Genomic DNA, 121896 nt, shown 5'->3' with positions numbered 1-121896 from the left:
GGGAGTCGATTAACCTCCCCATGCTATGCTGGAGAGATATTATCTCTGGAGAGAGCAGGTGGCAGTATTGTAATGCCACCAAAAAAGGGCAGTTATAATTAATAGCTAAGTCTCCATAGGTGTCCCATTATATTAGGAGAGGCACTCACCCTGGCCAGCCCCTCCATTTCTGGGCTGTGTTTGTTGGCAGAGCAGAGACTGAGTTGGTCCCCACTATTTTGGGCACCGGGGACCTGCAGCCTGCATTCTGACAGAGGTTTCAGCATCTTCACCCCATTCTGGCATACAGGCTTTCTGTCAGAGGAAGCCCGCATCCTGGACTCCCCAGGCTATGAATCAACCACTATATTTGAAAAAATTGGGTTAGCATCAAAATAATTAAAAAACATTGAGGACCGACCCTGTGTAGGTCAAACCCACATGTACTGTAATTAATTTCAGCCCAGTAAAAGATATCTCATCATTTTTGTCTAAATAAACCCATCTCCCCCGGAGCCTATGTGACCCAGAAATGACACAGGCACCGGAAAGAGTTTATTATTCTCCTCCAGCTATTTTCACCAGTTTTCATCAAAAGTAGGTTTCCATAAGAAATTAGGAGGAAAAAAAGATGAATGTCCTTCTTTCCTAGCCTCAATCCTGTAGCCCCCACTGCCACTCTGATGGAGGGAAAATGTGTGTTGCTGCAAATCCTTTTCTTCACTCTTCTCTTGCAGAGAAATTCCTAAAATGGAAGATAACATCTCCCACAGCTAAACTGATTTTTTTTTAAAGAAGTCTTTTTCCAACATTAACTTAACAAGTATCACTCTTGATTCAAAGAAAACAAGTGGTTTCCATTTCAAGGGCTTTTGGAGAGAGGGAGAAACTGGCAATGCTGTGAATGGTATGTTACAGCCAAGAAGTGAGTGTGTGGGGGGTGTTGGGTTTAGGAAGGGGGTGGGGGAATTAGAGCCGTTTGCATTAGTAGACTCTGGCAGCAGTTATCAAAATCCCAGATGTCTCTTTGCTGATGTATGAGTAATGACACAGCTTGATGTTTATGGACAGCTTGTGCTCTCACAGAGGTGTAAAGCAGGGCTGTCACTCTCTTCTACCACAAGATGTCACTAGCACTGCTTGGGTGCTGAATATGTATTGACAACATGTCGCTGTTCATATTATTAGCAGGGTACCTTTAATTTTTTTTCCTTTTGGTAGATGGCTGTGCAGCTTCTTTTTTGATAGTGATGATGCAAGAAAAAAAGAGAGGATCTCTCTCTCTCTTTTTTTTTGGTCCTAGCATGTTTAAATCACCAGCGCTTTGAAGACTGGCTGTGTGACCTAATCAGGTAGAAAAGGGGGAAAGGTGGGGGGTTACAAACGGGCCTTGGTACATGTGTATAGATGATCACAGGGATAACAGACTATACTCTCACAATCTTGCATCGTGGTTAATAAACTTTATTCATGACCTTAATCCCACTTTATTAACTTTAGAAATAACGAGTTGTGCAATAATTGTAGGTGTTAAGGGAGCAGTGGGTATTTTTTTCCCTAGAGGGTATCAAATTCTGTGTTGTTATTATATATGCACTAAATCTCCATTAAAGGGCTCTCTGTAAATGTTTCAAGGCTATGCCAGATAGAAGGGTACTTCATCTTGGTTCCTGAGCATGATATCATCTATTTTAAACACTGTGCAATAACACCTGCCTTATTTATCTCTCTTAAAAAATATGGTGTCTCAACAACAGCTTTTATTTTTTTTTAAAGGAAAGCATAATGTACAATTTTGCGGCAGAGCGGGTCTATGCTTCATTAGTGGATTTGAATTAAAACAAATACTCTGTACATAGGATTAGGCACTGCCATTCAGAAGGTGGCAAAATAAGGAAACCAGCTACAGGATGGAACCTCACTGAAGTAATCTGTTCTTCTCATTATTTCCCTTTCTTTTTTATAAATCACACTCTTCTGAACCTGCAGGGTTTTCATTCACATTCACACCAAACTCATGTTTTAAAGTCCATCTTTAAACTGATTGCTCTGCCAGAACAAACAACTTTTAAAAGATGGCTACATGCTTATCTGCATATTGTGTCTTTCTGTGAAAGTACTCAGGAGGAGATATATGTTTATACAATAGGTGCGCACACTCTGAGAGAGAAATGTGTCATAGTATACTCAGTCAGTAGTGAAATAATGTACAAGTAATAAGTCAGTGGTGGCTGAGGATGTTCAGCCCATTGAAGGAGATGCTCAGCCCATTGCTGGGTTCAGCCGTTAGACTCTGATCCAAAGCCTATTGAAGTCAATGGAAAGACTCCCCTTGACTTCAGTGGGTTTTGGATTGGGCCTTTAGGGCCAGATTAAGAAGTAAAGATAGCAACAGGTGCAGTACAGGAAGACAGAATGGAGAGCTGTCGGAGAGATGAAAACTGGGACCAGTGGTGTGTGAACCTCCAAAGGCATTGCTGATGTTTGGGATGAAGAGCTGTAGTATTAATTTTCTATTTTATGTTACCTTTGTAATAAATACTTTTTTCCAGGAAGGAGCACACTGACCCAAATCTTTGTCCGTAATCGGAATGGCAGAGAACCTCGACTCTTTAGGGAGGGTCTGGAAACTTAAAAAAATATTACTTTGGGCAGGATTCTGCATTTTTTGTTTTTTGAAAATTGCAAAATCCCTAAAATGAGGCTTTTCTCACAGTATTCCTGACCCACCTGAAAGCAGGAAGTTCTTGAATTTGTGTGTGTATTTCAATCTAATTTTCAGACCACAGAGATTCAGGCGCCTCTTCAGCTGAGTATCCACATTTTCCCTTTTAATATTCGCCTGTCATTAGATGTTTTAGAGTCTGATCCTGTGACCTTTACTGACACAAGTAGTCTTTTCCCATGCATATAACGCTGTTAAAGCCAATGAGATTACCCACCCAAGTATGAACTAGACACATGAATAAGTATAGCAGAATCTGGCCCAGGGTTTCTAAATGAAAAATATTAGATCCAATAGACAGGCCATGTGTCTGGTTTAGCTCTGAACTTCATTCATATATCCACTACTTAAATGAGTGAGATAATAGACCTGCCTAGAGTAAGAATCTCCCCACTATCCCATTACCTTAGGCCTCAACAGCTTGTATCCTTGTACAGCAGCCTGCGGGATGTGAGATTAGCTTGCCAGGGGCACAGCCACAATTTCGTTTTGAGGTGTAGGATTTTCTATATGTGTCCACTAGATAGCATAATAAACTTTCTTCTTTTTTTGTCGAAAAACTTTTTTCTCCCACCCAAAGAGCCATTAGCCTTTCAGTCTCAGAGTAATGGGTCTTCAGGAAAAGATCAAAGTTTCTCAGATAAGTGTTCTTTTACACAACGTTACTGACACTTCACTTTGTAAACTTTTTTTTTTTAAGGACATATAAACATGCCAAGTGAGATGGATAGACTGTCACTTTTCTTTTTCTCTTTGTGTATGTGTATGTGTTAACTGCTCAATGAGTATCATGGTTGGGTTGTACTGATACAACTGCTTGGCCTGTCTTGTGTAAACAGAGGGGGGGAAAATGAAGGGTGTAAGAAGTAATGCCAAGCACAAATTGTGTTACAGGAACAACTCTGTAAACTCTGATCTCACTTTCCCTTTGATGGGAAATTTCTGTCTTGTCCTTCTGAAATGAAGATGGGGGTTTTTGCACTGAAATCAATGTGAACTTGAGGTAAGGCTTGGATTCAAATATATATCCCATTTTGTTACAGCTCAAAAGTTCCTTAGATTTCCTCCTGAACAACATGAAAATAAAGGGACCAGAAGATATTTTCATTGATCACAAGGAGTTCAATGCAGTTATTGCTATTTTTTAAATAAATGGAGGAAGAGGAATAAAAATATTCCAGAGAATTTTGATGCTATATGAGTTAGTTGTTTACACTAAGGCTAAGTCTACACTTGGAGCTATGGGTGTGATTCCCAGTTCATATAGACATACATGTGCTAGCTCTCATCTGACCTAGCATTCTAAAAATAGTAATGTAGCCATGGTAACATGGCCAGCGGCAGCATGGGCTAGCTGCCCCAATCTGTACCCCCAGGGGGTTCAGGTAGGTTTGTACTTGGGATGGCTAGCCTGTACCACTGCTGCTGAGGCCCATGGTACTGTGGCTACAGTAGTATTTTTATCATAATAGCTCAGATGAGAGCTAGCATACGTCTATGAAAGCTGGGAGTCATACCCCTACCTCACAGGGTAGCCATAGCCTCAGCGAAACCATAATCTAATGCTTAAAGCAGATGAACAGGGGTCAGGAGATGTAGGTTCTATTCCCAGCACTGCAACAGCCTTCCTGTAGCAGACTTCCAATAAACTCTCTGTGCCTCACTTGCCATATCTATAAAATGGGTATTAAATTAGAATAACACTTACCATGTGAGACTTAACAATTAATGCTTACAAAGTATTTGGAGATCTTTGGGTGGGAAGCATTATAGAAAGGCAACATACTGTATTACTATTATTTTTTCCCAAGGGCTCACTGCATTTCCAATTACCAAAGTGATTTTTATTATTAATTAATGCTTATAATTGAACTAGAGACTGAACCATCTATTCCCTAAATTCTGCCATTAGTGTGGAGGAAATATGAACTGTTGCACCACTGTCTAGAGATGAGCTCAGGGCCAAAACCTTGGACATGAACACAAACTAAAATTGTGTGGTTTGGGTCAGATTCAGAACCTAGATCCAGATCTGATTTTTCACAGCTACTACTGTTTGTAATGGAATGGGCCAAACCCATATCCCAGACGCTAACACCCCTACACAGAGTGCTCACAGTACAGATCTGGATCCAAATTCTCCAACTTGGGCCTAGCTATAGTGTCTCAACCAGGGCCTCTGCCTGCATGTGGTCTTGCTCAAAGGTAACTATTAGAGAATCTATCTTGGTGGCCTCGTTAGTCCTTTCAATCCTATTTTCTTTTGCAGTCTTCTCTCATTCTCCTTTCCATGCCTGTAGGATTCCCTCCCTATCCCAGTGTACCAGGCCCCCCATACTCTCACCTTTCAGATCTTTCCTCAAAACACACTTCCATGAAACACACACAGATCAGTTCATATCAGTGAAGAATACTGTCACCCAACCATTAACAAGACACTAATAAAAGAGAATGTACTAAAATCAAACCTTCCTTTGAGTCTCCCAGTGAGTTGCCAGTTGTCTTTCTCCTTGGCCGGAAATGTCTCAGGCCAAGGACCATGTTGTCTTATGTATTTTGTACAGTTAGTTCTATAAAATAAAATAAACAAATGATTTCTCCTCACAACATTTAGAATAAAGCAAAACACATCTGTTCTCAGGCTGAAGACATTTATCATGGAGTATATTCACCACTTAGCATGAATGTCCTACTCACAACTTTACTACCTGTGGCCCTGAATCCACTGAGTTTACTGAGGTGGCTACACATGACCAGCTATATTAAATGCAAATAGTTTGAGAGTATGCACATTTTATGTCCTTTCTTCTGTAATTTTCCTACTAGAACAGTGCATTTTCTTTGTTTACTTTTCTGAGGTTTACAAGGAAAAGAATTGCACTGCACCTTTAAAATGGGAGAAACAAAGGTGCATCTAGTCTGTATTAAAAACTTCCTATAGACTAATTTTGTTTTTTCTATAACTACAGGCAAGATTAGTGTGACATCAGGTCTGATCTGTTAAGTGCTACATCTGAGCTGTTGAATAACCCATTGCTCAGCTTCTCATGAACATTTTTTCAATTCTGAGTTGCTGAGTGAGCAAAGCATGAACCAGCAGCTCACTGCTGGGACTTCCTCCAGAGGTGCTTGAGGTCCTAAGAAAAATGAGTTGGACGGTCTCAGCTTGGTCCCTAATGAGCAGCAGCAGTAGATCACTTCACAAAAAGGAGCCATGCATAATTTGGCATGGATGACAGAAGCCTCACCAGCAGAGACTCAAGGCTTTGCCGGACTGAGACAGTGTGCATTTAAAATCACCTCTTGACCCGAGCCCAGAAGATTCCTCCAGGTTGCAAGGATGGGAGCAGTTCTGGGCCAGAGGGAGCTATCCTGATAAATGTGTGAGCCAGTGCAAGCCACCCTAATAATTGTGTAAACTATGACTGACCAGTGTGAGCCACTCTGTCCCAACCATTAAGATACATTCCTTGAGATTGTTAAGGGAACTCCAGGTGACTAATTTTGGGCATCCTCCCTCTTTCTCTTCTCAATGCAGCAAGCTCACCCTAGTGAACCAACAGTCCTGATCGAGTGCAGAGGCAGGCTCCATGCATCTCCTCCTGATGGAGCTGGCAGAGAAAATCGGACACTGGGACAAACAACCATAAATCAGGACTGTCCTGATTAAATCAGCCATAGCTGGCAAGTAAGTTATTAGCTGCCTGTGAAACTAATTGTGATAGTGATACACTCAATTTTGCTGTGTCTTTCAAACACCAGTTGTGATGGAAAACAGCTGTTGGGGGGGAGGGGAAGGAGAAGAAAAAGAAAGAAAGAAAGAGTGAGCGAGCTTCAGATTCAGAATCATAAGGTTTGTCTTCTCTATTCCCTTTCACAAAAGCTCTTAGATTCTCCTATTCTCCTCTAGACAATTACTCACAGCAGGCGGGGTCAGTCAGGATGAGCTCACTCTTGCATTTAAAGTTCATCTGCTGAAGGGGGGAGAAAGAAGGTGGGGGGAGGGTGAAGAATCCTCCCAATTAATGGGTAGAAAAAATGGCAGGTTTAAAATAGGATAATAATTCAGGTTAAAGCAGTACATAAATAAATAAATAAACGGCACATGACATTGGTAGGAGAAAAGATCTTGTTCAGCCGTATTATGTGATGGTATGCTCCATTCATGATAACTCAGGAGAAGGGATAGAAGAGCTTGTGTTGGTTTGATGGCCGGACCATGGAACTGTTATGGGCAGTTTATGTAGAAAGGGGGATGTTTTCTAATAAATCCAAAGGAGCAAGAGCCCAATCCTGCTCTCATGGGACCAAGTGGCAAAACTTCCATTTAGTTTATTATTGGCCACAAATTCTCCCCTTACTTATGTCCAGGCAACTCCAGTGAGATCAGTGATGAACATGAGAGGAAAATTTGGTCCAGTGGATCCTATCCCTGCTAGGAGGGTTGATTCATCAAATCAAGTCAAGTCTGAGGGTTTGTCCCTACGAACAGTTAGTGCATGGCAAGCTGAGATGTAAATTTTCAGCGCACTAGCCTGCCATGCACTAACTGTCTGTACGGACCCTGGTGCCGTGCACTAAAATTCCCTAATGTGCTTTGATCTACCCTGCTTTGAAAAGAGAGTAGATTAAAGTGCACTAGGAAACTTCTAGCGCACAGTAGCATTCCATACGGACAGTTAGTGTCTGGTATGCTAGCACGAGAGATTTACACCCCACCTTCCTACACACTAACTGTTCATATAGGCAAGCACTGAGTAAAAATTTAAAAGGGATGTAGCCTATTATGGGTCAGGGCCTCAGCCAACTCTTAACTGCCTGCCCCTATGGGAAGTTTATTTCAAGGCGGTTTTATGTCTGGCTCTGAAACATCTGTGATTTGTCACTTTTTGAGATAGGATACTATAACTTATTGACCTCTGGACTGATCCAATATGGCAATTCCTATGTTCCTAAGTTCATTTCCATTTTTCTTTCTGGTCTTGTATTTCTCTGCCTCTCTTTCTGTTGGTGGTTTTTTTTAAGTTGTAGTTATAAATGTGTAGAGAAAGGAAAATGCACGGCAATGTTAAGCAGTTTAACTAGTTTGAAAGAGAATGAGAAGAAAAACCAGATCTCTCAGGTTATAATATTTCTAGCTTCCTGTTTGTAAACCAGAAATGTTTATGTTCAATGTCTCACATGGCAATGTTTTTTCAATGTATAATGCTTGTGTCATTACATAATGGATCATAAATGATGTTGGTCATCACAGAAAAACAGAAAGTAATCAAACACTTTCTTGTTTTTAGTTGTGTGTTGTGGAGTCAGGTGTAGTTGGGAGGTCAAATCATCAACCTTTTAGTAATCTTTGTTCCAGTTTGTCCAGACCCTAACAGGACTTTATGACTGAGTGGATCCCAATGTTAAACTCTGTTCTTGTTGATTTTTTTAACAATGGCAAACGCTGCTGCTTAATTCAGCACACCAGCCATTTATTACAAGAGATTCAGACGTTGCTTTTTTTGAACAGAAAGGTCACAGTGCAATATAAAATATATGAACTTAGAACTTAGAACATGAGCATTTATTGTTTACCATCAATGGTAAAATCTAGCAATAATTTATTTTGACTTTTTTTGTTTTAAATTTCACTTTCACGTGGACTTAAACTTCCTCCAGGATAAGATGACCTGAAGCAGATGGGTATTAAACCCTGTGAGTTTCAACTGTAACCCTACTAAGCTGACTGGGTCCAAGGTTAATAGTGCTTCAGTTGGTTTTCTGATCTGAACTGCAGCAAGTGTGGGGGCATACAAGTGTAGGAGTGCAATTTTCCACAGTTTTAAGATGCATGGTTGCCCATTCCAGCCCCCACGTCCTGAAGCTAAAACTGAAACCAACAAAGTATGAATAATGTGCATAGAAGGTGCAATCCTTATTCCTTGACCTGAAATAAGCTCTGACGAGCATAGAGAATGGGAAGGCTTTGAGCTTTGCTGTACTCCCCTGCCCTCTTCTATCAAGGAGCTCATTTGGCATCAATATAAATTGCCCCCTGTTCTGAAAATCAAGGAGGAGATGGAAAACAGCTATTAAACCAAAATATTGGGTGATATTCTGCTCCTGCTCACACCAGTGTAAATCAGGAGTAACTCCACTGAAGTTGTTGGGGGATCTGCTAGTCTTGAAGCAGATCAAATCAATTTGCTAGCTCTAAAAATAGGGGAAGAGGTAAATCTACCATTTATATAAAAACTGTATTGTGTGTTTATCATGAAAACACTGTATACTGTATATAAAAGAACATCATGAATGTCTGGCTTTCCGAGTTTTTTCTTAACTGATCATCTTCAGATAATAGGAAGATTTTATATTATTTCATTTGGAGGACATTTGTCTTACTCAGAATAATGAAAAATTAAATAAGTGAAAAATAAATAGCCCCCTATCCCAAATCTCTGCAAAGAGCGTTCAACTTCCTGATTAAGGCTCCATCTGGAGGCAGGTACTGCACTACCCCAGGCACATTCCAACAGGGGAGCTCCAAAGCAGTAGGAGGACAGTGCATGACATTTAGGGTGGGTCACTTGTGTAATTCCACTGATGTCAGTAAAGTTGTATCACTGATATATATGGCCCGGTGAGCACATGAGTATCTAAGCAGTAGCTATAGGACCTTGTGTCAAATTTTAGTGCTGCTACAGATCATTTGCTATGATAAATTTGCGTTAACAGGCAGCAGGATGTCAAACAGCACCTGATATAATTTTCAGATAAACACAAGGCAATACTCTACCAGTAAAGCATCCTTTTAGTGGAAACTGCATACTCAAAAGCATTTACTTTCTTCTGTTAAGAAATATGCAACCATCACAAATAATATTGCTGACCAAAGTTTCAGGAGGTAGTATGCATGGTCAGATCCCCCTCGTCTTTCATACTGTAGGTGAATGATGAAAAGGTGCTGAGTTTTCAGGCCCTGAGTCAGCAAGGTATTTAAGCAGGAACCTAATTTCAGTGGAACTGCTTCTCTGCTTAAAGCTAGCCATGTGCCTAAGTATGTTGCTGAATCAGGGACTAAATTGTAAAGATATTCCTTGTATGATGCATGAAAGATTAATGCTCCTATTTGGCATGTAAATTACCAGCATCTTTTAGATTCACATCTCTGCAGACAGAAATCACAAGTAAGCTTAATTTGAATAAGAGGGTCGCTTTAGTGCAATTGTAGGAATATATAAAACTTTTTGTGGATATATTATTGCTCCTGTAGTTACAATAGTTTTAAAAATTCTATTTATTGATTTTTTAAATTTCCCATGAGCTTAGAAAAATATATTGATAATTACACTGCATATTCTGCATGCATACTGTAGCATGGCAATAGAAGCCTTTAGAAATGTACATTAGATGAAACCACCACTACTTCTCTATACTGCACCTTCTCTAACTGTCAACTTTAACTGCTCATGTTAGGAAGAAATCTAAGACCCCAATACTACAGTGAGATACAGACACAGTTCTCATTGCTGGATCCAGGCTTATGCTTATAAAAAAAACTTATTGGTGGGTTAGAAAATCAATTTACTTGTGCGGTGACTAAATAAAACACATTAGAATGTAATGTTATGATTAACAAAAATGTAATAAATTGTTTTTTGCTCATTGGTATTTGGATACATATTTATGAATGTGTAAGTAAAGGAACCAGTGCCAATGATGAAAGCAGACGTGATCTTCATTATGCCAAGGATAGGTATAGAGCAGTCAGTCAAACTGCTGCAGGGTGAATTTAGCCATGCTGGCCCTGCAGTTGACTCAGCCATGTGTCAGAAGGACGTTCATCTTTGAGCAGCACATATTGTTGGGTGTAGGACTCTGTTGGACATAGTTTTTGAATTATATTATAATCAGCTGTACATAGTGTGTTTCTGACAGCAAACTAGATCTATCTCTACACCTATGTGTTTTCTTAGTATATATGCAAAATGAAAACCCAGGGCAGTAGGCATGATGAGGGTGGGGTATAAATATATGAGAGGGCTTTGGCAGTTGGGGGGAGACAAAAGAATATTCATGCCTGGCCCTCTACAGCTAATGCTCCTCTCAGTCCTTCATTACTACTATATACATTTGACTCTATGTATAGGGGAGTGCTGGCATGAGGCCCTGTGCCATTCACCGCAAAAAAGGATGCTTAAACATATCAGACCCACCAGTGGGGTAGACTTTGAAGCACGCATGAAATCAGTCAGCCAGCAACTCCTTCAGGTGACCAGCTTGCATGGTTTTACAAATAAAATGGACAAATCGCTGGTTAAGTTCTGATGTCTATAGTAATAATGGGTCAGCCAGAAAAGTTGCAGACTTTGGCTCACGTTTTTAGCCTAAGCATATCTAGGCATATCTTTTCAATCTGAAAATAGAGATAAGAATTTTATATGGATAGGCTTGCTCCTGAGATTTACCATACTTTCTTGTTTCAAGAGGTACAAATACAGCATAAGAGCAGGCTCCTTTAGATTATGATTCTGCTTCTAGTTAAATCAGGAAGCATAGGAGTACATGCGCACACTGCAACCTCAAACCAGCTTTATGTGTTGGTCTACTCTTATTTCATCTGAACTAAAGCAGTCCATCACAGCCCTCATTTTATTCCAAAAGGACAAATCCTACCTTGCTCTCTATGGCTGTGGATGGAGTGTAACTGATCTATTTGTGCTGTATTGGGAAGAGGGGATGGGTGAAACCCATGAGAAGGATTGTGATGGGGTGCAGAAAACTGCACTAGATGCAAAGAGGTTAGGATTGCCAGGCGTCTGGTTTTTGACCAGAACACCCGGTCAAAAATGGACCCTGGCGGCTCCAGTCAGCACTGCTGACCAGGCTGTTAAAAGTCTGGTTGGCAGTGCTGCAGGGCTAAGGCAGACTCCCTTGTCCAAGCTGGGAGCACCCTCATACACCTCAAAACTCTCATCTCCAGCCCCACCCCAGAACCCGAACCCCCAGCTGAAGCCCTCACACTGGTCCCCTGCATCCCAACCCCCTGCCCCAGCCCGGATCCCCCTCCTGCCCTCTGAACCCCTCAGTCCCAGCCTGGAGCACCATCCTGCACCCCCAACCCCTCATCCCTGGTACCACCCCAGAGCCTGCCCCCCCACAAGCCAGAACTCTCCCCCCATCCCACACCTCAACCCCCTGCCCCAGCCTGGTGAGAATGAGCGAATGAGTGAGGGTGGAGAGAGCGAGCGACAGAGGGAGGGTGGGGATGGAGTGAGCAGGGGGAGGCTCGGCAAAGGGATGAGGCCTCAGAGGAGGGGTGGGGCAGAGAGCAGGCAGGGGTATTCGGTTTTGTGTGAGTAGAAAGTTGGCAACCCTAGAAGAGGTTAATGAGAGTCAGTGGGCTCCATTAGCCCCACCCCTGGCTCCTGTAAGAGGTGTCAAGACTGGAGGGAGAGGTTAAAAGGGGGAAAGCCCAGCTCAGTAGGGTCTGATCAGGAGGAGGAGAGGGCCTCTTGTGCTAGCGCACTGAAAAAAAAGCATAGCTGTGGAAGGAAGACCTGGCTGGGGCTGGAAGGTGACCAGACACTGCTAGACACCTGAGCCTCCCTAGGGGCAGATAGACGCTGGAGTGCTGAGTCACAAGAAGAAGTAGATCAGTTCAGTCGTGGAGTGACTCTCAGCAGGGACAGAGAAAAGAAGAGACACTTCTATGCCACACCTGACCACAAGTGAGTGTGCCAGTGATGAGTCCACTTTGACAAGGATGTATGTTCTCTTTTCTTTGAAGAGCTCAGTTTTATAGAAGCGTTTTGCATGACAAGGAAAATTGGGGTGGGATAGGTTGGAGGGAATGAATGTCTGGGCCAATGAATCAGTGTCTATGGGGTTATACTAGCCATTGCCCTCTAACAGAACATGGCTGTATGAACTACTCTGGTCATATGGCTGCTGCAGAACACTTTGAAGGAAATTCTACCTTCTCTGTCCCCCAAATGGTCATGAAATACTCCATTGGCATCCCATCAGCATAAACTATGTCAAATGGAAAAAATGCCAGCCTCTTAGTGATTAACTGGAGTGCTGTTTTGTACTCACATTTTCTAAAGAATGGCTTTATCATTTAAAATGATAATACAGAATGTGAACTAGAACAATGGGTATTTTGAAAACAGAAAATAAATAAATAAATGGCTTGCTACTACTGCTTAAAATGTGGTTTCTTAGGATGTGCATGTCAATAGTGTGACTGAAGTTTCATAAGGATCTTAGGCACACGGATGTAGTACACATGCATGGTAGCTGGATTGACAAGACAGACCATGATGGCTCCAAAAGGTCAATAAAACATGCACCATGAAGGATGTACACAATAGACAATAATGACTTCTTTGGAGCTGTTATGGTCTATTGGGTCAATAATAATCCACTTTTTAAAGAGTGCCAAAATATGAATTTACACAACAGGCCATAATGGCTTCTGATCTATCCGATAAGTGATATGAATTATCAACATAAGCGCTCATACTGCAATGCACATTTAACTATTATACTGTATAGGGTAAATAATGCATGCTTCAAAATATAGATTCATTTTCAAAAGACTGATTTATAAATAGATCTTAAGAGGCTGCAATTTTGTCTTTAACACAAGTTATTGTAGGTTTATTTTTCAATATTATTAGCTAAGCAGTTATCAAGCTAAACTATTTATTTTTTAGCTTTTTGTTTGTTTATTTTACAAACTTAGGTCTCAGGTCTGCAAACCTTTTCTTAAAGTAAAAAGAAAAGGAGTACTTGTGGCACGTTAGAGTCTCTCTCTAAGTACTCCTTTTCTTTTTGTGGATACAGATTAACACAGCTGCTACTCTGAAACTTTTCTTAAAGTAGTAGCCCTTGTTGCCCAATTATGTCTGTGGAAGTCAATAGGATTGCTCAGGTGACTAAGGACTACTCACATGAGTAGTGGTTTTCAGAATATGATATTTAACCAGTCTTGATGTGAAAATAAATAGTCAAGACTAAAAATCTTTTTAAATAACATGTTCTGTGTAGATCCAGCTGCCAAATTGTCTACATAGAGAAAGAGAAAAATAAATACTTTCCTGCAGGTTTCAGAGTAGCAGCCGTGTTAGTCTGTATTCGCAAAAAGAAAAGGAAAAGGAAAAGGTGCCACCAGTACTCCTTTTCTTTTTACTTTCCTGCACGATCTCATCTATAGAAATAAACTCTGAAAATGCTCAATTTATACCAGTAGGTGGCGACATACAGCAACAAGCTCCAAATGGTCACAAAACTTTCCAGCAAACAATGAGAAAATACAAGGTACATTAAAATGAAGTATGCATTAAAGAGGGAAGGGGAAAATAATGAAAAGTGTCCATCAACATTACATATATTATGCTTTTGTCTAATCCTAAGGCAAAAACAGTAAATGCAAACCATTACAGGTAAAAGTTTTCCTTGCTTCTCTGCTGAATTTATTTTAGTGAGGTTTGAACATTTGGCTTAGTTGTAGAGTATACTTTTAAATTAAAAAAAATCATATTAAAAATAACATGAATGGAAAGCTGTGAGAAAACCCTCTGCACATGAACGGTAATAAACACAACAAAAAGGACAGGTTTGTACAATCTATGATGCTGTGGTGAAAAACCACATAAACTTACTGATCCAAGTCCTTTCAAATATAGGGATGAACACTTGTCATTTTGCAGCAGTCTGTGACTTCCCTATTCTCTTTAGAAACAGGAGTTCACAATCCAGTATACTCACCTGAAGGCCCCTTCCTTAAAAGCATACTGTAGTTTGCCCACCCTCAAAAGAAGAAGCCACTGCTCTTACGTCTAAAAGAACAAAACAATTCTAATATTCTATTAAGCTGATGGGCAAATAGTCTTTATTTTTTTTCCTGACTTTTTTTTTTAAAACAATATTATTAAAAAGGGGAAATTCTTCTTCAAGAATCCATCTTTCCTCCATGTCTATTTGATATAGTTAAGAGATAATTTTTGTCTTACTCTGACCTCCTGTGTGCGTGGTGTATGTTTGTGTGTGTTTTTATGCCTATAGAACTCCTTACTTTAGTCTAAATGCCCTTTGGAAGAATTTGGGTATTTGCAGCATCTGAAGTATGATAACTTAACATAGCAAAAAATAGATCTCAGCTTGAAAAATAGGAGTAGAGAACAGAATGACAATATCGAAATGCTGAAGGTTCCCCACCCCAGTTGCAGTGTCTGTTTCCTGCAACTATCTACAACCTACAATATTGACTGGTTTATCAGACAGCAGGTATCTCTATCAGCCTATCTTGAATTGTCATCCAACAGAAGATTAAACGTTGCCTGCCTCCTTCTTGTGATTTTCAGTCTTCACATCACAAAGTTTTCAAATTTCAGCAGTGTACATTTAGCTTAGAGAACTCAGAGTACTTATCTTCCTAAAGCAGGTGACTTAGACCATGTTTACCATGTACAGTTCCAAGATATCTCTCAGCAAACCTGTCTGCGTTTTGGCCTTGAAATGGTTCCCAAGTTCTCTTTTCCTTTCTCTGTTTCCCTCCCACTCTCTCTCCACAACCAGGCTACTGGCCAAACAACAACAAAGATTCTGTATTACAGACAAGTGCCAGTTTTCAGAGGAGTTATACCAGTGCAGCAACCTTGTGTTGTTACCTTTTAAAATGAAAGCAACATCACATACACAGTATTGTTCTGTATAGCTTTTTCATTAATAATCTCTTGAATGCACTTATCACCACAGTGGTTTCAGCTCATGAATCAGCTCAACCCTGAGGAGGATGTCAGCTGTGCTCATTTCTTGGTTTACATTGGATACCTGAGGAAGCTGTGGTCTGTTAGGTATCTCAAAAATAAACTACAACTCCATTTCAGAGTAGCAGCCGTGTTAGTCTGTATTCGCAAAAAGAAAAGGAGTACTTGTGGCACCTTAGAGACTAACAAATTTATGAGAGCATAAGCTTTCGTGAGCTACAGCTCACTTCCGATTAAGTGAGCTGTAGCTCACGAAAGCTTATGCTCTCATAAATTTGTTAGTCTCTAAGGTGCCACAAGTACTCCTTTTCTTTTTACAACTCCATTTGTAAGGAATTCAGCACAAGCAAGCTGACAATGAAAAAAAGACTTTTCCTGCTAATTAGCATATTTTCTGCCTGGTGTTCTTATAAACAGACTAACTAGATTTTGAATAAACATAAACTTGAGACTAGAGAATGCTGGAAAGAAAATATAAAGAAAGACAGGTTAGAATTTTGTGGTGTATTCTCTGTTTAAAATAATTAGAATATAATATAACTAAAATGACTTTGCCAAGGTTTCACAATAAATGTGTGGCAGAGTCAGGAATTCCAGCCAGAGCCCTAATTCCCAGTCTCTAACCACTAGATATTTTGGGTCAATTTATCTGTGCTGCAATCAATGGAGGACCAAAGATGAGATCTCTATCCCCACTCTGACCCCTTTATACCAAGTAAAAGGGCTGAAGTCATATAAAAGGGACTTAAAAGCCATGGTTCTGGCCAGGGAAAAATTCCTCTGGTGAAAGAATTGTGAAAGATAGTGACAAGATGCCTTCTGAAGACCCCCTGTAGTGAGGCAGAGTGAGCCAGAGAGTGAGGGACCTCTCTCTGAGCCCAGGTGAGTGGAGGCAGGCAGTACCTTCCTCTCCCACCGGAAGTCAGGAGGTGGGACAGAAAGTATAAAGGGCAGGTCCTGGGGCTCAGCTGGGCTGTAGCTACCAGAAGAAACAGGCACATTCTGGTTGCTCCCAAGCTGTGACACCATAGAGGAGCCCCACCGCACTGAGAACTGGCTCGAGCTGCCAGCTGACTGAGGAGTCTCTGGGACTGCCACTGGCCACCTACCCTGAGGAGATGGAGGATCCCCACAGATCCAGGTACACTCTGAGGGGAGGGGATGAAGTGGCCCAGAGACAGTCAATCTCTATCTGGCAGCATTGCTGCTGGAAACCTGGTCAGCTTGTTGTGGCTGGATTACCTGTTGACCCAATGGCAGAATACCCGCCGTTGTTAGGACCCTGGGCTGAGACTTGGTGGAGTTTGGTGGGCCCAGGTACCCCTACCCCATGCCACTCCATCCCTGGGGTGGCAACCTCTCCACAATAGGCCAGAAGGCCTGTGTTTGTTTGCCATCTGCCTGAGCCAAGACATCAGGCAAACTGCTTACTGTTCTACCCTGCCTCATGGGTCAGAGAGATCCCCTTTTGAGCCCACAGACTGGTGTCTTGCCTGGCCTGAGCCCTTGGGCCCATAGGCTGAGGGCTTGGACCCCAAGACTAATTGCGGCTCTGCCCCTGCTTAAAGGCCAGAGCTCACAGACTGCCTATTGCCCTGCTCCCACTTGAGGGCCAAAGCCCACTGACTGCCCTTCTTGAGGGCTAGAAGCTTTTAGACTGTTTGATGACTCTGTCCTGCCTAAGGTCCAGAACCTTAGACTATTTACTTTGTAAATTCCCTGACTGTGGGCGACACCCACTGACATAGTGATGTGGAGTGGCCTCCCTCTGACCCAGAGGGGGAGGATCCACCACTAACGTGCTAAGCCACTCAAAACACTGAAGTAGGAGGCATGCTAGGGCAGGAAATTCTGTTGCTGAAGAGATTTTAAGCATCATTTTGGCCCATACAATAGCCTAGTGTACCTTGGACAAAAACCGAGTACTGTCTAAATTATGAGAGGGGCCTCTCCAGGGTCCAGAAGAATCCAGGACCAGTAGGGCAGACAGGTGGCTTAAAGCCACATCAGCACTCTCTCCCCCTGGGCTTCAAGTTTTTAACTGCACCTCATTAGGTATGCTGCACCTTTCTTTCAGGCCCACGTGGCTCCACTAGCATGGATATAAATAGCAGTGTGGCTGGCAAGGCACAACTGAGGCAAGTAGAGTAAAGCCGTGTTTGAAGGATTTGGGTATATATGTGATTACATACCCTATAAAGCTCTCTGCTCACCCAAGCCATGCCTTGCTGCGTACAATGCTATTTTTAGCAGTATAGTGTCCCTTTTCCTCCTTGCTGCTGATGCCTTCTCCCCTTTTCAGGAAAAAAACTCCCCTGTGTCTGGCAGAGAGCAGTCAGCAGGGAAAGGTTTGGGCACTGCAGACCTTTTCCCTGCCATATGGAAAGATTCTGGCAAGGGGGAAAAGCTCCACCAGCTCCCCATTGATGAAGCTTTTCCCCACCTGCCAGAGCCTTTCACTGACCTGTAGCTACACACCACAGTGTGGACACGGCAGGCTTTTCACTGCAGCATGTAGTTATGTGTACCCTACATGCCTCTGCCAGTGATGTGTAGTATAGACATAGCCTTAGCAGCCAACACATAATTTCTCCCCAAAAGTGTGAAGGTAGGTGGAAGGTGACTCTTGTTGTGTTAATGTCCAGGTGCTGGGTGGTGTTGGTGTCCTGTGATATACAGGAGCTCAGAGTAGATGTTCTTGGTGGTCCCTTCTGGCCTTAAAATCTCTGAGTCTATGATTTTTGTGCTCCCAGATTGGTGCCCAATCAGATGCTTCAGTAGCTTGAGGTGAGATAGGTGCAATGTTACCTTGACCACGCTGGCTTTAGTCCATTCTGGTGGTGTAGGAGTTCTGTAACAGCCCTTTGACACTGAAGGACTCCTATCAGGAAGAGGGAATCCTCAAGATGCAGAATCCACTGTGTTTAGTTTGCTTTGTACTGCCAGTGTAACACTAAGGAGAGGTAACCCACATGAGAACTGGCCTAGCTGTTTGTTCACGAATGTCTGTGACTCTTATGTAATGTTAATGAAAATTATATGAACACATCAAAGGGGGAAAACACTGACAATGAAAAAAAACGTGACTGACCATTGTTAAATTGACTGTGAATTGACTCTGTAAATCTAATTTACTTCCTGTGCATGCAAACGGAAAAGTAGATAGAAGTGCTAGGTGTGAAACATAATCCGCTTGATGCTGAACATGGAAAATAGTTACACATTTGTGTCAGTTGCCTCTTTGTCTCTCAGTGGCAGATCCTTTCTTCCTCTTCCACAAGCACAAAAATATCTTAAAATTATATCTTAAAAAATTATATCTTAAAAAAAATCTTAAAATCTTAAATATCTTAAAAGAGTTAAAAAAATATCTGGAGCCCAACTATGGGGGTAGGGGTAGGGTACACACACCCTCTTTCACATCAACTTTACAGAAACTCCCCGTTGGACATTCTGTGATGATAAAGATCCCTGGGTGAGGAGGAGGGCCAGATAACAGGCTGAGGATGGAACCATTTTCCATGGTATCGTTTCAGATATGAATTAATGTGGATCCCATCAGTGTTCACTGTCACTGGTTCCCTCACCATACAACAAACTTTCCTTCCTCCCATTAGGGTTTTGAAGGCACCCATTGGAGCTAAGGTGACTGAGAAGCAGTTCATTGAGAACTGTAACAAAGGTGAGCGACACATATGGTTCCGATGATGACTTCAGTGTCTACTGCTGCACATGGCCTCTTCATAGATGATGTTGGATTCCATGGATCTCAAGAGTTCTGTGAATTTTGGGGGATCGAACCCATTGCCTTGTCCACTGGGGGGGCAAATCTGTGGCAGCAGTCCCTAGGGATACGATTAGGTTAAGATCTGGCAAATCCACACTCATAGTTTCAAGTCCTGTACACTGGAAATAACTCCTGTCTGGGGATGATTTAGGCCAGGCTTTCTCAAACTATGAGGCCTGGCCCCATTGGTGGAATCTGGACAATGCTTGCAAGGGGCTTGAAATGTTTGTCTCTCTCTCTCTCTTTTTTTTTTTTAATTTACAATCTTGAAATTAAGAAAATGTTAATGGGTATCTGGAATTTTGTTTTGTTTTTATCCCCTCTGTGCATTTTTCAATATGCAGGAGGGCTGCAGTCACTTCTCCTGGCTGTTAGGAGCCACTCTGGTGCCAACTTTGAAGACTGGGAGTCTGTCTCTCCCCATCTGCTCTGAGTACTTCTTTGCAGTGCAGGTGCCCAGTCACTGAGCCTCGCTAGTGTGGGAGGAGGAATCAGTGGCCAGCTGCTTCAGGGCCTTGCTGTCAAGGAGGTGGGAGAGGCAGAATTAGGCTGGTGGGGGGATAGGCTAGTGGATGGTGGCTCAAAAAGGAAAAGGCTGGGGAAAGAAAAGGAGAAACAGGCTGGTGCACTGGAGTCAAGGGAAAAGGCTCCAGGGTGAACAGTCTGAGGAATGGGGCTGTAATGAGGGGTGGGAGGGATGAGAACAGGCTGAGGGGACTGAATGATGTATTAGTCTGGGGGACTGTCGTGAAGGTGAACAGGAAGAGAGATTGGAATGAAGAAGGAATCAGCTGGGAAGATGGTGGCTCTCCTGCAACCCTTGTTACCCTCTCAGTCCCTGTACTTCCATTTTGTCCCCCTTGAGATTCCTGTAGGACTTGTAGATCACTCTCTAATTTCAATTTGGGTCCATTTCCCCACCTCTGAATAAGCTATGCACACAGAACCATGCTCCTCCATCTCTTTAAAACATTTCATGATAAGTTTATTATAACCTTAGGTGGAACTGGCAGCACCACCTATAGGTAACTTAACTCTTTCCATTATAAGACCTTGTTTTCAGTTGCTTATAACTTTACCAAACTTCAACAGGTAAGGAGTGAAATTTTCCATGCCTGGTTTCTGCCTCAGACTTTTTAAACATTGCAGCAAAAATGATTCATCCTGGGCTTGCCTTTTACCACCCCTCTGAATTTCTGCCCAAATTTGAGGTTGAGCAGTACTTCCCCTGCCATTGTTCCTCCTTACTCCAATGGGTCACTGTGGCACTAGACACATGAACTGAAAGCAGAGAGACTGTCTGTCCTGTGTTCTCAGCGCTTATATACCAGTTTTTAGAAGCTTTCCTAAATCTTTAATGGAAGCGACTTACTTTAAAAATGCAAGTTTGTGAGGTGTTGCTTCCCCCTCTTAATTTCAGTATTTCAGAAACTGTGTTTAGAATATGGTTGAGGTATTTCAATTTGATAAATAACTAAACTGGTACTTTTTTGAGAGTGTTTTCTGTCACGGTGCTAATTTCCTATATTGATTGGATGCAATGATTTCACGACAGTGTCAGTGCCTGTTCTATGAAAACAGACCATTATGGTGTCAAATGAAATGAAACAATGTTAATTTGTCTATGGAAACGTGTTACACTGCCAAATTGAACATAACCTTTAGCTCAGCCACCTTGAGACTTGGCACAGCAGCCCTGTCATGCAGGACCCACAAACATAGGGTTGATTTTTACAGCAGCACCTGGGAACTAAAATCTGAGTTAAATATTGCAAGAGGCAGGCTATTTCTTTTTGTTCAACAGAATCACACAATATTCTCTAGCCTTTTCCTAGTATGCTGCAATGTGCTGCAATGCCTCAGAAATGGGAAGAGGCTGGGAGTCTCGTAAAGAGCACTCTGGCAGCTTATCTCAGACTCCTTTTGGCTTTCATCGGTTTGCAGTCCCTCTCATTCTTAACGTTCTATAGCTGCATGCTTTTGGGTGTGAAACATTTAAGTTTTACAATGTCCACAGCACCTAACCGATATCTGAGCTCAAATTAAGCAATGTTCTAAATCTAATTTGGATTCTAATTCCACCAGAACAAAACATTTCTATTAAAACTAGAATTTGAATATGAACTGCAGTCCAAGGAGCATGGGAATGCAATAGTAAAAAAAGAATGATAAACACTCTGATATCAAAACATCTATTCTGAGAGAAGGAATTATAATAAATATTCCCTTTACTGCCAGCATTTGTTGAGTTATAGAATCAACTTCTCAGCTGTAGTTTTCTCTTTCATTTTGTTCTATGTTCCTGGACAGGGTAACCACCTTTGAAAAATGGCAATCCTTGATTTCTTGCCCCAGGGCTAGGATTAGCAGATGTCCTTTTGCTTCTTTTTTTCTGTCTTCCATCTTCAGCATCCTTCACCTTCTAGCAGAAGTGTTCACACGGAACTTGTGACAGGCATTTCTCCATTTGATCATGTAGTGATGGAAAGGCTAAGATCTGAAACCATCAAAACAAGTCCTCCCCTCCCCCCCCCAACCTTGTTAGTAGGTGGTGGAAGAGGATGGCAACTGTATTACCTGTACTTCTGGGAATATTGGCAAATCACATGGGCATGTCACAAAGATGAAGAATGATCCAATAGTTAGGGCACTGACCTGGGACTCAGGAGAACTGTGTTTAATTCCCTGCTCTTCTATAGACATGCTGGGTGACCTTGCTGGCTTAGTTTCTCTGCCTCAGCTCCCTATCTGGGATAACAGCAATTCTCTAGTACTTCCCAGAGGACCTGTGAGGATAAATACATTAAAGATTGTGAAGGGCTCAGCTGTGATGATGATGGGGGGGCAGAGAAGTATGTAAGATAGACTGATATTTTGGAATGGTGGTAGGCAAATTGTATGCATGCTGTGTCTTTAAGAAAATCGTGTGAGCTTTTCAGAGTGTATGGCCAGGATGGCTTATCTGGCATTAATCTGACATGGCTTATAAATAAGAGTGATAATATCAGTCAAGTTCCACTATTGGCAGTGTAAATGGCTTGGTCCAGAAGATCTGTTTGCCTACTGTGGGGTTTGTCATTTTGTACCTGTAATGATGTTTTCTGTGGTATGCACTGTGCCTTTTAAGTGTACAGTGAGCCCCCAAAGCTGTCTGCAAGAGAACTCCCTGGGAGTTTAAGCTGGCTCCTGCTACGTCCTGAATGGTATACACTGTGCTATCTCAGAAAGACTTTATATTTGTTCTCTCTTTGTTCTTTCCTTTAATCTCCAAGCTGAAAGTACATGTTTGAACGTTATGGATCCAAGTATGTTGAGCATTTCTTGAGAGGGGCTGAATGTCTTATTCCCATTGACTTCAATGAGAAGGGAGCTGTGAGCACTTAGCACCTTTTCAGAGGAGCTCATTTTATAATATAAAGTTACAAACTTAATGAGTTTCTGTAACAAATTCTTCTTCACTCACCCAACCAATCATGCCAATAATTATTCTCTTCTAACCCATTTATGCCCACCACAACCAAACACAACCCTTAGAAGTCTGGTAGAATAGACAAGTCATGAGGTGTGCCCTGATAGTCGACAGACTCAGACAAAGGCAGAAGTGATTCCTTAAAGTGCAGGTCACCCATGGAAAATGCCCTGTTGCCAGCCCCTTCTCACTTAAAATGGGAGTCTTCAGCTTCTGAAATATTATATGATAATACGTTCTCTGTCATAGAAGTTTTGTATAAGGTGCCCAGGACCCAAACTATTTAGGGCTTTATAAAACCAGCATCTAGAACTGCTCATAGAAATGAAATGGAAACCAGTGCAAATCTTAGAGACCCGGTGTAATTTGTTCCCCAAGAGAAGAACCATTAAGCAAGCTGGCAGCTGTGTCTAGCTGAAGTTCCCTAGGAGCCTTCAGGTGTAGATCACATTGCAGTATTACATTTGAAATCTCCATTTGGTACAAAATGTGGCAAATCCTGTATTAAGGTCACCTAATACTTCATATTCTAACAAGATTTCCCATGTTTTTTTGAAAAGCCGACAATTTGCAAGAGGGACTTGAAATTTGACTGGGGGTAGTTGTGGGGCACAGAAGTGCCTTTTGCTTGTCCTGTGAAAATCCATTCAGATTTAAACAAAGATGTATATAGTGTGTGCATGTGTGTGTATAAATCCATTGTGCAACATCTTTATACAAAAGGTTTCAAATGGTTATTCACAACAAATTATATAAATGAGGTTTGCAGTTTATTGTGGGCAATGTGTTGTGCAGGCAAATGGAATAGCTAAATTTATGCTCAAATAAATGTGTTAGTCTCTAAGGTGCCACGAGTACTCCTTTTCTTTTTGCGAATACAGACTAACCCGGCTGCTACTCTGAAACCAGCTAAATTTAAGGAATGTATTGCTTAATGTGACACTTTTTAATCATGAAGATATCAGCTGCTCTAGTTCCAGAACATCCTTTTTAGGATATTTACTGAACAATGTGTCTGCCCAAACAAAATATTTTCTGTACCTCTGTATGCCTTTAGAGTGAATGAAATGAAAACTTGGTCTCACTGAAGTCAATGGCAAAACTCCCATTGACTTCAATGGGATTTCAACCAAAATCCCCACATCTAAGGCTGTAAGACATGAACATACCACACATTTGATCTTTTACAAATAAAATTCTGTTCCCAGAAATTATCAATACTTTCCTATATACTGTTTTTGTAATCTATAATGCTCCCATCATGACTACACATGATTTTATACAATACATTTTTTCTTTTTTTCAGTTTTGCACATACTGTCTTCATGCCCCAGAAGTTCAGAGTCATGGCATACTGTAAAAATACAGTAATACAAGAAATATAAAGATCACTTTTTGTAAACTTTGTTTACTGCTTAATAAAGTCCATGGGTGAAATCCTAGCTGTGTTGACTTAAGTGGAAGATTTGGCATTGACTTGAGTGGTATTTCACTCCACATCTTTAAAACAAATATTTAGCACATAAGCATTCTAAAAAAATACATATATATATGTCAAAGAACAGAAGACAGTGCAAAAAGTAGTTGCTTCAATTCTCCATAATTCTTTCCAACATCTCAGTATTCTAAGTCATAATCTAAAATTCTGGCCACATAACAAATAACAGTCTTTGGAAATGAACTGAAGAACTGTAAAGCCATTAAGAAAATGTTCCATTAAAGAACAAATTGAACAGTTTCTGGGGGGGTGGGGGAAGGGATAACAATATATGTACTTTCACATGTTCAGAGAAATGATAAAAAGTTTATAGCGCTTGTAATTGGTCTCTTTCCATTTTAAAATATACATTTTTTTTAATCCAGATATATTTCTCTGCCTCTCTTTGTGGTACCATTAATGAAGTCTGGGTTTTTTCAGTAGCAAAGGGTACAAAATGATGTGTTAAGAAAATGTAGCATTGAAACATGATAAATAGATGGCAATTGAAACACACACATTGGAGGATCCATCAGATGGGAACCAGTCCTGTAGGGTACTGAACACCCTCAATTCTGGCCCATCATGCAGCAGTAAATAACTCAGATGACAGGTGGGATTATTCTTCCTGCCAAGGCATATCTCTGCATGTTGATATCCAGGCCATTACAGAGTGTTTGAGTGTTTTTGTTGTATATTTCCACCTCTTTAGATCTCAGTTAATAGTTATGCATGGCTCAGTGTAACTGCAAGAAAATCAAATCCTATCACTGTATACCAAAGGGAGGGAACGGAATGAGGGAATCAATGGAAAACTCCCTTTCCAAACCACCACTTGGCTTTTCTAGGAGAGTTCATACCCAATATCAAGTTGTGTGATATAAACAAGCTATCTCCAATAACAAAGCCACTTGACCGTTATCTTATTAGTGTGTCACCAACAGACTAGTCTTAAAAACCAAAGTCACTTTTGACATCTACAGATCATGACCTTTTGATTGGTGTATGGCAAAAGTACGTCCGTACTGAAAGTCCCACCGAAGTCCCAGTCAAGATTTTTCATATAAGCATGTAAGTGTGTGTATGTGTGTATATAAAATATATATATATATATATATATATATATATATATGTGTATCGCTCTTTCTGTAGCAACTGTCAATCAGGTCACATGTTAAATTTTTTCCTTTCTATTATCTTTTTTACTGTTAAACTAAGCTTTAGGTTTTGTTCTAACTGTAAAAGCACATATGAAATGTTTCCTTATTTCTTTTCATAATACCACGGGAGAGGGTGTTTTACCTTTTCTTTTGTAAGTTAACATAAGTAGAAATTGTCAATCTGAAATTGACAGGTATTTGTTACAGTCAACAATGCATTGTTCACATGTTAGTTCATCCACCAACAAAGGCATTGCCTGTCAGATGTCACAACAGTGTGGAAACTTATTAAACTATAAAGAGTAATACTATAATATAAAGAATTGTGGGTAAAAAAAATCTAAAAGCGTGTCTGCTGGCTTGAGTTAGCAAAGTTTGTCCTTAGCTAAGCTAATGTAGCACTTATCTGCTTATTCCAGGAACCTCATGCTTCCATTGCCAGAGCTGCCCTTATGACTTACGGGGGCTCAGCTACCAAATAACAGTAAGATGGAGGTAGAAGTTTGGCAATAAGCTTCCTCCCCTTCAGTTTTATTGCTGGAGGGAGGAGGATAGGAGATCAAGTTGTAGCAGTGATTTTTCTACTCCACTGGAAGACGGGGAGATTGAGCCAGCCAGTGAGCTATACTACAGAGCCCCCACAGTGTAATGATCCAAGCAATCACTTGTATTTTTTCTGTTTAAATCTGGGTCCCTAGCCACCAATGAACTAACTATGCCAATCTTTAAGCCATTCTGTGGCCTGTGTGTCTGGCTAAAGGGATGTGACAGCATCCACTGGAATGGTACATGGGGAAAAACATGCATTGACCAAGTCTCATCTGGTATTGGTAGTGACTAACAAATGTGTTCTAGAGATGGGCCTGAGCCACAAAACACAACCTATATATTTATATTCTCTCCCCCTCAAAAAATGTGTCAGGGTTGTTTGGATTTGAGGTTCGATTTGGGGCTCTGCTCTAATATGCAGCAAAACAAATTTTGTATTTGTTTTATTTCTCCATGCAGGAAACAGATACTTTGTCAGAATGAGTGAGTGTGTGTGTGTGTGTGTGTGTGTGTGTGTGTGTGCATGCGCGCATTTTTTTCTTTTTTTTTAAGATTAAGAGAACAAAACAAGGAAGGAAAAAGGTAAAGTTTCTATGTAAGAACATGTGTATTCCCACTGATGGTCTTCACAGTTTTCTGGGAGCAAAATGATTGGTACACTCTGCACAGAAAGAACTGAGAGGGCCAGGATGCCATAAACTGCCTTAGGTACTGGAACCTGTTTTACAAAGGAAAGAGAAGTGCTAATAATTCAATGGATTGCAAGGCAAATGGTTTTTGTAATCTGAGAATACTTAGTGAGTGTCTAGGTGTGTGCATTTGCATGCACACGTGTGCAGGAATAAGAGCTCATTGAGATAATTTTCATCTTTTGTTTGTGGGAGTCCCTCCTTTGTACCTTTACTTCCTGCCAGAGAAGGGAAAACAAACAGTTTCTATGGTAAGTTTTCCTTCTCCTTGATGACCATTAGAAACCTTGATTTCCAATTGATCTCAGATATGCAGTATGACAGTAACGTGTAAAGTGATATGCAAAACATGCAACATGAAATATTTACTGTTCAATGGACAGGATCTGCTAAGCCACCATTGTTTCTCCTGATCCAGGGCCCTCAGGGGCCAAAATGCCCTGTCAATTAAATTAGGTCAGCCCAAGAGTTGCTCTAGGTTACGCCAGCTGCAGCAGTCTCATAGGGATCACTGCACGGGCTGAGAATTGGATGTAATTGTCACATTCGGCGTGCAGTCCCAACCAGAGAGAGGTTGTCACCATCTGTCCTATAACCCTGGCTTCCTCACAATGCTTTGTTGTCATAGTTCCCAACCTGGGCTACTCACAAACAGCTTACCAGCAAGCAGGTCACACCCTGAGTGTCTGTATAGCTGCAGCCCTGATCCAGCAGTTCTATTCCAAGCAGCCTGTCAGCGACACTCTAGTCCCAGTCTGGTTCCCACCAGCCTTGGTTACTACTTTCAGGGTGACCCCAACATCCTCCCAGTCCCAAAGTTTGTCAAAAAACATCTGTTCTGCACTGTCCAGCCCTCTTGTGGGCAGTTCAGATATTAAAGGTCTGTTACCCTTGTTCAAGGTCAATATTCAACAGTTTGCTACTTCTACTGGAGTTACTAAACAGTTTAGTTTAAACACAGCATCGGATTGATTTAGATTAAAAATAAGGTAGGATTTTAGATGAATTCAGGTATCAAGTGTTAAAGTCAGAAATGGCTACAAATGAAATAAAGATAAAATGTTTTTTAGTAGCTAGAACTTAACGAGCTAGACTTGGTTCAAGGTAAAAGCCTTACCACATGTTCCCAGCAATATGGCTGACCAAATGCTAAGGTCAGGATCTCCCCCCACAGTCAATGGGCTGGTTCCTTTGTCATTTTAGGAGAGAGAGAGTGTGCTTGGGGTTTTCTGTCCCTTTCTTTTGTAGTGCAGTTAACCTTTGAAGTGGATTCTTCTGAGGGTTACCCCTCGAAGCAAAGCTTATTCAAACAGTAAAGAAGGAGACATGGAGTCAGGTGAAGGAGGCTCCATGTTTTTTCTTCTCACCTGTGTTTGTTGAAATGCAGATTTGATTTCTCTCCTGCCTTCTCCCCTCTCTATTGTTTCAAGGACCCTGTTTACTACTTCTATGTAAATTGAGATAAACACACATTTCTTCACACAGAATACTTCTGTTTGGGTAGGGCTCTGTGGTTTTGAACGTGTGCTAAAAATATCACACAGGGGGAAGAGAATGGAGGCAGAGTTCATAACCTTTCATATAATGTTGATACACACATTTCACCATGATATTGACTAGTGAATTATTAGTTTTCAGATGATACCTCCCAAGGCATATTTTGTAGAAAGATTATTACAATAGCATGTAGGATGTGTATACAGGGGTGTTGTCGGTAACAGTAATGTAGTGCACTCTATCCCCCTCCTTCTTACCCCAGCCATGTCCCAGCCTACTCTTCTCACCTCTGATGCTCTCCCTATATGGGCATGGAGAGCAACTGGTGTAGACCCAGCTATGCATGCTTTAATCATGAAAACTGAGGCTACTCCTATGTCAGGAGGAATCCTCATATGTCCTTTTAGGGCAGCTTTTGGGTCACTTTGCACTACTTGAGCAGTGGAAAACATCCAAGGTCTGAAGACTGACATCAATGTATTGTTTCTTTCTTTGTAAAACAGATGAGGCCAAGAGACAGTTTTGACAGGACTATCTGTGCTGTAGGAAACAAGGTATACCATTAAGAAGAAAAGCCAGAAGTTTGTCCATCTCCAGGCTAGAACATGGCTGTTCCAAAAGAATATCTGGACACCTAAGTTTCAGACTACACACAAATTTGTGTGAGGAAATATTACATACAGTGTTTAAAAGGCCTCCACCATCAAACAAAAAGAAGACTATCATTTATTGTAAATATCAAGACTTGAAATATTCACTCAATGAATTGCATTGCATTTTTATTTGGATATGTTACCTAACTGTTGACTAGCTGCCTGAAAGGATCCAGTTAGTTAGAACCGACCAAAGTGGTATCTGTTCCCAATACTTTGAGCCAACCACTCTAGGCAAGTTGTAAAGAAAGGAGATTTTATTTAAAATGGAATTCTTGTAAAATTAAAATACCTATGTTTTTAAATGTACAAGCACTGAGAATAAAGCAAGGAAAAGAGGAAATTAAAACTGATAAAGGAGGGAGGTCTGGCAGGTTGGTTTCCCAACTAATGACCTCAGGTGGGAGCCAGGAATGCATGAAATTACCAAGAAATAAGGAGCTTTATAGTTCCTTGTTCAGTCTCTTAAGTATCCCACATAATCAATAATGTGAGGGGTAATAGTGTATGTGGGGCAGGGAGAGGAAGGGAGAAGAGTGAGAATAGGTGTCCAGAACCAAAAATATTCCAATTCCTATAAACAGCTATGGACAGAAAGGGCTATTTACAGATTCGGAATATGTTTTTCATTTTAACCTTAAAGCCTTTATTAAGAGGGATAATGTCACAATATCCTTCCTAACCCAGAAAAATCTAGCTTTCTTAGGACAAAATATTCATAGATAATAAATTGACCTCTCCTGGTAAATTGGGCATGTCCACAGGTTTGGTCGATTGCAGCTCCGACTGGCTGCGATTTGCCGTTCCAGACTAAGGGGGGCCGCAGGAAGCAGTGTGGGCCAAGGGATGTGCTGGCCGCTACTTCCTGCAGCCCCCATTGGCCTGAAACGGTGAACCGCAGGTAGTGGGAGCTGCAATGGGCCAAACCTGTGGATTTTGCAGGTAAACAAACTATCCCGGACTGCCAGCGGATTTCCCTGATGGGCTGTGTGCCAAAGGTTGCCAATCCCTGGTGCAGACACTGCATTGCTTACATTGACTTTTGCTGCCTTTCAAAAACCATCCCACAATGCCCCACATTGGCAGCTAAATCAGTGCAAGCACTCCTGGTAAGCTTTTCCTGTATTCCGTCAACAAAAGGAATATAATGTGGATGTGTAAAACGGAGTCAATTACTGTGGTGGCTGTACGTCGACGTAACTTGGATTGACTTAATTTTGTAGTGTAGGCTTACCCTGTGCCATGGCATCATTTGCATTTCTGCAGCTTAGAAAATACTTTGCAGAGCAAGTTACCTGGACTGAAGAATGTAGTGCTTCTTTCAACAATAATTTTCTGTCTTACAAAAGGAAAGCCTGTACATTGACTAAGTGCTCTCCAATGGAATTGGTATTATTCACCCTTTAAGAGCACATTATTGAACACGGAATTTTCTGTTGGGAATTTGCACTGTGCTCTTTGATGTGTGAAAGAACCTCAGAATTTTGAAGAAAAATTTCTAAGAAAATCATACTAAACAGGAAGACCATACTAAAAGAGAGTGGCTCAGCCAACAATTTATTTTTAAAATATATTTTAGTTTTTTATTTTTTCAATATATAGCATATGGACTACTTTGAGATAATATAATATAATTAATTGTTATATTTTACAATAAGTGCATTATTTATTTATTAAGCTGTGATGATATGGGTGAAGTTCTATACTTTGGGGGAAGTATACTGTAACCCCCATATTCCTCATTTTCATATAAGTGGGATCTTACCTTACAATGCATGCTTTATATGTATCAGGGGAAAAGGTATGATCTGCTGAAAGTCATTTCTCTACCATATATGTATATCATTAATGCATATGAAGTTATGAGAATTGTATTGTATGTTTGTCACTAAGACATGCTGTAAATTGAGGAATCAGCCAGATATTAGCTCCCTAGAGGCAACAGCAAGGAAAGTAACCAACACCTGGGCAGGGTGTGAAACAACCCATCAACAGCCATTGTCCAGCAAGGGAGCTACAATTCAATGGCTCATGTACATGAAGCCACAGCAGGGGAATTCATAGATTCATAGAATATCAGAGTTGGAAGGCCTCGGGAGGTCATCTAGTCCAACCCCCGAATTGCTCAACTTTGCCTGTTGACTCAGCAATGCCCCCAAACATGTCTGGATTTGTGTTTTCCAAGCACATGGGCTGAGGATATAAAACAGACAGAGTGGACACATACTGAGCCTTTTCTCTTGCCCCCACCTATGCTGCAAGCAACTACAACACTGAGAAGAAAAGACCCCAACAGAGGATATTGGCCCAAGTTTAAGGAACAAACCTGTATATTAAGGACTGCAATATCCAGTGGGGTGAGAGAAACTGCTTAATCTAGATGTTGCCTAGTATTATAGGGTTGAGAGTTTAGACTGCATATTTATATTTTCTTTTCTTTTGGTAACTAACTCTGACTTTTTGCCTATCACTTAAAATCTACCTTTTATAGTCAATACATTTGTTTTACTGTTTATCTTTATGAGTGAGTTTGTATGACGTGTGGCAAGTCTGCTCAGGTTTGGCAAAGGCTGGTGTATGTCCACTTTTCATTGATGAAGTGGTGAACCAATTAATAAATCTGCATTGCTCATCGTGAGCAGTGCAAGACGGTATATTCCTGAGGTACAGTGCTGGGAGTTGGGGGGATTTGGCTGATGCCTTACTCTGTGTGATTCATGGGAGCATTCATGCATGATAGCTGGGTGTGGGGCTCCACATGCTGTGGTGCTGAGTGATCACAGCTCCTGGAGGGGTTTGCTGCTGGTCACTAGCAAGGCATTGTGAGAGACAGCCCAGGCTGGGGAGAGTTAAGGTCCCACAGTCCCAGGCTGCACCCCGAGGGGATCCCGTCACAGTATGCTTGGGCTTGCAAAAGGCATAAATATAGAGAGAATCTTACCCCACAGACAGTTTAGTCCATAATAACAATTACATCTGTACCATATCCATTTACTTGTGCTACTATAGCAACATTATTCTCAATTTGGGTACGTCTACACAGCACCTGGGAGATGTCTTTCCCAGCACAGGTAGATGTACATTCCATAGCACTGCTTGAATAGTACCTAAATACAGATGTGCGGCCATGGTGGCACAGGTGCTGTGAGGACCTAGCCACCCAAATACAACTGTGTTTAACCTCTTGAATATGAACTCGAGTAGCTAGCCCAAGCTGCCATTCATGCCATGGTGGCCTCACAGCTATTGTTAGTGTGGTGACTCAAGCAGAGAGAATGCATTTATCTCTACCTGTGCTGGGAATTACACCTCCCTCCTGCTGTGTAGACATACTCTTTATGTTAAGAAATGAATTAACCTCTGTCAGTCATTTACTGACATGTCAAAAATTGAATGTTAAGAAGCCCTAAGATTTACCTTAGACTTACAATATGATTTAAGGGGCAAATATTCCAAATGTAATCTCCATTTCTGGACCTTTTGCCCAGCTTTTACATGTGTACTTTTTGAACATTATCAAAGCCACAAAGTGAGACACATTCAAACCCCACTTGCAGTCCCTACACACCTAGCTTGTACAAATAGGGTTGCATATATAAATTCCAAGTTACTGTATTCAATAGTTGATGTGGAAGTACTTTATGAAAAATGGAAATCTTGTTTTGAAAATTTGGCCTCACCACATCAATTATAGAAATTATAAATTTAGGTACCCATAAACAAGGATGTAGCTATCTACAACATGAGGCCAAATTTTAAAAAGTGGTACTAATTTGTGGTGTCTTAGTTTTGGGTACATAACCTATGGTACCTAGAACCTGATTTTAAAAAAGTGCTGGTCACCCACAATTTCTACGCATTTCATTTGGAGGCGTGGGTGATCAACATCTTTGAAAATCAAGCCCTGGTGTCTCAAATTGGGTGCTCGGTTATAGAGGCACCCAATGCCTTGGCATTTTAACAATGGTACTTTGATACCAGATTAACTGATGAGTTAATCGTCTTGGAGAATTTTCTGACAAAGGAGGCCCAAAGAATTCTTGTTGAAACCACTGATTTCTAAGGAAACTGGAAAGTGAAATGAAAAAGTGGCAGGCGATATAGGACCTTTCCTGAGGGAAAAATACAAATTTAAAACTTCCTGGTGAGTATAAAGCTCATCTTAAAGTACAATTAACTGATTCAGAAGCTGAAAGAAAAATTTGCTTCCACATTCTTAGTCGTATACAGTACACACAGCATACTATATATTCATCTAGCTAGTAGGAGTCCATCAAATACAAATGTAGCATACACAACAATCCTTCATTTCAGCTCTAATACAGACGGTTATCCCTATAACAAATAAATAGCCAGGCTCAGAATCAAGAAAGGATACAAAAAATGATAAGCAAAAGCCAAGAGGAAAAAAAATACTGGTGCAGATGATTTTGTGAGACACTACTTTATCTACCTCTCTTGAAACCTCATATCTCAAAAGCACAGTGGGATAACATAGCCCAGGAGCACTTAAAGGGGAATACAAATATGGATAATTGGTACTAAAACTACCTGTTAAGCACATAGTCACATAATATCCTGTCATACAGGTTCAGTCCATTTGGGTCTTCCAGCCTCAAGAGCTATATACCTTTCTTAAAGTCTTACAGTAACTGCCATTTTGATATTTAGAGCTGACTGGTGTACAATTCCATTTAACTACAGCTTTCAGGATTTCTAACTTTGTTTTCCTTCTGCATTGGAACAAAACCTTCTGCATGTTTTTTTGGAATGGGATTTGTGTTGGAATGTCCATTTTCTGCTCAAATAGGTCAGGTTTTCAATTCTGCTTTCTCTCTCTCGTCAGAAGTGGCAACAGAGAACCTCAGAAACCCTTTGGATGAAAACTTCATTGAAATGGATACAAATCTTTTTAGCTTCAATGAACCAGAACATTCTAATGAACCAACTAGTTCCACTGATCATATTTTTAAAAGAGAAAAGACTTCCAGAAAAGAATGTCCCCAAAATAGACATCTCACAGTGATACATTGTGCTTGAAAGCAGGTGTGACCACGCCCTTTCATTTTATTTACATGCTTATTCCAGTGCTCACCACTAACTAGACATAGGTCAAAAGAAGTTGCCCATGCCTATGTGATGAAAGAATTTGTCCCAATTGTACTTGCTTAGATGTTACAGCTAATGTTATATCACTTCAAAATATGCAAAATTATAATTTCACCTCACACAACGCCTTTTCCAGATGACAATGAACTATACATCTTTGGGCTATTGGCAAAAGAGTGTGGAAGATGCCTAGGTTAAAATCTGGCCATGTGTCTTGGCTCTCTCATTTATCTATAATTTTTATTTCCAATCTTTTTCTGACTTCTTAGTAGTCTTACCACTAGTATCTTCAAAGCCTCCACCTCCTTCTGTTCAATAGGCTACATATAAATGAAGAGACAAAGAGGTAGATATTAGTGACCTCTGAGAAACCTTTGAAGTCTGCATATAGAGGCTGTCAGTCAAGTCAGGGAGTGCAAAATGGAATAGTTTTTGTTGTACATCGGAACAATGAGTTTCAAGATTCACCTGCAACATTTTCAGTGATTTCAGGATATTCCAGACAAACCTAGTGATCTAGATGGCTCATATAATAAATCATGCGTGCTTTACATAAGATAATTAAATGGTCTTGTGGTTGTCAGTGGCTAGAATTTAGGAATACCACATTCAATTCTTGGCTTTGCCACAGATTCCCTTGGTAATCTTGTGAAAGTTATTCACAGGGAAGTTTTCAAAGTCACAAATGGGAGTTAAGCAACCTTGAACAGGGTAAATGCCATGGAAAGATAGTCAGCAAATGGCCACAGATAAACGGTGTTCATGTAGGTACAACAGGTCTGTGTAGCATACAGAATTTCCATTGATTATAAATAGGAGTTTCACACAAGAACCACATGTGGAATGCCCCTTAGTGTTTGCATTAGTGAAAAATACCCTTACTATCTCTGTGCTTAAAATTGTCAGACTGGGATTTAATATATAAGGGCTAGATCCTACAACCATTACTTGCTTGAGTAATCTTTACACAGATAATGCCAGTTATATGCATAACTTGCATGCATAAGGATTACTCAAACAAGAAAGACTTGTACAGTTAGCCTGCAAGGTTATAAGGAACAAGTCTGATTTTCTTAATCTAAGACATTTGTATGTTTGTTTTAGCAACTTGTCCTTAACTTGAACAATGTTATTATTATCGCTATTATTAACAATTATTAATTATCTCACTTTACCTGAAAGTTCAAAGACCCTCCCTTAATCTAAGTGCATCATTTCAAGTGGGTAAGAATATCCATAGAAGTATGTGTCATTTTAGGGCCTTATTTAAGCAATGAAAATATTCAAAAAAGGATTTGAGTCAAAACTCAATAGGTTCTTTTGTTTGGTTCCATTAGTGGCTTACAATGAAATCTACCACTGGTTGAACTTGAATGAATGCCGTGCCTAGGTTTTCATTTTCCAGTACTAACTACTAGATATTGATGGATTAAGTATTTTATTAGAAATATTTCATAACATTTTAAAAATAAATTATTGGATTAATATAACTCCACATAAGTAATATTATTCACTAAATTGTAGCGTTCTTGTTAATAATTCAACCACTATATTCTGGAATATTTTAACATTAACTTTACTCTATTCATTGATTAAATCATTGGCAAATATTTTTTTCAAAATTTATTAATGCAAATTTACTGACTACTATTCATTGATCCACTCCTCTCCCCACCCCCCTTATTATATCCATTTTTGGTCATGGCATGGTTGCAAGTAGGAGATATTTCCTATTTCACAAACATCTTCTCTGAATAAGTTAGAACAGCAAGATACTGGAGTGTGAGGTGATATTTCAGTGGGATTCAAAGACATGTTTTGTTCAAAGACATGTTGTGTATTCTCAGTAAATTCATGCCACTTCCCATTTTTTGGCAGTCTTCTTTCCGGGTGCATTTACAGTGGGGCAGATTTCTGAATGAGGTTGATGAGATTTGTAATATACTCTGAGTTAATTTAGACAGCAGATTCTTCCCCTCAACAAAACTGCGTCCCATATACAAGTCAAATCTGCTTTTTTTCCTTGGGCAATGATTTATTTCCCCCTTAAATTGGCTGGACCAGTTAGTTTTTTATTTTTATTAAGTCACACTATTCTTAAATGAAACTATTGATTTAAAGTCAGCTTAGTGAGGATTTAATTTGTTTTCAGGGGATTAGAGCAGGTAACATGGGATAATTTTACAATAAAGTAGAATAGAAGCATTCCTTCACATTACCCTCACCTTTTTTCTTGCCAGAGTGCACAGACATTACAAATTTTCAAGTAAATTGTGGAAATGCATTCATAAATCAGGCCTAATTCCTCTGCCTGCTTAAGGGCTATTCTAAGAATATTTTCCTTTTGACCTTGTCCCTGTTTGTCCTTCCACTGGCAGTCTATGCATTTGATGTTTTTTACACACACGCATACACACAAAATTCTGTTAGACCTGCTGTACTGGGAAGCTGTAAATAGGGGCATTTGTGGAGAAAAAAAAATACAGACATGCCTTTTATCTCTGTTGAAATACATTGGCTACAGAGAGCTTTCCAAAGAGTTAAAAAATGGCAACAGTATTGCAAGCAAAAAGAGGGACAGTCTACTATATATAACTATCATATGAAATCTCCTTTCTCTATATAATTATGCATTAGTCTTTTTTTGGCCCAAATCTGTACAAAACAGCTATTTATCCAACAGGGGATTACCTTGCTGATTTGAGATCTGCTCCTGTTGCAACCTCTGATTGACTTGAATGGGGTTGTATGCACTGTTTGGATTGCTTGTTCTTTGTTGCTGCTGCTGTTGTTCTGTAGATGGGACATTCTTGCAAGGAGCCATGTTTGGCAAGATTATAGTACACATAGTTCTGCCATTCATTGTACTTGGTGAAGTTCCGCCTCATCTTGCTTTATAGTTGTCTTTAGTGCACGTTCACTCTGCCTTGTGGGAAAGAAGGCTGTAGTCTGCGCTCATGATGGCCTTGAATCTTTAAGTTCCCACTCAGTCCCCTTTACTCATGCTGAGTAGTATCCTACTCTGAAAATAATCCCACTGAAGCCAAAGGGTTAGTGTGGTGCAATGTACTAATAGGTGTAAATAAAAGGGACAGTATTGGATCCTTAATGAGTGAAACTATCAAAACATGGCTCTTTGGAATAATTAACAAAAAAGGCAATGCTTCATTAACTCAGTACCTGTTTTTACCTTGCTACATAAAATAGCATGAGAACATGGGTATTAGAGAAAGAGGAAGGAGATGTTTCTTGGAAGAAGGAAGATAAACCAGGCCGATACTCTCCCTTTCTCTACACAAGAGGTAAGTATCATTATTTATTGGGAGAAAACATATGTTCCCCCACATTCTACTCCAAAGCTTTGAGATCTTGTAGTAGGGTGGTCACCCACCCCTGCCCTGAAGGGCTTGAAATCAGCCCTGGGAGAGGGCTGTAAGAGGCCACTGGGCCCAGAGTCCCTCCTGGACCCCAGTGCCCCTTTCACATCCTGGCAGTACCCCCACATATCTGGGTCTCCCCTCCCCCAGAAAGCCCCCACCCTCTACCCCCACCTCGCCTCAGTCTTTGGCTAATGCTAGTCACCATCTAGCCCCCGCTCCCTGGGGCAGACTGCAATATAATTGCCACTCATCATCAGCAAGGAAGGTCTGGACCTGCTGCTTCTGCCTACTCTTGGGCTGCCCTCTGCAATGCCTGTACCCTTTTTCTAGGCGTTCAAGGCCTGCAGCCTGGGGGTTTCTCAGGCCAGAGTTCCCCAGCTCCTCTGGCCTTTCCCCAGCCCTGCTCCACTTTAGGTACCCTGCTCAGCTCCCAATAGTCTGGCTCCTCCCTCTCAACATCTAGAGAGAGACTGTATCCTCCTGGCCCACTGCCCTCTTATAAAGGCCATCTGGGCCCTGATTGGGGCGTGGCTGCAACTGTGGCTGTTTCCCCAATCAGCCGAGGCTTACTGCTTTCCCTAGCAGCGGCAAGTGGGATGCAGGTCTGCAGCAGGTGCTCCGGAGGCTGGACGACTAGCAGGAGGCGCCGCAGGGGTGAGTCCTGCCCCGCTACAGATCCATATCTGGAATCCAGAACATCAAAGAATCAATCTACTAGGCTCTAGTTATTGTAATAGTGCACCTGGGATGAAATGTGGGCTCCATTAAAGCCAGTGGAATTTTTGCCATTTGTTTCAATGGGGCCAGGATTTCACCCCTGGTATCTATATTCATCCCCAATCCTATCTAATGTATAGGCTGATGTCTGATGTGGAGTAATGGTGACTAAAAAAGTAGCAGTCTACAGTGAACCTACATTCATGGCCATAGTGATATGACCTAGAACTCTCCAGTATCAATAGTTTTGGCTAATAATGAAATGACTTTACAGTTCTAGAAATAATCAGCAGCCAGGCAATTTGCCTCAACTTTCCACCCCGCCATAAACGTCTCCCCCTTACTCTCACAGATATTGTGGAGCACAGCAAGCAGTAATAACAATCGGAATATTGGTTTTGCTGAGGTCTAACAGAGTCAGTAAACTGCACCAGTGCACTTTGAAACATCCAAATGCACATTCTACCACCATTCTGTACTTACTCAGCCTATAGTTGAAAAGCTCCTGATTAATGTTCAGGGTGCCTGTGTCTGGCTTCATGAGCCATGGCATTAGCGGTTGGCTGGGTCCCCAAGGAGAACTACAGGCATTTCAACATCCCCAATGGTTATTTTCTGATCTGGGAACTGAGTCCCTTGCTGCAGCTGTTCAAATGGACCAGAGTTCCTGAAGATGTGAGCGTCATGTACCTTTCCCAGCCACCCCACATTGATGTTGGTGAAACATCCCTTGCAATCCAACAGTGCTTGTGGCACCATTGAAAAGTACCCCTTTCAGTTTATGTACTGGCTGCCAAGGTGGTCCAGTCCCAAAACAGAGATATGCATTCCGTCTATTGCCCCACCACAGTTAGGGAATCCCATTGCAGCAAAGCCATCAACTATAACCAGCACATTTCCCAGAGTCACCCTTGATAGCAGCAGCTCAGTGATTGCATTGGCTGCTTGGATCACAGCAGCCCCCACAGTAGATTTTTCCCACTCCAAATTGATTCCCGACTGACCGGTAGCTGTCCGGTGTTGCAAACTTCCAGAGGGCTATCGCCACTCGCTTGTGAACTGTGAGGGCTGCTCTCATCTGGGTATTCTTGTGCTTCAGGACAGGGGAAAGCAAGTCAAAAAAAAAAACCACAGATGCTGGAGAAATTGAATATAAGAAGGAATAAGAAGAAAGGAAAAAATGTTAACAAAAATACATTATATGTACAATACACACTATATATATATATATATATATATATATATATATATATATATATATATAAGGAAATGTCTTCTGTCAATCTAGAGTTAGGAGATGTTAGCCATAGTAGGGTACATGACCTAGGATTCTCTTTGGGTAGAACAGATGCACATTCATATGTGTTGCATCACTCTGCAATAAAATTCAGGCTCTAAATTACATCAGGAAAAAAGATTCACAAGCTCGAACCTGCTTTGTAAAACCTGTGCAGATTCATATAATACTGAACTTTGTGACATTTGACCACTTCTAACTGCCATGTCCCCTTCTAAAGTAAATCCTTAGAGGTGCAATATTACCTATAAAAGACCTGCCCGCTCTCATGCTCCATATGCCAACAAAACTCCCATTGCCTTTAATGGAAGTTTTGCCTTAAACACCATTAAGCCTATAATATGTATGTGGATCGTTGAAATTTGGGTAACTTAGTGCCCAGTACTCAGCATTGCAACTTATAACTGAAGTCTGCATTCCGTCTCCCCTCAAAAACCACCCCTCTATTTTTATTCTCTGAAGATTAAACACATAAAAGATTTTTCTGTAAACCAGATATGCAACACATTTCTCCTTCTCTCTGGCTGATGTACTAATGTGTAACTGTAGGGTTTAATTTTCCTTTACATTAACAAACAACAATAAAGGCCATAAAAACCCCAGTAAGAAGCATTTTAAGTTAAAATCCAAAGCTAAACACCCTGGGATTTTGCCTATTGTCTTGTCCAGTCCCCCTGTAAAAAGAACTAGATAGCATGAGAAAGAAAGAAAAATTGAGCCCAGGTTTTTTGCATAGAGATGGAGAAAACAGTAATAAATTAGGGGGAGAAGGGACTGAAATAAAGGCCAGAGGTAAACTACGCTTAATTGTGTGAGCTGCTCTTCCTCTTGTGGTTCCTGCCAGCTGCTGCTGCTATTGCTACCTTCCTGTTTTAAGATGAAAGCAATGATGGTAGACACGTGCAGACACACAAAAGAACCTATTTGGACTGGCATGTCAGCTCATCTTTATCAAATGTTGCACAGGTATATTTTGTTGCCATGCTTCATTACCTCAGAATGGTGTGCCTGAAATGTTTGTCTCTTCTATAAACCCAATAGCTTTCCCAGCGAGTCACATTTGACAAAGCAATAGACGGGTACTCAGTTGTTAGCATCCGTTTATAAAGCCCAGGCAATTATATATATATGGAAATATTATTATCACTATATATATATATATATACACACACACACTTTATATGTAGAAGATGTATGTATATATCCATAGATACACACACTGCGCAGGAGATACCTAATATAATAGTGTGTATGTATGTATATACAGGAATAGAGTACAAAAATGAAATGAAGGAAAACCAAACTCTCATTACTGAACTAAAAGAAGAGGTTAAAAAAATCTTTCTGTAAAAATCCTAATCAATTAAAGTTGAAAAATGTTTGTTTTTAAAAAGGAAATAACTAGTGACTATTTTACTGTGAGTATTTTATTTCCTGGCTTCATCTCAGCCATCGTTGTAGGGAAAAGAAGAAACAAACCATGGATCACTTCAGCCTGGAACTAATTTTAACAGTAATCTAGTTTAAGGTAGGAGATAATGTGAGTCAGAGGAGGAGCCTCACAACACCTATGTGAGAGAGGATAATTTTGTTAGTATTTTACAGATGGGCAAACTAAGGCTTGGAGTTTTTATATGATGTGCGCAGGGTCACATATGGAGTATGTGGCAGAGCCAGGAACAGAACTGCCATATCCTGATTTATAGCTGTGTTTTAACCTTTTGACCTTTCAGCACATACAGCAAATTTAAGCTTCATAAGTGGTGTAAACGAGCCAGAGAATTCCATGCTACATTTATCTGGCTATTGTTGTGTCACTGTTGCTTTCTATTAGTTGGAACAAAAAACAACTGTGAATTGTTAGCCTGCTTCTGCTAATTAGCAGTTAATTCAGATTTGCTGTTCACTCAGGCAATAGGGCCTATGCTATTGAAACAGAAGAATGTGAAACTTGGAGGGGCCATGGTGTCACATGATAGTAATAATATGTTATTTGACTGCTGTTTTTACAACATATTGTCCTTACTATAACACACTGTCATAGAAATATAATTCTTTGGTTAAAAACAGAACACACTAAAAACAAGACAGCTAGGGGAGTTCATTTTCTAGAATACCATCAACTGAGGTCAAAGTTCAGATGCCTGTCCCCTCCCCCACTTCCCCTCATATGACAAAAACTCTAGCATTTAGCCGCAGCTTGCTCACTTACAGGGAACTTTTACTACAGGGAGATCATTATAGTTTTCAATTTTCTATCATCATAGTCTTAAATAAAAACGTATTGTAAAGTTTAGACTGCAAACTTTGGATCTATCTGAACTTTCCCAGATTTGTCAAGTGTTTGGATCCAGTTGGTTTGTTTGTTTGTGTTTGTTGTTTTACCCATCTCTAGAGCTAACAAACAGATACACTGGGCTAGAATTTGCCCTCCTTTGTTGTCAGTGGCGTTTCATGGGGCACAAAAGGAACTTGCACCTCTACAGTCCTGGTTCAATTCTAATTTGAGGAACTGTTAGTAGGGATAGATATGCATGGCTTGGATAAAATAGGAACATGTCCAAGATTTGAAGTAAATCTTTTTAGAGGTTTGAAAAATAGTAGTTAACTTAAGTAATATCTGAGTCTAATCAAGAGTGAAAGTGACATGGTACAATGACAGGCCGTTCCTGCAATATTTGTGAATGGACTGGAAGTGGGAACTATTATATTTTTTCATGATAAGCCTGTTCTTGTGATATTCACAACTCAGTGATGACACTGGTCTCTGCATGGGTGCCCATGTGGTTCTCAGGGCAGGATTGGGGCCTCAGTTTGTAAAGTACTTTGAGAGGCTTCGAAGATTTAGCAGCAATTAAAACAATGAAATAAAAATCAAGGGGCGGGGGGAAGGAGGAAATCAGTTGGTACCTAAAAGCGAACATACAATAAGCAATGAACACATCGATGGTGAACAAAACTTGTCAAATACATGTGATTGCTTTTAAGAAAAACAAATGACTGAATTAGGCCCCTTCTGCAATGAGCTGTCTTATGGGCAGAGCCCCTTGTTGGGACTAGCTGTCTTGATCAGCTGCTGCTTGCACATAGATCACTGCCAAATCAGGGACTGATTTATTAAAATCAGTGTGGGTGTGTAATAAAATATATGAGAATCAGAATGAAACATTAGGAAAATGCATTCAGATGGGCTTAAATATGAACAACGTGGTTGACAACTGGCAGAATGAAACAAAAGGTAATTCTAAGAGTCAAGCTAAGGTGGGGGTGTACAATGAGACAGTCTTGGCCAAACACGATTGCCTTACAAGGGCATAAGAATCAATCTTGCTTAGGAGAAAAGGAATGATTTATAATTCCACTGGGTTGATGATGGGGGTGAGGTGGAGGTGTTCAATCCATTTGGCATATTTTTTATTTTTATTTTTTTGAATTTGTATTAGTTCATGACTTTAGAGGCTTAAAAAACCCTTTCTTCTGGTCTATTTCTCTCTTTTATTTGTCTTGTTATAAATCTCTATAAGGCGACTTAGGTTGAGTGAATTCCAGGAGAAGGAAGTGGAGGGGGGAAATGTGGAAAATGGAGTGGCTGTTATTTCATGTAGCAGAAGAAAGAAGCAATACCTTGGAGGTGAATGATAGATATTATTATAAGACAGTTGTAGCTCAGGGCAGGTGAGAGGTGTGTTAATGAGGCGCCACCTTCTGCTTTCTGACAGATGATTGTCATTGTTCGAATGCTGCCATCAGACTGATTAATAACTGGGTTGTCCTGCCCTGCAGTTGCAGTATACCCATCCTCATTCTTCTGCTGATTTCTCTAATCTGCTGACCTGAAGATGACCCAACAAAGGTGAGGTGGAGCTGAAATTAGCATTGCACTTCCAACAGAAAAACAAAAGCAGAAAAACTAGATTGTTCAAGAACAAAAATCCCAGCCCCATTAAAAGAACCCACATAGTGTTTAAAACAAATATTTTAATAAAGATTTAAATCAATTGTTCATACTTCCATATGCCAGGTCAATATTTCCTATACGGAAAGATATATAGGATCTGCTTGGAATACATAAAGGCATGTAAAATACTCACCTGATCGTGGTGGTTTGGATCTGATGAGGAATGTGAGATGAAATTGCTTGCTTTAATTTTAGAACATCTCTTATGTTCATTAAACCTATTCTTACAAGATCAAATAGTAAACGGTGTGTTTTGACAATTAAAATACAGGGATGTTTGCTGGATTTTTATGGAAAACTATATTATTGTGTGGAGTATCTTCACCTCAGTAATTCTTCTTCAGGATTTTCTCTGCTTTCTTCATTTAAGCTCATCTGAAAGCAATGGTATGGCAAGTTTACCTTTTTCCTTTGTGTACTGTGAAGGTATTAATGCTACTGGAAACATGAAGCAATGAAAGTTTCATGTAATAGCCAGCTTTTGCTTCAGGGATAACCTCAAGCTTGTGGTACACAAGCAGCTAATTAGTATTTTTATTTGCAGGCTTTCTGGAGCATCAATTAGCTCAATAGCTGTATGGAATCATTTCTGCAATACCTGGTGACAATGACTCATTTCTTGTATTCTGTAATTACTGAGATTGGCAAGGTTTAAAACACTCTTGCCTTCTTGCTACAACTGTCTTATCATGTGAGCATCACATTGGGTTTATAAGTTCACTGGTAACCAGAGTGATCTGGCAATGGCAGAAGAATGATAATATTCTACACTGGTATCTTTAAATAACTTCAGAAAATTGTGTTTTTAAATGTTTCATCCTGAAGTGCAGGACTTCTTTTGTTGAAGTTTAACAAACAGGCATAGCTTTCTGTCTTTCACAATATCCACCACTAAGATGTCACTTTATCATTATCATCATTTATTTTATCATTTGTCCTTTTATCATCTGGTCTTCTCCATTGGTTTTCATTATTTCCAACCCCAAGTGTCCAAAAAGCATGAGTCAGGCCTCAGGAAATAATGATATTTTAAAAAATATACTTTGGTGATCCTTTATTTTCTGGTTTGAATTTTTATGGCTAATGTTTTCAAGATTTTCTCCACAACCATAAACCTCAGAGTTAAGACTTTGGCTGGGATTGGATGGGGTGGAATGGAAATCCTTGCTCCAGCTTTGGCCAGCCTCATTTACATGAATTATGGTGGAACTGGGCAAGCTATGCCCGAGAGTGAATGGGTTACTCTGAATTTACAGACACCAGATTCTGGTTTGGGAATGGGATTCAGGTTCATGGAAAAAGTGTAGGGGGTTCTGTCTTAGAGACCAGGAGCTCTATCCCAGGAGAAGAGACTCTCTCCAAGGGTACTGTCTTGTTCTAGACTTCCCATTTGGAGATTTTGATCTGAATGTAAAGTGACTGTGGGGTTGGACCAGGCTGAGCTGATGGTGGTGGTGCAGAGCTAACTTGGCATCAATGTCTGACTGGACCTGCAGCAGTGGTGCAGAGATGACTTTACAGAAATAGACAAGGCAGCTACAAACTGGAGTGGGCCATGGTGTCTTGACTTCTCTTCCCCTGACTACCGTAGCGTCTAAATGGGCCTGTGAGTGGGGATTGCTTTGTGACTAGGAGGTCTGGAGCTCAATAAGGTAGATAATTTAATACATTAGAACTATGAGTTGACTGTATTCACTGATTTGTGCTTTGCTCATTTTATTGTACATAAATACAAATATATAGGTTATTGTGTTGCTCTTGCTTGGTTTTTCTTCCTCCTTCACCCTGCCCCCCAAATAAAGGTAATTATGGTTTATATTCCCAGGGACTCTTGGATGCTTGTAAGTAGGGATGAACCACCAGCAAAGGTGACCAGGGAGGTTTTATTTTAATTTCCAGAGCCCAAAGTAAGGGGGGACAGTAGGTGGGGGGGTTGAGCCAGTTTTATTCTTTTTTCTAAAAGAATTTCCTGGGGTCTGACTAATGATTTTTGAACACTTGGGATTGGAAATACTGAAAACAAATGGAGGTGGTCATATTATAATTAAAACTCAAAAGACAAGAAGAGAGTGAAGGGTCCCCTCATTCTGACTCAATACAAACAGACTAGACCCAACCCTTTTTGCTTCTGTTGGCACCTGACAGAAGACTGTACAGCCACGAGGGCTAGAAACTTAGTTTAACAATAATACCCACCCTGATATTGTTCTATAATCCCCTGTCTCCAGGATTTGGGGTTTTAGGTAAAACATGAAACATCCATGGAAACTTGTTATAAGATTGCATTATCAAAGAGTTGGCAACATTGCTTTCATTCTTCTCTTCCTACAGGGTAAGTGTAAGGGCTCCCAGCCCTCAATTAGCCATGGCAGCACTTTTTTCTCTTATACGGCTTCCACTGCAGGGTTGGAAGAATATCTGGGAGACTTAATACTTGAGTTTCTCAGTGATCCACATCTGGACTGAGAAATAGTACCAGTTGGTCATCTGGATTATCATTCTGTGTGCTGAATTCAAGTGCTTCATGGACTACTTCTGAGCTGGTTACTGTAGAAGTATAGCAGACAGTTCTCCCTATATATGGAGGCTATGTATTTAGATATAAAAGATGGAATCCAAAACTAGAATTCAGCAGGCTCAAGACTTCAGGTTCAAATCTAGAATTGAGAATCATGATTTATACTTTGAAACAGTGTATAGGATGAACAATTTTTTTAAAAAAATCACAAAATGCTTATTTAGGCATTAAGTTAAAACCAAACCAGTGAAAAAAGAAGTGAGATTGATTATAAGAAGCATGTAGCTAATTAAATACTTCAGTGCTACCTATGTAGCACCTTTATTGAAAGCTCTTTGGTGCAGTCATTTTAAAATGTTCTCTCTGAGCCCACAATGCTAGTAAGCACTAGAAAAGAAACTCTGGTGTGCAGACAGTCTACAGTGGGTAATTTTTGAGCATCCAAGAACAAGTAGAGATACTGTCCTACCTTGCCAAAACTGCATGTTTATAACAATTTCTCCACTCCCTACAGGATCTAGGCAAAATGATAATTTTTAGGAACAACTATTTAGTGCTGTGAGATCCACATAGAATACTTAGTAGACTGATACTAACTCTGACTTAGAGACACCAGGGCGTCTATAGCACATAGTATACAGCCCTATGGATGAAAAAACGTTGTATAAATGTTTTCATCATCATTGGCACAACAGTGAGCCCCAAATGTCTTTTTTTTCTTAGATGAACGTATTGCTAAAATATAGCTTTTTTAATTATAAAGATATTTATATGTCTGATATAAGAGAAACTGTCCCTGGAGCCCAGGAATTAACACATTATCAATGGGCACACTTAAAAGGGTGGCTTGGAGTTCTGTGAGGTAGAAAAAGTGACTTTTAAAACTCCTTGAAGTAACTGCTGTAGAGATTTTCGCTTTATCTAAAGCATGTGGGTAATCATTCAGCTACGTAGCACTATGTTTTGAGTAACATTAAAGGTTGGTTTAAACCCATAAAAGTCAGGAAATTCAGGGTTAAGGCCAAAAATCCTGACTGCAGGTCTGGTCTCAGCCTGTGGCCTTTTGCCAAAATATAATCATGAGAAAAAAGTGGCAACCTCAATTTTCAGACTCACTAGGAGTTTCCCTTGAGTGATAGCAAACACTACTGGAAACTCATCCTTCACTGCCTGCGAAATCTGCAGGAACTGGTGTCTCTCTGTACATGGAATAGGTGAGACCACAGTAATTTAATCAGTGTAAAGTGGCCAATGTTTTCACTGATGGTGATGCCCAGTAAAGATCCTTAAGACTTGTATTGATAAACTGGTATACTAATTCTACTAGTAACTGCTGTTCCAAACACAAAACACTGTACGTTGTTTAGTATAACTTCTAAATAATCCAAAACGGAGGAAAAGAAACTAAATTTTCTTCTGAAAATGTCTCTCTTTTTCCATTGTCTTCTGGAACTATGAGTAGAGAATTGCAGTACAGGAAGGCAGTTCCTGGTGGGAAACGCAGAGGAGAAACTGTGTAAACAGAGACCAAAAGAGAGGAATTTAGTACTAGGTGAGCAGTATGAGCATGGGGGAATGAACTGGAGAAACTTCATGGAGGGAATCAGAAATAAGGGGTGAAATCCTGGGCACCACTGAAGTCAATGGCAAAACTCCCATTAATTTAAATAGAGTCAGGATTTCAAAACCTCAGTCCTTGAAGGTCCATTAGCAAGATGGTCACCAGAGTCTTTATCTAAGTGTCATGTCATAGTTCCACTTAGGGTTTTTTTTAGCTCCCTGTGCTGTAAAAGTTTATGAAAAGTTCCACCTTCCATCTTATGTGTCATGCAATTTACTGTGGCATGTCTTCCAAGGCATCTTGTTTTACAGAATGGTTTTATAAAGGGCATCTCAAGTCCTAGCTAAAATGTTGGGAAGTGGGTCTGTGTATCACAACTCTGAGCTGATAGAACATGATGGGGTTTTGCTGCTAACCAGCTATTTGTTGCTAGTTTCATAAGGAAATTGATTTGGCTTATTTAATGTTATTTCTTTATTTTATAGGGAATGGACTATTCCCATAGCGCTGTTATAAAATAGCACACATATACGCTATTTTATCTCACAGATTTACAACTGTGCTATTCCACTAGGGACACATTTAATGTAGCATGTCTATGTATATGACAATTACATTCACATGACTCACAGACCACCTCACAACTCAAAATTGCCCTTTACGAGGTACCAGAGAATGCTGATTATCCTCTAATCACTATTAAAGCTTCTTCTTTTCAGGGGGTTAAAAATGGAAACACAAGCTAATGCTCATAAAAATATATGGCAATGTAACAGTGTCTATTACCTCTATTAAAATATGGTTTAGAAGGCCAGTGTTGCATGTTTCTCTTCCATCCTCTCACTAGCTTATTGAAACAAAAGACCCTGTTTCAGGGAGTATTTTGAACTTACAAATGTATAAGTGCCCTTATAAATGGATCACTGGATGTAATGAATAATATTGCACTGACCTAGCTATCCTTACATTGTTTTGCTGATCTGCACTGGATAGAATCTGAACCATGCACAGGCTCTATAACTGCTAACAGTGATTCTCCTTTTGTTGAAATGCTAAGCACTATGACTTTTTTAGAGTAGGAGATTGAGTTCTAAATGTGCTGCCCCTTGGAAGTTCCAGAGATCCATTGTATGCAACATGACGGACAGTGAGGAATCCAAGGTCCTAGATGACCACAAACTTGCTATGGCACGCTTCCGGCTTATTTTAATAATGGAAGATGGTAGCATTGGTAGTTTTTGCGTTAGATTTGAAATTCTTAGAGTCCACAGAACTGCAGATTCGAGGCTTGGCTGAATCAACTCAACATTTTGTCTGTCTGAATTACATAGATATACTTCCATTTAATTTACTGTGGGAAAGCCTTTAAAAGCCTGATCCCATGACACATTTGGTGGTGGTAGATTTCTGCACCTGGGTTTTTGGCCTAGGTTACATTGTGCTGGCTGTCCCCTGGTCTGTCATTCTTTATCCCACAGGTGACTGAATTTCAGTGATGGGGTAAGTGATTTTTCTGCTTCAACTTAGGGGCTCTTTGGATGAAAAGAACAATATAAATGTCAGATATAGTGCAGAATTTTATACCTGGTAAAAACATCCTTGTTTTCAACCTAACTTATAATGAAAGAACAACTAAACTGTAACTTTTTTGTGACTAAATTTTTAACTTGGGGCAATTAATTTTGAAACTCAAGTGATCTGCCCATGTCCCAGCAGCTCTTAAAATGGGTAGAAAGATCTCTTCATCTACTTGCAGGCCAACAAAATTTGTCCTCACCATCTCTGCACTGATTGTAATGGGCTTCCGTTGCCAAGAAATTGCAATTTGTCACTACCTGCAGTGCATCACTATGCTCCAAATGCCTGACTGATATTTACTAACAAGGTTTGCAGGTTAGATCTTTACACCCGTATCCCCAGAGGCACACACACTTCATGTTAATATTTGAGTCTGTGCTTGGATTGCTTTTTCCCCAGCACTTGCAAATGGCAATGGGAAACTGTAGTAAAAGTTGGTATTAAATAACAAAGATAGAAAATGCTAACACCTGATTAGCAACACTACATTTTCTTTACTTTTGTGGTGAGCCAAAGCTGAAAAATTGGAATATGGAGTCTGAACCCACTCCCTGCACCTGCAATTAGTGAGGAAGGATGATTCAGTGATTAGGGAGCCAGCTTGGGACTCAGGAGACCTGGGTGCAGTTTCCTGCCCTGCCACAGACTTCGTGTGACTTTGTGTAAGACATCTAAGTCTTCCACTGCCTCAGTTCCCCATCTGTAAAATGGGGATAATAGCACTTCCCTATCTCACAGTGGGGGTTTGAGATACGTAGATACTCTGAAAATTGGAGCCATATAAGTACCTAAGATAAAAGTTGGTTGGAGATAGCTGCAACGTTTGCACCAACATTCAGATTCTAAGTCCCACTAACGTCTGGGCACATTAGGGTTGATAGGTTTGGTTTGAATTCCCAGTCCTAGGTTTTTTTCCATTACATTTACTAGAATACCTCTGAGTCTGCCAGAATTAATGGACCTGATTCTCCATTGCATTGCTCCAAGGTTATGTCAATGGCATTTTAAGTCAATGGATATATCAGTGCAAAACTGGAGTATACAAATAGAATCTGAATGGAAGTGATGATTCTTTAACCAGTGCATAATAAATTCTAGACTGCTGCACTCCTCAGACACCAGGACTTAAAGGGTAATTGTAATTTAAACAGTGGTAGACTGTATGCACCAGTACCCTTATTATTATTATTAGTGTTATTATTATTTGTATTGCAATAGCCCCAGTGTTGGCCCAGAAGCCTATTGTGCAAGGAGCTGTACAAACACAGAACAAAAAAGCCCCCAAAAGCTGACTGTGTAATGTTTGGTTTGCCATTAAAAAATCACTTCTCCACTCTTTTATGGCATTAATTATAGGCTTTCCCGTTGCCCCCATCACTGAGCTGTCGGAGTACCTCACAAATATTACCGAATTTAACCGCCCAACAGTGTGAGTTAAGAAAATATTATCTCCATTTTACATAGAGAAAGTGAAGCAGGGTGAGATTAGGTGACTTGGTCAAGGTAACACTGAAAGCTTGTCACAATCCAGCACTTTGATCAGCAAACCATCCTTCCTCCACTGAACGTAGGCTGTATGTTTATGCCAGAGGATTGTCACCTTTTGGCCCTGATCCTGCCATTGAAGTCAATGGGGCTCTGTGTGTGTCATGGAGTCATAGAAAGTTTAAGACCAGAAGGGAACACCAGATCTTCTAGTCTGACCTCCTGTATATCACAGGCCACCAACACCACACAGCACCTGCCTACTAAACCCAACAGCCAACATTAGACCAAAGTATTACAGCCCACTGGAGATGAGACTATTATGTGCCACAGGTAGAGAATAGGAGGGACCAAGGTGCACCATGCCTGCGGCTCCTACAATGGCAGGAAATGATTAAGTGAGATCTATCCAGATAAGCCTGGTAAATGACCCACACTCAGGCTGCATAGGAAGGTGAAAACCCCCCAAGGTCACCTCCAATCTGATTTGGGGGAAATTCCTTCCCAAGTCATATATGATGAGTGCAGCAGTCCATCTACATACTATCAGTTGCAGGATCAGGCCTTTATTTGCACCTTCATATGGCATAGGTTATTTGCAAAAATGAAATAGGAGTGTTTTGGTATTGATGACAATTGCTGACAAGCTTGCTGTAAAGTAATTTTCTGCCCCCCCCCCGCCACATATTATAAAGTGGTAGTAAATGGAGACCATCATCTCTCTGCATTAAACAAATAAGGAAGCTGCATCCTGAAACTCATAAGTCAGCACCAACCTTTACCAAATAATAACAGCCACATTGCTGATGATCTTATCTCTCTCTACTAATAGATCACAGTGACTAAGCGATGAGGTGGGGTGTGTGCGCACGCACGCACGTGTGTGTGCGCACGCACGCACGTGTGTGTGCGCACGCACGCACGTGTGTGTGCGCACGCACGCACGTGTGTGTGCGCACGCACGCACACATCTATATGTGTAGGGGGGACATTTTTCATTATTTGCTCCAAGAGCGACAAGCATTCCTGGAAATCCATGGAGGCTCTTGATAATCTTTTGCAGGTGGTCAGATTTTAAATATTAGAAAGACATTAAATAACATTTTAAACAGGAAGATATACATTTCCTCTGTTTGTTTTTGTTCATTTACTCATGTAATGTATCTTATTTGTGTCACTTACTAGGATTTTTTGTAAAATCCCAATGGATTGATAAACCTTTTTTAAAAAATAAAATAAAATAAAATAAAACTGATTTGCAATTCTACAAAACCCTATTTCCAGTGCATAGAGTACACCATATGCTATAAAACATCAGGCAGTGTTACTGAGACTCCTGTCTGCATATTCAACAATGTCTGATGGCTTCTAGAAATAGAGATATTGAGATTTAATGTAAATAAATGGTAAGATTTTAAAATATGGAATAAAGGTTGTACAGATATGTCATTTTTCCTAATTGGCACACACAGAGGAACAATTCCACAATTACTTACCAAACCCTGTCTGTGAAGATCAGGGGCGGCTCTAGCAATTTTGCCTCCCCAAGCAGTCGCCGCCGAATTGCTGCCACACCAAGAATGGCAGAGCTGCCGCCCAAAAGCTGCCATGGCAGGAGAAGAGGTGGACACGGACGGCTGCCCCATTCTAATTGCCGCCCCAAGCACCTGCTTGGAAAGCTGGTGCCTGGAGCTGGCCCTGGTGAAGATTGCAGTCCAATCAATATGCCCTGTAGAATGCCAGCTGTGTCTAATTCTCATAGGAAAAAACCTAAAGAGTTTGTGGTTCTTATTAGAGATGGGCCTAGGAGGCAGCCTTCAGATCTAAACTTGGATCCCAATTAAAAAGCTGGGGTTCAGGTTCTTCTCCATCCTTCCCCCACAAGAGCACACTACAACAAGCACTGGTCAGTGTGTGTCATAAATATAAAGAGAAGGGTAAACACCTTTAAATTCCTCCTGGCCAGAGGAAAAACCCTTTCACCTGTAAAGGGTTAAGAAGCTAGGATAACCTCGCTGGCACCTGACCAAAATGACCGATGAGGAGACAAGATACTTTCAAAGCTGGAGGGAGGGAGAAACAAAGGTTCTGTCTGTCTGGGTGTTGCTTTTGCCAGGACCAGAGCAGGAATGCAGGTCAGAACTCCTGTAAAGGGCTAATCAGCAATCTAGTTAGATATGCGTTAGATTCTGTTTTGTTTAAATGGCTGATAAAATAAGTTGTGCTGAATGGAATGTATATTCCTGTTTTTGTATCTTTTTGTAACTTAAGGTTTAGCCTAGAGGGATTATCTATGTTTTGAATCTGATTACCCTGTAAGGTATTTACCATCCTGATTTTACAGAGGTGATTCTTTTACTTTTTCTTTAATTAAAATTCTTCTTTTAAGAACCTGATTGCTTTTTCATTGTTCTTAAGATCCAAGGGTTTGGGTCTGTGTTCACGTATGCAAATTAGTGAGGATTTTTATCAAGCCTTCCCCAGGAAAGGGGGTGTAGGGTTTGGGAGGATTTTGCGGGGGGGGGGGCAGGGGGAGAAGACGTTTCCAAGTGGGCTCTTTCCCTGTTATATATTTGTTAGACGCTTGGTGGTGTCAGCAATAAAGTCCAGGGACAAAAGGTAAAATAGTTTGTACCTTGGGGGAGTTTTAACCTAAGCTGGTAAAAATAAGCTTAAGGGTGTTTTCATGCAGGTCCCCACATCTGTACCCTAGAGTTCAGAGTGGGGAAGGAACCTTCACAGGGGTGTATGTCCAAAGTGATACTTTATAGATCCCGTGCAGGAAATGTACTGAAAGGTGATATTCCCTGAATTCTCTAGACTTGATATCTTTTAGCTGTTTCAAGGCACTAGAATATTACCCAGAATGAGATAGTTCCCATCTTCAGAGATTTACCCATGGGCCTATCATTCTGATGCAAACAGAAAAGATCATAGATAACAAACAGGAGACACAAGAGTTCTGGCAATCCCACAGTGCAGAGAACACTTCTTCTGAAAATGAGGCCATCCTTTGGGGTCTGTCTGAGAATACATTGATAATGCTGCTTATATTATTATTTTAGCACAGACAGAATGCTTGGCACAGTACAAGCACCTTGTGCAGGCTATCCTTGTGCAAAATATTTTTGCCTCAAAGGTGAGAATCCCAGACGAAGGGTTAATTCCTGAGTTTTGTTTTATTTTATTCTAATGTCCTTTGTTTGTTGCTTGTGGGAGTCATGGAAGACATAAGTCATGTTCTGTTGTTAGAAACAAAACTGGAGGAAGTCCATAAAACAGTACAAAATACCTTTGCAGGAGATAGTGGCAAATTTAGACTTACTGAATTAAATGTACAAGACCACATAATTGAAGAGTACTGAGAAAAATTTACTTATGGATCCTGATATTACTTGCACTGGTTTTGGAAGGAGGCAGGCCAGTCCTAGCACAGACCAATAATAAGCTACTGAACCAGTGCTGGAATCAGAGGTGACAACACAGCTAATTAAGAGGATACAAACTACTCCTCCCCCATCAATGAACCCACACTAGTTGTACGTATAAGACATTGTGCTTATCCAATAGATTGTAGAGTAGATGGGGTAAAGAAAGAATTCAGAAAACCCTCTCATCAGAGGTACAAGGTGCAAAGGAAATAACTGGGTCAAATGAGAACAATCCACTAGAAGGCAAAAGAATAGTGCATAGTAGAAAGGAAGGATGGGCTCATGGTTAAGGCACTGGACAGGACCTCCGGAGGGCTGAGGTTAATTCTTGGCTTTCTCTTGTTACACCGGGCAAGTCACTTCATCATTCTGTGGGTTAGAATGTAAGCTCTTTGGGACAGTCACTGACTCTTGCTGTGTTTGTACAGCGCCTAGCACAATGGGGGCCCATTCTCAGTTGGGGCCATATATTGTAATACAAATCTTAAATTAATAAATGTCTATTAAGTCTTACTCTGTGCATTGGACTTTCTGGCTTTGTTCAATGGTGTGGGGCATGCTCCGATCTTTGTTCATGATGCAAGAGCTGATCTAGTGGTAGTCATTAAAATTCCCTGTTCTAACACTGGCTGCTAGCTCTGTGACATGACATGGGATAGGTTCTCTCTGCACAGTGCACTAAGCAGGCAACGTCAAACCCATTAACACCGCTGGGGTATGTGAGTTGCAGGGAAGTTTAATTTCTTGAATAGGATGCTCTGTACCTTCTCAGCAAAAGGTGTAGTGAGAATGGTGAGGTCAGGAAGGATTAGGTCACCAGGTATTCTCTTTATTTTTCTAGAATCAGTCAGGGTATGTCTACACTACAAAATTAGGTCGAATTTATAGAAGTCGATATTTTAGAAAGCGATTTTATACAGTCGATTGTGTGTGTCCCCACTAAGCACATTAAGTCGGCTGAGTGTGTCCACTGTACCGTGGCTAGGATCAACTTTTGGAGCGTTGCACTGTGGGTAGCTATCCCACAGTTCCCGCAGTCTCTGCCACCCATTGGAATTCTGGGTTAAGCTCCCAATGCCTGATGGGGCAAAAACATTGTCGCGGGTGGTTTTGGATACATGTCGTCAGTCTTCCATCCCCCTGTGAAAGCAACGGCAGACAATAGTTTGGCGCCTTTTTTCCGTGTGGATGCCATACTGCTTTCAGAAGATGGTACAGTAGGACTGCTAACCGTCATCATCGAACCACTGCCTCCGCTGCAACTCTGCTCTCCTGCTCTTCTCTTGATAGCGAATTTCTCCATGTTGGCTGTCATGGGCTCCTGCTTCCTCTGCAACTCTGCTTTCCTGCTCTCCTACAGACACCATACCATGGCAAGCGTGCAGAGTTCTTAGCTCAGCTCACCGACACCACTGCTGTTGTGTCCTGGTGCTGCTGGCAGCAGACGGTCCAGTAGGCCTGCTAACCATCGTCATCCACTGCTTCCGCTGCAACTCTCTCTCCTGCAGATGCCATACCATGGCAAGCATGGAGCCCACTCAGATCACCATGGCAGTTATGAGCATTGTAAACACCTTGCGTATTACCCTGCAGTATGTTCAGAACCAGAACCTACAAAACCAGGCAAGGAGGTGACGGCAGCGCAGTGATGAGATTGATGAGGACATGGACACAGACTTCTATCAAAGTACGGGCCCCAGCCATTTGGCCATCCTGGTGGCAATGGGGCAGGGTCATGAGGTGGAATGCCGATTCTGGGCCCAGGAAACAAGCACAGACTGGTGGGACCACATAGTGTTGCAGGTATGGGATGATTCCCAGTGACTTCAAAACTTTTGCATGCATAAGGGCACATAAAGGCATCATGGAACTTTGTGACTTGCTTTCCCCTGTCCTGAAGCACAAGAATACCCAGATGAGAGCAGCCCTCACAGTTCACAAGCGAGTGGGCGATAGCCCTCTGGAAGTTTGCAACACCGGACAGCTACTGGTCAGTCGGGAATCAATTTGGAATGGGCAAATCTACTGAGTGGGCTGCTGCGATCCAAGTAGCCAACGCAATCACTGAGCTGCTGCTATCAAGGGTAGTGACTCTGGGAAATGTGCAGGTTATAGTTGATGGCTTTGCTGCAATGGGATTCCCTAACTGTGGTGGGGTGATAGAATGCATATCCTTATCTTGGGACCGGACCACCTTGGCAGCCAGTACATAAACCAAAAAGGTTACTTTTCAGTGGTGCTGCAAGCACTGTTGGATCACAAGGGATGTTTCACCAACATCAATGTGGGATGGCTGGAAAAGGTACATGACGCTCGCATCTTCAGGAACTCTGGTCTGTTTGAACAACTGCAGGAAGGGACTTAGTTGCCAGACCAGAAAATAACCATTGGGGATGTTGAAATGCCTATAGTTCTGCTTGGGGACCCAGCCTAACCCTTAATGCCATGGCTCATGAAGCCAGACACAGGCACCCTGGACAGTCATCAGGAGCTGTTCAACTATAGGCTGAGCAAGTACAGAATGGTGGTAGAATGTGCGTTTGGACTTTTAAAAGCACGCTGGTGCAGTTTACTGACTCGGTTTGACCTCAGCAAAACCAATATTCCCATTGTTGTTACTGCTTGCTGTGTACTCCACAATATCTTTGAGAGTAAGGGGGAGATGTTTATGGTGGGATGGGAGGTTGAAGCAAATCGCCTGACCACTGATTACGCTCAGCCAGGCACCAGGGTGGTTAGAAGAGCACAGCAGGGCGTGCTGCACATCAGAAGCTTTGAAAACCGGTTTCATGACTGGCGAGGCTACTGTGTGACAGTTCTGTTTGTTTCTCCTTGATGAAAACCCGTCCACTTGGTTCACTCTACTTCCCTGTAAGCCAACCGCCCTCCTCCCTTTGATGACCACTTGCAGAGGCAATAAAGTAATTGTTGTTTCAAACTCATGCATTCTTTATTAATTCATCACACAAATAGAGGGATAACTGCCAAGGTAGCCCAGGAGGGGTGGGGGAGAAGGGAACACCAGGTGGAGGGAGGAGGGAAGGGAAAGGACACACTGCATTTCAAAACTTACGGAACGCCAGCCTTCTGTTGCTTGGGCAGTCCTCTGGGGTGGAGTGGTTAGGTGCCCAGAGGCCCCTTGCCCATGTTCTTGGGCATCTGCGTGACGAGGATATGGAACTTGGGGAGGAGGGCGGGCGGTTACACAGCAGCTGCAGTGGCAGTCTGTGCTCATGCTGTCTTTCCTGCAGCTCAACCATACGCTGGAGCATATCATTTGATCCTCCAGTAGCCTCAGCATTGCCTCCTGCCTCCTCTTATCACACTGCCGCCACCTGTCATTTTGCTCCCGCCACCTTTCCTCACGTTCATTTTGTGCTTTCCTGGACTCTGCCATTGTCTGCCTCCATGCATTCTGCTGAGCTCTTTCAGTGCAGAAGGACTGCATGAGCTCAGAGAACATTTCATGGCAAGTGCGGTTTTTTTCGCCTTCTTATCTGCGCTAGCCTATGGGACAGAGATGATAGGGGGAGTATTGCAACATTTTCAGCTGCAGGAGGGAAAAAAAGGGAGAATAATATTTAAAAAGACACATTTTAGAGAACAATGGGTACACTCTTTCACAGTGAATGGTTTCAAACAGCAGCATCCTCCTTTCCCATACCAAGCACCCGTTGGGTTGGCTATTTAAAAGGAGGGGCTGCAGTTTTCAGGTTAAAGTGCAGCACAAATCCAAATAACCCCCCCAATTCTCTGGGATGATCACTTCACCCCCTTCTCCCACCACATGACTAGTACCAGAGAAGATCCCTGCCAGCCAAACGCGAACAGCTCAGCATGATCGCCCCCCCTCCACCTCCACTACCGCGTGGGTAACAGTGGGGATGATTTCTTTTCAGCCACAGGCAAACAGCCCAGCAGGAATGGCCACCTCTGAATGTCCCCTTAATAAAATTCCCCTATTTCAACCAGGTGACCATGAATGATATCACTCTCCTGAGCATAACACAGAGAAATAAAGAACGGATGTTGCTTGAAGGCCAGCAAACACTGGGACCATACGCTGCCATGCTTTCTTATGCATTGATTCCAGACTACGTACTACTGGCCTGCCGTGATAAAGTGTCCTACCATGGATGACGCAATAAGGCTGTCCTCCCCAGAAACCTTTTGCAAAGGCTTTGGGAATACATCCAGGAGAGCTTCATTGAGCTGTCTCTGGAGGATTTCTGCTCCATCCCCAGACATGTTAACAGACTTTTCCAGTAGCTGTACAGGCAGCGAATGCATCCTCCCAAGTCTTCAGGGAAAATTAATCATTAAACACGCTTGCTTTTAAACCGTGTATTATATTTACAAAGGTACATTCACCAGAGGTGCCTTCTCCGCCTTCAAGGTCCGGGAGCCCACCTTGGGAGGGTTGGGAGGGTATTGGCTCCAGGGTGATAAACAGTTCCTGGCTGTCGGGGAGAATGGTTTCATCCTCCGCCTCATCATCATCTTCCTCATCTCCAAAATCCTCATCCCTGTTGTGTGAGACTCCCCCCTTGAAGGAATCCACGTACAGGGATGGGGCAGTAGTAGGGGAACCCCCTAGAATTGCATGCAGCTCATCATAGAAGTGGCATTCTGGGGTTTTGACCTGGAGCAGCTGTTAGCCTCTCTGTTTTTTGGTAGGCTTGCCTGAGTTCCTTAAGTTTCACGCGGCATTGCTGAGGGTCCCTGTGATAGCCTCTGTCCTTCATGCCCTTGGAGATTTTTTCAAATATTTTGGCGTTTCGTCTTTTGGAATGGAGTTCTGATAGCATGGATTCATCTCCCCATACAGCAATCGGATCCAGTACCTCCTGTTCGGTCCATGCTGGAGCTCTTTTGCGATTCTGGGACTGCATGGTTACCTCTGCTGATGAGCTGTGCATGGTCATGCCACTCTGGCCAAACAGGAAATGAAATTCAAAAGTTCCCAGTGCTTTTCCTGTGTAACTGGCTAGTGCATCTGAGTTGAAAGTGCTGTCCAGAGTGGTCACAATGGAGCACTCTGGGATAGCTCCCGGAGGCCAATACCGTCGAATTGCATCCACACTACCCCAAATTCGACCCGGCGATGTTGATTTCAGTGCTAATCCCCTTGTCGGGGAGGAGTACAGAAATCGATTTTAAGTCAACAAAAAGGGCTTCGTCGTGTGGATGGGTGCAGGGTTAAATCGAGGTAACTCTGCTAAATTCAACCTAAACTCATAGTGTAGACCAGGGCCTACTCTTCAAAAGTAAATTATTATAAAAGGAAGAGTGGGAATCTTAATGCAACTCTGTTTGTCCATACTACTGTCTAACAGGGTACTCTCTTGTAAATAAGTTTACTGATTCTTCTACATCAAGGAGATTATTTATTTAAAAAAAACCTGACTGCTGTTTGATTATTTCAAGTATTCCTGTTATCAAGGCTGCTTTTCTAAAATGAGCTTTTAACAAACTTCTTTTCATGGTATCTCATAATTAAACTTCAGTAAAGTAGCAAAGTGATAAGAAGAGTTCTGCTCGGTTTTATGAGGCAATAATCTAGTTCCTGAGTGGATGAACTGGAGAACTTCCTCCCTTATGTGGGAATTGGGTAATTGCTGGGAAATCCAGACTTATGCGCCTCTTGCCAGTGTGCTATAAGCCTTTTAAAATAAATTTTTTGTCCCTCCCTTTAAAATGGATTAGATGGAAACAGTGGATCACTATACTCTGAACCTTGGGGCAACTGGGATCCTAACCTGAATCCCGATCCAGCTTTCACAGCTGGACTGTATCCCTGTGACTGGCTGAACCAAACCTCCTGATCCAAACAGCTCTGGAGTTAGATTAGGGTGTTTTTGTAGCTCCAGCTCATTTCTAATTAAAAGAGAAATACTAAAAATAGGTCTTGGGGAAGAAATGGAAGCCCAAAAGCAAAATGAAAATTAAAGGTCAAACTGCAACTTAGCAGGTTGATGTAGAGCTGGATTTAATAACAAAAAAAATCCATTCTGAGAAGGAAAGAAATAATCAAAATTACTGAATAGATAAAAGACAGAATGGCATAATATGTAACAGCATCCTCTGTGATATTAGTCAGAGAGAGAGGGTTCAATAACGTAACAAAAATAGAGCCAGTAGTTTACAGGCAACAGATGAGAAAGTGGATACACTTGGAGGCATCTATAGTTTGCTAAAGCAGCAATGCAAAATTATATTTAATTTGGAACAGAATCTTTGACAACACAGTTAAAAAAAAAACCCTGTGCCACAGGATTTAATTTGAATTATTCTTGCTTCCTTATAACATTTAAGTCAAGCCCAATATAATTCTACATTCTCAGCTCCAACTAATCAGAAGATGATTTATTAATTTTTAAATATGTTTAGGTTGCCTTGACATTTGGATAATATTGTTTTCTATACCTATATCCTTGTTTTGACTGGAGAGCGAGCAGATATTGAACCTTTAAGCAGCTGTTGTATTAAGTCTGTAACCAAAAATGTAGTAATATTATCTTTCCTTTCCTTTAAGGACAACTGAATCTTCCTTTCATAGTTAGTGCAGCAGCATCAATAAGTCTGAGTTCTCTGTATTCAAGGAAAAGCTATCATTGCTATCAGTGTTTTGTATATTTTAGCAATAGGAATTTCCCAACAATCATGCTAAACCACAAGCTGCTGTGTCAAGTACATTGTGTGTGTGTGTGTGTGTGCGTGTGTGTGTCCTATTTAGCTTTCCTCGTTTTTCCTAGGCATGGCAAATAGCCAAAGAAAAGTGATGACTGCATTTCATGGTAAGAACAACATGTTAAAAATTGCTAAATTAATTTAACATTTGCAAGGAATGTTGGGGGCTTCATCAATTAAAATATGCTGGCAAACAGGAAAAGATTTTTCCATGTGTCTGATGTCTTCTCTCTCCCCTGCTACACTCAGACAAAATTTGAGTTTTAGTTAAACCACATCTTAACTTCTTTGTGTAGAGGGGTCATATTAAGATCAGTTACACAAGTATAGACAATCACAAGCTGTCTCCCTAATTCTCAAATATGCACATTGCTATCTCACTGCACTCAACTGACTCCCCGCTAAAGGAGGTCCCTCCAGGCCAGGATTGAGACATGTTGGTGAGGGCAGTTCTGGGAAGCTTCCATTATCATTGCCTGTATTGTACTTCTGCTGTGGTCAGAAGACTTCAGACTTCAGAGCTGTCCATCCAGAATCCTTCATGTGGCTTACATTCACTACATAGTTCTTTTTGTAGAAAGAACTCTAAAGCAGGGTAATCCTAGAAGGATAACTGAGGCTTTGTTAATTAATGCAAACCTCTTTTCTGTTTGTCCAAAACATCATGTGTTGTCACAGTTCATGCATTCCCAAATTCTTCACGTTGTCCCAGTCGCAATGTTCCAAAACTACTGAAAAGGCACCATGAACCTTATGACAGAGACTGGCTTTTGTCAAACAAAAAGCATTAATGAGCGAGTTTTCCATGGAAAATTTTGCCTGCTCCTTGACAGGTATGCAGCTAGGGATTACATACCAACACAAACCATCGGAGATTCTCCTTGTCTTCAATAATGATTTTAAAAATAGTGCTAATAGATGTGTCCAGGGTAACTGAGAATTACTGAATAATGTGTTTGGCAGCCAGTGTTTTTTTGTTTTCCCTCTTCCAATTTAATGTGTATACAGTAAGGAGAATAGTATTATAATTGTATCCAGAGTGTGCTACTAGGAGGAATACTTTCAGTAAAACTCTTCACTCTTGCTATTATCTTATTTTACTTTTGTTTGATTGCTTACCTCATAGTGATGGAATATGTGTCCTAGGAGTGTGGGGGTGCTGGTTTGAGTTCATACGTATAGCCATTACGGTCAGTGGAAATTGACAGTACTCAGAACCTTGCCCAATCAAGCCTTAAGAGAGGTAAAAAAGAGGATCAAGCTTTCTGTGGGAAGGCCTTCAGAACTCCCACTGAAATCAGTGGGAATTTTGCCTGAGCAAGAACAGTGGGATTAGGTCAAGTGCCTATAATCTTAAAATGTAAAGTTGTTGTTGTGGGTGGTTTTTTTGCTTTGTTTTTGTTTTTACTAATTTTTACAAATGTCCATACTACTATTAAAGAGCCAGATCCTCAGCTGCTGTAAATTGGCTTGGTCACAAGTTTTTTGAGATTATGGGTGCTGATAGCCGAAGGTTATATTGCTATTAGCACATCACGGCAACAGGAAATGCTGCTTAATGTAGCTGAAAAGGCAATCTGTTTCAGGTGTTTTAAAGTTTACTGTCAAAATTCCCCTTTGGGCTGAAATCTCTCAAGTTTAGTCTCAGCCCCCATGAGGAATTGTTTTAAAAAGTTCAGTAAAATTCCATTTGACTTTTCTTGCAACAAGTAAGTGTGGAATTGGCAGGTTTTCCCAACTATTAAGAAGTTTTCCATATGCTTTACATTTTTGCTCAGATAACCCTCACAAGTTTTTTGGTTGGTTGGTTGGTTTTTAAAACTTCTTACTTGCACTGTGGATGAGGCACACTGATACCATGGCAATGGGCATGATAAAAGCAAGGTAGACCAGTTAAAGTGAATTTGACATGTTTTGAAGAAAAGTGGTTTTGAAATGATTGAGTATTACATGATTTCCCACTAGGGTTTTGACATACAGAGGTGCAAAGCTCCAGAGAGCTGTATGTATCCAGCTCCAGTAGATCAGTGGGAATCACATCACCATTCTCAAAGAATCCATTAGCAGCAATCCCATTTTCCTCCTTAACCTGCTTAATCCTCTATTTTTTTAACGCATGGTCATTGCAGTGCATATTCAAATAATTATTGCATACCCTAGGGTATTGCACTCAGTTCATTGTGTCCTACAGCAATTGCAAAATCTTAAGTGGGCAGCAGGGGCATTTTAAATGTAGGGGGAGAAGACCGAGAGAGCATGAAACTTGATTAAAATGTGCAATCTGGTATTAGTGTTGATACATCTAATTGGATGTGATCATTCAACTAACCCCTTTACTTAAATGTATGGGGACTGTGTGTTTTTCTATTTCAAGTAATTATATTCCCTCACCTCCGCCCCTCAAAAAAAGTTCAGCGCCGAGATCTAGTAAAAATTGCACGTCTAAAAGTCAAGAATTTCTAAATTGCTTCCCACTGCAATCATGAGTCAGTGAAATTGAATGTATAGGACCTGATCCTGAGATCAGTGGAGTTGTGCTGATTTACAACAACTGAAGCAATTGGCCAAGAGAGTACATCAAGCCTGCTTTGTCCACAAGAGCCTGGACTTATCAGCCTTTGGGAGATGCAGTGGCCTGTCTTCTGAAGCAGGTATGTGGGACAGAGCTGGACTGATAGACTGAGCTTTAATTCCCAGTGGGTTTGCAGTGAGGGAGTTTGGGTTGGGTCTGGAGGATGTTTTAAATTTTGTTGCTATATATATATATTTGTTAATATAGTACATGTATTGTTAACTGAATTGTAAATTTAAATCTTGCATTGAGTGTTTAACTAATTCTAAAAGCACTTGGAGCATGGGATCAGTGCTGTAAAAGTCTAAATGAGTAAATTCACTAACAGCATATCTGGTCATAAAAACCACTACATGAGTACAAGGGGCCAGAGTTGCACTTACAGCGGAGGTCATAACTTACATTTCCTGACTCTTTCTGCAGGTGAAACCTCAGTCTTGTCTTTGCTTTATACTCAGAGAGTGGTTATCACTGGTTCATAGAATCTGAGGATTGAAAGGGACCTCAGGAGGTCATCTAGGCCAACCCCCCTGCCCAAAGCAGGACTAGTCCCCAATTTTTGCTCCAGATCCCTAAATGGCCCCCTCAAGGATTGAACTCACAACCCTGGGTTTAGTAGGGTAATGCTCAAACCACTGAGCTATCCCTTGCTTGGGAAGGGTGCCTTTGGCATTTAGCCTATTGTATAAGTGGAAGAAGTTGGTAGTTCAGAATGTCAGACAAGGGTTTCAGTTTGACAATAAGATTCAAAGAGATTAATTTGAACTCTGCTGTTTATGTAACTGATCTCCTACCAGCTGGATTTGTGGTATTAAGATGTCAATAGTACAACAAAATCTAACTAACAGTTTCATCACTGACATCTTTGGAAAGTACAGATGATTGCCTTCTTACACATCAGGACATATTTCTTTAGGACAGGACTCTTTTGTAAGTCTTCACATGAGAGGGAGAAGAAGAGAGGTGGAGGGGGAGTGAGTTTGGGTGTGAAGGTAATTAGAAACATTTCCAATGGTTTATATATTTTATTGTATTTAAACTAGGTCATCCACATTGCATAAAAATCCTGATTTTCCCAGGGCACCCACCTTGCTCTGAACTGTCACTAGAAAAATGTCTTGGATAATAATAAACTGTCCTGTCTGTGTTTTTTTTTTTTAAATGCTTCAACCTTGAATGGGGCAATGCTGACTCTTGCAAGGGCAGCCAAGGAGTTGATAATGAAGTTTCTTCAAAGAACCCCCACCCCGCAATACAATGTGTATTAATCAAAAGTAGCCAGACTTCTTTTGATCTGACTGTTGTGTTGTCTTTTGGCCCAGCAGCTGTTAGATGCAGTGTCAGTTAAGATGCTGCAGATCTGGCTAGTTAGTCATTAGAAATCAAGCAAGTAAAAAACTGCATCCGGCTTAAGTATTTTATAGATTGTTTCAACTGTTGGGCTTGTTTTATTAATAAGTAACATTTTAATTTGTTCTGCGTTCATTGTCTCTCTTCTATCAAACTAGCTGTGCTCATATGAAGGCTCCCTCAATGCTGGATGCTGGGCGAAGGAATGCTGGAGGAAGCTTTCAGGGGTAAATAATGTGAAGCCTGGATGCAAATAGTTTTGCTTTGAGAAAAAAACCCCCCTCATTTTCACTTAAGTATTCTTTAAAAGCCTTTCTCCTGTGTTCTGGCTCTGTAGCAACCCCATGAAGTCCTGCGTCTCTGAAGGAAATCACAATTTAATCCTTTGGTTCGGCACGTATTGTCCCTTAATGACAGGCATTACATTTCCACAGTACCATAAATCAAAGCTAGAGGCTGTTTTAAATAGGCTGCAGATGCATGTGGACATTGGCTTTCTAAGTGGCATTTTGCTAGAGAGACAAAGGGGGGAGAGTTTGGAAATCCCATAGTATAGTCTCCAGGTAGGATAGAACCAGCAAAGGGATTCCCATTTTCACCATATTTTCATTTCACCAGTGCATGGGCTGTACATGGAGACCTGTTTAGCAGGAGGAAATGCTTTTTGACTACATCCTTTAAATGGTGTAATTGGAATTTAACTGCTCCTATATTTTTTTCACCCCATGTGGGAGTCTGGAGCTCCGTTTACAAGGTGTGCCATATCCTCTCTACCCTTGACGACTTCTCCCTCCTACCCCCACATCCCCTCCCTGATTTTTTTTTTAATGTCCTGGCCAAATAAGCAGAAAGAGACCTTTGAAGGGAATGCACACTGAAAGACCTGCAATTACTGTCCCTGACTTCACTGTGAAAACTTTACAACGGCCCTACTGAAAAATCTTCCCCTACCCCTCCCACTCCTTCTAAGAGAACGAAAAAATCCATCAAATTAACACATCAATGAGTTGATTGTAATCTCCAGGGTTCAGTGTAGCACTTTCTAGCCTCTCAGACAGGAGGCCAGCATGATTTATCAATGCAAACCTAATAGCATCAATATGAATCTAACTAAAAATCAATATTTCATTACCAAATTGTTAGTGAGAATGAAGAAAAATTGCAAGAGTCAGAGCATTCTCTAGGGTAGGAGCATCTGGAGTTCAATGTGACAAGATGAGTGATGCATGACTCGGGGCCTGGGGAAGGACACTGGGAGGACAGGCCACTACGTAAGGCCGAAGACTCACGAAGAAAAGCACGCCTCACTTTTTTTTTTTTTTTAAAGCTTTCTCTAAAAAGAAAGAATGTCTGAGAAGGAAAAATGGAAGGCACTCTATTTACTAAACTGATGCAAAATAGCACAAATGACTAAATTCAAAGAGACTAGTCTGTTTCTTGCACACAGAACTTATCTTCAGGGTGTGGCAAATACTGAAGGAAAAATAAATTGAGTGGGCCAGATTCTGACCTCATCTCAGAGTATAAATCCAGAGTAATTCATTCAATGCCATCCCTTTGGATTTATACCCTGTATAGATGAGATTAGAAATGGAGGGTTATTCTGAATTTACACCCTGCTGTAGCCGAGGCCAGAATTTGGTGTAGGAAACTCACTTAAAGCCTGCAGCTCATTGTTAACTCACTCTGTTGTTCCTAGGCACTTCAGTTTGCTTGGTTATGTCAGTCTGAGGAGACCTTCAGAACCAGGGCTGAAAATGTAGGGTTCTAGTGTATTTGTGTAAATTGTAACTGAGATCTGATTGTAGATAGACTGAAATCTGTTAACAAGAAGGCAGCAGAAATCAAAACAGCATGTTTGCTAGAAGCAGCCTAGCATCCCAGTAATTAATGAATTTACTATTTAAGGAAACAGTAAGAACTACAGGGAACAGTGCCAGAAGTAGACTCAAAGCATAACTTAATATTGATTGTGTCTCTGGTCTGTCCTGGCATTATAGTCAGAAGTTAGGCATATGGTTTAATAAGCTGAATGGAACCACAAAAGTACTGAAACTGAGCTTCAATTTGAGTGCAACTTCTAAGACAGCATTGGCTTGCTCAGATTTTGTTTGGGGACAGTATGTAAAAGTGATTGTGCCATTCTGTTTAGAAGCTTTTGGCTCAATCTGGATATATGACGTTTATCTGCTTTATCAATTCATGTATTTAGAATCTGCGTTGTTGAGAGAGGCCACATAGTGGGTGTTGCCAATTCTTCTGATTTTAATCACATAACTTGTGATTTCTGGTATTTTTCTTAAAGCCCCAGCTCCTGAAATAGGGTGATTATGTGAGAGAATCAGCTTAAAAAAAGTTTCTAGCCTTCATGGTTGTGAAGGAATGCTTGAAAAACTGTGTACTCTAATGGCTCAAAAGGTAAATATAAAGAGCCTCAAATCTACCATCTACTTTTTAAAAGTCTCATGATTTTTAAGGCAGTTCCATGAATAGGGGGAAGGTAGCATTGACTCATGATTGTGAATACTTGGGTTAGCAGCAATACTGGAGTCACTGTATTTCTTCTTTGTCCCAGATTGGCTAAGTCTATCCTATGGTCTAGGGGGTGAGCACAAATAAGCAGAAGACATGTTTCCATTTGGATCTTGGAGAGAGTCTCCATGTTAGATGACTTTACTGCTCAAAATAACATTTCTCTTATCCCCTGTGTTTCTAATTCTTGCAGGAAGTAATACATCATTATTCTGCTTTTCCTGTAGGTACTAGGAACTGTCATTTTATGTTTTAGCTCAGACAGTTGTCTCAGTTCCGGAAGGGTAAATTTCCACTGAAATCAGAATTTACTTCTTACAGCAGGAGAGAAGCCCAGTGACTGTATATTCCTGACAAAGGCCTAAACACTCCATTAAAAACTTTGCAAGTTACCGGGAACTGTCTCACTCTTATTTGAATTTGATGATGCTTCCATTTTACAAGGCATTAACCGTAACTTGGCCTGAATGAACTCTGAGGCCAAATATCTTTTCTGGCTCTCCCAAGTTTTGTCTGGAAGATGAGAACTAAAATGATGAGTAAATGGAAACTAATTTTGTGGGATATGGAGGGTCTTACTTTTTGGAGAAAGTCCTAAAAATTGTTACTTGTCATTTTTATAAAGATTTTATGTGCCAAAAGCACTGGATCAGTCTGTTTATACACTCAAAATGCATTAGTCAATATTTTTCAAGAACAAAAGTCTGTCGCATGTAGGCCACAATATGGTCATTGTCAAATTAACAGGAAGCCTTCTTAAACTGAATATTTGTATTAAATTTTCCAATTTTAAATAACAATAAAGAGTGTAACCCCCTCCACCAAACGGGCCATCAAGCTTCTGATGGTAAACTGTTGTTTAACCCTTTCCCCCCATTCCTTCCCACCTTATCTCTCATCTCTCTCTTTAGGTCTCTCCTCCTTCCTTTCCTCGAGGTCAACAGGTTCTTGTCTTCAGAATAACCATAATTTACTTTAGTTTATATTGTGTTTCAGAAGTTGAGAGAGAGACTGGGAGCCTTTCAGTGTAAACACAAATTAATTATTGTGGAGACAGTAGCTTTCCTGGCTTGTGGAGAGTGTAGGAGGAGGAGAGTAGAGAGATAAGTCAAAAGTTTTATTTAATCTTTTAACAATGTTCCCTTTTATCCATTTAAAAGCCCCATTTCCTGTGCTTTGTGGTAGCTTTCTTCCATGTAAACTTTGAAGTTTTCGTTCTTTAAATGGAAAAGGAATAAGAAGCTGAGGTGACATTTTTGTTGCTGGAAAACAATTTGAAAATGGAGTACAGGATCCAGTTGGAAAAGACTGATTAGATACCCAAACAGATTTGCATATTCACAGCACACTTGTTGAGAAATATAGTACCTATGCAAATCTTTGCACTCAGACTGATTGACAAAGGCCTCCAGCCATTTCAATAAAAATATCTTATTTTCTGGCTTGCATAATATTATAGTACAGTTTTGTAAACTGAAACTTCTTTCCAAGGTCAGAGATCTACTGTCACATTTAAACTGAGTTCCATTTTGATGAACTGGTAGAACAGCCAGGAGGATAGGCAGGGCCCATTCAAAACAATCTTTCCAGGTTCAACTGAACAGGAGCCAAAATCAATCACTGCTGGTTGGACTTTGCTTGTCCCTTCCTACCAGATGTACTGATTCCAATAGATTAGAAGAAGTGGTAAAAAACCTGGTGGTTGTCAGCACCTGCCTTAGTCACATGTTGGATATTTGGAGTAATACTGCCTTGTCGAAAAAAGAACAGGAGTACTTGTGGCACCTTAGAGACTAACATTTATTAATTAGAGCATAAGCTTTTGTGGGCTGCCTTGTCACTGGTCTTTGCAGTCCTCCTTATGTATTCATATTGTCCATGAAGATAAAGTAGCACAAATGACTAAATTCAAACACAGACCACTGCATAGCAGAGGAAGGAGGGGGATATCTGACCCTACAGCAAACCTCTGCTCTTACAAAGTTTGTTGTAGGATCTTTAACATGTGCACCCTCACACAGCCAACAGAGCTTCACGTTTTAAGATCTAACCTGACGTAAACATACAATAAAATATATTCTTTGCAGTCTACTTTAAAGTTGAGGTTTCAGCCAATCTTGCTCAGATTTGAACTGGTGCTAGGTAGACCACTGAGTCACCTCCTGCAGTAGAAGCTGAAAGCTCCACTAATATGGTGAATGCTGTCTTCCTCACTTTGTTTTTAAATCATCTCTCTCCACAGAAGATATTTGTGCCCAGCATTCTGCATCCCTTCCCACTCTCTACTTGTGTCCTCTGAGATTGCCCTATCTGGGATCTGTAGAAGGCAGTAAAATAGGAGAGAGTGAAAAGTATCTGTCTTCCCTATGCAGTACTCTGTTCCTTCAAGCTGTGGGAGACAACTAGTAATAAGTAATTATTTTAGAGCTGTACTTTTGGAAAGAACTGAACAAACATTCATCTCCACGTCACACAACTATCAGGTGGAGAAATACATTTTAATAACCTCAGTCAACTGATGTTAATAGGAAGATTAGGTGACACGCCCAAGTTCACACAGCAAATAAGTGCTAGACCCATATGTTGAACCTAGGTCTTTTAGCACTTGGACCAAGGCATAACCGACAGGATAAAATTAGTTATTCAACCCTCCTAGGTCTTACTAAAATAGACAAGAATTTTTGACTACATAGTTCTTTCATCTGTAGATCTGAAGAGACCTGACAAAAGGTATGTAAGCACGAGTAGCCCTATTTACTATGTATATAACTAAAGCATGTAAACTTCAAAGAATTTTTCTGACAGTTCTCATGGTCTAGTGAATTATGGGTTTGTTACAGCAAAAATCCTGGTTCTGTTCCCAACTGTGGCCTGTTACTTTTGGTAAGTCACTTACTCCCTTATGGATGGGAATGATATGAAGTGTTTCTAAATAAGGACTAGTAAGTGCAGAGACTTGAGAACAGTCAGTGGAAGAAGGAGAACAGAACTCAGACCCCTTATAGCACCTCAGCTGATGCACATTCCCTTATGCTGAGTGGCACCTTGGGTCCTTTCAGAGGGTCCTGAAGCTTTTAGAAATGGGTCCCACCTAGTTCATAGCAATTCAGGGGCTACAGACTTTCAAGTCTACTTTACTGAGCATGGATGAACAATGCAGTTGATCTGAGCTGTGTGATTTTCAAACTTAGGGCTATTGTAGTGTGCAGTGTACTGAGCATGGTGCTTAAGATGTACAGCTGATGTTGTGGTTGACTGTTCTAAATAAATAGGAAAGTAGGACTGAGATGGGGTAGAAAGAAAAGAGAACTTTCAATTAGTGGCAGAATGTTCAAAAGTTTACACAGGTGTACCAGGCCTTCCATAAACTCCAAACAGAGCTCAGCACATGTCTGGGTCAGGAGATTTTTCAGAAAAGTTTGTTAATTGCACCTAATTCCCCCGAGTGCTCTAGAGGATGAGCAGTCCCAAAAGACTGGTGTCAGAAGAATCGCTAAGGAGCTGGCTACTCATTGGGGGATTTTCAAAAGTATTTGGAGGCCTCTTATGTGCCCAGTCAGGTGCTCCTGACTTAGATGGGTGAGAAGCACCACTACATGGGCAGAGGATGATTGAACCACACCGACACCTGCCCATATTGCTTGCTGTACACATGCCACTCTTTTAAGACAAAATATGAGATACAGGCAGTGAGAAAAAAAGACATTCCAATATTCAGAGAGTAGGAGACAAGAGTTCTTCAGGTGCTCTTGGGCTAGGACTGGCAGGTAACCAGTAACTTAGGCAGCAACAGAACAAGGAGAGAGGAAGCAGTGGGGGCTGGAAGAAGGTGCTGCTTGGGTTTTTTGCATTTCCAGGTGAGAACTGCACCAGCAACTGGCTGTAGTATATCACCCAACCATGTTAAGGTGATACATGGTGAGCTCAGTAAGAGCAGAAGAGGTCAAACTTGCCCTAGCTCAGAGACTGAGGACAACTGTACGTTCTAGACATGGTCTCTCAGTCAAAGAGATGCAGGTAGTTTAGCAATACATTTATCACACAAAACTCTTTGGAGCTGAGAGAGAACCTGGAATTGGACTATGCATTTAGATTCTTGTAAAACAAAACCAAGAGATAAATAACTCTTTATATGCAAATGTTTATATTTTTCATTTGCTTAGTTAGTGCCTAAGAAAGCAGTATCTGGGGCCAAAAATCATGCCATGTGTCTCTTTTTTTCCCATGGTAGATTCACTATCTAGGGAATTAAATACTTTGAGAAGGTCAAATCTCATGTTATTTTGCATTGAAAAGCCCACAGAAAAACATACACAAATACTGACACATTAATCCTTCAAATACCAATTCTAGACTTATCCACAATCAAACTCTTTATACACAGTGGCTATTTGAAACTTATATATAACTGGAGAATAAAACAATAATTTTGTCAAAATTAAGACCTAAAGTACTAGGTGTCATAAAAATGCACCTGTCATTTTCCATAAATCATGTTGTTAAGCAGATTTACTGTGAAAAGTTTTTATACTGCATGATATGTAAATGGCAAAATTCTTAAGACTGCTTGGTTGTAAAGAACAAACATGTGAAAAGAATCCATTTTTACCATCAGCCACACTATACATTTAACAGGCATCTATTTTATCCACAAGCCTTACAGATCTGCAAATAAATACATAAAATGCCAAAGAGTATCAGAATTTAAGGTAATTTTATTAGGCCTGTACTGAGACCTTCGTGACATCTGTTTAATGGAAAGAAAATAGGTGCCAAATAAACATCTTCAGAACAAAATATTCCTGTAGAGATAATGTTTTGGTTATTTCTCTAGGTGGGTATACTGTAAAGGAAAGTCCCACTTTCAGCATCACTCAAAAGTGCTAGACCCTTGTTCTTGGTTACAGAGATGAAACTGGCAGGACAGAATATTATCTACTGATGGGAGAGAAAGGAAGTCTAAGAAGTGAAGCTCAGGAAAAAATTGGAGAATGAAAACAGACATTTCTGGTAGAATGGTCAGAATTAAGGCAACATATAGAAAAATGGCATCAGATGCTTCAAAGCCAATTAATGAACCAGAAGGTACAAAAGGGTGATCATTTAGGCCACTAGGGGGACAAAGATTAGAATACAGCAGGGGTAATTTCATGCAGCTGGGAAGAAGATGGGAAATAACTGAATGGGAGAAGGAGAGAGGAGAAGAGACTTAAAAATATTCTATAAAAAAGTGAAAGAATAATAAGGAGTGGAAAACTTAAAGGAAAGATGAGATGATAGGAACCCAGATGAATGTTTCATTTTCCGTGGAACAATGCAAACAGGAAAGGAGGATAGCAATGACATGGAAGCCATCAGTGAAAGTCAGCAAGCAACTAGGTGAACTGAGCCTCATTTCCCGTTTGTGGGTAGTCCAAAGAGACTGAAAACAATTGTTCTGTTTTCAAAACATTTACATGAATGTTCTGCATATAAATTACAGTCTATTGATTGCTTGTGAACTGTTCTCACTGAGACACTAGAGCATTCAATGTTCATGTTGAGACATTACAGCTGTGTGACTAGACCACCACATTAAACTATTTTTATTCCCTGATTGGAAAACTTAACCTTTTATTAACTACTTCCACCAAAAACATACTTCAAGTAGTCATGAATTGAATTTCATTTCATGTTGAAGTAAATTTGTGGTACAGGCCCTAAATGTGCTTTCCAAGCACATTTATATGAACAAAACTTCAGTAGTGTGAATGCTCATGAACAGGGATAATCATGCAGTCAGAGCAAGATTCTGTTTAATACAGTCACTGGGCTTACCTGCTGATGTAAGAAGTTATCTTCAAGATAATAGTTTCTCACTATTCACTCAATATGCAAAATGATATGAGAAAGATTCATAGATACTAAGGTCAGAAGGGACCATTCTGATCATCTAGTCCGACCTCCTGCACAGCGCAGGCCACAGAATCTCACCCACCCACTCCTATGAAAAACCTCACCTATGTCTGAGCTATTGAAGTCCTTAAATCATGGTTTAAAGACTTCAAGGAGCAGAGAAGCCTCCCTCAAGTCAACCATGCCCCATGCTACAGAGGAAGGCGAAAAACATCCAGGGCCTCTCCAATCTGCCCTGGAGGAAAATTCCTTCCCAACTCCAAATATGGCAATCAGTTAAACCCTGAGCATATGGGCAAGATTCACCAGCCAGATACTACAGAAAATTCTTTCCTGGGTAACTCAGATCCCATCCATCTAATATCCCATCTCAGGGGATTAGGCCTATTTACCCTGAATATTTAAAGATCAATTACTTATTAAAATCCCATTATCCCATCATACCATCTCCTCCATAAACTTATCAAGTAGAATCTTAAAACCAGATAGATCTTTTTCCCCCACTGCTTCCCTTGGAAGGCTATTCCAAAACTTCACTCCTCTGATGGTTAGAAACCTTCGTCTGATTTCAAGTCTAAACTTCCTGGTGGCCAGTTTATACCCATTTGTTCTTGTGTCCACAATGGTACTGAGCTGAAATAATTCCTCACCCTCTCCTGTATTTATCCCTCTGATATATTTATAGAGAGCAATCATATCTCCCCTCAACCTTCTTTTAGTTAGGCTAAACAAGCCAAGCTCCTTAAGTCTCCTTTCATAAGACAAGTTTTCCATTCCTCGGATCATCCTAGCAGCCCTTCTCTGCACCTGCTCCAGTTTGAATTCATCCTTTTTAAACATGGGAGACCAGAACTGCACACAGTATTCTAGGTGAGGTCTCACCAGTGCCTTGTATAATGGTACTAAAACCTCCTTATCCCTATTGGAAATGCCTCTCCTGAGGCATCCCAAAACTGCATTAGCTTTTTTCACAGCCATATCACATTAGCAGCTCATAGTCATCCTATGATCAACCAATACGCCAAGGTCCTTCTCCTCTTCCGTTACTTCTAATTGATGCGTCCCCAACTTATAACTAAAATTCTTGTTATTAATCCCTAAATGCATAACCTTACACTTCTCACTATTAAATTTCATCCTATTACTATTACTCCAGTTTACAAGGTCATCCAGATTCTCCTGTATAATATCCCGATCCTCTTCGAATTGGCAATACCTCCCAGCTTTGTATCATCTGCAAATTTTATTAGCACACTCCCACTTTTTGTGCCAAGGTCAGTAATAAAAAGATTAAATAAGATTGGTCCCAAAACCGATCCCTGAGGAACTCCACTGGTAACCTCCCTCCAACCTGACAGTTCGCCTTTCAGTAGGACCCGTTGCAGTCTCCCCTTTAACCAATTCCTTATCCACCTTTTGATGTTCATATTGATCCCCATCTTCTCCAATTTAACTAATAATTCCCCATGTGGCACGGTATCAAATGCCTTACTAAAATCTAGGTAAATTAGATCCACTGCATTTCCGTTATCTAAAAAATCTGTTACCTTTTCAAAAAAGGAGATTAGGTTGGTTTGGCACGATCTACCTTTTGTAAAACCATGTTGTATTTTGTCCCATTTACCATTGTCTTCAATGTCCTTAACTAATTTCTCCTTCAAAATTTTTTCCAGGACCTTGCATACTACAGATGTCAAACTAACTGGCCTGTAGTTACCCGGATCACTTTTTTTTCCTTTCTTAAAAATAGGAACTATATTAGCAATTCTCCAATCATTCGGTACTACTCCTGAGTTTACAGATTGATTAAAAATTCTTGCTAATGGGCTTGCAATTTCAGGTGCCAATTCCTTTAATATTCTTGGATGAAGATTATCTGGGCCCCCTGATTTAGTCCCATTAAGCTGTTTCAGTTTCGCTTCTACCTCCGATATGGTAATATCTACCTCCATATCCTCATTCCCATTTGTCATGCTACCATTAACCCTAAGATCCTCTTTAGCCTTATTAAAGACTGAGGCAAAGTATTTGTTTAGATATTGGGCCATACCTAGATTATCTTTAACTTCCACTCCATCCTCAGTGTTAAGCGGCCCCATTTCTTCTTTCTTAGTTTTCTTCTTATTTATATGGCTATAGAACCTTTTACTATTGGTTTTAATTCCCTTCACAAGGTCCAACTCTACTCAACTTTTAGCCTGTCTCACTTTATCCCTACAATGTTCTGACCTCAATTAGGTAGCTTTCCTTGCTGATCCCTCCCATCTCCCACTCCCTGGATGCTTTCTGCTTCTTCTTAATCACCTCTCTAGGATGCTTGCTCATCCAGCTTGGTCTACAACTCCTTCCTATGAATTTTTTCCCCTTTCTTGGGATACAGGCTTCCGATAGCTTCTGCAGCTTTGATTTAAAGTAATCCCAGGCCTCCTCTACTTTTAGATCCATAAGTTCTTCAGTCCAATCTACTTCCCTAACTAATTTCCTTAATTTTTGAAAGTCAGCCCTTTTGAAATCAAAAACCCTAGTTGCAGATTTATTTTTGTTAATCCTTCCATTTAGTTTGAACTGAATTAGCTCATGATCACTTGAGCCAAGATTGTCCCCTACAACCATTTCTTCTATGAGGTCCTTGCTACTCACCAAAATTAAATCTAAAATGGCATCCCCTCTAGTCAGTTCAGCAACTACTTGATGAAGGAATCCATCAGCTATTGCATCTAGGAAAATCTGAGCCCTATTATTATTACTAGCACTGGTCCTCCAGTCTATATCTGGGAAGTTAAAGTCTCCCAAGATCACGCAGTTTCCATTAGTATTTACTTTATTAAAGACATTAAAAAGGGCTCTATCCATATCCAAATTAGATCCCAGAGGTCTATAGCACACCCCAAGCACTATCGTAGGAGAGGCTTTACTAGTTTTCTTCCCCAATGTAATTTTTGCCCAGACGGACTCTGTCTTATCCATTGCATCGCTTCTTATTTCTTTACATTCTACTTCCTCATTGATATACAATGCTACTCCACCACCTTTACGTTTGTTTCTGTCTTTCTAAACAGCACATATCCTTCAATACCTGTAGTCCAGTCATGACTACTATTCCACCATGTTTCTGTTATCCCTAGAATATCTGGTTTCACTTCCTGCACCAGTAGCTCTAGTTCCTCCATTTTGTTACCTAGGCTCCTCGCATTGGTGTATAAACATCTTAATTTTTGCTGTTTGGCCTCGCTCACATTTTGTACCCTATTAGGCACAGTCATTCTACAGCCAGTATAACCTATTAGACTAGTATCCACACCGCCCTCGCTCCTTATATACATTCTCCTACCCACGGCTGTATCCTTTCTTACTTCGTCTTCTTCCCTCTCAATGCTATAATCTGGCGTGGAGATTTCCTGGACATCTCCCAACCATCTCCCCCTAATTACTAGTTTAAAGCTCTCTTTATCAGTTGTGCCAGCCTTGATCCTAGAAGTCTATTTCCTGCCCTACTCAGATGAAGTCCATCCCGAGAGAACTGTCCTCTGTCTGTGAATGCCTCCCAGTGGCCATACATCCCAAAGCCCTCCTTATAGCACCGCTGCCTAAGCCATCTGTTGACAGTCATAATCTTGTCACACCTTTGTTGCCCTTCTCTAGGAACAGGAAGGATCCCGCTAAAGATCACCTGAGTCTCAATTTCCTTAAGCGTCTTCCCCAGCCTAGCATAGTCTCCCTTAATACTTTCCAGCGAGAATCTAGCCATATCATTTGTTCCCACATGAAGGATAATTAGGGGATTCTTTCCTGCTCCCTTTAAGATTCTTTTCAACCTTAGGTCTACATCCCGTATCTTAGCACCCGGAAGACAGCACACCCTTCTATTCTCAGGATCAGCTCTACTTACAGGCCTGTCTATTCTTCCCAATAAAGAGTCCCCGATCACATAGACCTGCCTTTTCCTTGTGATGGTGCTATTCTCCAGTCTCTCCCATTTCCTCTGGCTGCAAGTTCTTTCTATTCCTATTTTCCCTTATAATCCTCTTCAACCCATCCTGTATCCTCCTGGGTCTCATATTTGGTGTAGTCTCCCTTGAGTCTTCTGCTTTTCCTATAGGACTAGCCTTTCTTCTCTTCTTCCTTACCCTTCCACCTTCAACAAGTACCTGCTGAGCCCCTTTATTTTCCAACTCTGCAAACCTATTCCTAAGCTCTATTTCTCCTTCACTAGCCCATCTTTTCCTCTGCCTGGTTCTTTTAGTCACATGCTTCCACTGACCACTTTCCTCACCCAGTCTCCCCTCAAAATTCCCCAGCCCTGCTTCCATCCGTGAGTCTGAGCTTTTCCCTTCAGATACCTCATATCTTTGCTCCATCATCTGCTCAAACCCCTTCCTAAACTCAACGAGACTTTCCACCTGCATCTCCAAACCTCAGATCTTTTCCTCTATCAGACGGCATTTCATGCAGAAAAAACTCTTACCGGTTCCCCCCCTCCAGGATCATGTACATACCACAGCTTCCACATTCAGTCATCCTCAATGTGTCTTCCACTACAGGAGTCACTCCCACAGCTGCCTCTGTATCTATCATCGCCTTCCCACCTAAATCCTGTTAATCTGGGAAACACAAGCCACACCAAAAAGACCCACCCCAGCAAAAGCAAACCCCAAACAAGCACCACAATGCAAACTCCCCTGTTTAGAGCTCTGTTTGCTAGCTCCTGTGCCACTGCAGCTATCTGTGCTGCTGCCTGACTGGCTGGCTACCTTTATAGGACCTCTAGTCAGAAGCCCCACCCCCTAAGCAGGGTTCAGCTGCTCTCCCAGCACAAAGCCCCTACACACACACAAATACTAAAAATACAAAACCAAGTACAACTACCTTCTCCTCCAACAGAACTCCCACTCAAACTCCCCTGTTTAGAGATCTGTTTGCTAGCCCCTGTGCTGCTGCAGCTGTCTGATGGATGTAGGGTATGTGGAAGGTATTTTCTGATGTGTGTAATGAGAAATAATGCTATCTAATGGTGAAGCTTTTTAATTGGCTAAACTTTCACCACACATTTCTTTGATGCCCATGTTCTCTCCTAGAAGTGGTGAAAGGGTCAGATATCCTGCTCCTTCCTCTGCTATGCAGTGGTCTATGTGCCACTTGGGTGCTGCTTTCTACCATGGCGATGGGTGCAGTTCCTTAGTGGTTTATGTATCAAATGTGTAAAGTACTTTGGAATGAAGAGTGCCTATTTAAATGCAATCTTGGAGATATTAGTTAATTGAAGAACATTAGTTCAAAAAAGCAGAATCCCATACTCTGCTCTCTGTCATCTATCCACTTAGTTCAAAAGTGGAAATGAGAAACAGATTGTTTGGTTTTTCCCCATTCCTTTTTGTTGTCTTAATAAGATGACCATGAGTCAGCAGGACTCTATTTTCATTTGTCTACTCTGGCATACTAAGATAGAATTCAAACTGTTGGCAGAGGAACATCCACTTTTCTGGGTCTTATTCCACTCAGCTTCTAATATTAGCTCTGAGGACTCCATACAGGATTAATCTAAAGGGAGACAAAAACATTAACCAAAGCAATAAGGATAATTAATCTGTGTTTGAAAGGGATATCCCTCCTCCCGCTTCATCAGCCATTCTTTCGGCACAAATGCCAAAACCTTTTCCCTACAGTGGAGCCTGAGAGTTTTAACCACCCCCTCTATTTGCCCCGATTAAAGTGTTGTCATCAAGGACTGCCTTACATGTTACTACAGCGCACGGTTGTTCCAAGTTAATCTCAGATCAGCTAAAACTATCAAATCAGCCGTGTGAAGTGAGCCTGGAAGGACTCCATTCCGTACCAAGTTCTTCACTCTTAATTTTTAGATCATCTTTTTATTTTGTTGTTCATTATTTATTTATGGCTATCTGGGCTGTATCAGAAAAGGTCTCTATGTACATATGCATGCAAAAACCATTTCTATGCTTATTTTGCTTTTTTTCTCCCCTCTCCTGAAGAGCTCTCTGTATCTAGTGAGAGGTCTGCTTAATTAGTTATTTAAATGATTGGAGCAATGCTGTTTCTTTAACTTCTAACTGTGACAAACACATATGAAACATACTGTTGGCAGCACTTAATCAACAGCAGTCAATTTATCATTTTCACAGTTTTAGTGAGTGGTTATGAATCACTAAAATCACAGGTATTGTAGATGCAGTGTTGTGGCACTATCATTAACAAATATACAGTGCACAGAGGGATGACTTGGTAATTGAGTGGGACTAATAAGAATACATCATTTAGCTGTGTGTGACAAACTGTGTCTCAAAACACAAGCATGGAAAATTCACGTTTTGCTTAATAAATAAATTACACAGCTGATGTATTATACATAATTTGTGTCCTCATGGATTTGAGTGATATATAATGCATGGTCCAAGTCATTTATTTATTAAGACTAACTATATATATTGTAGGTGGGGAATTTTAAACTCTAGAGTAAGACCTGTCTAGGTAACTGTTACAACTACCGAGTTTGATTGGGCTGCAAATGAGGTTGTGCATTTGGGGAGTGGCAAACACTGGCAAATGTTTCAAGTGTTACAAGCTCCAGCATGTCTATAAACTTCAATTTCATCCACTTATTTGAGGCAGAGGAGGAGAAAAATCTCAAGGCTGCATAGAAAGGTTGTTTATGTGTACTTTACTCAGTGAAGAAAGACAAAGTAATGTCTCAATTAATTTTTGTTTTAATTGAGACAAGGAATATAGATGCAGTGGGAGGATAATTGGAATGTCTTTTGTACTGGAAGGAGCAATTTTAAACTGGGGGCCCATCCAGCCCTTGAACAAGTCAAGAATTCCTGCAACCATTGTTAGAACACTACTAGCTTCCATGAAGTAAATAGCAAATCAAGCCACTTTATCTAATAAACATTTTTAAGACACAAGTTTGAAATATTTGGCTTATAAACACTTTCCAAATAGCTTTCCTAGGGTCACTGAGGTTTTCAGCCAAGTTGCCATGGAGCTGGCCTTTCCTGTTTTCCTCAGAATTTTATGAATTTCCCCGGTTTGCTATTGCCCCCTCAGGATTGCTCTGATCTAATCTGCTCTCTTATTTCCTGGGCATAGATTCCAAGGCCAGAAGGGACTATTGTGATGATCTACTCAGACCTTCTGTATAACAAAGCCCAGACAACATCTCCAAAATAACTCTTAGAGCATATATTTTCGGAAAAACATCCAATCTTAAATTTTCAGTGATGAAGAATCTACTAGAACCCTTGGTAAATTGTTCCAATGGTTAATTACCCTTACTATCAAAAATATACACATTATTTGTCATCTGAATTTGTTTAGCTTCTGTGACAATGCACCTCTTTTGTCACATCAGGGCTCAGACTTTCTCCTTCAGGTGTTATGGGGAACCTGGGGTAAATCAGTCTTACTCTAGAGGTTTAATTCTTCACATTAGAGTTGGATCAAGAGGCTCCTTTAAACTAAAAAAATACATTTCCTATCTGCCACTAGAGTACTGCTTCTTTTGTGCTGCTTACCAATCGCTAGATACCCTCTCTAACCCACTGTGGGAAGCAAGGCCATCTCCCTAAAGACAAATAAACATAAGATTTCCCTCATAGAAAAAAATCAGCTCTTTACCTAGGAGAAATCTTTCCCCTTCACTGCACACAGTCTTTTTGCAGCTTACTTCTCATCCCTCCTCTTTTCCCTCTTACTGGAAGAGGTTTTTAAAGGTCACAGTCTGCTCTTAATTAGACACAGGTGTCCTTAATTAACCTGAGGTAATCTCAGTTCATAGGAAATAAGGCTTTAACTATTCTAAAACTGATATACTTGCCTTCACTCATCTTTCTGGAACTGTCAGGTATGACTTCTTCACACTTCAACTTTCAGCCGTTGGATGGTATTATGCCTTTGTTTGTTAGATTGAAGAACCCATTATTAAATATTTGTTCCCCATGTACATACTTACAGACTGTTATCAAGTCACCCCTTAACCTTCTTTTTCTTAAGCCAAATAGACTCAAATATCTCAATCTATCTCTATCAGGTATGTTTTCTAGTCCTTTAATCATTCTTGGGGCTTTTATCTGAATCATCTCTAAATTTACAACATCCTTCTTGAATTGTGGGGACCAGAACTGGACATAGTATTCCAGCAGCAGTTGCACCAGTGACAAGTACAGAGGAAAAATAACTTCTCTACTTCTACTCAAGATTCCCCTGTTTATGCATTCCAAGATCGCCTTAGCTGTTTTGGCCACAGCATCACACTGGGAGCTAATTTTCAGCTGATTATCCGCAATGACACCCAAATCTATTTCACTCACTGATTCCCTGGATAGAGTCTCCTATCCTGTGCAATTCTGGTTTTGCTCATTTCAGGAAAACCTAGTTTCTTCTTCCTGGCTAATTGACATCTGGTCTCATGTTGCTCACTTTATGATTACTCACATATAGTCCAGCTCTGCAGCAACTGGCCTCATAGAATTCAAGGTATCAGGAGACAACAACAACCTTCCAGCAAAGTAACCTTTCAAAAATTGAACCTTAATGTTAACTTTAAAATAACTGTACTGCAATTAATAAACATCAAACATTTCAATGATGTCCATATGCAAAATAGCAAACATTCTCTTCTGTTCCCCCTTTGACCCTAGACATAGCAAGTAGTTTCCTTCCTGACTGCTCTCAACAGTGTTTCCTGCAATGTCTTTAATTCTGCATAGAACAGCTTTACAGCTGAGAGAATGAAACCCACTTCTTTGAAGACAAGGAAAGGGAAACTGAAACTTTCAGAATGAGGTCTGTGTGAAATGTTGAGGCACTAGCTTATGTTTGTTAAATACAACCGTGTCTAGAAGTAGGAAAGATATGAGGCTGGAGGACACTGCCAGGACTTGATTCTTTTACTAGTTGACAAAAAAGATTCAAAAAGAGAACAAAAAATTCCCCAACCATAATATGATAAACCATTCCAGCACTGAAAACTTGCAGCCTTCAAAGGCCTATTAGGGTGTCAGATATCTTGTTATTCATGTGTCAGATTTTGGAATAAATCCGGAAACCTAGAGAGGCCCAATCTGCAAAGTTTGGATCTAGATCAAAACTTCTCCAGAGGTGTCTTGTATCTGAGATTTTGGTTTAACTTAATCTCTTGCTGGAAACTTGGCCTTCGCTTTTTCTTGGTTTCATGTTTTATCATAAACTGGAAACGTAAGCCAGACTCATGGAGAGGATTGCTGACTTTATAAACCTTTCAGTGAAATTGGGCTATTTTTGAGCAAATTGGGGCTGAGTTTCAAGTGACCAAGGGAATCTGAACAAACTTATGTTTTCAGGAAGTAATCGGGCAGGGGAAGGGGGTGGGAACAATGGTTTCAGCTAAATTTTCCTTGAAGTTTGGGATTTATTGCTATCCAGAATTCAAAGTAAAACTGGGAGGTGTACACTCTCACAAAACGAAATCAGAATGTTTATGAAACAACATGGCCTCATTGTGTACAGTGGCCTTATTAGTCCTTCAAAACAGCATGTATTTTACCAAATTTGTAATTATTCTTGGTGGCTCTTCTAAAAAGTAATGCATTTGGCAATGATGTTGAATGGCCTGGATTTGTAAGGTATTTGGGGGCTTTTTTTCGTGCCATGAGATGATTTTTTTCATGGAATGCTTCAATTAGGGAGGCATGCTGTCCTTTAAGTCCCCATAACTTTTCAAACTAAGTGGCTTCTTCTTCAGAAAGATTATGTTGTTTGGTCAATAAACATATGTTGTCAACTGTATATGATTCATTCTGCTGAAACTTCTTACAGTTGGAGGCATTGCAGTGCTATGATGAGATCCTACCATCCAGTTCCTCCATGAACACTAGGGGAAAATATCCAAATATCAGTATAAATCTAACTTCATATCCAAAAGTGAAGCAACTTGAAGCTCAAAAGTATTGAGCCAATGCAGAGTTTAATCCAATGGAGTCAATTAATTCTAGTTAAATCAGGGGCATCAGGAATCTCAAAGTAGGGTGGATATTTTACCACTTCAGGCTGAGTTTGACCTGGTTTCTTGAATGGTGTCATGTCTTGTCTTTAAGCAGGTGGGATAAATTCATCTTCAAATTGCCTTGTACCTGGGGTCAACTTATATTCAGTTTCCTCAGTGGCTTAATTTGAACGAGATATCGAGATGACTATAATTACAAATAGTTCAATATAAATAGGTTTGGAAGGATTAGATTTTTATGGGTAAATACTGATAAACATTGATTTAACCAAATACATACTCCCCAACAGAAAACATTTCCATTGCTGATAGAAAAGTAAAGATAAGCAAAGTAAAAAAAAAATGCTGCTAGAGAACTCATTAGAGTGTGATTTAAGGCTATTTATTTTGTATATTTTGAAACATGATATTGACAATTTGTATTTGAAAGGTTATAAAGCTGTAACTTTTAGAATCTGTGTCTGCTGTCATTTAAATAATTGTGTGACCTGCCCCATATTTATGTGCAATTGTGAAAATTTAAATTGATAACTTGAAAAAACGCTTAAAATTAAACATTGATATTATCTGTCTTAGTGCCTCTTTGAAATGCTCATCCCAAGGCTTTCTCTCTTCCCCTTTGATTACCTATCCATCCCACTAGCGTTCTCTCTCCCCATAGAGGCACTTGGGCCAAAATTTCAAGAAAATAACAACTAGCTTTTGGTGCCTTGATTTAAATATATATTTTAGCACCTGACTAGAGACACGCAGGACTTGATTCTTTAAAGTGCTGACCATTCACTGTTCTAACTCAAGTCAATGGATGCTGCAGGTGCTCAGCAGTTCTTACTTTACTGACTGAGTTAGCTGACTATCTCTGCATTCCATGAGGTGTGACAGGACATTGTCACATTCATTAGAAATGCCTAAAGTAGACAGGTTTCAGAGTAGCAGCCGTGTTAGTCTGTATTTGCAAAAAGAAAAGGAGTACCCGTGGCACCTTAGAGACTAACAAATTTATTAGAGCATAAGCTTTCGTGAGCTAGAAGTGAGCTGTAGCTCACAAAAGCTTATGCTCTAATAAATTTGTTAGTCTCTAAGGTGCCACGGGTACTCCTTTTCTTTTTGCTAAAGTAGACAGAATCTTAAAAGCCAATCAGTGTAATATTTAGGTGCTTTAATCCCATGCCCCCTAAAAAGACCCTCCCAACATTGGTCACAAACAATTGTTTGTAAAAGGATTGAATGAAAACCGGGCATTCTAACCTTTGCTTCGTGTTCCACTATGACTTTTGCAGATAATTCTAGGCAGCTGGGTGGGCTGTGTATCCCTCTTCCAGCCCAACTCTACTCCAAAGGAAATAGTGAGACACAGGACAAGACACTGTTTTAATTACAATGCATCATCCCTTCTTTTAAAGCTTGTAACAAACCAGTGAGCACTGGAAGAACACTTGGTATACTACTGAAGTGTGTGTGTGTTGTGTGTGTGTGTGCAGGGGAGAGACTGATTAAAGCTCCTTGATAAGAAAATGTCCTTGATATAATTTGAGTCAGTTTGCTCTGCTATTCCATTATTAACCCTACCAAAGCCAGCACCTGGATTGCTGTACACTTCCCTGCTAGAATTTAGTATCCCTGATCCTTCAATATTAAACCTACGCTAACAGGATGAAAGATAAAAATCAGGAAGGCATGTTTAGGCCCCCGCGGTCCCTGAGATAAATTAAATAATTTAAATTGAGCTAGGGCCTGTGTGTAGAATAATCCTCCACTTAGATGACCCAGTGATTCTTAACACATTTCCGAGTCTATATCCAGTCAGTGTGAAAGTGTTAATGTTCCTGTATCACAGTACACTGATTACACTTATCTTTTTCATACCCAATAACCAGAGACAATGATTATATTATTCATAAGATATTTTTACCTGAAGTAATAAAGCATGCAGCTTTAGTTATTATTTCCTTATCTTTTTCTAAACTATACCTCTCTGTCTCTAGCCCAAGGATAACCCTACACTTTATATTAAAAACATTCCTCCCTTACACTTTTCCCCACCCGCCCCCATTTATCCTAAGGTCGAGTAGTATCAGCAGCAGCCAGTTTATTGTGAGCATCTTTGTATTGTTTGGGGAATGTCATTCCTGTACGGCTGGCCAAAACACCAGGTTTTTTTGTTTTTTTTAAATTGAACAATAAAGTTGGAGATGGTTAATGTTGGCGAAAAAGCTTAGATCAGCACCTCCTCACTAGTCAGGTAGTATACAAGATCAAAATAGTTTGTGCTGCCTCACCATATGCTGATCTAGTGCTCCAGATGGGCCAAAAATCTGTGAAAGTCATGTTTCATGAGCATTTCTTTCCGAATCCCAGCAACCCTCAGTATGCATCTGGAGAGATGCACATTCTAAGCAGTAGGGGAGACAGACCACTTAAATACTTCCTGATACAACTATGTGGGAACAGTTACTTGCTACCTTATTATCCAGGGCAATAAAAATTCCAGGTGAAATACTTGTAGCTGACTCCTCCTACTCCCAAATTCTCAGAGCCATTTAAAATAATTCTAATTTTCTTTATTTCATCTGGAAGATGATTCTATGTAATATGTTGTAACAGCATGGTAAAAATATGGTGGCAATTGGTGCATGAGTTTGGAAACATTTAAATAAAATCTGTTAGTAGAGGAGCTGTGTCCTTCTATTCCTCCCCTCTTTTTCTTTGCTTACTGTAAAATGTATTTCCTTGGCATTTTCATGAAGTGAAGTAATTTTAACCCCAAACTTGGGGGAACAAAAGCTCCATAGATGAGTTCAATTCCCCTCCTTCCAAAAGGCCGCCAATTTTATGATTTATATGTATATAACAAAAACATGTAAAGACTTTTCTACACTTCAACTTTTAGTTATGCTTGAGCACATTAATTAGCACACATTAACAAACACAATTGTAAATCCTGGTGTAGACATTAACCAAATGTTTGTCCTGGGATATATATACATGTGCCTCGTTGTGTTAAGATGACTAGCAACAAAAGATTGTACTGTCTGCACAAGAATGTACCATTGGTTTACTTAACACTAGTAAAAATAAAACTAAAATTTCAAGTGTTAACATGTGTGTGCTTGTACATGTGTATAGAGCTCTGTCTGTGTCCCTTACCCCAGTATTGAGTGTCATTTCTGAAGACACTGCTCTGTGTTTTTTCTCTCCAGTAAAGGAGGTCTGGCTTACCTTCTACCCGTGCAGCTGATCCAAACCCAAGATAGCAAAGGCAACATTTAACATAAGCTCTTTGCATAATGTACGTAATAACAAAGGGTTTGGGCAACAGATATAACCTAACCATTTGACTGTCACAAGTTTTCGGTACAAAACCAAACTGAAACCACTCAGCTTCGATTTTGGTAAAATAGACAAAATATTGTTCTTATCAAAGCACAAAGAGCTTTTGTTCAATAATTAATTAATTTTATTCCCATTTCACAGAAACCAGAGCCTGGTTTTAGCTGCAACCTGCAGCACTCTACCATACTGATCCAGTCACAGATCCCTGCATTCCTATCTGGAGAGTGACATTTTGACCTCTGCAGCCAACTCCTTAGATTCATCTTCAACAATAATACCTACTGTGTACAGAGAGCAAAAAGTATTATGTTGCCATTAAGGTAAAGGTTCCTGGGTCCAAAAATTATGTATGGAATTGGGCTGTTTCATCATGCTCACATTGCAAACTAGCTGAGTTTTTTGCTCTGGCTATAAATGTTACTGATAAGAAGCTTTCATAGCTCTAGCTCTCCTTCCTCCATCACTAGGAGACTAAGAGGAGAGGTTGAAACTATGGGGACCTAGGGGGTTTCTCAAGACTCCAGCAGGGAGAAACTATAGAAAGAGAAAATCAGTTTGAAAGCTTTTGGGAAGTGCAATTTGGCACTTTGAGACAGTAGAAGAAATGGATCAGTAATGCTCTAGTGTAGAGGATGATGACAGAGCACTATCTATTTAGTTCTGTCCTGTCACAAAAAGATCAGCTGAATTAATTCATTTTTAACCATGTACGAGACGCACACACACACATTTAACTAGCGAACGAAGGAGTAGAAAGGTAATATCCTGGCTATTTGTTTCTGTAATTTGATCATATAACATAGGGATTATTATTTTATAACTTAAAAAAAAATCAATGCAATTTTCCACTGATGCTCATCAGAGAGAAAAAGACCTCGGCCTGATCCACAGCAATCTTTGCCCCCTGTGAGGCATCATAGCCTTTACCTTCTTCCCTTTCTTCCAGGGATATAAATTAATATCTCATCATTGACCATAATATGCCCTGTAACTGTGTTTATTATTGCTGCATATTTTAGACAGGTGGTAAGTATTGGCACTTTTTATTATGCTGATAAACAATGTTGGACTGCCAGGTAAAATGTGTTGTCAGGGGTGATTTCTTGCCTCCTTGTAGCCTCCTGTGGATTTTTATCTAGGCTCATGAAAACCTTGAGCACTGAGGCTTTTTTGCAGAGCTTTTCCACAATAATACTATAGTGACAATTCTTTCCTTCTTTCATTGGAGTTTGTGCTAAACGGGTGAGGAACAGAGGGTTAAAGGATTAAATGTAAAATCCCCTACCACTCCCACACATACACCATCGAGATAAAGCAAAGAAAAATAAAATCTTAACTCCTAGAATACTAAACACAAGCTCATTCAGGCTTTTTACCCTTTACTCTTCACGTCAATTCTTCCCTCTCAGATATTTCTCCTTTTCTTGCCCAACAAGAAATATAGCTAATTTTTTAAAGTTTTTTTTAAATCCATGTTTTTGTTAAAAGATATTGTCTAAAGGGGAGTGGGGGAGATAATTATTAAAGTCCCTTTAATTTTTTTTTCTAATTTAATGGTGTTCACATATTCTGATATACTCTGGCCCAGAGTATACCTTTGGGATCTACATGGAGAGGATTCCCTCTTTCTCTGGCTTTCCCCTTCGCGAAATGGAAGGAGAAATTGGGCTGCCTCCATAGTGCTGTTGCCTCGCCTCCCGCAAACTCTGCAAAGGGCTCTCTGTGGGTCTGGAGATAGATTAATAGGAAAGGAGTGAGCGTAAGCACGCTGCGGGGAGCAGGGGTAAGATTTAAAAGGCTGAGAAAGAGGGACATGCATATGGAGATAAGCCTCACATCCTCATGCTATTCAATATCACATCCCTGCCACCCTCCCATCCTTACGCTCTTTTCTTTCACCTCTTTGGCCTCTCTTCTGCTCTTCATATTCCCATCTTCTCCTGTTTATCCCTAAATATAGTGGCAGCCATTTTTCCTTAGTGCAGCATGGCTTTGGTCCACTTAAGAACTCTGTGAAAAAAATGCTCACAATGAGATATTTGCTGTGCACAACAACAAATTTTATTACTCCTAGAAAAGTCAGAAACGATGGTACATATTCCTGAGTGCTGTCCACTGGCACCTTATCTATTAGCTCACAGACAAGCCTTGTAATAAGTCTTATTGAAAACAAGAGAAGTTTATGGCCATCTTTACTAGGAGCAGGCTCACATCCACGTGCAGAGACTGCAGGGAAATGGTGGCCATTTTGCATATCTTCAACTCCACTGAAAGTAATGGGAAATATCTGCCATTTTGAATAGGAGTTCACAAAATAGAAGGCAGGAATAGGAATTGAAAAAAAACTTCAGGTATCATAAGTCTCATGATAGCTGGCAACACAGCTTTCTCCTAGTTGAAATTATTTTTTCATATAAGCTCTTCTAAGGAAGAAGGTTTAGATCCTGATGTTGGCTAGTTCTGTGCTGCCCAAGTATTAGTTTAATATATATATATTAAGTCCTTCATTCCTAAAATGTTATGGATGAATAAAATGTTCCTAATCTTTGTATGCCAAAATCCTAAGTGTTTTATTATTTTGATAATTTACACTTTTGAAGAAAATTATTTATTTCTCTTATTGTGATCTTAGGGATTTTTTTTTAAAAATGTGGAGCTTCACTTTTTTCTTTTCTGTGATCCTTGCTACTTGTCTCTGAATAATTGCATGAATGTAATTATTTTGATATGATCAAATCATCTTTACTCAAAGTATTTTATATTGTAGATGAAATCTGTTTAATTGCAAATCTTTCACATATTTTTACTGTATTTAGAACTCTTTTACTAATTTAGCTGCACTGCTGCCTATTGTCATGCATGGCTGACGATGAGAGTGGGAAAAGTTAGCAGCAGTAGGAATGAGTAAGCTAAAACCAAGCATTCCTTTCACTTCCTTGCAGGATATTGTGAAGCTTGCAAGGTGTTAGAGGACTAGCCTTTCAACAGAATTATATGGAAGATTTAGTTCATAAGTTGTTTTTTTTGTTTTTATTTACTTTAATATATTTAAACTGCCCCACTTGAAAACTGGTTTGAAATGGGTCTCCTGGAGACTTTTTTGAGTACTCATCCCTACAAACCTGCAGGACAGAAACAACATTCTTATTAAATGGAGATGTGAAACTGATGTCATTGCTTTTGTTTCAGCTTCTATGTTTATTGTATCTTTAAAGTTTAAAGGAAACATACTACTTTTGGGAATAAATATTTTTGGCTTGTGAAAACATATGGGAAGCACAATACCTGTCGAGGTGTAATTCAGCATAGTGCTTCATGCACGTTCCATGTGGGTTCACAAGTAAGTGTCATAAATATAAAGGGAAGGGTAAACACCTTTAAATCCCTCCTGGCCAGAGGAAAAACCCTTTCACCTGTAAAGGGTTAAGAAGCTAAGACAACTTTGTTGGCACCTGACCAAAACGACCAATGAGGAGACAAGATACTTTCAAAAGCTGGAGGGGGGGACAAAGGGTTCTCTTTGTCTGTGTTGCTTTTGCCCAGACCAGAGCAGGAATGCAGGTCAGAACTCCTGTAAAGAGTTAATAAGCAATCTAGTTAGATATGTGTTAGATTCTGTTTTGTTTAAATGGCTGATAAAATAAGTTGTGCTGAATGGAATGTATATTCCTGTTTTTGTGTCTTTTTGTAACTTAAGGCTTAGCCTAGAGAGATTCTCTATGTTTTGAATCTGATTACCCTGCAAGGTATTTACCATCCTGATTTTATAGAGGTGATTCTTTTACTTTAATTAAAATTCTTCTTTTAAGAACCTGATTGCTTTTTCATTCTTCTTAAGATCCAAGGGTTTGAGTCTGTGTTCACCTATGCAAATTGGTGAGGTATTTTATTAAGCCTTCCCCAGGAAAGGGGGTATAGGGTTTGGGATGTTTTGTGTGTGTGTGTGGGGGGGGAAAGACGTTTCCAAGTGGCCTCTTTCCCTGTTATATTTGTTAGACACTTGGTGGTGTCAGCAATAAAGTCCAGGGACAAAACGTAAAATAGTTTGTACCTTGGGGGAGTTTTAACCTAAGCTGGTAAAAATAAGCTTAGGTTTTTTTTCATGCAGGTCCCCACATCTGTACCCTAGAGTTCAGAGTGGGGAATGAACTTTGACACCATGTTTGTGTATTAATGGAGATTTGCTGGGAACCCTCAGTGGACACACAGGTAATAGTCCTGGAACAACAGTGTGTAGTAATAACCTCTTTAAACTGCCCATTAATTCTCTGATGCCCCTTGTTAAACAATGACAATCTGAAACCCCCATGTGGGACACAATCAAAAATCTGAGGCCTCTTAAGAGGGTTCTGCCTGCCATTTTCTATGGCTTTCATGCCCACTTTGGCAAGAAGAATGAATCTTCCCTGCCTGTCTCTGTGTCATCTGATAATATGTGCCCATCCATGTTATGCAGACACTGTGGTAAGCTACACTTGGACTCATCTATTGATCCTATCTCTTCAATGAGAGAAAAAACAAAACCCTGAATGTGAATATCTCTAACATTTGGGGTATTTAAAATTCACATCTGAATTCTAATGTCCAGGACCAATGTTGATCCTTTTTCTAACATTATAAAAATTTTGTAGCTGGTACTATTATAAATAAGTTTTGATTATTTGGACATATAAGCAGTTAGCTCTAGGAGAAATACTTATTTTCAGCTGTGGTGCAGAATTTTTTTGTTGCTAAGCTTATTTCATCCATCAGAGTTAATACAGCTCTCCCCCCCGCCCCACCAAAATGTGATTACCCTTGAAAATAAAATATGTTTTTATGCTTTGTTGATATTCTCAATCCTGTTTATTCACTCACTCATGAACATTCAGGTGAGTGACTCTTTTACTAAAGTTTATAGAAAGGAAAAAATTAGTTAATAACGGTGCAAATAATATTCACAAACCTTCCATGACTACTTCCAAGTGCTTCCATGACTACATTCCAAGCTTTTTTGTGGATTGCAGGAAGCAGAGGAAAGAGTGAGGTTGTTACAAAAGAGCAGAAGGAATATGAAATATTTTTAAAAATGAGGAGCAGCAGCTAATAGATGGGAGAAGTGGTTTGGGTGAAGGCAGGGTAAAAATTTAAAATAACAACAAAAAAACCTCCTAAGAAAAAGCAAGTGCCAATCATTTTAGGTTGGCCAATCTAGAACCTCTAAAAATTAAAGAACAATGGCAGTTCATTAATATTTAGAGGAACACTTTTATGCACAATCCAAAGGCTATAGCTTGTCCATATAAAGTACTCATTGAACAATAAAACACAGTTGAAACAATTACAACTTAGCAGGTAACTTACGCAGAGAAAAAGTGACTAAAATCACTGAATAATTTATTCACTGCAAATGCTATGCCTAGCTCTATGGATAATATTGCACTTGGACTCCCTGCTTTGTTGCGCTAATTGATGAGTCTTGTCTCAGTACCAAAAGTTCCTAGCTATTAATTTTAAACAAATAGCCCTTTTTGATTTCTAGTTTCTATAATTTCTATTACCTATTAAGATACTTAGATTCATAGATACTGAGGTCAGAAGGGACCATTCTGATCATCTAGTCCGACCTCCTGCACAGCGCAGGCCACAGAATCTCACCCACCCACTCCTATGAGAAACCTCACCTATGTCTGAGCTATTGAAGTCCTTAAATCATGGTTTAAAGACTTCAAGGAGCAGAGAAGCCTCCCTCAAGTCAACCATGCCCCATGCTACAGAGGAAGGCGAAAAACATCCAGGGCCTTTCCAATCTGCCCTGGAGGAAAATTCCTTCCCGACCCCAAATATGGCAATCAGCTAAATCCTGAGCATATGGGCAAGATTCACCAGCCAGATACTACAGAAAATTCTTTCCTGGATAACTCAGATCCCATCCATCTAATATCCCATCTCAGGGGATTAGGCCTATTTACCCTGAATATTTAAAGATCAATTACTTACCAAAATCCCTTTATCCCATCATACCATCTCCTCCATAAACTTATCAAGTAGAATCTTAAAACCAGATAGATCTTTTTCCCCCACTGCTTCCCTTGGAAGGCTATTCCAAAACTTCACTCCTCTGATGGTTAAAAACCTTCGTCTGATTTCAAGTCTAAACTTCCTGGTGGCCAGTTTATACCCATTTGTTCTTGTGTCCACATTGGTACTGAGCTGAAATAATTCCTTTCCCTCTCCTGTATTTATTCCTCTGATATATTTATAAAGAGCAATCATATCTCCCCTCAACCTTCTTTTAGTTAGGCTAAACAAGCCAAGCTCCTTAAGTCTCCTTTCATAAGACACGTTTTCCATTCCTCGGATCATCCTAGTAGCCCTTCTCTGTACCTGCTCCAGTTTGAATTCATCCTTTTTAAACATGGGAGACCAGAACTGCACACAGTATTATAGGTGAGGTCTCACCAGTGCCTTGTATAATGGTACTAAAACCTCCTTATCCCTATTGGAAATGCCTCTCCTGATGCATCCCAAAACAGCATTAGCTTTTTTCACAGCCATATCACATTGGCAGCTCATAGTCATCCTATGATCAACCAATACGCCAAGGTCCTTCTCCTCTTCCGTTACTTCTAATTGATGCATCCCCAACTTATAACTAAAAGTCTTGTTATTAATCCCTAAATGCATAACCTTACACTTCTCACTATTAAATTTCATCCTATTACTATTACTCCAGTTTACAAGGTCATCCAGATCCTCCTGTATAATATCCCGATCCTTCTCCGAATTGGCAATACCTCCCAGCTTTGTATCATCTGCAAACTTTATTAGCACACTCCCACTTTTTGTGCCAAGGTCAGTAATAAAAAGATTAAATAAGATTGGTCCCAAAACCGATCCCTGAGGAACTCCACTGGTAACCTCCCTCCAACCTGACAGTTCGCCTTTCAGTAGGACCCGTTGCAGTCTCCCCTTTAACCAATTCCTTATCCACCTTTTGATGTTCATATTGATCCCCATCTTCTTCAATTTAACTAATAATTCCCCATGTGGCATGGTATCAAATGCCTTACTGAAATCTAGGTAAATTAGATCCACTGCATTTCCTTTATCTAAAAAATCTGTTACCTTTTCAAAAAAGGAGATTAGGTTGGTTTGGCATGATCTACCTTTTGTAAAACCATGTTGTATTTTGTCCCATTTACCATTGACTTCAATGTCCTTAACTAATTTCTCCTTCAGATTTTTTTCCAGGACCTTGCATACTACAGATGTCAAACTAACTGGCCTGTAGTTACTCGGATCACTTTTTTTTCCCTTTCTTAAAAATAGGAACTATATTAGCAATTCTCCAATCATTCGGTACTACTCCTGAGTTTACAGATTGATTAAAAATTCTTGCTAATGGGCTTGCAATTTCAGGTGCCAATTCCTTTAATATTCTTGGATGAAGATTATCTGGGCCCCCTGATTTAGTCCCATTAAGCTGTTTCAGTTTCGCTTCTACCTCCGATATGGTAATATCTACCTCTATATCCTCATTTCACTTACTTCATCTTCCTGTGAGTTGTGGATATTTCCTTCTAGTATTTTGCTGAGACTCATTTCAAATAACACAAGTTGATGATGGGCCTTCTATGTTGCTGAAAATAAAGAATACTATGAGATCCTTAAATTAAAGGAAATATATAAATTTTTGCTGTTTTGCAACTCTAATTAAACTCCATAAACTCCATCTGAGATAAGCAAATGAGGGACTGGATGTGTCAAAATGGGCACCCAAAAACAAAGACACCAAAATTAAAGACAGCTCTGGATAGCTTTGCCACTACAGTACTGAACTGCTTCTAGTCCAATTCATTAAATGAAACCACTTAGGGTACGTCTACAGTATGAAATTATTTTGAAATTATTCTATTCAAATTTTTGGAAGCGATTTTATACATTCGGTCTTGTGTGTCCCCACTAAGCGCGTGAATTTGGCAGAGTGCCTCCACAGTACTGAGGCTAGCATCGAATGTCGGAGCTGTGCACTCTGGGTAGCTATCCCATAGTTCCCTCAGTCCCTGCCGCCCATTGGAATTCTGGGATACGTTCCCAGTGCATGATGGGGCAAAAACATTCTCGTGGGTGTTTCTGGGTGTGTGTCATCAGTCGCTCCTCCCTCCGTGAAAGCTACGGCAGACAATCGTTTCGCTCCTTTTTGGCATGCAGACGCTATACTGCTTTCAGCAGACGGTGCAGTATGATGCACCCCTGCTCTCCTGCTACTATGAATCCACCTCACATTTCCTCTTGTCTTTCTATGTAATCTCTATAATATCTACTCTTTCTCTTCCTCGTCAACTGCTTCTGCTGCCAACTCTGCTCGGCCATTGTGAACCGAGCAGCACAGCTTCTGCTGCCAACTCTGCTCTCCCACTCTTGCCGCACTACCGAGCCTCTCCATGTTGTCTGCCCTGGGCTCCCGCCTCCTTGAAAGCTACGGAAGACAACCATTTCCTGCCTTTTTTTGGCTATCGTGAATTGAACAGCACCTCTTCCGCTGCCACTCTGCTCTCCTAGGTTTTGCACCCTTTTTCCAGGATTACCCATGCCGGCACCATAGCATGGCAAGCATGGAGCCCACTCAGATCTCCGCTGCAGTTTTCATCATTGTAAATACATCGCGCATTATCCAGCAGTACGTGCAGTACCTGCAAAACCAGGCGAGGAAGCGACAACAGTGCAATTATGATACTGATGAGGACATGAACACAGGCGTTCCTAGAAGCATGGCTATGTGGCGATTGGGAGATCATGGTGGTGTTGGGCCAGGTTCATGCCATGGAACACCAATTCTGGGCCCGGGAAACAAGCAGAGACTGGTGGGACCACATAGTGTTGCAGGTATGGGATGATTCCCAGTGGCTGCGAAACTTTCCACTTTTATAGAACTTTGTGACTTTCTGTCCCCTGCCCTGAAGCGCAAAGACACCAAAATGAGAGTAGCTCTCACAGTTGAGAAGCGAGTGGCCATAGCCCTGTGGAAGCTTGCAACATCCAACAACTACTGGTCAGTCGCAAATCAGTTTGGAGTGGGCAAATCTACTGTGGGGGCTGCTGTGCTGCAAGTAGCCAACACAATCACTGACCAGCTGCTATCAAGGGTAGTGCTATGGGAAATGTGTAGAACACTGTAGATGGTTTTGCTGCAATGGGGTTCCCTGACTGCGGCTGGGTAATAGATGGAATACATATCCCTATCTTGGCCCCGACACACTGGGGCGGCCAGTACGTAAACCGCAAGGGGTACTTTTCCATAGTGCTGCAAGCACTGATGGATCACAAGGGACGTTTTATCGACATCAACCTGGGATGGCGGGAAAGGCGCATGACGCTCGCATCTTCAGGAACTCTGGTCTGTTTGAACAGCTGCAGGAAGGGACTTACTTCCCAGACCAGAAAATTACTGTTGGGGATGTTGAAATGCCCATAGTTATCCTCGGGGACCCAGCCTACCCCTTAATGCCATGGCTCATGAAGCCGTACACAGGCACCCTGGACAGTAGTAAGGAGCAGTTCAGCTATAGGCTGAGCAAGTGCAGAATGGTCGTAGAATGTGCTTTTGGATGTTTGAAAGCACGCTGGCGCCGTTTACTGACTCGGTTAGATCTCAACACAACCAGTATTCCAATTGTAATAGCTGCTTGTTGTGTGCTCCACAATATCTGTGAGAGTAAGGGGGAGACCTTTATGGCGGGATGGGAGTTTGAGGCAACTCGCCTGGTGGACAATTTCGCACAGCAAGACAACAGCGTGATTAGAAGAGCGCAGCAGAGCACGCTGCACATCAGAGAAGCTTTGAAAGCCAGTTTCATGACTGGCCAGGGTATGGTGTGACAGTTGTTTGCTTCTCTTGAAGTTAGCCACCCCCTATATATATGAAAGGAAATAAAGTCACAATTGTTTAAAAACCGTTCTTTATTATTTGTTGCACAACACATTGAGAGAAATGAGAAGGTAGACCGGGGGGGGGAGGGGGGGCGGCGATTCGGTTAGGGGAGTGGAGAAGGAGGGAAGGACAAGTCCAGAAATCAAATCAAAATTTTGGATATGCCAGCCTTCTGGTGCTTGTGCAATCCTCTGGGGTTGAGTGTGTGTATCCCCGTAGCCTCCCCCCACCCCATGGTCTTGGGTGCCTGGTTGAGGATGATATGGAACTTGGGGAGGAGGGAGGGCAGTTATACAGAGGTTGCAGCGGCGGTCTGTGGTCTTGCTGCCTTTCCTGCGTTAGATCCACCATACAGCGGAGCATGTCAGTTTGCTCCCCCATCAGCTTGAGCATAGCATCCTGCCTGCTTTCATCACGCGCATCCCTCCTCTTCATGTTCATTGAATGCTTTACTCTGCAATTGTTTGCCTCCACTCATTCAGCTGGGCCCTATCAGTGCAGGAGGACTGCATGAGCTCGGCGAACATGTCGTCCTGAGTTCTTTTTTTTTTGCCTTCTAATCTGGATCAGCCTCTGGGACAGAGTAGATAGGGGTGGCATTGAAACATTTTCACCTGCGGAAGGAGGAAAAGGGAGGGTAGTATTTTAAAAGATACATTTTAGAGAACAAAGGGGACACACTTTCTCAGTGAAACAGGCAATTCATAGTACACAGCACATGTTCTTTCTGTACAAGGTCTCATTTTGCCTCATACTGAAGTGCCTGCCACTTTGGTGTGAGTAAGCCATCACACGTGGCCGGGCAACAGAATTCAGCTTGCAGGCAGCCATGGTAAGCCCTAGGGGCATGTGGGGTTCTGCTTCTTCTGCATTCATTCCAATGCTTTCAAACTGCCGGGCCCCCTTTCCCACAGCAAGCAATTCCTCATGGGTTTGCCATATAAAAGGAGGGCCTGTGGGCTTTCTGGGATGATCGCTTCACACAACCCCCATCCCCCCGCTGCGTGGCTCCGATGAGGCTCTGAGCAGGGATGAGCCCTTTAAACTAAATGCGCACAGCCAAGCATGGCTGGGTTTCTCCCCATACCCCCACTGCATGGCTCCGATCAGGCTCTCACTCACCAGAAGTGCCTTCTCCAGGGTCATGGTCTGGGAGCCCACCTTGGGAGTGGGGGGAGGCTATTGGCTCCAGCGTTAAGAATAGTTCCTGCCAGGGGGGGAAATGGATTCCCCATTTGCCACCTGTGCACTGTCCTCCTTCTCCAATAATCATCCTCCTCGCTCCATGCAACTCTCCCCTTTCAGCTGTCCATGGACAGTGATGGGGTAGTGGTGTCGTCACCCCCCATAATAGCATGCAGCTCAAGGTAGAAGCGACATATATGGGGCTGTGACCCAGAGCGCCGTTCACGGCCCTGGCTTTTTGGTACACTTGCATGAGCGCCTTGATTTTTGTACGACACTGGTCTGTGTCCCTGGAGTAGTCTCTTTCCATCATAGCCCTGAAGACTTTAGCATACGTATTTGCGTTTCTTTTTTTGGAACGTAGTTCTGCCATAACAGATTCGTCACCCCAATGTATGATGAGATCCAGTACCTCCTGTTCAGACCATGCTGGAGCTCATCTGTGAATCTGGGACTGCGTGGTCTCTTGTGATGGTGGACTTTGCATGGTCACCTGTGATGGTGGACAGTGCTGATGGTCACCTGTGCTGATGAGCTCGCCAGGTGGGTGACCAAACAGGAAATGAAATTCAAAAGTTCCCGGGGCTTTTACTGCCCAGCTGGCTAGTGCATTGGAGTTGAGAGTGTTGTCCAGAGCGGTCACAAGGGAGCATTCTGGGATAGCTCCCGGAGGCCAAAAACGTTGAATAGCATCCACAGTACCTATAACCCGGAACTGTGATCTCAATTTTAGCGCTACTCCACTTGCCGAGGTGGAGTACAGAAATCAGATTAAAGAGCCCTTTAAATAGAAAAAAAATGGTTTGGTCGAGTGGACGGAATCAGTTTTATTTCGAATTAACTTGGCTAATTCCAAAATAACTGTGTACTGTAGACTAGGCCTTAAAGTACTAAATATCTGCATCCATGCTGAATCATATTAAGAATCCCTTTTAGTTTTCCCAGTACCCATACTAGCATTGCCTACACAATGTTTCAGCCATAATGCTCCATTAGTAATTATCCAGCAGTTCACAGATCAGTCTTCAAGAACAGTGTATTTTGGAAACTTTCAGAGGCCACTAGTGTACTGTGGAATAGCAGTGGGAGGACTAGTTTAACCATTTCAGCTAGTCTGTGTCCCCAGTGGAGCTAAAACTATTGAGGCAAGAAGGACTTAGGTTCAAGCAGTATTTAGCTGTGCTGAAGCATACTCTACTTGGAATGCTGCTTAAAATGCTTGGAAGTTAATTAAACAAATTTAATTATTTGTTCATAGAAAATAAACATATATATATATAATGTAAATTTGTCAGGTGTCAACAAGGCCTAAATGGACTTATCAAAAGTCACACAAATCAGTGGCAAAGCTGGAAATAGAAACCAAGAGTTACAACTCTATAGAGTTTTTTATACTTGCATCCATCACCATAGTATCTGAGTGCCTTCCACACAGAAGCAATAGGAACAGCAGTGTCACTAGTAGACTTCATGGACTCTCAGACCTTTTTATTTCCCCAGCACTGCCTCTGTATCTGAAAAGTTATTTCATAGTCCTGTAGATTTTACTACCAGGAAAACTTCCCAGGAATCATCCTGTTGGATTTCTTTTTTTTTAAAGAAAGTATTAATACATTGTACTTACACAGAGCTCTGTCTTCATCCCATTTCCATTATTATAATTCCTTCTACTACCTTAAAGAATAACTCCTTCCTCCTTAGTGTTGATACACTTCAATCCACCAGATGTCAGCTGTTAAGAACTTCTGTGAAAGTGAGATCATGCTATTCCAGTCCTGTTGTGTGAGCTCAACTGCAAGGAGTCCACTGTGTTTGCAAGTAGAAGTACAACATTATTTTTATTTTAGAAGATGAGATTTTTTTAAAATTAAGAGTTGGAGCAGAAAATTTTATTTTATAAAAATGAGGTGGTTTTCTTTTCACAAAATACAGAGAATGAATGAATGGGAGGTGCCTAAAATTCTTCATGTGCAACATATTGATAATGTCAATTGCAAAGTGAACGGTTTAAATAAAAATGACAGAAAACATAAAATATTTTTGATTAAATGTATTTTCCAATTTCTTTGTTTCTTTAAAACTGTAGAAATTGAAGCAAGAAGATGGGCCATTAATTCCTCATTAAAGAGGAGTGGGGCTTTGTCAGCATTCACATTCACTGTATCTATTTGATGAATTTCAGTTGATAGAATGGTACCGGTCTGAAACTTGAGGTACCTCTGCAATCGCTATAAAATACAGATGCTTTACTACAGCGTTTCCCAAACTGTGTTCCATGGAATACTGGTGTTCTGCACGATGTGAATAGGTGTTCCATGAAAGAATCTAGAATTTAATTTTGACTCTTGCACTTGATTTTTGTGCTACTTTATACACACTTTCCAGTTAGAAATTGTTAGTTCAAGTTATTTTAAATTTGTGGTTTTGCTTTGTTTTATAAAATAAAATATATTTGAGCATAAAGAACAGAATTTTTTATTTGAAAACCAAACGACTACAAAACAATATTATAAGTGTTCAGTAATAGGTTAAAAGTGTTCCATGGCCAAAAAACTTTGGGAAATGCTGCTTTACTAGATCAGCATCCGAAAAACAACTTCAAAGAAAATTTCCATAGTCTACCCAGTAGCCCAATCTGACTCCATTACCTCTTGAGGGAAAGCCAAGAAAAACAGTTCGGCTTTGCAGCATGACCAGATCAATACACCTTGTCTCTTGTGAACCAAGGAGAAAAATGAAATTCCAGAACTGAGGTCCCCTTATTGGAAATGTTCCGAGGACAAGCCCCTTTCTATTTTATTTTAGGAGACTATGAGTATGAACGTGTCCTCATGAGAAAAAGGTTTTTTTTAAGGTTTCCAGGATTCAAATGATTTAGGGCTTTAAAGGTCAATATAGACACCCAAAAATGCTTTGGAAGCCAGTGCCTCATAAGCGTACAAGTGCATGGCGCTGCTTACAAGAAACATTACTGAGCATGTGAGTGGGTGTGTTCTGTACTAGCAGGAGGTTCTGAATGGTTTTTATGCATAGCCCCTAGTAGAGCTCAATGCTAGTCTCAAGGTTACTAAGGTGTTGGTTAGTGCGGTGGTGAAAAAATGGTAGGTGCAGTTGTGGATCTCTGATTGCTTCTGAATGGTAAGGAAGCAGCAGCTGTCAATAAAACCCTCAAATTGCAAAGCTAAGGCAATCTAAGGCAATTGTACCCAGGTCCAATGAAATCAAGAACTAGAGCTGTGTGTCATCTGCATACTGTTGTAGGTATCTTTCTCCTATAGGGTTCTCATCTACACACTGAATAGAAGGGGTGACAGAATAGAACATCATGGAACCCGTGAGTGTGAGAGCCCTCCTAGCAGATGAGCAATTGCCGAGTGCTTCCATGGGATCCCTCAGAATAGAGGGGACAGAACAGAAGGTGCTTGATCAACTCCATCTACCATTCAAGGGTTTCAGAGTATCAGCCGTGTTAGTCTGTATTCGCAAAAAGAAAAGGAGTACTTGTGGCACCTTAGAGACTAACAAATTTACTTATAGGGTTGTCATCTTAAATGTTGCTTTCATGTACGATACTTAGGCTGTTGCTATGACCTACACTGCAGTATTAAAATAAGTCCTTTTTGTAGGGTGACCAGACAGCAAATGTAAAAAATCGGGATGGGGATAGGGAAAATAGGAGCCTATATAAGAAAAAGACCCCCAAATCAGGACCGTCCCTATAAAATCGGGACATCTGGTCACCCTACCTTTTTGGCACACACAATATTTTCTCCTAGACCAGTAACAGGAAAGAAAAAGAAGACAGGATTGACCAGTATATTAACTCATATGATCAATTTCCTCTGAACTATTAGGGGAGAGTGAGAGTTTGTGTTTAGAGCATCTGCAGATGACCTAAATGTTAGCTGGAAATGGCCAGGCAACATTCCAAGCCATTAGGACTATAGAGAGGGTGAAATACTTGTTTTTGCTGAACCAGTAGTTTTATCCAGGTTATATTCCAGGTGTTACTTATTTCATTGTTGTACATCACATAATTAATTTCCTCTACTTTTGGACACTCTATTTGGATAGCAAGTTTCCCACTGAGACTTCACCCAGGTTTTAGTTTAATTCAGCTAGTGCCGAGCTCCCCTGCTTGTGGGTTTTTTTTTAATCCTTCTAGATGTAACTCCTAATATTCAAAACCAGGAAGTATTGCGGTTAAAAGCCTAATGGAGAAGCTGGCTCTAATATACAGTATTCTCACCCCACGAGAAATCTTGGAAATGGTGCATGTCTACCATAACTAATGCAGCCTGTGCAATGATATATGCATTTGTGAGCAAAATTGATGCACATTGCGGGATCTTGATGACCTCTGCTTTTTATTGTCAGTTTGGTGTTGTGTGAGTAACATTATGTAAGTCTGGAAAGAACTTGTGGCTGCTTCAATCCTCAGTCTTAAAAAGTCATATCTCAAGCTTTTTCCTGTGGGTGGAGTATTATTTGAAGCAAACATAGAAAAAAAAAGAAATCTATTATACACTTCTCTTTATGGGAATGATTTGAGCCAGTCAGCAGTCTTGCCTCTCACTGTTTCCTTAAAAAGGTAAGTAACTAGTGCTCCACTCAGTCTCGTATTTCCAGAATAAAGGATGGATTACAAAGCCAAGTCACAGGAAATAAGGCAGGTAAATAGGGGTACTACATTAAGCTGGAAAAACTTTCTGTTAGCTATCTTATCCCATGCTGTTGTGTGTAATTATTAACTGCAGAATAGCACAGCTTGAACATTATTATTGCACATTAAAGAACATTTCACTTATAATTACTGAGTGAGAAGAAGTGCTTACAACTCACCTAACCAAGCATTCATTTTGCACTTGGAAGAATTTTTTTTTAAAAGAAAAGCCTCTTCATTAAAAATCTGCAGATATGTGACTTTCTGTACCAACTCCCAGATTACTTATTTCAATGTGCCAGTAAAATGTGACAACTTAGTTAGCTTTTTAATGAAAAAGCAACACACACATTTTTCTGAGTAAGAAAATGGACAGTGAAAAGGGCCATGGAGGATACTACTCAATAATAATACATAGGGATTTTCATCAATAGGTTTCAAAGTATCATTACCCCATTTTACAGGTGCTAAGGCACAGAGAGGGGAAAAGCCTGCTGGGTGACTTTAGGAAGGACCTAGGGGTTCCTGGAATAGAACCCAGCTAACCACAGTCCTTGTCTAGTGCTTTACCCAATAAACCACACTAGCATCCCCCTCAAAGCCTTGTGCATTTCTACATTCCCTATCAAGGGAAGAATTAATGGTACAATTGTATTAATATGGGGCTAGGATTTTTCAAAGAACCAAAGGGATTCATATGCCTACATCCTTTGGCTCCTTTGAAAATCCCACCCAAAAGTAATGTTAGGTGCTGTGTACTGTCATTGGAATCCTTATGGTGTTTTGTGTGTGAATGTTTTGGAGATGATGCCAAATTTTAACACCCTCCATCCCCACTCTTTATTAAATTAATGTACAAGAATCTGCTCTATCTGCTAGTGAGTTTATTTACTTTATGCAAAATTATTATTAGAGATTTGCTATTACAGTAGAGAATACACATTTCATTAGTCATGTTACAGTACTGCCCAGAGGCCTTTGCTGAGACCCATGGGGCTAGGCGTTGTACAAACACCATTTTAGAGAGAGTTGCTACCCCAAACTGCTTACACTGTAACTACACAAGACAAAGGGTGGCAGAATGGAAGTATATTATCACCATTTTACAGATGAAGATTTGAGGCATAGAGGAATTAAATTACCTGTCCAAAGTCACACAGAAGTCTGTGGTGGAGCTAGAAATATAACCCACATCTACTGGATTTCAGTTCAGTGTTTTAACTACAATCCTTCCTCACTAGGTTTCTTTTTATACTTATAACTTTAAAGGCACTTAAGGCCAGATATTGAAAACCTGTTCTCTGCTGTTAAACACACAATTTGACAGTGAAAATAATAATGGGCTCAAGTTGGCACTCACAATTCTTTGTGTGGGGAGTTCATGTCATTTAGAGCTCAAAGTACTTGACTAAAGCCACAAATGAGGTACTTGGATATCAAAATTTTTCCGGCAAATAATTTCAAAAGTAATTTTGCAGCCACAAATCAAAAGCCCATTTAAAGCCAGGTTGGGTGTTTGTTCATTATTTAACAGCTTGTTGTTGGATGGTGAAATCCTCCAAATAAAATGAGTCAGTCATTCGGCATACAATTAAATGAATTTATTTCAGCAACTGCAACCCTGTTTAAAAATTGTAGAAAATAGGAAGGGCTGAAGGAGTAATCTCATTGATTAAGTTAAGCCAAACCCATTAAATTAAGAATAAGAGCTCTCCAAACTCAAAACTATTTGACCATGCCTAATTGTCTATGCAAAACCCATGTTTTTCAGTAGAACAGCAGATTGCAGGTTGAACTAAAAACATCCCAGCCAGTCTAGTAAATAGCCTGCATTTCAGTCTGGCGTTTGCCTCACCAGGTTAAATAACAACAACAGGTCATTTGTTACACAGATGAAGGTGAAAAGACCAGTCTGACTGTGGATAGACTAAATAGTTTTGGATGAAAGTGACAAAAAGCCATGGCTTTTATGATCCGTGTTTTTATCAGAGTAACGTTTCCTGTAATCTAGTCAATTTGCCCCTGGTGTTGCGCCTCCCCATGCATCAGAAGTATTCTGTTTTCTCACAACTGTAAAGTTTGTCATGTGTTACAGTAATATCACACCCATAGATTTAGGGATGGATGAAGCACTTAAGACAGATGGTCAGATAATATGCTGATGAGTACAATGTAAAAACAGACATACAATATGATATCCCCTCAACTTCAGATCCATTGAATCTTCATTTATTTTTAGAAGTAAACTGGAATCAAAATGTGGTTTGAAACATTGTGATTAAGGTTTTGTTTTGTTTTTTCATTTCCAGCCAAGAGTAGCACGGGTAATGCTAAAACACCAATGGGCTATTGGCATACTTCTGTCTGGGACTGGAAATAAAAAATGGTCAGTTAAATCCTGAAAGCAAATGTTCTCATGGAATTTCCAGACCCATGTTACACTCTTGGAAGATTCATATAGTTCGGAGAGGATTTAGCTAGGAATTTAAACTTTTGAAATCTGCTTGAAGTCTAAATTGGATCTTGACTGGAATGTTGCCAATATATCTTATGGTCAGCACCCAAATGCTCATCCTGAATGCCTTCCAACTTTGGTGTATTTTAAAATCCTGAATCTGGACCCAAATTTTTTATCTTGTGCTCATTTGAAATACTGAAGTCTTCGGGTACTTTAGTTATAATTTATGCTACTAAATAAAAGACTGAAGCAAACCAGCAGAAGGATTACCGAATTCTGAATAAAGAAAAGGAGTATTTGTGGCACCTTAGAGACTAACAAATTTATTTGAGCATAAGCTTTCATGAGCTACAGCTCACTTCGTAGCTCACGAAAGCTTATGCTCAAATAAATGTTAGTCTCTAAGGTGCCACAAGTACTCCTTTTCTTTTTGCGAATACAGACTAACACGGCTGCTACTCTGAAACCGAATTCTGAATGTTACTGTACTGTTGGATGCATAGCGTTCAGCTGATAGTAAGGTATTGGTATGCTGAGCAAATAACTAGTAATGAATTATTAATTTGACGAATAAGGCATCTTTTTCAGATCACAGAACATCTGGGAGCAGACTGCAATATGCTCAAATCTAATAATTTTAATTTATTCGAGTATCTTTCTTACAGAATTTTTTACTGTATGAATTGATCACTGTTGTTCAAAATTCAAGCTATTGCTTAGTCATGGTTGATCAGATGAGTCAGGTGGTATAGTTTGTTTCCTGACCCCATCAATGTGCGGTCATTGCAGATGTGGATACTTATGCCTGCTAATTTAAAATTCAATCTCCATGAATATGTGTACAAGGTATTTTGAAATTTGTTGTCCATTAACATTTTTTCCAGCAATACTCATTCCGTTTGTGTGTGAAGCTAACAGGAAAGGAGTGCTAACATGGCTGATGCCAAATCTTTTAAAAAATGTGAATGGTCATTCATTAGTCACCCAACTGTAGATATTGGCAATCTGTTCATCAATAATGTAGTGAGTGAGGAAATTGCTATAATGAATATGCAATATCTAATATTAAAAATAAATTCTGGGTTATCTGCGTAACAATGAGTAACTCCTAATGTCATTTCCTAAGAAATATGTGAAAGGAGAATTTATGGGAGAAAGTCCACTCTGTTCTTAGCAAAAACAGATGTTCATTTATAAAAAGGTTGACCATGGAGCACTGGAACTGCCATCTGGATGGGATGTTGTACAGGATTTCCCGATGACCCCATAGCAATTTGTCCCATGCCATTCTGATGGTAATCAGATGATTATTATTTTTGTGTCTTAGATGGAAATATGTTAATCCTTTTTTCACTCTTGCCTTTCCTTCAAATAATTTATCTCCTCCTTCTGTTTTTAAACAACTTAATAAAAACTGCCAGCCATAAAGCATTCCAAAAAGTTCCAGGAATGTCAAACATGTTAATTAGCAGCCATTTTCCTTGGTAAAGCTGGCAGTGTTGTCTAGTGGTTAGAGCAGTCTCTCTTTACATTCTTCTGTCTGGCATATTGCCATATTGTCTGAGCACTGCACTAGGAGTAAGGGCTAATTCTTTTTATTTATTATTTGTATTATAGTAGAACCTCGAGGCCTCCCATCAAGATTGGATCCCCATTGTGGTAAGTGCTGTACATATGCGTAGTAAGAGAGAGTCCCTATCCGTGAAGAGCTTACAGTCAAAGATACCAACCATGATAACACTTAAGCAGGTGATTAACTTTAAGCATATTAGTGGTGACATGTAATAATAACGTTATATATTGAACTTGTGTTAAAGTTAAGCACATGTATTAGCCGTTTCAGGGTTGGGGCCTAAATAGACAAGACAAAAAAGAGAGTAAAAGGAATTATTATTATCCTCATTTTACATTTTAGGGAGGTTAGGAAGAACAGAGTCCCAGAGAAATGATGTGTCTTGCCCCCAATCACAAAGAAGTATATGGGTGGGCCAGGGTTTGAATCAAGATGTTCTGAGTTCTAGCCCATCCTTCCTTCCATCTCCGTGTACAATTTTTTGACCCTTAACCATTCTACTTCAGTTTGCCCATCTAGAAAACAGGAGTGAAAATGCTTACTTACTTCCCAAGGGTATTGTGAGGCTTCGTTCCTATTGCAATGTTCTTTGAGAATCTGGGATAAAAGGTATTGTATTGAGTGAAGTATTAATATATATTTTTTAAACTGTGTAAACGTTTTTGCAGGCTAGTATTAGGGAGATTACAACCAAGGAATGATTTATCTCCCATAAATGTTGGACAGTTACAGGTATTTACTATGTAATTAACATGCTTGGACTTCACTTACTGTTTTTACATCTTCCTCACTCTGTTTCATTACATGCTACTAAGACCATTCTATCCTTACTTAGCAACCAAAACAAGAAATGACTTGAAGTTAAGGGTTGCCCTATTCAGTAGTCACTACTGACTGCCAACAATTTATCAGTATACTGCTTATTAATTTTCTGCAGTACACTGTTTATTGATATTGCTTTTATTGTGGTACCGCACCTCAGCCATGAAGAGAGGACATGCACCTTTATCTAGAGCTAATGGCAGTGCTGCCAATGCTGCAGGGAGACTGAAGAGCAATGTGACTAATAAAACACAACCAATAAAAATATGAAGGAAAAAAATGTCCCTACTAGTAAGAAATGCATATTCCAAGTGCTTACACAGTGCCTGGAGCTGTTAATCATCAGTCCGTGGGCACCCCTAAACAACTCTAAACAACGGTTAGAAAAGGATCAGATGGCTGTTTAGGGGACTCAGTAGAGTGGTATTTGTTTGATTGGCAGGTAGCCATGCTTGCAAGGTGCATTATGAATAACAGCAGTTGCTGCTGAAATGTGAGGATGAAGGTTTTACTCCATATTATGTCATAACATTCTTTTTTACCTTACAGGAGTGAATAAAAGAGGGATGCAGGCTGAATATAAACACAGGCCTGGGCATGTGGAAAGGACTCATGTAAAGAGCAAGCTGTAGTTGACAAAAATCATTCCTCTGGCTGCTTTACTAAGGGGTTTCTTCAGAACGAGATCATTTATTTGTATAACAGATTAATAGTTTCCTCCTGTGTTTCTCTCCTGAATTTTTAGTGGAAAAAGCTTTAGAAACACCAGTTTTACTCCACTAATGTATGTTAACTTTCTTTGAACCATTAATCATAATAATTTTTGTAACCTGTGTCTCTCCGCCCAGGACCCACCCCCTTAAAATTAGTTAGCAGCTGACATTCTTTTCCTTTGACTGCTTTTGCATGGGACCTATTTGCCAACTGAGATGGTGCCAGGAGGTGTCTATATAAAGTGCTATTGTGAGTGACTGGGGCAGCTAACCTTCTGTATCTGGATGCTATGCCTGTCCACTGGCCTAGAGATTGTAAGCCATAGGTCTGCTATCAAGCCTGTTTTCCAGCATGGCATTACAAAGCTTTGTCAGTGTCGTGCTGACTTGGCTCATATCTATCATTTTGCAGGAAATAAAAAATTCCACGTAATCATCATCAGTCATTCATTATCAGCCACTTTCAGCCCACTGCTGGGCAAAGCCTCTTATGCTGCTCTACTGCCTCATGCTGAAGGGATTTTTGCTAGAAGAACTTTGCCATGCTTGGCAAGCAGGGCCAGTTGGTGAGACTGCAGCAATGTGTGTGCCAAGTCACTATCCCCACGGACTGGAATGAAAAAGGAGAATTTACCAAGAGTTGTTATCACTTATGAAATTAGCCAGCCTGTACCAAAACGCAGATCAAGCAGCGAGCATAGAAACTTTTGAATATGTGCGAACAGTGGGTGAACTTGAAAAGGATCAGCATTTCTAATTCACACAAGCATTCAGAAGTTTGTAGATTTAGCCAAATCTCGATGGGCTGGAAACACTGAGAGATTACTGTTGTCTGATGGGTCTGGCTTCAATCAATCTTCTCTTTCTCTCTCTGCCCATCGTCTCCTTACCCCTGCAAAAAAAAAAAAAAAAGTTCCACTGTTGATAACACTAGTTCAGCCTCACTGATATAAAAAAACTCTGGGAGCCCTAGTGTAGACAGACATCATGGTTATTTTAAATATTATGCTGATTAGGCCTGCTCTGAATGAGTATAGATGATACTGTATCTAAAATGTTGGGACCAGCCAGTGACCAATCTACAATAGGGCTCCCAATGTTGCTAACACTGGAGGAACCCTAATATTGACAAGGCCTTAAGGTGAGGGGGTAGAATGGTGTTTTTATTCTCCCAGTTATGATGTATGTATGATACTTGTTTTTGTTTCATGGGCCAGATTTCTAATGTTATTTAGTTGCTTAAAGGTGCAGATAGGCCCCTAGTGGGAGTTTCAAAAGCAGCTAGGTGCCTAACTGATATTGATTTCAATGGAATTAGGTGTCTAGGCATTTTTGAAAATCCCACTAGCTGCCTATCTGCATCTTTAGGTGCTTAATTACTTTTGAAAATCCGGTCCAAGTGAATGAAGTTGTTTCTGAAACTTTGTTTAGCTACTGTTCATATCACTGTTTTAAAGGTACAAAGAGTTGCAGTTGGCCTGAAAGATCTGCCTTTGAGGCACATAAATTAGCTTTTTGGGGCAGGAACTGTTACTTACTGTGTCTTTGCCCAGCACTTAGCACAGTGGGGTCTCAACCTGGTTGGTCTCTATGTGCTACTCCAATATAAATATTGATGATGAGGATAATAAAAGCAGTGGTACATAAGTGTATCAGAGATGTGTGTCTAGCTGTAAGTAATTAAATCAAATTAGCATAGGTGGCAGAGAACATGAAGACAAGCTATTCTGGTAGACCCTATGCAGCTGTCATGGGTGATATCAGCAACACCTTTTGGGTTTTGGTGGTAAAACATGAGGAAAAAATATTTTAAAAATTCTTATTTTTCTCTTAAGAAATCCCCTCCTTTCCCCCCCTTCAAAATAGACCTTCCATGGCCAAAAAATTACTTTCAAGTCAAAATGAGTTTACCTCTTTTACAGTGCAGGTTGCTTTGCAGTGAAATCTTCATGGAAAATATGAAAAAATGGTCACCTCGCAGCTTTATCATACTTTGTAGCATTTACCCCCCCATAAGTCCCAGTCTGAGCATCCAAAGTGGGTATCCTATATAGATGCTCACATATGAACACTGGGCTTCTGATCTTAACAGTTTGATTCCTTGTTTTACATGATAGAGATTTCATCTGATTAACATTCCCTATCACTATAGAAAATAAAGGTGAAAAATCAAAGAAAATAATGAAGAGGTAAAAATGTCTTGCCAATAAATAGTCTCTTAACTGTTTCCTTGTTATGAGCTTTTTCTCCTCTGGTGCACTCTTCAGAGCAAATAAAACAGCTCTGCGTGTTTGTACATATGCACTGTGGCTGGATTGTGAAAGTAGGTAAAACCTGCCTGGTTGTAGGTTGTTGTACAAATAGGAAATTCAGCCCATTGTTCCTAAGGCTGCAAACCTGGATTAGTTTATAATTTTTGTAATTTTGTACATCCTAATGTCAGACCAGCTGAAATTCAGCACTTAACCGAGTTTTATATTTTATTCATCCCCCTAACCTCAAAGTAAAATTCAGGGCCTGTGAACTCAGGTGAATCAAAGCTGACGAAAATGTCATCACAACACTGAGATTTGCAAGCAACTATTTAATATTCTCCTTGCCTCATTCCTATAGGAATTTAGTTGGATAGGTTTCTGTGTAGCCTCCTCTGTTAGTCTAATTTTACATGGTCCCTTGTATGTGTAACTTGCTGAGATTTCCATATTATTCTTTTAAGAAAGTGATTCTATACTGCATTTTATTAAACCCTATTCTTCAGTTTGTCACAAAGCCATCAGCGTGACTGAAAATGAAACCTGAGTACATAGTGGATAGCAGGAAACTCAGGGGCTTTGAGAACAATGCTTATTCTTTTTTTTCTTTTTCCTGAATGGCTCACCTTCATAGATTATAAAGCCAGAAGGGACCATTGTGATCATCTAATCTGACCTCCTGCATAACACAAGCCATAGGACTTCCCTGAATTAATTCTTGTGTGAACTAACATATATCTTTTAGAAGTCAACTTCTCTCCCCAGTATATGAAAGGGTCTCCCATGACACCTATAGACCTTTCATAATGGACAGATTTTTCCAATGATATAGACAAATTGAGTTTTCCTGGGTGGTGCTACCCCACTCAGAGCTGATAACAGAAGACCCCAGAACTGTGTGATTACTTTTGCACTTTGATGTTCCAGGAACTTGTGCATCTTCTGCTTTATGAGATATACTTGGCCTAGGGGAGCTAAGTGGAAGGATGAGGGAGAAGAGGAGCTGCATAATGGTATGGCCTCCAGCACTATTATTTATGACAGTATCCTTCCAGCAATCTCTGCCTGCATAGGGTGAAAGCATGGTTTCAATTCTGCCCTTGAAACATGGATTAAGCAATGTTGCTAATACATATTTGTCCCTGCGGCTGTCAAACATTTCACTGATACCAGACTCTGTAGACAGCTTAATAGCTAGGTCTTCTGTCAATGTTACTGCAGCAGTGTCTCCTTTGCTTTAAGATGCTGTTCAGATTTATTCAAGCAATAGGTGTAGCCTGATACTTAGTAAATAGAAGCACCTGGCTATATACCGGTATCATCACCATTAGTTGACATCCCAAGTGACCTGACAAAATAGACTCTGGAAACCAAGTACTGAGAAGAATCCAGTAAGTGGAAGTTGGAAAGATCATCTGTCCCATTCCTATTTTATGCCTTCAAACAGAGTTACATGCACAACACTATTGTTCTAGAAGACTCTGAACAGTAAGTACCATCCCTAGAAGTTGGAAACCTGTGTATCCAACAGTGTTTGGACAAATGGTTTTATTATTGCTGTTGGCACTGGGTTTTACTACCATCAATTTAATAGCTAAAGTGTCCCTGGATTTTACATACCACTGCTAACAGAATTCCATTTCTTTGGTTGTTATGCTGAAATATTTTGTGCAAAGGTAAGCAGTGGAAAGTGTAGTGGTATGTGTCTGTACATGACCACAATCCTTTGACACCTACTAAATTTCTGGGTACTATTGACCGATGAAATTATTCCAGGCCACAGCATTTCAGTTCATGTACATGTGGGAAGGGCGGAAAATATTTGGATCTGCAACGCTGTCATAATTTCCATAATTGCCACATGTTGTTAAGGGATATAAAAACCTAGCTGATTGCCTGCTTCACTTCCTCTTTATTAGCTTCAGCTTCCTAACCAGCTAGCTCCTTCATGACTACTTCCCATTGGAGCTGATGTTTTATTTCTTAAAAGGTTTTTAACTAGTGATGGGAGAACCATCCTGAACCTAGCCCAAATCCCCCCCAAAACAAAAGTTCAGATAATAACCCCCCATAGAGGTCTCTTTGTTCGCTAACTCAAAATCCAAGGTGGCATCTTAACATATCTAATTGTCATGATGAGCTGAACACCATATCTAAAACATATGCACTTTGTGATTTCTCTGGGCTCATGGTGCTTTCTTGGTTGCTTCCCACCTGGGGGGAAGCTCCATGTTATTTTCATATTCGAACCAGCCCCCTGCCTCACCAAGTGGAGAAGTCTTGAATAAATTTAAGAAGAGCATGCACACTTTTGGAAGATTATTTAAACTGAGAACCAAGCACCTGAATCTTTTTAGAATTCCTTTCCCCATGGTTGTGGATTTCTGTCTCCCATTCATAATGGCAGCAGGGCTTAATGCTTTAATTTATTCACTATAAAATATCTTTGGATCATTCTTTAAAAGAATTCATTCATATACTGTTTTTCTTCTGTATATTGAATTCTCCAAAGCATCTTGGGATACATTTCCTATGATACATTCTGATGGGGCATCCACCCAACTCTGGTCTGCAAGGGGTTAATAGAGCCCTAGAGAGACTGTGCAGGAGGTAGACAATTATAGAGGGGCTGCAAGGAGCAGCTAATCAGGACTGCACTGGCCCATATAAGAAGAGCAACAGAGCAGCTTCAGTCACTCCCTGGAGCTTGAGGAGGGAGAAGGACTAAGTGCCTTGCATGCTGAAGGCAGCAAACACACTGGAAGAGCAGTGGTGCAGGCAGAGACCCAGGGAGCTAAAGGCAGCTCCTGCCAGGCTGCAGGGATCTGCAAGCTGAAGCCCTGAGGCAAGGGCAAAGAGGATGCTGGGGCTTCAGGGAAGTGGCCGGGGAAATCTACTGAGGAGTTGGAGGGGATGCAGCAAGTGGCAGTCATATACAGGGTCCCTGGGCGAGGATCCGGAGTAGTGGGTGGGCCCAGGTCCCCCCCCACACTCGCCACTGAGGAATTGGCCAGATACTGGGCTGCAGTTGCCACTGAGGGAAATGGCTGGGCAGCAGATTGCAATTTCCCTGGAAGGGGGAGCACAGAGTGTGGCACAGCCAATGGCTGTGTCTGGAAGAGGATGCTGTGGTCCTTGGAGCGCCGCTGGTCCTGGAGCAGAAGTGATGGTGGGCAAGTTAGTCTGTGAAATGAAAAGTTTACTATTTACTCATTCTGCAAGGCTTAGTGGAACACAGATGTGGATTCATGAATACAAATGTGAGCAACACTGGAAAGGTTCATGACACCAGACTGCTGAGGAGATCAGGATAGTACCTGAAAGGGGAAAACGGGATTTTATTCTCCAGAAACTATATGGTTCTGTATGGTGTTTCTTTGCCAATGGTTGTATAGAGGAACATCACCTACCCACTTCTGCCTTGGCTCATGAAACCATACCCAATGTCAAAGATCCTGAAAAAAGTCAATTTGACTACAAGCTAAGTAGCTGCAGAATGGAAATAGAGTGCACATTTGGAAGGCCAAAAACTTGTTGGCGCTGCCTACACACCTGTCTGGATGTCAACGTTGCAAATGCCATTCATATAATCGTCATCTGATGTGCACTCCACAATATTTGCGAGGTTAAAGGGGAGTGCTTCTGTCCCTAGTGAGCTCAGGACAAGTCTGGTTTTTAAATTCTGCACAGGCAGATGGATCCTACCCACATGCACACTGGTCCTGGTTCTGACCAGGCAAGGGAATCAGAGATGCCATATGTGCATACATCTTGGCAGAGGAGGGGGGCAGAGGATGACATCTTCCCATGCCAAGGGACACCTTCACACCCTGTATTGCTGCTGGAATTGCACATAAAGGAACATTGGCACATACTTGTGGTGCTAAGTAGCTTTGTAAGGGTTTTGTGCCCCTGTAGTCAATTAGCTGCTTAATGTGTGCAGTGTCACAGAGACAAAGACAATTATAACAGGGCATCTCCACTAGTTTATCACCTTAGGGTTGAGTTTCAGCTGTGGAGGGCAGTAGATGAGTTTTAATGTGGCCATTGTGCAATGTTTTTGTCTTCACCATTCACATACACTTGCTTACAAACCACTATTACTGGGAGCACTCAGTCTCTCTTAATGACCTTATGAAGATTTGCTTGGGTGAGGGAGGTAGATATGAAGCCATTTAAAAAAAATCTTTACAGCAGTGCTAACTGCATTTAGTTTCTGTTATAGAGCACTAATCCCTTCTACCATTGAAACTGGTTAAGGATTTTTTGGGAGGGAGAAAGGATAGTGGCAGATGCTGTCATTGTCTGCACTATTATTGGAACTATTGATTTTCCTCATGTGAACTAAAGCCATAAACACATTCATCTACCCCTTTTCTATGTTTTAAAGTTCTTCTGCATTGAAAACTAGCAGCACTTCATGTACCCACATAACACTAACTGCATTTTCCCCATCCCTCCCATGTATCCTTGGGACTTCAGATATTTTTGAACCTGGTGAGTGGGAGACAGACAAAAGTGTTTGCATAATCATGGCACCAGAGAGTTGTACACCATTCTATTTCATGTGCTGTGAATGGTGAGGCCCAATCCCAAATTTGAAAACATCTTCAGTGCATCATATTTAGGAAGGAGGGGGTCATCACAAGCCAAGGAAATGATAACATTTATTACAAGTATTACATGGAATGTGTAATAAAAATATTTTTAAAAAGAAAAGGTCAACCAAAAATCTATAAAACATTAAGGAAATGCCACTGTGAACACTGGCTCAATATTAATGTCTCTACACCCATCTCCTTGCCCTCCTCTTGACATGGGGGGACTGACAGGGGAAAATCATTCTTGGGGAAAACTGGGGATGTCACCTATGTGGGTTTTGGGGAGCAGGCACTAGGTGAGGTCCCAGGACTTCTGCAGGCTCAACGTTCCCCTCCTGGGTGCTCGGGGGTGGGGGGATCCTCCCTGTGAGGTGTTTTGGATATTGATGGAAGGTGAAGTCCTGGGAATCCTGCACGCTCCATGTTCTCCTCCCCATCTCTCAGGGAGTTGTGGCGGGGGTATCCTTGAAAGAAGATCCTCCAGCTCAGCAGCACCCTGGTGGCAGCCAGAGGAGGAAGTGGCAGTTCATGAATGAATGCAATAGCCATGGCAGCAGATGGACCCTGAACTCATTCAGCTACCAGTTCAATGAGCCTCTTTATTAGATAAGCCTCCCATTCCCTATAGCATGCCTCCTGCTTCATGAATGAGTTAATCAGTGTCTCCTACTGCTGAAGACTCTGCTCCTCCTGTGTCCTGAGGAATTCAAACTACTCCTGATTTCTCTTGTCCATCCAGCTCTTCCACGGTACTTCTCCAACTGCCTCTGCTGTCTCTTGGATATTGCTCCTACTCTTTTGGTGAAGTTGTTTCCTTCTTGGGAGCCGAAGGTCCTGCCAATTCAAAGACAAATATAGCATTATATGTGTGTATATATATACACACTGTTTGAAAGAAATCCCCCCACGTAAAAAAACTTTGCCAGAGAAGGCCACAATTTTGATACTTTTCCACATTCTAGGAATGCTGTCATTAAACTGTCCTTGGTTCTCAGATAACTTTTGCAGCCCACGAAGAAGGAGCAGAGACTAGTAATAGTAAGAAAATGTTTTAATGTTTAAAAATGTCTTAAGGGATGTGTTTGGGGGGATGTGTTTGTAGTTCCTTTGAGGGGCTGTGTTACAAATTTGTAATGTCTTCTTTAAATGCTGGCCATTATTTGGAGAACATAGCAGTTGTCTTGTACTGGAGTGGAAAAGAGAGGTGTCTTTCCAGTCCTGTGGAGAAGATCCAGTAATCTAGACCAGAGAGATGATTCTGCTAATGGACACCTCTCTACATATTTCTTAATAGCTGGCTTTGGTCAGCTATGAAGATAGACTTGCACAGCTGTTGAACCTCAAGACCCAGCTGGAGTTTCTGCTACACCTGAAATTTACTGAAATACGGTTACAGGATTGGAAACTGACTAAATTCTCAGCTCGCATATGGAGTTTCCATGCAAAGGGACCCACATCTTCCCCCATCAGAGCAGCCTCACGAGGCCCTTCTGCCTGCCCAACAACAATGAAATGCACAGGGAAAAAGACATACAAGATAACTGTATTTGGTTCCCTGAAGTTTAAGATAAATATCACAAGCCCTTCTCCTCTCCACTGCAAAGGGATACTCCATTGGTTAGCCCAGACAACATCCTTTTTCCGCCCCTCTTTCCCCCAGGTTGTGTAGCATGGCTCAGTGTGGGGAGAGGCCAGACACCAGGGCCAGGGATGGTAAAAAAAATTGTAATCTTCCAAGGGAGAAAGGAATGCTGTGACTAACATTTCCTCAGACAACCAAAGCATTCTATAACTATGTTTTGTTCCCTTCCTCTTCCTGGACCTAACCCTCCATCTCCAACTTTGCCCCTGCCTTCCATATGCCTCCTGCTTGTAAGGGGACAGTAAGATCAGGGGGTTGGGAGAAGCACTGAAATTACATAATCTTCCAAAGGAAAAAAGTCAGATGTTACTAACTTTAGACAACCAGCTATACATTTCTACAACTGTCCTGTCCTCAACTGGGACTTTTCTAACCACCCCGTTTCTTCTCCTGGTCCAGGCATCTCTGGGACTGTCGCTGCCTGATTGCTGGCAGATACAGGGGCACAATGATTTTTCGTAAATAAGCTGTTTTTAGGACACAGCTTTAGCCAAATGCATAATAGTGGTTTATCAGAAATCAATAATATAGTCCGATTTAGAACTATGTCTTGTTAGGACACCATTTTGCGGTGGATTGGTGTGGGGGCTGGATGGATGGGGAAAAGCTAGAAGAGTTTGGTAAGGGATGGGGGTGTGACAATGCCGTGGCTTCAGCATTGAAGTTCAAACAGACAGCGTGGTGCATGGCATATTATCCAGGGAGGGGAAAATCAATGCACAGTAATTCAAATCTCCTTGATCTTAAAATCTGGAATTTAACACTAGAGCAAGAAGGGATATTGGCAGGGAGTGTGTGTGTGTGTTTGGTGTGAGGGGGGGAGAACCTTGTAACTTACCAGTGGCTCAGGGTCCTCTTTGAGTTCATCAGAAGGGGCTTCCTCAACCGGCACCTCTAGATAGACATGTTGAATCATATGCTCCTCATCCTCTGGGTCTTCTGGGGCATCATTCACAGTTCCTGCAGCCTCCTCCCCCGAGCTGTCATCAGCATCCTATTCAGCTTTGCACCACTTCAGCTTTGTACTAGGAGCCTTTGACAGCACCTAGTAAAGCTTCTTGTAGAAGGGGCACGGAAGATGAGCCATCCCAGCACTGGCCAGAGGCATTCAACAGACTCTGAAATTACCCAGTACAAATGTATGTTTCTGCTGCTCTGGGGGAAGTCATGGAGGACTACGCCCTCTGACCCACACTGACCAGCACCAGGGTGTGGTCGGTGGGCCAGTAGGCTGCCCTCGGAGCAGAATCCATGATCACCTGTATTGATCTGTAAAGTGTGCAGCAGAAAGCTGTTCAGACGTGATCAGTGCAGCTTGCTACTACCACTGACAATGGAGGGTAGGGACCTTTTTAGATCAAATGAGAGTTAGGAAGAAAAGCATTCATTGCCTTGTGGGAATGTAGGGGATGGACTATTGAACCCTGGGAGTTGTACAATTGATAATGTAGATGTTCTCTTAGCGTCCTCTCCCACTCCTGCATTCTTGCCTTGCTTCATACTGCCTTCTCCTCATGGAATGACCTATCAATACCAGGCACAACCTTCGAAAAAATCTCCTTCTTCCTTGAGGATCTTACATGGGGGGAAGGGGGAATGAAAAATCCACTGTGACTGAATAGATGTGTAATATGTAGAAATATAATATTTTTATTTTCTTTCTCTCTCAAATATAAGGAAACTCCTTCCTCAGGATAATTGAGTTTGCCTTGACTTTTTATGTTGTCTAGAATGTAAGCTCTCTAAGGCAGGGGACTCTCTTGATATTGAAAGCATATGAATGCAGATGGCACTGACTGTTTATTTTTTATATTAAGAAGTGTAGTGTAATTGGCAAACCATTTCTTGAGCCTTAAAGTTCATTCGCAAACCTAGTTCCTTTTGTAAAAAGATTATGTTGAACTGAGGTGTCTGGAAGAAAATCTGGGCAGGGCACAGGTTCATTATTTGGTGAACTATAAAGGAATGCATTATTTAAAAGGAAATAAAACAAAATAGTGTGGTTTATTGTGGATGGCCACATTAGGCCAGTAAGGGATCAAGCCTGTGCTGCCTGAACTTCCTCTCATGCAAGCTATTGTGCAAACTGAAGAACAGCTGGCTAAGCATCCGCTTACCTCAAAACTCCTCATCAGTAATTTCTGAACATCTCATATTTTCGTGTACCCTTAATATTCCATTTGGCATTTCCCACATTACCCTTCCCAAGTCATTCCTTATTGATCTTTGCATCCTTACCATTCAACCTAAACTGAAACTCACCAAGTCCCAAATTATCACCCACCCAACTCACCCATTTCTTCCTCCTCTTGGAATTTAGAAACATTAGCTTACCAGTTAGAGAACAAAACCAAGCCACATGATTTACTTTACCAATCACAAAGACTAATCTAATTGCGAATATCAAATGCTGAACCAATACTGGCAGAGAACAGTTTATGTGCAATTCATAGGCTGAAATTGGTTTACATGAAATATTTGTTGGACAACTTCAAATAGCAAACAAATCTGTAAAAATGCAGTTTGTTCATGGGCTACATTGATGAGAATGTTAAATTACACTGCAAATTATTTTCCCAGTGCCAACTGCTGTTCCAAGGGAGACTCTGGAGATGCTGCTGATGCCAGTGGAAGGAACCCAGAGCCCGCCATCCATACTGTACAGAAATATTATTTAAATTAAATAAGTCATATGGAACAAGGCAAATGAAGGAACAAATATTGCAGATGTAGTTGACGATGCATGCCAGGATATTTGAGATAAAAATGAATTTTAATGTTTTGAGATACTAGGAGAAATGACCAACTAGTACCTAAGACTCTCACAACATACTAATTCTAAAAATAAGATTTTAGCCTATTGAAAACTGAATTTGAATTGCATTATTTCACCCAAAGTTTTTAACTTGGGTTTCTGAAGAAAGACCTTTCCCCCTCTCCACCAAAAAAAAAATATGGTCCCTTTGACATGACTTCTCTGTATCAGTTGTGGTCTCTAGCTCTTTCTTTTATGCAAATCCAGATCTGCAAGATGGGCATTCTGACGTGTCAGCTATATATAATGTGGGCTTTTTTGTAGCTCAAATTACATTTGTATTCTGCTTGATAATTGTCCTGCACTTTCTAATGCCCATGAAGCTGTAGGACCAAATTCAGTTTTCTCAGGCTTTTTTGGGGGGAAGAGGACAAGTGTTGAGTGGGGATTTTTGAGCTGAAGACTTTGTTGGCATTGAGTCAATTTATAAATGGTTTTTTAAATAGAATTATTATTTTTAAATTTTGCATATGTACAAAGACTTTTGATTTGCACATTTAAAAATATAACTAAATTCTTTCTTCAGACAGGAAGATACATTTGCTGAGGTCAAAAGGAGTTGTTTTGTGTTCATCTGAGAGCAACATTTTGTTCACAGATTGTAACTTAAACATATTTTTTATCTGAAGTACAATGTTGCAAGGGCTGGTATGAGATTTACTGTGATGTATTAAACCATCTGTTCCCAAGGTCTGTGCTTCAGAGTCCAGGACTAGCCAATGCCTGTGCTGCTGAGTTTCTGAGTCTCAAAACTCTTTTGCCATTCTAACTCAGAAGGAATAGAAATATCCCTAAGGTTTCATTCACTTGGAAAGCAGATATACCAGTGAAGTCCTGAATCGGCTAGAGTGGAGTTCAGCAGCAGGGAAGCTTATGGTTGATGTGTATATTATTTTTAATTCCTGGCCAGAGTCCTGATAGCCAATGACTAGAATTACATAGTTAGGACTACAATATCTTGCCGTAGCATTTCTAAGACTCAGCAGCTGAGGGGGCAAAGAATGTGCTTATAGCAGGGGGGAACTGCAACAAACCTTCTTCTACAGCAGCAATTTTTTTAGCTTAAATACTGACCTCATAAAATCCAATTGCATTTTATTAATTCCCTCCCCCTGCAATTTACAATCTTATATATATGTTGATAATAGCAAAATAGAATGTGCCAGAGGCTTAGGTGTTTTGTGACAGGGTGTGAAGCACAAAATGGAATTGGAGGTAAACTTATTACTAGAGGAAAAGGGCAAGTGTCAAGAAGCACATCCATATGCTGTTCCATTGGGATTCTGGGAGAGACTTTCTGGTTGAAAGTCAGCCCTGCCTGGCTCCTTTAGTTCTGAATATGCAAATCCGAAGGTCCCATAATAATCAAGGAGGAAGAATATGTATGTTATGCTTTCAGACAGACTCCTGTATCTGTTGAATTCCCTCCTGCCACTCTGTCCTGTACACCCGGCACAGTAAAACCAATGACTTTTATCTTGGTTCCAAACAGGAATAAGTCCTATTAACTGAATCATTATTCATAATCTGAAATGTAGGGTTGAGACACTCTAGAAGTCATCTAGTCCATCTTCTTCACTCAATCTCTCATTTACTTTTCTCTCAGTCTTTCCTCCCCTTTGATGTAAATTGACTCTTACTTAAAAAAAAAATAGAAAGAAAGGAAGAGTCCCAACGGTAAGCCCTCCAATTCCATGGCCATCTTTGCCTTGCACACCCCTATGGTGTTGTGCTTCAGGCTTAAATGCTACAGGCAACAGATACATTCTGGAGTGTTTGTTTAAGAAGAGCTGATTTGTCTTCCATGGTGTGCAGGGCCTCTCTAGTGTTGGGCACCTGGCATACACATCTGCCAGAGCAGCCTGAGGTAGAAGGCTGATTTATACCAGCTGAGGATCTGGGACTTTGACTTTGAGATCCTTCCTGATATATTTTCTTTAATGTAGCAGATTCATCCCTTACTGGTGCAGGAGTCACACAGCTCCAGGCCTACCATAGGGAGCTTCACTCTGAGGAAGGAAGGCCAGACTTTCCACTACTTCTCCACATGTGGGATGTGTTCCTTTGGAGGGCAACTTTAAATTATTTTGGGATGGCCCATGGAAGCTTTGCCACCAATAGTTATGAGAGGATGTGCTCAAGCAGCACAGAGTGGACAAATTAACCAGAAAAGGCCAGTGGAGAATTCCCCTGGCATTGGGAGAAAGCTTGGAAGACACAAAACCAGCATAGAAGGTTGTTTGGGAAGGACACGGCTAGTAGCCAGGGGTGGGGCAGAGGCATGGTGGAGCAGAGCTCCTCTATACCAATGCTCCAGTGGTATAATATCATTGAGGGAGCTAAAGAGCAGCTGTAACTTAGCTTTCACTGGGGTCAGGAAGTGCAGGATCAGGGAGTTATAACTGATTTACTTGCTGTGTCCCACCCTGAACTTGTACTCTGCTTGGGTGAGCCAATAATCCAGTCCTACAGTGCTGGAAGCTTTAAGTAAGTCTGTATATGCCAACACTCCAAAAGTAGAGTACAGCAGAATAACAAGTTAATATAAAAATAGATTGACAAGAAGGCTCAAATGCAAATATTAAGTGTTAGCTGTAATTTAATCATGCTTACAGATGACACACTGAAATTCTGTGGATAAAAAACCCTGTTCATAATTAATCACAGCACTTCAGGGTCTATGAGGATTTAGAAAAATTCATGGGTATTGGAAGGTGGGGAGAGGCACAGGTTGGGATGAGCACATTTCACTGTTTTGTGGGGCTTCAAAAACAGGCCTGTAAGATATGCAAAGAGAGTGAAATTCCTCCCAGTGCTAAGGCTTGCAGAAGACTCTCTTCTGCACAAGTCCCTCTGGAGGCCCATATAAAGGACATAGTGGTACATGGTGCCTTGGGTGAGTCCTCTGCACTTGGTGAATTTTGCCCAGACTGACTTCCGACACATGTTTGCACAGCTTTTATAGTTGTGTATGAGCCTCACAATTCTGAGTGACCTGGAGAAGAAGCCAAGAGAAATCTACTACATATGCTGGAAACTGAAGAGTGTGTTAGAAAAGTTTAATCATCCCTAACCTGCAGTCAAATTGTAATGGAAGAAAACACCAGAGA

At 40.7% G+C, this 121896-nt stretch overlaps 1 long non-coding RNA gene across 1 annotated transcript; it reads left to right on the top strand.

Moving 5' to 3' along the window:
• The first annotated feature begins 16439 nt into the window (after positions 1-16439).
• On the top strand, positions 16440-86821 carry LOC122458741. The gene is made up of 3 exons (XR_006278952.1): positions 16440-16603; positions 19080-19242; positions 86291-86821. It is a non-coding gene; the product is annotated as an uncharacterized LOC122458741 (long non-coding RNA).
• The last annotated feature ends 35075 nt before the right edge of the window (positions 86822-121896 follow it).

This window comes from Dermochelys coriacea, chromosome 2, assembly GCF_009764565.3.
Source record: "Dermochelys coriacea isolate rDerCor1 chromosome 2, rDerCor1.pri.v4, whole genome shotgun sequence".
NCBI lineage: Eukaryota > Metazoa > Chordata > Testudines > Dermochelyidae > Dermochelys > Dermochelys coriacea.
This window is presented reverse-complemented; position numbering and strand designations above follow the sequence as displayed.